This window comes from Pan paniscus, chromosome 2, assembly GCF_029289425.2.
Source record: "Pan paniscus chromosome 2, NHGRI_mPanPan1-v2.0_pri, whole genome shotgun sequence".
Classification (NCBI taxonomy): Eukaryota; Metazoa; Chordata; class Mammalia; order Primates; family Hominidae; genus Pan; species Pan paniscus.
Window position 1 is genome coordinate 39,391,752 of NC_085926.1, and position 144,179 is coordinate 39,535,930.

Sequence of the window (144,179 nt, forward strand, 5' to 3'; positions counted from 1 at the left end):
TATCAACATGTAATAGAAATTCTAAAAAAGTCATTGATAAACTACCCCTCCCTACTGTAGTGACTACTGCCATACCCCTCCTTCTGGGCACAGAATTGTGTCCTGGAATTATTACAGCATTGTTTATAGTGGAGGAGCTTCAGGAGAAACCTAAAATCTATTGATAGAGGTGAAAGGCAAAATCAAAGGTGTTACATGCTATGATGAAGCAGCACATGCATATAGCAGTTAAAAGGAATTTTCAAAGCACTCCTCAATGTATATATACTTCAAAACATCATTTGTACACAATAACAACAAACAAGGTTATCTGTCAAGTTAAACAAATTCAAAAATAAAAGAATTTACATACCTATATATCTAGCTGAATGGATCCTAAAAACATTGCTGAGAAATCAAAAGTGCACTAATATATTCATATTGACACCTTTCATTTTAAAGAAGGACAATACTTCACATGTATTAAGGAATACATATGCAGACACAAAAGTGTATGAAAAGACTGGAAAGGTATGTCTCAGTAGCAGCTACTCCTGGGAAGGGCTTGAGGGCACTGGGGCTGGGGGTGGTGTCAAAGACAAATTGAGAGACTTATAATTAAAAAAAGAACAAAGACAAATATAAAGTAATTGGTTAAAGTTATACAACTGAAAGTAAACAATAATTTTTAAGTACCTATCATGGGGAAAAAAGACACAAACCTCTACATTGTTTAGAAAGTAAACTATTTGGCCAGTCACGGTGACTCACACCTGTAATCCTGGCACTTTGGGAGGCCCAGGCAGGCGGATCACATGAGGTCAGGAGTTCAAGATCAGTCTGGCCAACATGGGGAATCCCCATCTCTACTAAAAATACAAAAAAATTAGCTAACGTGGTGGCGCACGCCTGTAATCCCAGCTATTTAGGAGGCTGAGGCATGAGAATCGTTTGAGCGAGGTTGCAGAGATCGTGCCACTGCACTCCAGCCTGGGCAACAGGGCGAGACTCTGTCTCAAAAAAAAAAAAAAAAAAAAAAAGTAAAGTATTTGATTTGAGTCCTTCCTCCCTTCATTTTCTTATGTCTGGGCCTGCTGATCTTCCTTTGGCCTCGCCACTTTGGGGACACAGGTGAGACACAGGAGCATCATGGGGACATCCCACTGACTTATGCTGCCACCTGCACATGCGAGCTGTTCATTGCCTTTGAGGGCTCTCTCCAGCCCTACTGTTTCCAGGGGCTCTAAGCAGGGCCCAAGTGTCATGTGGAAATGGCTGCTTGGGGCAGGGCTCTGCTCCAGGCCACTGCTTACTGGAAGGGAAGAGGGATTTCTTTTCTTTTTTTTTTTTTTTGAGATGGAGTCTTACTCTGTCACTCAGGCTGAAGTGCAGTGATGAGATCTTGGCTCACTGCAATCTCCACACCCTGGGTTCAAGCAATTCTCCTGCCTCGGCCTCCCAAGTAGCTGGGATTACAGACACTTGCCACCATGCCTGGCTAATTTTTGTATTTTTAGTAGAGACGGGGTTTCACCATCTTGGCCAGGCTGGTCTTGAACTCCTGACCTTGTAAATCCACCTGCCTCGGCCTTCCAAAGTGCTGGGATTACAGGCCTGAGCCACAGCGCGTGGCTGGGAAGAGGGATTTCCAACTCCACCTGTAAGATGTACTTCGTTCAGGGGGCAAGAAGCAGAGGTGAGACTCAGGAAGTGTCCCACCCTTTGGGAGGCGCTGCCAGCTTCTCCTCCTGTGTCCTATGCCCTGTGAGAATGCACTGGCCCACCTTGCCCAAAGTAACCTCCTCTCCCAGCCCACTTGCCCTAGCCCTGTCCAGACCCCATCAGCTCTTGCTTGCTGGGCATGGATTGACAAGCTGTCAGGCAGGCTGAGCTGAGCTAGGGCTCATGGAGGTAGGAACTTCAGACCCTTTCTGCCATTTTTGAATTTGGCTTTAAAGAGGCACAAATATTGTGTTTTAACAATTCAAATTTTCTTTCTGGCAATGATTTGCTAGCAATGTGAGTCAGCTTCCTTAAGGTCCACTTTTCCTTTCTGGAATTTAAACTGAAACTGAAAGTTGGCAACAGTGTCTTCCTCTCCAGGCCAATCCCTGCAGTGGGATGTGGGTCTCCTTGATGACGGCCCCTCTGTCCACACCAAAACCCTTGCCGACCATTGCAAAAGGCTGAGAGTTTTGAATTCTCTGTCCCTAAGAAAGAAAGGAAAACAGGGAGATCTTCACGATTATAAACTGAACCCTGGAACACCCCTCCTGTCCTTCCCCAAACAGGCCTGTGCCCCCTGCTCATTCTCCAGGTGCACCCCAAATCAAGAAAGCCCAAATTCCAGTGATGAGACTGGGTGCTTCCACTCTGGAAGCTGAGAGACATCTTCTGTCTTCTGCTTCCCTGCAGGTCTTGGGCCTCCAATTAGTGGAGAGGGAAAGTGTCGCAGATGTGGGTGTGGCAGGAGCCCAGGTGGAGCCTCTGGTGGAGCGGAAGAGAGAGATGATGCTGCCTTTCCCAAGAACAAGCTCACAGTGCTGCCCAAAATGCTCCTGGAGAGGTGACTTTGCCCAACAGGCCCCAGGTTGCTTACTTCCTCAGTCCTCAGGTTTTCACAGGGAAGAGACCCGCCACCCTCACTGCCCCCACCTCACCCAGGAGGACTGAGACTTCATTTGCTGTTCTCCTCCTCTGCTGGGTCCATTCCACAGTGCTAGTCTGAGAGGTGTGGTGTTGGGGGAAGACATAAAGGAGGTGTTTAGCCTTCTGGGGTGTGGTAGGGTAGGGGTGTTGATAAAGCCAGAGCCCCTCCTGTAAGGTAGGACTGGATTCAGGGGACACTGACTTGGATTCTAATGCCTGTGGCCTCAGGGAAGGGCTCTGATCTCAGGCAAGACAGGGCTGGGCTCGGGGAGGAGCTGGATCCCTGAATTTTTGTGAGGAGATGTTTATTTCATGAATGTGTGTATATGAGGTCCCTCTGTATCCCTGCCAATACTCTGGGCCTGTCTCTGTGACTCACTCATAGTAGAAGGGGAGGGTGTGGTTGGTGGGGTTTGGTTGAGCTTTCCATGCCCCCAGGGGATGAGAGAGGCACTCTTGGGGACCCCCCAGTAGGCTGGGTGCTGGTCTCTCTCTACCTCCTGCATCTGCCTGGTGGTGCCTCCTCTGGATCCCCAGCATCTCCTCGTTTCTTCAGGCCTCCCCTTCTCCCTTGAGCCCTTATGTCCCATGTGATATTTTAGCTAGTTCCCATCCCATCCAAGGAGGCTGCTATCTGGCTCTGGCTGGGAAATAAACATGTGCTTTTGCTACCAACATCAGAATTGGGTTGTTTGTCTCAAAAGAGCACCATACTGGGGCAGCAGGTGAAGCACAGGAAGTTCTGGAAAACATCAACTGTCACACTCATCTCCAGGGAGAATATCCTTATAGGAACCCTGTGGAGAGGCCAGTGTGCATCTGTGAGAGGCAGGTGGGAAATTCGCAGGATCTGAGTCAGGAGAGGAGGGTGACTACTCAGAGGGGTTCAAAGCAACACTTGTTATTCCTAGAGGGGTGTTTTTAAATGTGGCAGAGAAGGCCCAGTGTGGAGGCTGTTGGCCAAGGAGCTGGTGGCCCTGAGGAATGGTGGCAGGGGTTTCTGAGAAGGATGGGGTTCTCAGCTCCAGCTGGTCAGGCCAGCTGTCTGGAAGGGTGGGAGCTTCTTGCACCAGTGTGTGGAGGTGCAAGCATCTGTCCCAGGTACCCAACAGCCCCTGGGAAGGGCGTTAGGCCCCTCTGCACCCCCACTAATGCTCTGGGCCTGTCTCTGTGACTCACAATAAGAGGGGAGGTGTCGTGGGGGCCGTGTCTGCCCAGCAGGGCTGAAGTTATTTCTTTAGATCTCTCATTGACCCACAGAAGTGCATTCAGAGGCCTCTTCCCTGCTGTAGACTCTAGACAAATGTAGAAGAGAGAAAATTGAGACAAGTGTGTCTTCCAGCTCTCCATCAGTAGGGGAGAAGACTCCATGACCCCCTTAGGGTGTATCAAGAGACTCCCTGTGCCACAGGCATCAACAAATCCACACAGGGCCTGGTGAGGGGAGATGTTTTCCCTGAAACTTCAGAAATATTACTACACCATGGCCGGGCGCGATGGCTCATGCCTGCATTCCCAGGACTTTGGGAGGCTGAGGCGGGCTGATCACTTGAGGTCAGGAGTTTGAGACCGCCTGGTCAGGATGATGAAACCCCGTCTCTGCTAAAAACACAAAAATTAGCCGGGTGAGCTGGCACATGCCTGTACTCTCAGCCAATCAGGAGGCTGAGGCAGGAGAGTCACTTGAACCCGGGAGGTGGAGGTTGCAGTGAGCTGAGATCATGCCACTGCACTCCAGCCTGGGCAACTGAGTGAGACTCCGTCCTCCAGCCACCCCGCAAAAAAATTCCTACACCAAGAGCAGGCCCATCTGCAGGTACCAGAAGACTTTTGAGTCATTTTTGAAGTTCACTTATTATACAATTTAGAAGATCTCAACCCCCATATAACTAAGAAGTATATGATATATCCTCATAGAGTTTAAGTATATAAATATATATACACACACATACATAATTTTCTAAAATAATGCTATGTGTTGAACTGTTTTTGATATTTCCTTCCTCCCTGAGGTCGTAGAGTTTTTGTTCTTTTGACACCTTGGTTGACTTTATCATTTTATCACCTAAGTATGCCTCTTCAATTCATACATTGTTTTATTTTCCTGTTTTTTTAAAAAAACAACTTTATTGACATATGACATGTGACATACCATACAACTTACCCATTTAAAGTGTACAACTCAGTAGTTTTTAATATATTCACAGAGTTATGAAATCACCTCCACAATCAATTTGAATATTGTCCTCCACAAAGGAACCTTATGCCCATTAGCAGTTAGGCAACCACTCTTCTACTTTTGGTCTCTACATATATGCCTAAATGGAATGATACAGCATATGGTCCTTTATAGCAGGAATGGATATTTTATTTCTTTTTCTGGCTGAACAATACTGCACCGTATGGATATACTACTTTTTTCTTTTTTGAGACAGGGTCTTGCTCTCTTACCCAGGCTGGAGCATAGTGGTGCGATCATAGCTCACTACAGCCTCAACCTCCTTGGCTCAAGCAATTCTCTCACCTCGGCCTCCCAGAGTGTTGGGATTACAGGCATCAGCTACTGTGCCTGGCTGATATATTACATTAAAAAATAAAAAATCTGTTGGCTGGGCGTGGTGGCACACGCCTGTAATCACAGCACTTTGGGAGGCTGAAGTGGGTGGATCAGCTGAGGTCAGGAGTTCAAGACCAACCTGGCCAATGTGGTGAAACCCTGTCTATACTAAAAATACAAAAATTAGCTGGTCGTAATGGCTCATGCCTGTAATCCCAACTACTTGGGAGACTGAGGCAGGAGAATTGCTTGAATCTGGGAGGTGGAGGTTGCAGTGATCTGAGGCCATACCATTAAACTCCAGCCTGGGTGGCAGAGTGAGACTCTGCCTCAAAAAAAAAAAAAAAATCTGTTTGTCATTTGATAGACATTTGTTGGGTTGTTTCTGTTTTTTCGCTGTTATGAACAATGCTGCTATGAATATTAGTGTACAAGTGTTTGTGTGGACATTTTCCTTTCTTTTGCATATATACTTAGGAGTGGAATTGCTGGGTCATATGGTAACTCTATGTTTAACCACTTGAATTACCAGACTGTTTTCCAAAGTGGCTATACCATTTTACATTCCTACCAGCAGTGTATGAGGTTTACCATTTCTCCACATCTTCGCCAACACTTGTTACTATCTGTCTTTCTGATTCTATGCAGGCTAGTGAGTGTGAGTGTTCTCTCATTGTGGCTTTGATTTACATTTTCCTGATGACTGTGTGCTTATTGGTCATGTGTATGTCTTAGAGAACTGTCTATTCAGACTCTTTGGCATTTTTTAGTTGGGCCGGCTGGTTTTTCACCTTCCTATAAATGGAATAATTGCACATCTTTTTGTGTGACTTGCCTCTTTCCCTCAGTGTTGTCTCTGTGCTTCTCATTCCTGGTCACCATACTCCTGCAGAGTCTTCATGACATCAGTGTACTGCAATGGCCATTTGGACTGTTCCAGTTTTTGGCCATTATTAACTTGGTCACTTTGAACATTTTTGATAGATTAGATTTTTATTCCTTAAAATAAGGAATAAAATAAATGGGCCTGCTCTTGGTGTGGGAATTTTTTTTAAGGATTTGGCTTAAAAAGTCCTTTATTTTAAGGAATTGGCTCATGTGCGGGTACAAGTCCAAAATCTGCAGGGTAGGCTGCTAGGAAACAGTTGAAGTTTGTCTCCCAAAGACAATCTTATGGCAGGATTCTTTCCTGCTTGGTCTGGAACTTTGGAATGGCTTCCACCAATAGGCCCTTCCTCAAGGACTTAAAGCTTTTACTGCTTAGCTGAGAGCAGTGACTAACGAACTCAAAAGCACTCCTTCTAACACCTTCTTTTCTATTTGGAAAACAGTTTCATAATGTACAAAACATGCTTACTGCAGCAGGATACATAAAAGATTAATGTTACCTTTGCTATCGGTTGAGTGAGAATGGAGAATCATCATTCATTTGTCCTTTTTCCCCCTAAGTTCCTCCCTCTCTCCTTCCCTCCCTCCCTCCCTGGGCGACAAGAATGAAACTCCGGAAAGAAAAGAAAAGAAAAGAAAAGAAGGAAGGAAGAGAGGAAGGAAGGAAGGAGGGAGGGAGGGAGGGAAGGAAGGAAGGAAGGAAGGAAGGAAGGAAGGAAGGAAGGGAGGGAGGGAGGGAGGGAGGGGCCAGGTACACTGGCTCACGCCTATAATCCCAGCAATTTGGGAAGCCAAGGTGGGTGGATCACTTGAGGCCAGGAGTTTGAGACCAGCCTGGGAATGTGGCAAAGCCCCGTCTCTATGAAAAATACAAAAATTAGCCGGGCGTAGTGTCGCGTGCCTGTAATCCTAGCTACTTGAGTGGCTAAGGCACAAAATAGCTTGAATCTGGGAGACAGAGGTTGCAGCCTGGGTGACAGAGTGAGACTCTGTCTCAAAAGAAAAAAAAAAAAAAAGGAAGGAAGAAGGAAAAGAAAGAAAGAAAGACAGCCATAGTCAAGTTCAATTCCAGACAATGGCAATGATTTATTTATAAACGTTGCATATTTTGTCAGAATTTAAAATGAAACTGGTAGGCCTCCGAGAGTTTCACTTTATTTGCAAGATAAGGAATTTGGTTATGTGATCTCCAAGTTTTATTTCCTCCCAAATAGTACGTGGATGACCGTGCAACAGAGTTCCCCAAATGATCTGATAAAGCTTCATGTGGGAACCAACGAAGAAAGTGAGGCTGCCTCCCAGGGTCACTCAGCTGCATGGAGGCAGGATGAAGACTGGTACCTGCATCTCTGAAAAGAAGGGCAAAGCCTTCTGTGCATTGCACTTCTAGGCATGGATCACACTAATGCAGCCTGGTTCATTTCTCCCTAGCTGTGCCTTCAACAGCAGCTGACAGGTGATGGGACAAGTTCTCTAAAAAATTTCATATGGGGGTCAGGCTGCAGGGTAGAGCAAAGGTTGTCGAGGTCTGAAAAACCTCTGACTACACCGGCCTCCAAGCCTGCTCAGATGGCCCACACACTCGGGGAGCTCTTCTCAGTCACATCAGGTCAGTGCTGTTTTTTATGAGTCCTTGAACTGTGCATGTTTCTCATCATTCATGCTAATCTAATGTGGGCTCCAGAAGATAATCATTGTAACGGGAGGATGCTTAATGTTGTGATTGAAAAAAATGTAAGGCCTACAGCTTATGGATTATATAATAATATAATAGTTATTGATTCAATCATTCATTTACCCCAAATCTATGCAACTGGGAACCCATAATGAGCCAAACTTTTTGCTAATTACTAGGGCAATAATGGCCAGAATTAAGTAATTTCAGATAATAAATCACCTTTGCTCAGCTTTGGGACTAAATCCTCTGTGAAACCAGCAGACAATGTCATCATTTTCTCCTGCTTCCCTCTCCAGACTCATTCCATTTTCTTCCTATTAAAATTCTACCCTCTAGGCATGCAGCTCACCCTGAGGGTCCCTGATCACTCACCCTTCTAGGACTTCACAGACACTCTCCTCTTTTCTCTGCAGCTTTTTGTTCCATTTTTGCATATGGCAGCTTGGACAGTTTTCTTTGGAGAGTGGGAAGAATAACATATTTTTGTTTTATTATTAAAAAATACATTGTCCAGGCCAGGTGCAGTGGCTCACGCCTGTAATCCCAGCACTTTGGGAGGCTGAGGTGGGTAGATCATTTGAGGGCAGGAGTTCGAGACCAGCCTGGCCAACATGGTGAAACCCCGTCTCTACTAAAAATACAAAAGTTAGCCGGGCGTGGTGGCAGCTGCCTGTAGTCCCAGCTACTCGGGAGGCTGAGGCAGGAGAATCACTTGAGCCCAGGAGGCAGAGATTGCAGTGAGCCGAGATTGCGCCATCGTACTCCAGCCTGGGCGACAGAGTGAGATTGTCTCAAAAACAAAACAAAACAAAACATTGTCCAGTGCAGTGGCTCATGTCTATAATCTCAACACTTTGGGAGGCTGAGGTAGGAAGATTGCTTGAGCCCAGGAGTTTGAGGCCAGCCTGGGCAACACAGGGAAACCCGGTCTCTACAAAAACTTAAAAATTAGGCAGTGTGGTGGTGCATACCTGTAGTCCCAGCTACTTGGGAGGCTGAGGCGGGAGGATCGCTGGAGCCCAGGAGTTGGAGGTTGCTGTGAGCTATGACTGCACTACTGCACTCCAGCCTGGGTGGGAGAGTGAGAATTTGTCTTTTTTTTTTTTTTTTTTTTTGAGACTGAGTCTTGCTCTGTCGCCCAGACTGGAGTGCTGTGGTGCAACCTCGGCTCACTGCAACATCCGCCTCCTGGGTTCAAGCAATTCTTTGCCTCAGCCTCCCGAGTAGCTGGGATTACAGGCGCCCACGACCATGCCCAGCTAATTTTTTGTATTTTTAGTAGAGACGGGGTTTCACCATGTTGGTCAGGCTGGTCTGGAACTCCTGACCTTGTGATCCACCCACCTCGGCTTTCCAAAGTACTGGGATTACAGGCGTGAGCCACCTTGCCCGGCGGAGACCTTATCTTTTTTTTTTTTTCTGTTTTTTTAAAGTTTCAACAAAAATGAAATACCACCTGCTGATAACTCTAATAAAAAGAAAAATATATGATAGGTATTTGCTTTAAAGATTTTTTTTTTTTTTTTTTTTTGAGGCAGGGTTTTGCTCTGTTCCCCATGCTGGAGTGCAGTGGTGCGATCTCGGCTCACTGCAACCTCTGCCTCCCGGGTTCAAGCGATTCTCCTGCCTCAGCCTCCCAAGTAGCTGGGATTATAGGTATGTGTCACCACGCCTGGGTAATTTTTGTATTTTTAGTACAGATGGGTTTTCGCCATGTTAGCCAGGCTGGTCTCAAACTTCTGACCTTAGGTGATCCACTCGCCTCGGCCTCCCAAAGTGTTGGGATTACAGGCGTGAGCCACCGCACCCAGTCCTAAAGATATTCTTGAAAAAATCATAATTGCAGTTGTTTACATTGTTGTGTTGCCAGCTCTCAGTTATTATGCTCATATTCTTTATTCTATGTAATATGCGTGGAAAAAATTTAAATCCTAGGTTGCTCCTGGCGTAACTCTGTAGACTCAACATCTGGAACTCTTTCTCCATTTTCAAGTTAATATATTCTCAGACATGCAAAATAATTTGAATGACTGCCTAAGGAAGCACAAATACATGCTAAAACATTATGTTTTCTATAGCTAAAGAGCCCTTTGCAGCCGCAGTTTTTTCAAATATTCCTAGAAAACAAGATCTGGCTGAACTGAAAATACTGCTAGTATAATCAATAAGTTAGACTTGTTAAACAAAGAGTAAAGAAATGCAACATCTGAATTCTTTAAAGCCACAAGCCAGAGGAACAGATCTAAAGCACTGACTACTTAAAGCATTTGCTATCTTCAAACTTCTAGAAAAACAAATATTACAGAAGCCTTCTGTTCTATTTCACAAGTCCTGACTGGTTTGAAGTGAAAGGAAATCAAGACACTAAACAAGTCAAGAAAAAAACCTTAAATACCATAAAATATTTATTAAAAAGACATTATAATTTGCAATGTATTTTGCAGGGAAAAAATGGAAGCAGGAATTGAATGCCTAGCTTTGAAAAATGGACGCAGGAATTGAATGCCTAGCTATGAAACCAGTAGGCCTCTGAGAGTTTCACTGTATTTGCAAAATAAGGGATTTGGTTACATGATCTCCAAGTTTTATTTTCTGCCAAATAGTCCGTGGGTAACCAGGCTTCAGAGTTCCCCAAATGGTCTGATGAAACCCAATGTGGGAATGGACAAAGAAGTAAGGCTGCCTCCCAGGGTCACTCAGCTGCATGGTGGTAGGATGGAGGCTGGTGCCCGCACCTCTGAAAAGAAGGGCAAAGCCTTCTCTGCATTGCACTTCCAGGCATGGATCACACTGATGCAGCCTGGTTCATTTATCCCTAGCTTGCCTTCAACAGCAGCTGACAGATGATGGGACAAGTTCTGATACAACTCCCAGCCCTAAGCATGATTGGGACCTGCAGTGCTCAAATCTGTACAAAGGTTAGTGGGATTGGTAATTAGAATGCAAAGTTATACTCTGTGTGATTAACAAAGATGCTGCAGATGCTGATAGATGTGATAAGCTCCTTATTTGCATGCCTGGATGCTAGCCCTCCCTTTCACTGTTTAGTTTTTCCAATCTCTGGTTCCATGAGACCAAGTCTATAGCTTCACCTATAATGACTTTGCTCTACTATGTATCACTGGAATTGGGCATGAATATATTTGAAATCTCCAAATGTTCAAGCATAACATTTTTTTCCTTTAGTAATCAAAGAGACTGTTACACATTTATACAATCTATTATGTGCTATATGCATAATCTATGTTATTATTAAAAATAGAATATTTCTCACAACTAATAATAATAAACTAAAATGGAAAGACTGGATAACATTCAATTTCTTATTCATTTAGTCTCTGAATAATTTTCCTTTAATAAAAGTATCATGTTTGTTAACGATTCCATTCATAATCTCTCTTTTAGAAAACATAGGCCGGGTGCGGTGCCTCAGGCCTATAAACCCAGCACTTTGGAGGTCGAGGCGGGCAGATCACTTGAGGTCAGAAGTTCGAGACCAGCCTGTCCAATAAGGTGAAACCCTGTTTCTACTAAAAAAAAAAAAAAAGCCGGGCGTGTTGGTGGGTACCTGTAATCCCTGCTACTAGGGAGGCTGAGGCAGAAGAATCGCTTGAACCCGAGAGGCAAAGGTTGCCGTGAGCTATGATTGCACCACTGCACTACAGCCTGGGCGACACAGTGAGACTCTGTTTCGAAAAAAGAAAAAGAAAAAAATATAATGTCTCATACAGAGGCTAGATAAAATTTCCAGTGTTAGAACAAAGCCACTAATACCCAAATGTGGTCCTTTGCTCCCTTGGCATTGGAGGTTGTGGGCCTGTCACCCCTGGACTCCTGGGGTTGTGTGCAGAAGGGGGTGACCTGTAGAGCATTGCTGGTCCTGCACTGAAAAGTGATGGATGTCTGAGATGAGGAAAACAGGGCAGACTCCCTCATTGCTGGAGGACAGTGGCGTGGTCGCCATATCACAGTGCTGTTGGAAGAGGCATCTGTTGGAGCTCTGCAGAGGCTGGAAGAGTTCCCTGAGCCCGTAGTTCTTACCTGGGTTTGCGGTCAAGAGCAGCACTGTGATGGCGACGCTTCACTGAAGGGCATCCTGATGCCTAGTTGAGGACATCGGGGGAGCCAGGACTCCCTCTGCAGGGAGGGAATGGGGCAGGGAGAGAGAGAGAGAACTGGGTCTATCCTGTGAGCACCTCTGTCCTGGGCACTGGGTCCTCTCTGCACCCACTCCTCTCTTCCCATCAACCCCTGAATAGGGCTCCAGAGGCCAGAACTGGAATGGGGAATCTGTGTCCCTACTCATTCCTTCAGACCCAGCTTGGAAATCTTTTCCCAAGAAGGTTTTCAGGCTCCCAGCTCCCTGCTGAATGAAATGCCCTCTTCTATGTTCTTACGGCATCCTTTGCTAACACTTTTGAAAGCCTTTAACCTGGCACATGAGCTGTCTCTTTGGCTCTTTGAGGCCAAAAACTTTGTGGTGTTCATCTCTTTGTCCCCAGAGATTCACATAAGACTTAGTCCATGGTCATTTTTTTGATTGCCGATGGAAAAACAAACAAACGAATGAATGAATGAATATAATCCAATGACTTGCTTTTTGTCCTTTGCCATAAGAAAGGAAGGAAGAAAGTGATTTGAAATTTAAAAGGCCACCAGTCCTGGAAACCCAGAGGTATGTCCCGATGTGCCCATTTCAGTGGCAGAAGCAGTACAGGATTCAGTGTGGGCTCAGGAGCCAAAAAGCTCAGGTTTAAATCCAGGTGTTGCCGTTTGGTCTTGTGATCCTTGGGACGTGATCTAACTTCTCTGTGCTTGGTTTCTCCTTGTGTAAATTAGAGAATAGTAGTGCCATATCATGGGGTTGTCAGGAGAATCAAATGAATTAATATATCTAGAGCCCTTAGAATATTTTCTGGCATGCAGCAGCGCTCCAAACATGTCAGCTGTTGCTGCACTACAGTTTTTAATACGCGATCATTCTTTTTTTTTGAGATGAAGTCTTGCTCTGTTGCCTAGGCTGGAGTGCAGTGGCGTAATCTCGGCTCACTGCAACCTCCGCCTCCCAGGTTCAAGTGATTCTCCTGCCTCAGCCTCCAGAGCAGCTGAGACTACAGGCACATGCCACCACTCGCAGCTAATTTTTGTATTTTGAATAGAGACGGGGTTTCACCATATTGGCCAGGATGGTCTTAAACTCCTGACCTCATGATCCACCCACCTCGGCCTCCCAAAGTGCTGGGATTACAGGCATGAGCCACCGTGCCCAGCCAATATGTGATCATTCTTAATGCCCAAGCAGAGATGAGGGTTAGGCCAGGAACTGCACTCTCCTTCATAGTTTATCACTAAACACAGTTCAACCATGAAAAGAAAAAGAAAAGAAAACCTGTTTCACTCAAAATTAGATAATTTCCTCCAGAGAGTAATAAATGAGAGACTGTCTTAACTTGATTAAAGGAAGCTTCAAGAAAATGAGTGTAAACCTCTTACTTAATGATAAAACAGTAGACTCTTTCCCAAGATAAAAACGAATGTTACTTAGGCTGCAAGGATAAATGACAGATGAGTTGAGAGTGCTGCATAAAGGGCCAGAAATGGGCAAATTCCAGACAGAAGATTGGCTGACCAAATTGATGACCCCCATTTCATAAGGTATTGTGTCCTAGCAAGTGGGGAGATAAGACATGAGAGAAGTCCCTGATACAACTGCTTTGAGTGAAGGGCTCACATATACCCTTTTCTTTCCTTATGAAAAGTCATCTTTTAAAATTTCAAATTTTGACCATCAACATAAAATATTCAAGACACTTGGTACTATATAATATATAGGCAACAGAAGAGGAGAAACCCTATTTTAAGTGTGTAAATATCATCTGCCACATTAAGGTAGGGATTTCTCATATCAATTCTACATAGTGCTAATTTTTGTATTTTTAGTAGAGTTGGGGTTCCACCCTATTGGCCAGGCTGGTCTCGAACTCTTGACCTCAAGTGATCCTCCCTCCTCGGCCTCCCAAAGTGCTGGGACTACAGACGTGAGCCACTGCTCCAGGCCAAAACACAAGTCTTTTAGAAATGTTTAAATAGCTCATCTGATCACAGTATCACCATGTGAATATTTTCTAACTTTTCCAACTTAATTCCATATTGAAAAATAAGTTGCTTGGCCTGGAATAGTCCCTAGATACCTTTAAGAACAATTTTTTAAAAAATTAATATTATTTTAAATAAATTACAGTTGTATACATTTAAGGGATACACTGTGATGTTTTGATATAGGTATACCATGTGGAATAATTAAATCAAGCTAATTAACATATCTGTCATCTCACTTATTTTTTCAGAGGAGATATTTGAAATTTACCCTCTTAGTTATTTTGAAATATACATTATTATTGACTATAATCACCCTGATGTGCAGTACATCTCAAAACTTACTCCTTAAATAAGTTAAGTGGGGAAGTGAGACAAGGGTGGAAATAGGCCAATAAAGGGTACATTTTTGAGACAGTAAAGCTGTGGTCAACTGGGGTTTCACACACTGGGAGCTCAGGGAAGCCATGCAGAATTGAAAGCAAGCAGCGAGTGGGCAGATGGGGAAAATGATGAACAAGTTCCTTCGATTTGGTGATCATTGTGTTGTACTGAAAGCTTCAAAAATGGAAGTTTTTGGGTGCTCCATTCACTGAATATTTTGATTAAATGGTTTCAATGGGTTTTAAGCAAAAACAAATCAAAAATTAAAATAAATATTTTATAAAAATGAGTAGGGGCACAGTTTGATTTACACAGTAGTTTTTCAAAGGTTCAAAAATTTCTAAAATCTGATGATCAGTACCAAACTTCAAATAAAAAGTGAGCAAAATTCATTTAAAAGAACAGTCATTAAACAGAAAGTCACCTTCCTGGTGTGATCTGTAAATGCGTGTTCTGTAGCTGCACATTTTAAACTGTCATTTTAGGGCACAGTCTTCTTAAAATACCTACTTATTTTTGGAGTGGACATTGAGGCTTCCTCAGCAGATTTCTATCTCTTTTGGGGAATGTGGGAGGTGGGAGGATCAGTGAATCACCGCAGCTCTCACATGGAAAGTAAAAGCTTATAGACAATTTGTGCAAGTTCCATAGTCATCACCAACTTTCTGGAGAAACGGATTTAACACCTAATTTTCTATTAACCTTGATTTTCATTTATTTGAGCTCATTGCTACCAAAAGCTTTATTGCAGAATGCAAAATCATTGTCAAATAATTGAATCAGTAGTTGCAGATTTACATTATGTAGAAAAATGATAAAGCCAATGCAGCAAAAGCAGAGTACTCTGTGTTCTTGATGGGAGGATTTCTCAGCTTCCTTCTTACCTGTAATTTCCCACCTACCCCAGCAACTGACAGTCCAGCTTTTTGCATTTCACATGCTGCAGTTAATTGTCACTGTGTATCTTGTTGGTACTCACGTTGCTAGCAGGAGCAGCAGCTGGGATTGCTTTTATCAGCATCCGAGACAAGTAGGAACTGACTGTCTCTGGGCCTCATGTCCCAGCACATTCTATAATTTTAGCAAGTGCCCTGAATGCTGTCTTTGAAATGCAGGTATTGGTTAAGCTGCTGCATTTGGAAAGAGCAGAGCAAGCAGATATGATTACTGCTGATCATCTTTCACTAAGCATGTCTAAGTGAGAGTTCCTTTTACTGCACGTGTGTGTCACGTGCCATGACCAGAAGAGATAATGGCCCAAGTGGGGTGGACACAGTGGATGCTTACCAAACCCAGCCTGACTTATTTTAATGCAGCAATTAAATAATACGTTGGGCTGGGCACGGTGGCTCACGCCTGTAATCCCAGCACTTTGGGAGGCCAAGGCAGGCAGATCACTTGAGGTCAGGAGTTCAAGACCAGCCTGGCCAACATGGCAAAACCCCTTCTCTACTAAAAATACACAAAAAAATTAGCCAGGTCTGGTGGCATGTGACTGTAATCCCAGCTACTCAGGAGGCTGAGGCAGGAGACTCACTTGAACCCAGGAGGTGGAGGTTGCGGTAAGCTAAGATTGAGCCACTGCATTCCAGCCTGGGTGACAGAGTGAGACTCCGTCTCAAAAATAAAAAATAAATAAAAATAAAAACTTTGTCACAAAATGGACAATCTTGGACAAATGATAAACTGGAAAGGACACAGGGAAAAGAGACCTAAAATGGGTCTGTCCCAGACCGTTGGGATGTTTGCTCACCTCTGTCAAGCATGCCATCCAGCTCCAGCGGCTTGTGGGCCTTGGTGGAGTGTGGAAGCTGATTTGGTTAATATCTCAGTCTCCAGTTGCGATGCGGCAGCGAGGACTGAAATCTTGGAAAATCCCACTCCCTAGCCCGTACTCATTGCATACATGACACTTCCAGCCTGTGATCACTGACTCATTCTGGCCACAAGAGGGCAGTATAGCATAGTGAGTATGAGCACAGACAGGTCAGGCTTCCCGAATTAAGATCACATTTCTTCCCCTGACTTTGTGACTGGGCAAGTTACTGAAGATCTTTGAGTCTGAGTTTCAACGTCTATAAAATGAGAATAATAAAAACATCAAATAGGGGTGTCGTGGGGGAACAGATGAGATAAATGCATGAAGTGCTTGAAGAATATAGTCATATAAAACTTAACGATGGGAATACTTTCTGAGAAATGTGTGGTTGAGGCCATTTCATCATTGTGCAAACATCACAGAGTGTACTTACACAAATAAAGATGGCATAGCTTTTACACACCAAGGCTATATGACATAGCCTACTGCTCCTAGGTTACTGTCTTAGTCTGATTGTGTTGTAATAAAGGAACACCTAAGGCTCAGTAATTTATGAAGAAAAGAAGTTTATTTGGCTCATGGTTCTGCAGGCTTGAAGCATGGTGCCAGCATCTGCTGCTGGTGAGGGCCTCAGACTGCTTCCACTCATGGCGGAAAAAGAAGGGGAGCCCTCATGGGCGGAGATCACGTGGCAATAGAGAAGCAGCAAGAGAGTGGGAGGGCAAGGCGGCAGGCTCTTTTTAACAGGCAGATCTCAAGGAAACTCATAGAGTGAGAACTCACTTATTACTGCGAGGCTGGCACCAAGCCGTTCATGAGGGATTCCCTACACCATGGCCCAAAGGCCTCTCATTAGGCTTCACCTCCAACACTGGAGATCAAATTTCAACCTGAGGCTTGGAGGGGACAAATATCCAAACCATAGCCACTATAAATGTTTACAACATGTTACTGTACCGAATACTGCAGGCAATTCAAACACGATGGCGTTTGTGTATAAAAACATATTTAAACAAAAAAGCGGGAGTAAAAATGCAATAACAAAGATAAAAAATAGTACACCTGTATGGGGCACTTAACATAAATGGAGCTTGCAGCACTGGAAGTCACTGTGAGTAAGTCAGTGAGTGAGTGTGAAGTCCCAGGACATTACTGTACTCTGCTCTTGACTTTATAAACACTGTACATTTAGACTACACTAAATTTATTTATTTATTTATTAAGGCAGAGTCTCACTCTGTTGCCCAGGCTGGAGTGCAGTGTTGTGATCTCAGCTCACTGCAACCTCCACCTCCTGGGTCCAAGTGATTCTCCTGCCTCAGCCTCCTGAGCAGCTGGGACTATAGGCACATGCCACCACACCCAGCGAATTTCTGTATTTTTAGTAGAGATGGGGTTTTACTATGTTGGCCAGGCTGGTCTCGAACTCCTGACCTCAGGTGATCCACCCCCTTGGCCTCCCAAAGTGCTGGGATTACAGGTGTGAGCCACCGCACCTGGCCTAATTTTTGTATTTTTTGTAGAGATGAGATTTCACTATGTTGCCCAGGCTGGTCTTGAACTCCTGACTTCAAGTGATCCATCCTCTTCCACCTCCCAAGGTGTTGGGATTACAGGCTTGAGCCACTGCGCCTGGCCTCTAGCAGTCCTGCTCTGAGGTTCTCACAGTCCCACCTTCTCTCTGCAAGTAGCTGAAGAGTCAGAATGAAGAACAGGAGGAGAAGACGTGTGTCATTGAATGTTATTTCCAATTTGAAATTTTTGCCTCAATTGAAACATTTACTTCATTTAAGATAGTGTAATTACTGATTGATGCAATGGACTGAATATTTGTGTTCCCCGACTCCCACCAATTCATATGTGGATATCCTTACCCCAGCATGACAGTATTAGGAGGTGGGGCCTTTGAGAGGTGATTAGGTCATAAGGGAGAAGACTTCATGAATGGGATTAGTGCCCTGATAAAAGGAACCCCAGGAAGCTCTCTTGCTCTCTTTCTGGTATATGAGGCATAAAAAACAGTCAGCAGTCTGTAAGCCAGAAGAAGGCCCTCATCAGAAACTGGGGCCATGCGGGCATCCTTATTTCCGACTTCCAGCATCCATAACTGTGAGAAATGAATTCCTGTTGTTTGTAAGCCATCCACTCTGCGATGCTTTATTATGGCAGCCTGAATGGATGGTGACAATATGTTTTGTTCATCTCACTATGTTCTATTTGTCTTGCCTGTTTTTCTTTATCCACTATTTTAGAATTAATCTTTAATTTAAAAATTTAAAATTGAGATATAATTTATTTACAGTAAAATTTCACCTTTTTTTGTTTACTTCTGTAAGTTTTTAATTTTTTAAAAAAATATTTAAAATTGTTTTTGAGACACAGTCCCACTCTGTCATCCAGGATAGAGTGCAGTGACGTGATCATGGCTTACTGCAGCCTCAACCTCCCTGGCTCAAGTGACCCTCCCACTTCAGCCTTCCAAGTAGCTGGGACTACAGGTGTGCACCACCACGCCCAGCTAATTTTTGTATTTTTTGTAGAGACAAGGTTTCACCATGTTGCCCAGGCTCAAGCGATCCTCCTGCCTTGGCCTCCCCAAATGCTTGGATTACAGGCATGAGTATTTTAAGACAGATCTCACTCTATTGTCTGGGCTGGAGTGCAGTGGTTTAATCATAGCTCAGAGCAACCTTGACGTCCTGGGCTCAGGAAATCCTCTCACCTTTGCCTCCTGAGTAGCTGGGACCACCAACACACACCACTATGCTCAGCTAATTTTTATTTATTTTTTGTAGACATGGGGGTCTCACTATGTTGCCAAGGCTGGTCTCAAACTCCTGAGCTCAAGTGACTCCTGGGCTCCTACCTTGGCCTCCCAAAGTGCTGGGATCACAAGCATAAGCCACCATGCCCAGCCTAGTTCTATGAGTTTTGACAACACATACAGGTCATTACCACCACCATGATCAACATACACAATAGTTCCATCACCCAAAGAATTCTCCCGTGCTCTTTTATAGCCTTCCCCAACCTCCTCCTACCCCTGCCCCTGGCAACTGCCAATATTTCTCCATCACTTTAGTTTTGCCTTTTCCAGAATGTCATATAAATGGAATGATGCACTATGCAGACTTTTGTGTCTGGCTTCTTTCAGTTAACATAATGCATTTGAAATTCATTCCTGTTGTTGAAAGTTCCAATAGTTTCTTCCTTCTTACTGTTGAGTAGTATTCCATTGAATGAACGTACCAGAGTTTGTTTATTCTCTCACTAGTTGAAAGACATTGAATTTCCAGTCCTAGTTTCAGTATTTGGTAATTATAAATGAGGTGATAATAAACATTTGTGTATCAGTTGAGTTTATTTCTTTAGGGTAGTTAAGCAGTGGGATTTCTGAGTCATATAGTAAGTACACCTAGTTTAACTTTTTGAGAAACTGCCAAATTGTCTTCCAAAGTGGCTGTCCTATTTTCCAACCCCACTAACAATGTTTAAGGGTTCTGGGCCAGGTGTGGTGGCTCACACCTGTAATCCCAGTACTTTGGGAGGCTGAGGTGGGTGGATTACTTTGGGCCAGGCGTTCGAGACCAGTTTGGCCAACGTGGTGAAACCTCCTCTCTACTAAAAACACAAAAATTAGCCGGGTGTGGTGGTGCACACCTGTAGTCCCAGCTACTCAGGAGGCTGAGGAAGGAGAATCACTTGAACCTGGGAGGCAGAGGTTGCAGTGAGCCGAGACTGTGCCACTGCATTCCAGCCTTGGTGACAGGTTGCTCTGCAACCTCACCTGCATTTGGTATTGTCAGAAATTTTTAAAAAGCCATTTAATGGGTTCATAATGCAACATCATTGTAGACATAATTATATGCCCCTAATTATTAATGATGTTGAGCATCTTTTTTGTATTTGCCACCTGTATTAATCTTCATTCGTAAAGTGTCTTTAGATTGTGTTTTCATTTGAAACTTGGTCATATTTTTCTATTTCTTTATATGGCAAGTAATTTTGGATTGCATCTTGGACTTTTTATTTTATTTTTTTTAGAGACAGGGTTTCTCCATGTTGGCCAGGCTGGTCTTGAACTTTTGGCCTCTAGTGATCCGCCCACCTTAGCCTCCCAAAGCGCTGGGTTGGTTGGTATGTTGTGTTGATTCTCAGTCTTGTTAGTCCTCTGGAGAACATTTGGGGGGTTTGTTTTAGAAGGCATTATTCAGCAGCTTTTATCCTAATTATTTCTTCCTTGAAGATAATCTGTCTTTTTTCCTTTGGCTGCTTCTCTTCATGTACTTTTTTTCCTAAAAAATTTTTATAAGTGTGTCGATGTGTGAATTTCTTTTTATTTATCATGCTGAGGGTCTTACCACATCTTTAGACTTTGAATTGATGTCTTCCAATATTTTGAGATACAATTTTTATCCAGCATTTTTTCAAGCGTTGATTTTCTCCTCTATTCTTTCTCCTATCCCTCTGGGATTCCAGTTAACTACATGCTGGACTTCCTTACTATTTTCTTTAGTTTTTCTTTTGTGTGTTTCATTCTTTTTTCCCTCTGTGCTGCATTCTGGATATTTTATTTAAACTAGCTTTTTCTTTTCTTTTTTTTTTCTTTCGAGACAGGGTCTCACTTTGTTGCCTAGGCTGGAGAGCAGTGAGTTGCTAGGTTGGAGTTACCTAGGCTGAAGATCTTGGCTCACTGCAGCTTCAACCACCTGGGCCCAGGTGATCCTCCTACCTCTCAGCCTCCTCAGTAGCTGGGACTACAGGCATGTGCCACCACGCCAGGCTAATTTTTTGTATTTTTTTGTAGAGATGTGGCTTTGCCATGTTGCCAGTCTGGTCTTAAACTCTTGGGCTCAAGCAATCCTCTTGCCTCAGCCTCCCAAAGTTCTGGGATTACAGGCATGAGCTACCACACCCTGCCTCAACTAGCTTTTTGATTCACTAATTCCCTATTCAGCTGTGTCTAATCTGATTTTATACTAATCCGTTTAGTTGGTAATTTGCATTTTAAAACTTCTGAGTTTTAAAATTTTTATTGTGTTTTTTTTTTTGTCCAATTTGCCAGGAAGTTTTTATAGTTTTCAGGTCACAGCCAAAATTTTCAGTTTTGTCTTTCATCTCCTTGTTCATAATAAGCATAGCTACTTTGAAATCTGTGTTAGATAATTCCATTATTAGGATCCTTTATGTTTTTGTTTCTGGTGTACATTTTTTCCTGCAACTTCCCATTTATATTGTCTATTCACATGCTTTATAGTCTTTGAATATGGGTAGGGCATTTCATTTAAAAAGTTGTTTGAAGAAATAACTTGATAACTTGGAGACTGTTACCTCTCTCCAGAAAGCATAGTAATTTCTCCTTGCTTGGGTAAACTATTAATCTATATTTACCTCCAGAAACAGAATTTTCTGAGTCAACCAGGTGACTGCAAGACTGTGCAAGGACGATTTTACTTCCTGTTTGCCCTTTTTCTTAGGGCAGACACTTGTGCTCATAGCCCAAAAATTTGGGAGATTTATCATTATTAATGGGCTCTAATCAAACTTTTGTTCCCTTAGCCTGGTGAAAGTGCTGTGGTGGGCTAAATAGTTGGTTCCCAAAGATACCCATGTCCTCATTCCTGGAACCTGTGAGTATGTTACCTTATGGGGCAAAAGGCATTTTGCAGATGTGATTAACTTAAAGATCTTGAGATGGGAAGATTATTCTGGATTATCTAGGTGGGTCCAATATAATCAGAGGAGTGCATATAAGAGGGAATTAGGGGTGGGAGAGAGAAAAAGATGCAAAGCAGAGGCATGTGCGGGCAAAGCAGAGAGACAGAGGGAGAAAACAGAGAAGATGGGTACACTGCTAGCTTTGAAGACAGAGAAAGAGGTCGCAAGTCAAGTGCTGAGGAAATACGATTAAAAATAAAATCTCCTACCACCCTAGAAAACAAACCCAAAAAGTAAAAGAAAAAGAAAATAGTTTTATTATCGAATAAGCATTAAAGCAGGATGTAATGCACATCACAAGCAATCTACTAAAGAGATTATGAGGATAGAAAGATATTTCACCCTTTTATACCTCTATGTATGCCTTTTACACCCTCTGTGTATGTGTCAGGTAGACATATACATAGATGTTTTCTTTCTTTTTTTTTTTTTTGAGGTGGAGTCTCACTGTGTCACCCAGGCTGAAGTGCAGTGGTGTGATCTCGGCTCACCGCACCCTCTGCCTTCCCGGTTCAAGAGATTCTCCTGCCTCACCCTCCTGAGTAGCTGGAATTACAGGCGTGCGCCATCATGCCTGGCTAATTTTTGTATTTTTAGTAGAGACCGAGTTTTGCCATGTTGGCCAGTCTGGTCTTAAACTCCTGACCTCAGGTGATCCGCCTGCCTTGGCCTCCCAAAGTGCTGGGATTACAGGCGTGAGCCACCACGCCCGGCCAGATCAGATATTCTCAAGATAAACAATAGCTAGTCCACTAGCAAGAGGACCGGACAGCACCTCTTAAGATAGACACTTCAATGACTTTCAGCCAAAAAAAAAAAAAAAAAAGACATTTGATTGACTTCAGCGGCAATGATTCAGTGCTTCTCTCCCTCTCCACATACTTCAGAAGAAAATAACACTGTCACAAAACTTTCAAAGATATCATGAATACAATTTGTTTACAGACTTTGTCACACATAGTTCATCCTAAATTCACCTGATAATTGGAGTAGCCATCTATGTAGCTAACTGCCGTATCCAAAGGACAAATAAACTTCTCTTATCTTTAAGACAGGAGGTTGTTTTGCAACTTGGAGTGAGGCACCCACTGAAGGTAGGCTCCCATCCTCCCACAGGAACTGGGAGACAGGGGGGCCATGTCCCTTGATGCTAACATTTCAAAGAGATGATGCCCAGATCCTTGAGAAGGACATTCCTGGGCTATGAAGTCTGCAAGAGGGCTTATTTAAGCTTTTAAAAAGATTTATACACATCCCAAAGAGGGAGAGAAAGAACTTAGAATGATAAGTTTTCTAAACTAAATGTTCTTAAATAGGGGGAAGTCTCTTCCCTGATTTTCTTTTTCTTTTTTTCTTCTTTATTTGTAGTTATTTATTTATTTATTTATTTATTTATTTATTTCAGTCTCCTAGCTATGAAATTCTAGCTCACTGCAGCCTGGAACTCCTGGGCTCAAGGAATCCTCCCATCTCAGTCTCCCGAGTAGCCAGAACTACAGGTCCATGCCATCACACCTGGCTAAGTTTTTTATTTTTTTGTAGAGGCAGGGTCTTGCTATGTTGCCCAGGCTGGTTTTGAACCCCTGGCCTCAAGCGATCCTCCCACCTCGGACTCCTAGAATGCTGGGATTATAAGTGTGAGCCACTGTGACTAGCCTGATGGGTAAGATAGAACAGGTGGTTTACTGAGGAGACAGGACCTGCCTATAGCACAGTGAAGTTCATACGGAAGTGTTGGGGTCCAAAGAGAATTGAGAAATAAGACCCTGGGGACCAGCCAGGCCCCAAGGAGGTGGCAGGAAAGGAAGGTGAGACCAGGCAAATTGGCTGATTGTTTCCCTGAATGTGTGGCTGGCTAAACCTTGGGACTGGGAAAGTTTTTTTTGTGCTTTTCTGAGCTCAACTTTTGGGTGCCCATGCCTTGCTTTGAAAGGGTTTTGTCTATGAACCTAGACATCTTTCAGTAATTACTTAAGTTACTCAGAAAACTGGGGGCCCTGGAGCGAAAGGAAGAGACAAAAGGGGGGAAAAATCCATGTAGCAGTCTGGTTCTGTTTGATCTGGAAGACAGCGGGCAATAATGGAAGAATGCTGGAGATGGAGATGGAGGGTGGTTGGATTCCACCATCTTGAGCCACGTCTGCTGTTTGGACTTGCAGACTTCAAACATGGCTGGGGGATTCCTAATTGGAATCAAGCTAATTCCCTTCTCGGTGTTTAAAGGGAGCAGTCACTGCTGGGTGAGATGGTCGCAGATCGGATCCTGGACACGGGGTTATGTGTTTGCTTTCCGAAGATGACTGCATTAATTGCAGCTCTCACTAATGGAAAGGAGCCTGTTTCTTTGTCCACGTGGTCAAATGAAGCCTGGGCATGGTCACTTAGCTCTGGGTGTAGGGAGGTGCAAGATTTAGGTTCGGGGCCCAGGACCCCCCAGTCTGACATCTCCCATTTCTAGGCCACCTGGGACCTCCCAGAATCTGCGACAGCATGAATAGGACATAAGGGTGGTGGGGGCGCCGGGGGGATCCCATCCTTATAGCATCACTCCCCAGTTCACTCCTAGTTAACCCTGTTGTCGCCAACTTAGTGAAAACCTCGCCTCTGTCTCCATCACACATCTGCCACCTCCAAGTGATGGTTAAGCCGGTGTGCAGGCCGGTGGTGACAGGGATGGGGACGGCGCAGTCCCCATCCCCGCACCAGGCAGCACCGCCACTTCCTCGCCAGGCCGGCCGCAGCCCTCCCCGTCCCGGGCCGCGCCGCTTTGACTGATCTCCCCTATTTTCAAAAGGGAGAACTGAGCCTCTTTTTCTTCTCTTTTCTTTCTTTTTTTAGAGACAAGGTTTCGTTTTGTCACCCCGGCTGGAGTGCAGTGGTGTGAACATGGCTCACTACGTCCTTGAACTCCTGGGCTCAAGCGATCCTCCCCGTTCAAGCCTCCTGAATGGCTAGGACTACAGGCACGCACCACCACGCCTGGTTAATTTTTATTTTTAAATTTTTATGAAGACGAGGTCTTACTATGTTGCCCAGGCTCGTCTCAAACTCCTGGCCTCAAGCAATCCTCCCCCGTTAGCCTCCCAAGGCATGAGCCACTGCGCCTGGCTTTTTTTCTTTCTTATTTTCAATTTGTACTGCCTTTACAGCAGCAGTGTAGGTAGCGCCTCCTGAAGAAATGCAAGTTGAAAAGGGGAACATATTATTTCCCAGTCTCCAGAAGAAACGCAGTCCTGCTGGTATCCTGATTTTAGCCCAGTGAAGCCAATTTTGGACTTCCGACCTTCAGAACTGTAAGATAATATAGCTGTTTTAGGTTGTGCTGTTTTAAGCCATTAAATTTGTGGCACTGTGTGGCATCAACAATAAGAAACTAATACACTAATCAATATACTCCTTGTTATATGATAAGGCAAAAAACCAAAAAACAAAAAACTATGTGTACATAGTAGATCACTATTGTAGCTGGCTACCATATGAGAATCACCTCAGAAACACATTGAACATAACTGTGATTGCTTTTTCATCATTTACTCTGTCCACTGACCTAGATTACAGAATTCTGGGTGAGACACACTCGATTTAATAATTGAAGTGTTAAAGTTTCATGGCATGAATATTTAATACAAATAGGGGTTAATTCCAACCATGTCTCTTTCATTCCTCCTGGAGACCTGTTTGTATCATTGGAAATGGTCTGGCTGCTAGTTACAGAGGCCTAAACTAACAGGGGCTTAGTTAAGATAGGGGCATATTTTTCACTCGTAAAAAGTGATTCACAGGTAGGCAATCCAGAGATTGCACAGATGCTCCAGATATTTTCCGTGTTTCAGAGTCCTACATGTGCTCTGTCTGCCTTAGTTTTTAATTCTCATGGTTACAAGACGTCCACCTTAGCGCCATAAGAAACATCCCATATTACAGGCAGGAAGAGGGGAAAAGGGGAAGGATAAAAAGGTGCCTGCCGGTGGAGCAAGTCTAACCCTGAAAGAATGTTCCTGAAGGCCCAGCAAGGCTCCCACGTGCACGTCATCACTGGGCACCAGCACGTGCAGGGAAAGCTAGGCAGTGTAGGTTCTTTGTAAAGCTAAGTGCGTTGCCACCCAAGTATCAGACGGGCTCTGGGACTTAGAAGAAAAGGTAGAGGAGGCATCAGGTAGGCAATTAGTGGTTTCTGATGTGCTGTTCTTTCCAGACAGCTCAGGGTATTTGGATGCTCTCTCCTGCCCTCCTGCTACCTAAACTTAGGTGAGACTGGTGTGTCTGGATGACAGGTTGAGAAAAATTCACGTTTATTAGTTGTTCATACTGTTCTTTGAGGAAACAGGGATTTTTCAGAACTGCTTTACGGATTCCACAGACAATATATATTTTTCTTTTAAATATGAAGGTTTAGGCTGGGCGCAGTGGGGTTACATGTTTAATCCCTGCACTTCTAGGAGGCCAAGGTGGGCGGGTCACTTGAGGTCAGGAGTTTGAGACCAGCCTGGCCAACATGGTGAAACCCCATCTCTCCTATAAATACGAAAATTATCCAGGTGTGGTGCCACGTGCCTGTACTCCCAGCTACTCAGGAGGCTGAGGCAGGAGAATCACTTGAACCAGGGAGGTGGGGGGTGGAGGTTGCACTGAGCCGAGATCACGCCACTACCCTCCAGCCTAGGGAACAGAGCAAGACTCTGTCTCAAAAAAAAAAAAAAAAAAAAAAAAAAGGAAGGTTTAATGTTCCTATGGAGCACAACTATTAATTTTTATAATTTATATCAGATTCTTAAACATTCTTTTTTTGGTCTTATTTTTTGTTACCACAGCAGAACAGATTTTAAACATTCTCGATTCAATTCTTCACGGCCACAGTCAAAAGAAATACTTAACAGCTCGCTTTAATAACTTATATAACTTTTATGTTCTAACAAGTTAGAAGTGATTTGAAAAAATCATAGACTCCTGGCTTCAGAAGGGAAGCTGCAGACCTTCCTGGTGAGTATTACAGCTCATGAACGCAGGGCAGACCCAAACAGTGCACAGCAGCAACACTTATCACAAACAGCAAAACACCAAACAGCTGTTTGCCCTGCTGGCTCAGGTGGCCTGCTTTTAGTCCCTTATTTGGCCCCACCCACATGTTGCTGATAGGTCCATTTTACAGAGAGTTGATTGGTCCATTTTATAGAGTGCTGATTGGCCCATTTTACAGAGTGCTGATTGGTCTGTTTTTACTGAGTGCTGATTGGTGTGTTTACAAACCTTTAGCTAGACACAGAGCACTGAGTGGTGCATTTACAATCCTTTAGCTAGACAGAAAAGTTCTCCAAGTCCCTACCCAATCCAGAAGCCCAGCTGGCTTCACGTCTCAGCCCCTCACTGCAACCTCCTCCTCCTGGGTTCAAGCTGTTCTCCTGCTTCAGCCTCCCAAGTAGCTGGGATTACAGGGGTCTGCCACCATGCCTGACTAATTTTTGTATTTTTTGTAGAGATGGGGTTTCACCATGTTGGTGAAAGATTCTCCGGAGGCCTGAAAGCTTGAAGGGATGAGTAACTCCTCCCTTCTCAGGCACAGTCCCAGGGCGCAAAGCCACTTGCACCAGCAGCCTGCGTCAGCAAGATAGCAGAAGCAGGAAGAGAGCTGGCCAGAAGACACCTACCCTTGAAGATTGAGAAAGAGGCCATCCAGGTACCACGTAGCAGTTACGTCAGATTGGGACACTTCCTCTTTACAGGAGACTATAAAATCCTTTCCCCGTCCTCACCTGGGGCTGATGCCATTTTAGGCCTCAGCCCACCTCTACCGAGGTGCTCATAAAAACAGCATGTTGCTGGCTCATGCCTGTAATACCAGCACTTTGGGAGGCCAAGGCGGGCGGATCACAAGGTCAGGAGATGGAGACCATCCTGGCTAATACTGTGAAACCCCGTCTTGACTAAAAATACAAAAAATTAGCTGGGCGTGGTGGCAGGCCCCTGTAGTCCCAGCTACTTGGGAGGCTGAGGCAGGAGAATGGTGTGAACCCAGGAGGCGGAGCTTGCAGCGAGCCGAGATCGTGTCACTGCACTCCAGCCTGGGCAACAGAACGAGTCTCCGTCTCAAAAACAAAAACAAAAACGAAAACCAGTATGTTGCTCCACACCGCCTTGGGTTGTCTGTTGGCGCACTCTCGGGGTTGGAACTGATAGAAGAACCTTTCAGTTGGCCAGGCTTGTCTTGAACTCCTGACCTCATGATCCACCTGCCTCGGCCTCCCAAAGTGCTGGGATTACAGGCATGAGCCACTGTGCCCGGCCTCTTGGGACAATTTTAATTGGTGGGGATCCTTTTTATTAAAAAAAAATCTTGCTGGAGTTGTGTTGTAGTCAGAGCCCTCTTTGAGAAATCCTCCCAATGAAGTTAATCTTTCTCAAATTTGGTCACCAGCTGAGAAGCGATATTTGGAGTAAATGGGAGAGGGTTAATGGAAACTTTAGGTAAAAAAAGATTAAATTGAAAACAGGCTATTGTCAGCTCAGCCACATGTGTTGTCTACACCTTATTGTGGATTTCAGATCAATAAGATCAGAAATCAGATTTTTAGTTTATCAAGGTGCAATAAATTAGAGAAGGTAGCTTTTATTTATAAACATCTTATTGTGCCCAGGCAGTGTTAAAAAAGAGCCTTAAAAAACAACAACAACAAAAAACAGAGCCTGATAATAAATTCCAATATATTAACTCACAAGGGTTGTCAATTACTTGGGATATGTGATTTTCTCAAGACACTTTCTTAATAAACTACCAGATCACAAAGTGACAAAAGTTTGGCTGCTTGGTAAGCATAGAATTAAAATAATGGTAATTCTCCTTTCAAAGGTTAGTTCCATCAATGTTGGGTCCTGCTCCATGGTGCATATTTCTTGTCTAGTGAAAACTTGTATTAGGAATTAGAGGCTTCCTCCACTGCTGCGGGCTGACATCACATTGTTACATTCTTATTCTGGGTCTCCCCTTTTGCTAGAATCCTTGCATATTGCTACCCCATATCCACACTTTCCTTCTCTAATGGCAAATTACACAGAGTTCCAAACATGGATTGGGCACAGGAAGTTTAACAGTGGTGGTATGGCTCCTATAGAGTGAATTTTAACACTGAAAATTGAATAAAACCCAGTCTCTTAATTAGGGAACACTATGTACATTATTATACAGGTCACCACTGGCCAGAACACAATTGTGACTGGGCCCTAGCAGAGCAGAGGGAGAGAGACGGAGATGTTGGGTGTGGAGCTTGGGAACACACAGAGGCTTTGTCTGAGTGGCTGGCAGCTCAGTTGGTATCATATTCCTCTGTTTACGATTGAATGCCGGAGAATGTGGTGCTAAAAATGTGTAAGATTGAGGTCAAAATCTTGGATGAGACAGGTTTACACTGAAAGAGAGGATTGAAGGGCAAATGAGGAACCATTTAGGAATATTTTCTTTCAGGTTTGATCAACCAGTCCATTATTATTTACTTTACAATAATTAAGTGGTCTTATTATTACTTTTTTTTTTTTTAAGAGACAAGGTCTCTATGTTGCCCAGGCTGGTCTTAAACTCCTGAGCTCAAGTTATCCTCCCGCCTTGGCCTCCCAGAGTGCTGGGATTATAGGCCTGAGCCACCATGCCCAGCTGGTCTTATAATTATTTATAAAACAAAACACTGATTTTTCATATATATCAGGAAAAATAGCATTGGCGTGAATCAGAAACTCTCTGGCCTATCTTCTGTCTTTCTACTTGAAAATCAACTTTTACAACACATATTTGATACATAATTTTGTTAAGTAAACAATAATTGTCTAATTGTGGATATGACTTGATGTATATTTAAGCTTTTAGGTGAAATATGGGAGATGTTCTTACCAGTGACATGCACATCTCCTTTCTAAGAAAATGTTCTTTTGTAAATAATTTACTCATTTATATTAATTTTCAGTAATCTCCCTAACAAAATGTTGGCTATTCCTTCTAACCTTTTTTATGGTTGACTTTCTCTCTGTGCTAATATAAAATAGTATTGTGACTGCTAATGAGTTTGGGGTTTCTTTTTTTTTTTTGAGATAGAGTCTTGCTCTGTTGTTCAGGATGGAGTGCAGTGGCTCGATCTCAGCTCACTGCAACCTGTGCCTCCTGGGTTCAAGCAATTCTCATGCCTCAGCCTCCTGAGTAGCTGGGATTACAGGCGTGCACCACGATGCCCGGCCAATTTTTCTATTTTTAGTAGAGACAGGGTTTCACCATGTTGGCTAGGCTGGTCTCGAATTCCTAACCTCAAGTGATCCGCTGGCCTCAGCCTCCCAAAGTGCTGGGATTACAGGCATGAGCCACAACACCCAGCCTGGGGTTTCTTTTCAGAGTGATGAACACGTTACAAAATTAGATGGTGGTAATGGCTCCACACCCCTGTGAATATACTAAAAATTCTATAAATTTTGCAGCTTAAAATGATGAGTTTTATGATCTATAAATTATATCTTGCTACAATTACTGTTCTTTGGTAAAAAGTGGCAGGTTAACTACATATGGTTATTTTATCTACTCTCCTTTCCAAAAAATTACTAAAATTATAGTAGTAAAATATTTGTAAAAGGTAAAGGATTAAAAAATATTTTCCTCCACAAAGGCAGTAGAGCATTTTAAAAACGACTTTAACTCCCAAAGAAAAGGAGACAACAAGATGAGAGATGATAACACAATTTTAGGAAACATAAAGTGGACGGAGGATGTAAACAGAGTGGAGGAAGTTTCAGTCTGAGTGCTTGCAGGAGCGATGCCTGAGAAAAAAGCACATCAAAACTTATCTGTTAAAACGCTGAGGGTCTCTACACCTGGAGCATCCAGGTATAGTGGAAAGCAAGGATCAGGCATAGACAAGCCGCACACTCAGAATGGACTCTCAGGGTCATTGCACTAACTTGCTGTGGTCACTGGAAGTTTATTATGGAGAAATTTCCTGATTCAGGAACAGTGAGGAACACTCATGTGGGTCCCTCAGATCCTTTGTCTACTTTGATCACAGAATATCAATAGCACGGTGTTAAAACTTCTGTATCTTCCCTGCCTCTATCAGGCTGAAAAATAGATTGCTTTTCTTTGAAGAAACTGAATGACCCTATGGAAAAATCTCCAGCTACTTATATTTCTAGGTTCGTCATTGTAAAAGCCAACATGGGTACCCACTGCATTCTCCAGCAACAAACCCATCTTTGTACCTGGAGCCTCCAGTTATCTCTTGAATGGCTGACTATTAAGCAGTAATGGACAGTGCAAGATTGCCAGATAAAGAGGACAACTTTTGGTCAGAAGGGGAGAAATGGAAACAAATAACCAGGATGAAGAAACGTGGAGTAAGCAAACCGATTCAATGCAAGGAGCAAAACTAGGAGCAAAACTAACAAAGACACAAACAAAACCAAAACCAAGCAACATCCCCCAGTGTAGTAGTTACTGTTTTCCTAGTTTGCTAGTTTACAGAAAATGCTATGTGCTTTGAGAAAAGAAAAGTCAGCAAACAAAAATGAAGTCTTGAAATTTAACAATATAATTGTCAAAATGAAGTATCAAATTCAAAAAGAGGATTATAATAAATAAAACAAGAAAACTTCATGAAAGGTAAAACAAGAAGTCAAAGAATTGGAAACTAGGAAAGAGAAGAATGAGTAACAATTTAGAAGATCAATTTAGATCGTTCAAAAGCCAAATAACAGAAATTTCAGAAACAAGAAAGAGAATGGAGAAAAATGAATTAATAAAACCAGCAACAAAAAGGAAGAATTTTTAGAGTGGAATTTTGTGAATTTCCAGATGAAAATGCTCCACCAAGTGGGGATGAAGAAACATTCACTTTGAATGGTGAAGTTTCAGAACAACTGGGGTCAAAATAAGATCTTGAACATTTCCAGAGGCTTACAAAAAATCACAGAAAAAGCAGTGGGCATCTGAAAGGTCTGGAACTCCTCAAAAACAACACTGGAGGGGAAGATACAGAAAACCAGTGTATCATCCACATTGTTTCTTTTAAGGGAAAATACTTTTCAACTTAGAATTCTATACACAAACAGGCAATCAAGTGTGAGGGCAGAATAAAGGAGTTTTCAGGGACGCAAACACTTAGAAAAATTCACTTAATATATACTCTTTCTAGGAAAGGTATTGTAAGGCATGCTTCAGAAAAATGAGGGAGCAAACCAAAGATGAGGATGGCATGGGATCCAGGACAAGGTGATCTCTTTCCAGCAAAGCAATGAAGGGAAGAGCCAGGGCTGCGCCGGGTCTACAGAGCAACCAGCCTGAAATCTGAATGAGATGACAGAGGATTACAGAAGACAATAGTTGTGAAAGATCATTCAGTATATTGGAATGCTTAAAAATTATTAACAGATAGTTGACAGATCTGTTGGAATATTTGGAAAAAAGGATGTAGTGTAAAATTTGAAACTAAGCAGATTAAAATAAATGAATAAAATTAAAAATGGGGTGATTATTAACTCCAGGAACAAGAAATTTGTACAAAGAAAGGAAACAATTGTAGTTAATCACAAGGTTCTGAAGGAAATAATATTTACATATTTATAATAATATAAATACTAACTACATTCAGTAGGTAAGGGAAAAGGGAGAGGAAAAAGTAGAATGTAAGAAAACTATACCCTTAAAAGGAAACCAATAACCTACCATAAATAGGTATATAAATGGCTATTTGTGTGAATTATTTAGATATATGGAAATAAATAGAGAAAAGATAGCTAAGAAAAGGTTTAAAATGGTTGCCTCTGGTGGCTGGGATGTTGACTGGTGAGGCAGCATAAGGGACTATTGTTTTCCAACAGAAGCCTTTTAATATTATTATAACTTTGCACAAGTGTTATTTTGATAAATGTAGAAACCAATTAAAATAGTACTTATTGTCACTGTGGCGTATTAGTTTGTTAGGGCTGCTGAAATAAAGTACCACCAACTGGGTGACGTACACAACAGAAATGAATTGTCTCACAGTTCTCAAAACTTGAAGTTTGAGGTCAAGGTATGGGCAGGGCTGGTTTCTTCCGAGGGCTGTGAATGAAGGATCTGTTCCAGGCCTCCTTCCTTGGCTTGTGGATGACCATCTTCTCCCTGTGGCTTCACATTGTCCTCCCTCCAAATGTGTCTTTCTGTCCAAATTTCTTCTTTGTGTAAGGACACTAGTCATGTTGCATCAGAGCCCACCCTAATGACTTCATAACTTGATCACCTCTGTGGTCTGTCTTCAAATCCTTATTTGAATCCAAATTCTTTTTTTTTTTTTTTTTTTTGAGACAGAGTCTTGCTCTGTCACCCAGGCTGGAGTGCAGTGGTGCAATCTTGACTCACTGCAACCTTTGCCTCTCAGGTTCAAGCGATTCTCGATTCTCACCTCCTGAGTAGCTGGGAATTAAAATCCTCTGTAATGTTAGGCACATGCCACCACACCTGGCTAATTTCTTTGTATTTTTAGTAGAGATGGGGTTTTGCCCTGTTGGCCAGGCTGGTCTCAAATTCCTGGCCAAAGTGCTGGCCTTACCGGAGTGAGCCACTGCACCCGGCCTCATTCCAAATTCTGAGATACTAAGGGTTAGGACTTCAACAAAGGAATTTGAGAGATGAGGGATGGGACACATTTTAACTCATAACATGTGGGGATTGTCAATTGTAGCCAAAGTTTCTGTGGGAAAATCCTCTGTAGTGTTAGCAAGTTTCTTAATTGTGACTGTGAGTCCTGGGAGGTCTTGCTCTGTGTGGAACACAGGCTGCCATTCAAGAAGAGTGACACTGACTCAGACGTGGCCTCCCCAGTGGTTCTGGGAGTGAGGGTGCCACCGCACTAAGGGCAAACACTAACATTTAAGTAGAAATAGAAAGAGATGGCATTACAAGCATTTTGGGGAACCTCCATACTTTGGTTGTGTAAATTGTATATCACTCTATATATGGTGGAGTAGAAGATCAAAGATGGGACTTCCCCAAAATGTGTCATTAAGAACTTTTGTTGGAAAGATTTGAGAAGCAGAGGGTCTTTTAATAAAGATAGAGCTTTATAATATATCTACTGGATCTTGTATTTTTTAAATAGCCTGAATTAGTCTCCAGTTATTTTGTGAATAGAAAACAAGTCCTTACAACTGCCACCCCCCCTGTTGGTAACCTTCTTTAGGGCCAGGGCCATAAGAGTGACATTGGTGCAGGACTCTGTGTGCCAGGCATTCTTTCCACCAGTGAACACATATTAACTGATTTAGTCCTCACTCAAATCCTTGAGGTGGGTCCTGTGATGATCCCAGTGTCAGGGCCTCCAGAGCTCAAGCTCTAAACCATCTTACCCTACTCCCCAGCCCTCAGTCACAGTCAGTACAACACAAGCAAAATACTGGCATCACAGTGGGAGTGAATCAACCAGCATACGTCTATAACTCATTACTCAGAGAATGTTTAACTAACTATGAAGTTAGTATACGAAGAGGCCAGGCACGGTGGCTCAAGCATGTAATCCCAGCACTTTGGGAAGCCAAGGCAGGCAGATCACCTGTGGTCAGGAGTTTGAGACCAGCCTGGGCAACATGGCGAAACCCTGTCTCTACTAAAAAACACAAAAATTATTCAGGCATGATGGTGGGTGCCTGTAGTCCCAGCTGCTCGGGAGGCCGAGGCAGAAGAATAGCTTGAACCCAGGAGGTGGAGGTTGCAGTGAGCTGAGAGCGCCACTGCACTCCAGCCTGGGGGACAGAAACAGATTCCGTCTCAAAACAAAAACAAAAACAAAAATGTTAGTGTACAAAGAGATTTATAGTCAATGTTTGTAGTCTCACTGGATTACTTTTTCAAGGTTCCCTGGCTGATTCTTTACTGAGACAAGAGCCTAAAGAGAAACTTGGTGGTAATGTTGACATTTATATTACACTGTCATGGAGGGGGCGCTGGGAATTCAAAAGGCAAGGCTGCTGTTGGTTGGATTGGTTTCAGAAGTAAGCTTTCATCTTTCAAATCATTAGTGGGTAGTTCTACATATATAAAATAAATAGCAGAAGCAGAGTTACAGGACCCATGGCATTTAACAGAGCACAGAAAGGTGTGGCCCCACATTTTAGGAACATTATAAGAAAATGCCGGTGTCTAAGACTGAAGCCAATAAAATGTTAATTGAATGAGATTTATCATTCGCAGAAATTATTCAACATAAGAGATGATTTATACATGTTTTCATAAATGTGAATGCATAGGGTAATTGTCATGGAAACTTCCAAATTCAATGTTAGTTGTAACTAGACTGGATTAGACTCTTGCTAAATCAAGTGTACAAGGGCATGCTTGTGTGAATTTTAGTTTTGGGGTGTATCTATGGGTATACATGAGTGTTTTAGGGAAGGAAGTGTGGATCGGTATTTAATCTACATGGAGTATAAAAACTCCTGGAATTTGTCAATGTGATTGCAGCTGTGTTCATGGCTTATGGGTATGGCTTGTGATGTGTGAGTGAGGTATGGGGTGCTGGGTGGGATGGCACTGTGGTGGCATAGCATGTTGGTGGAAGGGTGTGTGGTTTGGTAGGGTGAGCTGGTGTGTGGTGTGGTTGGACCTGGCATGGAACTTAACTGGAGTTTATGTGGAATGAACCTTGAGGGGTGAGTTTTCACATGGGGTGTTGATTATGTGGGAGGTGGGAGGCTGGAATATGTGAATGTTGGGGGGCTGTAGAGTGAACGTGGGGTGCGTGTGTATGTGTGTGTGAGATATGGTTATAGCTTAGCTTAGCTTTTGTTTAGATTTTCTTTTGCTCTTTGTTTTTGTCTTTGTTTGGCCTTTGTTTTATCTTTGTTTCACTCTTTGTTTAAACTTTCTTTGGCTTTTGTTTGGTCTTTCTTTAGCCTTTTGTTTAAACTTTGTGTGGCCTTTTTGTAGTCTTTGTGTAGCTTTTGTTTTTAAGTGGATCTTCGCTGAGGACTCATCAAAAACACCTTGTGTAATGAAAAACCCAGATCTATAACCTCTCCCTATATATTCTGCATGCATTGAAGTAGGCTCAAACCTTCAGGGACCTGGTATAGACGCGGAATCTGTTTCACACAACAACTGCTATTTGAAGGTAAGAGGATTCCATTGGTTTTTATTTTACTTCATTTTATACTTTCATCTTTAAATGACAAGTGTACTTTTTTGTATGGGCCATTTCATTATATCCCAGGGAAAACTTTCTGTAAGAATAGTCAAGATTGAGAGGACATACAAGGATGGGGAAAACAAGAACAGAGGACACCATGTTTATTCTGATGTGGGCAGGGGGCCTCCTGGAACGTTCCTGCTAATGTTTGGAAATCGTCTGAGCCCAGAGAGAGGCTCTGAGCCCTCACTCAGATTTCCTCAGATTCAAAGCCCCGTGTTCCTGGAGCTAGATGGATGGTAGTACATGCTGCTGCTGCTGCTGCTGCTGCTTTTTTTTTTTTTTTTTCTTCTTTTATTATTTGTCATGATTTAAAAATGAGTTTTTCTTCTTATCTAGGAACAATTTTTTTCCTCATACAGTTGGATTTATGTGTGGGGGATGTTAATGGAACAACAAAGCCCAAATCTTTTCGGAATTCTGCCCCCTGTAGACCAACAACCTTAAATGGAAAGGCGCTAATGCTTTGTCTGATACAGAATATCTTAGAAACAACAGGGAGTTTTCAGTTCTATGGATGACAGAGAAAGGAAAAAATATTATGTGTCAGGGAGGCGAGTAATGAACTTGGCCTACAGTACTAGCAGGAAAACGGGGAAAGGACTTTTTAATTCTTTGTGAATAAATCAGGGAGGCAGAGAGCAGGCTGCTGCCAGGTGTGCGGATATGCTGTTTCGTGAGTATTTAGAATGACAGAAAACTTGTTGGTGAGTGAGTTTTAAAAATTGTTTCAGATTTTCAGAAAAGTTGCAAACAATACAGAAAATTTCAGGTGCAGCCAAATTACCCGGATGTTCCTGTTTTACCATATTTCCTTTATCATTCTCTTTCTCTCTCTCTGTATCCATACATATGTGTGTATATATAAAAATATGTGTGTGTATATACATATATACATATGTGTGTGTATATACATATATACATGTGTGTATACATATATACGTGTGTGTATATACATATATACGTGTGTGTATATACATATATACATATGTGTGTATATATACATATGTGTGTGTATATATACATATATATGTGTGTATATGTATAGATATATATACATATGTGTGTATATGTATATATACACATATTTATATCTAATTAATTTTAATTAAAATTAATTTTAATTGGAATTAACTAAAATTAATTTTAATTGGAATTAATTAAAATTTATTTTAATTGGAATTAATTAAAATTAGAAAATTACTATTGAGAAAATACTGTTTTTAAATCTAGAGATATCTAGATTTCATCAATTGTCCAAGGAGCGAATTGAGAACCATGCATGACCTTTTGTTGTCCTGTCCCCTCAGCCTCCTTTAGTCTGGAACCACACCTGAGGCAGCTTTGACCTAGACAGTTTTGGAGAGTATAAGCCAGTTATTTTGCTAAATGTCCTTCAATATGGGTTTGGTCTGCAGTTTTCTCACAATTATGCAGTTTTCAAAGGAATAGGCTTGCATTTTAGATCATACATATCCAAATTCATACTTGAATCTGAGTATACAATTTTTAAATTCAAGGTCTTGTTTACCTAATAGTTACTAGGATTTTAAATGAGTACCTAAAATCTTTGTACACCAAATTGCCAAAAATTAAAAATTTAGAGCTTTTACAGATAATTTCCAAGGAATCACCAAAAGTGTGTAAGTATTGCCCTTGGATTATAAATAGCAATTACAGTGACCTGTATGTGATCTTATAGGCTTAAAGTGAGGTATTCAATTTAGATTCTTTGTGTGTGTTGGAGTCATGTCTACTGCTCTCTGAGTATTAGTTTCATAAATATAATAATTCCTTTCTAAGTGCAACCATCTGCTGAAAGCAGATACAACTCAATAGAGTTTCCCTGGGTAGCCACTCCAGGCTGGCTGGCATCCTTTCGCGGGTTGGCAGGGACGTCTGCCCTAGTGGAGGAGGCGGACCTCTGGCAACGCTGCAAAAAGTCTCCTGATCAAAAGTGTTTCCTACATGTTCTAGTACTCACACCTCAGCACTGAACTACAGACCACACCCATATTGAGGGACAACTAGCAAAATAACTGGCCAAAACTGTTAAAAACTGTCCCCTTATGGGGACAGGAATCAAAACTCTGAGATCCTTAAGCTGTACCAGACATTCTTAAAACAAGTCTTCTCAACAAAATCTGTGAGGTAGGAACTATCACTCACATTTTACAGAGAAGAAAATTGAGATCCAGAGACTAGCCTACGATTACACACAGCTAGTGAATGACAGAGCCCGGAACTCAAGTATGATATAAGCCTATTGAATTTATGGATGAGATGCATTATTCTTTTTTACTAATACATCACACACTTTACTTTAAAGTTACAAAAATTTAAGTTAAAAAGATGAGCTGAAAATGAACTAAGCAATATTTTAAAATAATTTTTATTAATGGTATAAAATTATTTTTTCTCACTAAAAATGTCAGTTGTATTTTTAATGAGAGTAATTGAGTTCAATGTCAAATTTAGTTTTTCCTCCTCTTTGTTAACTTAATAAAAAGATCTTCCTAGTAGTAGGGGCAGAGTTAGCTCTGCCTATTAAAAAATTAATTTGGGCTTATATTACTACTAGTATGATCTTAAAGTCTTAAGTTATTCACTAGTTCCTTATGAAAGAATAAGTTCAGCTAAAACAGCTAAAAACCAGAAGATATAATCAACAAATCCACTCACCAGGCTCAATCTTCAATAATTTTCAGTATACTGAGAGCAAAGGGACAAGTGAAGGCACCCAGATGACCGTCCATTGTTCAGGGCGTGGCTAGCTAACTTGTGCTGAATGAGGGTGGCAGGATCAACCCATGCATTAAATGTTAAATGTAACAATCTCATTTTTATCTTTGTAGATAACACATATGAAAAGAAAAGTCTTTTTTTTTTTTTTTTGCGATGGAGTCTCACTCTGTCACTAGGCTGGAGTGCAGTGCACCAGCCTAGTGGCTCACTGCAACCTCTGCCTCCCAGGTTCAAGCGATTCTCCTGTCTCAGCCTCCCAAGTACCTGGGACTGCAGGCTCGTGCCACCACGCCCAGCTAATTTTTTGTATTTTTAGTAGAGACGGGGTTTCACCATGTTAGCCAGGATGGTCTCAATCTCCTGACCTTGTGATCTGCCTGCCTCAGCCTCTCAAAGTGCTGGGATTACAGACGTGAGCCACTGCACCCAGCAAAAGAAAAGTCTTATACCTCATCTTTCTGAACCTCAGTGAAACATCTTGGGAACTCCCATGGGGTAGGCACATCTGCTTTGGAGGCCACTGGGCTGACCCTTCCACCTTAACAATTCAATTACACCAGGATATGATGGGCTGACACCAAACTCCTCTTGGTATTTCAGTCTCTGTCAACCCCAAGTCTGGAACATCACCATTCCAAGTTCTTTTCCAGCTCCTCCTCTGGCATGAGGCATGAGTCCTTTCCTAGCTCCTCTTCTGGCATGCCGGCATGCCCCTCCTGCACTTGTTTCCATTCAGCTCTGCATTACCTGCTACAATGGCCCAGTGGCCACATCCAGAGAGCTAGTAATTACGCATAGAAGGAATCTAACATGTACTGAGATATAGACACCACAGCGCTCCCAAGAAGCAACAGGTGTGTGGAGGCATTGACTCAGCTACCAGATCCACCACCTCTGCAAGCACAGAGCAGAGTTCATTTCTCCACACAATGTTTGCACGCAGGTGGATGAGGGCTTCTGGTGTCTTCAAGTCCAAAGGGTTTTCTATAACTACTATAGAGAACCTTGTGGTGGTTTCCTCAGAATCACCAAGGTTAACTTCAAGTCCCTACCCCTTGGGTGCCTGGTAGAGACAGAACTCTCATTTCCTTTGTAAGTAAGAGAACCTCTGTTTGGAAGTGGCTGGCAGTTTTATCATTGTGGAGATAGAGGCTTTGACTTCCCAGCAGACTTCCTTTACTTTGAGAAAATTACTAAAATGAATTCCTTAGATTAACAAATATAAAATATCCTTTTTTTTTGTTTTTGTTTTCATTTTTTGCAGAGAAAACACTGAAGTCACAAAAAACTTAAATGCAGGGCAGTTGGTTAACCTATTGTATGATCTTTGTAGTACAGTGAACATATTGTGGCTTTAATAGTACTGTTCCCTAGATGACATAGATTAACTTTTTTCTCCTAAATATCGAATTAGGTTAAAATTTTGGGGTTCTGTACATAGTGCTATTTAATATTGAGGAACTCAACTACTGGGAAAATGTAGCATTAGCTATTATGACTGTTTCATCTGGGCCGTAAAAGTCACTCTGTAGTTTGATAAAGTGTTTTCTACTTAAAAGACTACTCAAAGGATATTCCCATGATGGACCATCCTGGAGTGAAAAATGAGGGCCCCCTTCTCTCACTCAGCCAAAAAATTGGGGGCCACTGGCCAGGCATGGTGGCTCATGCCTGTAATCCTAGCACTTTGGGAGGCTGAGGCAGGCAGATCACTTGAGCTCAGGAGTTTAAGACCAGCCTGGGCAACATGGGGAGACCCCATCTCCACAAAAAATACAAAAATTAACCAAGCGTGGTGGTGCGTGCCTACAGTTCCAGCTACTTAGGAGGCTGAGGCTTGAGGATCATTTAAGCCTGGGAGGTCAAGGCAGTATGAAGACATATTCGTGCCACTGCACTCGAGCCTGGGTGACTGTCTCAAAAAGAAAACTGGGACTCTGTCTCAAAAAGAAAAAAAAAATAATTGGGGGCCAGGACATGGAAGGGTTGGGAGGCCAGAGAGTCTTGTGGATAGGGGTTAAGCTGCTTTCCACAACCTGGAAATCTGCGGGGCTGGACTGGGCCCCTGGGATTAGATCCCATCATGTGTGCTCCAAGAGTGACTTCTTATAATAACTGTGCAGGCCACTCTGGCTTCTGTTGCTTCTGTCACCCTTAAAGCATTAGGTAAATACCTGGTGTCAGCTGTGCTCTGGGTGGTTAAGGAATCTTCGTTTTAAAAGGTACTTCTGATTTTATTTTTGTTCAGGTATGGTGAGGCCAACCAGATCAGGAGATAGTTGCCATTGAAAAGACAGTGTTTTACCCATCACTCCCAGGAGGAGGGGGAACATGGGGAAGGGCCACCTGGCCACATGGGGAAGCGCCAAGGTCTTAGGTCAGGAGTCAGAAGGAGTGAGGGTGAAAAAGCATGGGTGAGAGCCTTTATTGTGGTTTTTGTCGGGAGAAATGGTCTAGGCAGAGTAAGCAGGAGAGGCGTGCTTAAGATTGGCTAGTTTGAATAATTTCATGGGGCTCTGAGGCGTAGGAGCTGTCTGGTATCTGGTCCTGGAGGGATAAGGGCAGAAGAATATTAGTTCAACTTGTAAGAGCTCAATAAAGGAGGTAGTTGGTGAATTTGGGTTCTGGATTGGTTGATTTGCATATAAATGGCAGCTCACAGGGGAGGCAATTGCTATCTCTAGGAATCAGCTAGCCCTGGGAGGGGCAGCGTCTCCAGGGTCAGCAATGCCCCAGATGCCAGAGCATCAAGAAAGAATACAGAAAATAAGATCATTTCCCACAGAATATATGTATCAAAACATCACACACTGTACACCATAAAAACAAAGGAAAAGCAGCACAGGAAGCTATAAGGTTGTGTAATAAGGGTGCTTGAGAGTTAAACTAGACTGGCTAAGAAAGTTTTCCCTGAGGGAGGCATATTTGACTTGAAATCTTGTATTCTTGGGCAGGTGTTACACAAGTAAAGTGAGCTGGGGAGGTATTTCTGGAAATACCAGTCCAAGGTAGAAGGAACCATAGCGCATTGAGACAATTGAATATGGTTGAAACACAGAGAGACAGGAGCTAAATATGTTTTTTAGCTCTATTTTTAGCTCTATTTTTCTTCACTTGGCTGGTTTTCTGAATGCTCCAAACAAGGGATTTGAGAGTTTCTACTCCAATCACTGATACTTGATGGTTTATGTAAGTTATTGTAATAAAAACATATAAATGGCATTAACTTAAATGAAACACTGACTCAAATTACTCAAATTCCAATCACTGGCTCTTGATGGTTTATGTAAGTTACTGTAATAAAAACACATGGATGGCATTAACTTAAATGAAACACAGACTCAAATTACAGTGATGTGTTGGTTAACAACAAAGGTACGTTCTGAGAAATGAGATATTAGACGATTTAGTCATTGTGTGAACGTCATAGAGTGTACTTACACAAACCTAGATGGTACAGGCTACTTAATACAACGGTAAATATTTGTATGTCTAAACATAGAAAAGATACAGTAAAAATACAACATTATAATCTCCTGGGGCCACTGTTGTTTAAATGATCCCTCATTGACTGAAATGTTGTTATATGGCAGACGACTATACATGGAACTCCTAACTTATACACATCATCCCTCTAAAAAGCCATTTTCCCCTAATTGCTTCTCCCCATCCATTAAATTTTAATACTACATATGTATAGTATGTCTGTTTATGTATTGTACATATCTGTGCTTTGCACATAAAAAGAGTGAGAATTCTCACATAGGTCTGAGATTTAAAAAAATAAAATAAAACAAGTAAGGTTTTTTTGCCTCCCCTCAAGATCCAGTTTTTACTTCTTGGAAGGGATATTACCCACGTTGCAAATACATGCAGTGTGCCCTTTACATTGCTTTCTTTAATGTTAACATCTTACGTAACTGTGTAGCACAACTAATAAAACTAATAAATTAACATTGATACATTATTAATTAACTGTAGACTCTAATCATATTTTACAAGTTTTACCACTAAAGTCCTATTTCTGTCAGGTACTAATCCAGGATCTTGCATTGCATTTAGTTATCAGGTCTCTTTAATTTTCTCTAACCTGTGACAATTCCTCAGTTTTTCCTTGTCTTTCATGACCTTTAGAATTTTTAAAAACATTGAAAAGTTATGTATAGTGTCCTTCAATTTGAATTTTTCTGAAGTCTTCTCATGATTAGGTTGAAGTTATATATTATTGAAAAGAATTACACAGGGATGATGTGTGCTTCTCATATCAGAGAATAAACGAGAATGATCTGTCTTATTACTGGTGATGTTAACCTTGATCATTTGGCTGAGATGATACTTCCCAGATTTCTCCACTTTAAAGTGATTATTCTTTTCTTTTTAATTAGTAAATATTTCTTGGGGGAATATTTTGAGATGATACAAATATTGTGTTTCTCCTTACACTTTCACCTACTAATTTTAGCATCCATTAGTCAATGATGCTTGCAGAAATTATTATTGTGGTACTCTAATAGTGATTTTCTATTTCTCTCATTACTTCTACATTTATTAATTGGAATGATTCTTTAAGGAAGATTATCTCTTCTACTCCATTTATTTATTTATTCAGTTATTTATTTATATCAGTATAAGCCCAACAATATTTATTTTATTCCTTGGTTTATAATCCAATACTATTCTTATTTACCTTCTTGCTCAAATAACTTTGGTAGGAGCTCTTTTAGGTTAGCTCCTGTGCCTTTTTCACATGTTGCCAACCTCTCTGAGCATTTTCTGACATCACAATTTTTTCCAGGATAAATTTCTATTTTCTCTGTCTCAGTCTCAAATCAATCACCTCTTTAATGAGCCATGGTTCCTTTTATTGGACACTTTACCAGTGTAGCCTAGTACACTGATGATAATTAAAAAACAAAATTTGGTTATTACTTGTTGTATCAGTTCATTCTTACATTGCTATAAAGAAATATCTGACACTGAGTAATTTATAGAAAAAAGAAGCTTAGTTGGCTCATGGTTTTGCAGGCTGTACAGGAAGCATAGCAGCTTCTGTTTCTGGGGAGGCCTCAGGAAGCTTCCAATCATCACAGAAGGCAAAGGGGAAGTGAGACATCTCAGATGGTGGGAGCAGGAGAGAGAGAGAGAGGGAGGAGGTGCTGCACACTTTTAAGCAACCAGATATCATGAGAACTCACTATCGTGAGGACAGTACCAAGGGGGATGATGCTAAACCATTCATGAGAAACCATGATCCAATTGCCTCCCACCAGGGTCCATCTCCAACTCTGGGGATTGCATTTTAACATGAGATTTGGTGGGGATACAAAGCCAAACCATATCTGGTGTATTTCTTGCTATTGGGGTGTTACTTCTTCTAAAGCTTCTCAGCAGACAGAGCTAGGAAATCTGTGTGCGTATACTAACTTACATATGCACACACCTATATTTATTTCTGTATTTCTGACTCCAGTCTAGCAGCACAAGTTTCATTCTAGCCTTCTTCCTTTCCTTTTTTGTGACTTCATTCTTTGGATAGTAAGAAACTGGATTCTCATTATCTATAATGTATTTATTTGCTTAATTCTACTATTGTAGGATTATCTACACTATTTTTCAAAGTTACTTCAGCCATATCCTTTCTTCCCCCCTTCCCTTCAGTGTGGTTATGTGATTCATTTCATTTGATTTATTTATTGTAGTCAGTTTCATTATTCACAGCCTGCATTTCATCTTGGATTCCCCTCTGCTTCCCCACATTGTGATTGATTTATTTTGTTTGATTTTTTAAAAAAATTCTTATTCTTTATGGAAAAGCCTCATTTTGTCATACATTATGCTTATCTTTTCTCTATTTTAACATATCAATAATGATAATCTCTGGATCTGCTTCCATTGACCATTAAAAAAAATTTGGTATCCTTTTCCTGTTTCTTTAGGTGTCTGGTAATTCTTTTTTTTTTTTTTTTTTTTTCCATTTTTTTTTTTTTTTTTTGTCTTTTTTTTTTTTTTTTTTATTGATCATTCTTGGGTGTTTCTCGCAGAGGGGGATTTGGCAGGGTCACAGGACAATAGTGGAGGGAAGGTCAGCAGATAAACAAGTGAACAAAGTTCTCTGGTTTTCCTAGGCAGAGGACCCTGCGGCCTTCCGCAGTGTTTGTGTCCCTGGGTACTTGAGATTAAGGAGTGGTGATGACTCTTAACGAACATGCTGCCTTCAAGCATCTGTTTAACAAAGCACATCTTGCACCGCCCTTAATCCATTCAACCCTGAGTGGATACAGCACATGTTTCAGAGAGCACAGGGTTGGGGGTAAGGTCACAGATCAACAGGATCCCAAGGCAGAAGAATTTTTCTTAGTACAGAACAAAATGAAAAGTCTCCCATGTCTACCTCTTTCTACACAGACACAGCAACCATCCGATTTCTCAATCTTTTCCCCACCTTTCCCCCCTTTCTATTCCACAAAACCGCCATTGTCTTCATGGCCTGTTCTCAATGAGCTGTTGAGTACACCTCCCAGATGGGGTGGTGGCCGGGCAGAGGAGCTCCTCACTTCCCAGTAGGGGCGGCCGGGCAGAAGCGCCCCTCACCTCCCGGACGGGGCGGCTGGCCGGGCGGGGGGCTGACCCGCCCACCTCCCTCCCGGACGGGGCGGCTGGCCGGGTTGGGGGCTGACCCCCCACCTCCCTCCCGGACAGGGCGGCTGGCCGGGCAGAGGGGCTCCTCACTTCCCAGTAGGGGCGGCCGGGCAGAGGCGCCCCTCACTTCCCCGACGGGGCGGCTGGCCCGGTGGGGGGCTGACCCCCCCACCTCCCTCCCGGAGGGGGCGGCTGGCCGGGCAGAGGGGCTCCTCACTTCCCGGTAGGGGCGGCCGGGCAGAGGCGCCCCTCACCTCCCGGACAGGGCGGCTGGCCGGGCGGGGGGCTGAACCCCCCACCTCCCTCCCGGATGGGGTGGCTGGCCGGGGGGCTGACCCCCCACCTCCCTCCCGGACGGGGCGGCTGGCCGGGCGGGGGGCTGACCCCCCACCTCCCTCCCGGACGGGGCGGCTGGCCGGGCGGGGGGCTGACCCCCCCACCTCCCTCCCGGACGGGGCGGCTGGCCGGGCAGAGGGGCTCCTCACTTCCCAGAAGGGGCGGCCGGGCAGAGGCGCCCCTCACCTCCCGGATGGGGCGGCTGGCCAGGCGGGGGGCTAACCCCCCCACCTCCCTCCCGGACGGGGCGGCTGGCCGGGCCGGGGGCTGACCCCCCCACCTCCCTCCCAGACAGAGCGGCTGGCCGGGCAGAGGGGCTCCTCACTTCCCAGTAGGGGCGGCCGGGCAGAGGCGCCCCCCCCACCTCCTGGACAGGGCGGCTGGCCAGGCGGGGGGCTGATCCCCCCACCTCCCTCCCGGACGGGGCGGCTGGCCGGGAGGGGGGCTGACCCCCCCACCTCCCTCCCGGACGGGGCGGCTGGCCGGGCAGAGGGGCTCCTCACTTCCCAGTAGGGGCGGCCGGGCAGAGGCACCCCTCGCCTCCCGGACGGGGCGGCTGGCCAGGCGGGGGGCTGACCCCCCCACCTCCCTCCCGGACGAGGCGGCTGGCCGGGCAGAGGGGCTCCTCACTTCCCGGTAGGGGCGGCCGGGCAGAGGTGCCCCTCACCTCCCAGACGGGGCGGCTGGCCGGGCGGGGGGCTGACCCCCCCACCTCCCTCCCAGACGAGGAGGGAGGACGCTCCTCACTTCTCAGACGGGGTGGCTGCCGGGCGGAGGGGCTCCTCACTTCTCAGACGGGGCGGTTGCCAGGCAGAGGGTCTCCTCACTTCTCAGACAGGGCGGCCGGGCAGAGACACTCCTCACATCCCGGATGGGGCGGCAGGGCAGAGGTGCTCCCCACATCTCAGACGATGGGCGGCCGGGCAGAGACGCTCCTCACTTCCCAGATGTGATGGCGGCCGGGAAGAGGCGCTCCTCACTTCCTAGATGGGATGGCGGCCGGGCAGAGACGCTCCTCACTTTCCAGACTGGGCAGCCAGGCAGAGGGGCTCCTCACATCCCAGACGATGGGCAGTCAGGCGGAGACGCTCCTCACTTCCCAGACGGGGTGGCTGCCAGGCAGAGGCTGCAATCTCGGCACTTAGGGAGGCCAAGGCAGGCGGCTGGGAGGTGGTTGTAGCGAGCCGAGATCACGCCACTGCACTCCAGCCTGGGCGCCATTGAGCACTGAGTTAACGAGACTCCGTCTGCAATCCCGGCACCTCGGGAGGCCGAGGCTGGCGGATCACTCGCGGTTAGGAGCTGGAGACCAGCCCAGCCGACACATCGAAACCCCGTCTCCACCAAAAAAATATGAAAACCAGTCAGGCGTGGCGGCGCACGCCTGCAATCGCAGGCACTCGGCAGGCTGAGGCAGGAGAATCGGGCAGGGAGGTTGCAGTGAGCTGAGATGGCAGCAGTACCGTCCAGCTTCGGCTCGGCATCAGAGGGAGACCGTGGAAAGAGGGGAGAGGGGAGAGGGGGGAGGGGGGAGGGGGGAGGGGGGAGGGGGAAGGGGAGAGGGGAGAGGGGAGAGGGGAGAGGGGAGAGGGAGCTCTATCTACCACACAGTCCTTCTCTGAATATCTCCGTGTCTGGTAATTCTTATTGTATGCTGGACATTGTGGATAATAGATTGTAGAGGTTCTGGATTATGTTAAATTACCAGAGTCACTCTGACCCAGTCAAGTCTTGGTTTTAGGCCTTGCTAGGTCAGACCTATTTTATCTTTGCATTTACTTCTATGAGTTGTCCCTATTCTAGGGTGAGAGCTTTCTGGGGTCTCAACTGAAAGATTGGGATGTTCACCAAGGTCTCACAGTGTCTCCTCATTAATATGTGAATTCAGATATTTCTGCTTGGTTAACAGCCTCTTAGCAAAATATTTTAAGGGGCTTCCCACAGTTTCACCCTGCAATTGTGCAACTTTGGATTTGGCCAAGGATCTGAGAGAAATTATATACAGTCATGCACTGCATAACAATGTTTTGGTCAATGACAGTGGTGGTCCCATAAGATTATAATGGAGCTGAAAAATTCGTGTCATCTAGTGATGCCATGGCTGTCATAACATCATAGCACAACACATTACTCATCTGTTTGTGGTAATGCTGGTGTAAACAAATCTACTGTGCTGCCAATTGTATAAAAGTACAGCACATACAATTATGTACAGTACATAATACTTGGTAATGCTGATAAATGAATATGTTACTAGTTTATGTATTTATTATAATACACTTTTTATTGTTATTTTAGAGTGTGCTCCTTCTACTTGTATTAAAAAAAAGGTAGCTGTAAAACAGCCTCAGGCAGGTTCTTCATGAGGTGTTCCAGAAGAAGACATTGTTGTCATAGGAGATGACAGCTCCATGTGTGTTATAGTCCCTGAAGAACTTCCAGTGGGATGAGAGGTGGAGGTAGAAGACAGTGATATTGACTATCTTGACCCTGTGTAGGCCTAAGCTAATGTGTCTGTTTGCATCTTAGTTTTAAAGAAAAAAGTTTAAAAAGTAAAAAATTAAAAATTTTAAAAATAGAAAAAAGCTTATAGAATAAGAATATAAAGGCAAAATACTTTTCTATAGCTATATAATGGGTTTTAAGCTAAGTGTTATTACAAAAGAGTCAAAAACTTAAGAAAATTTAAGTTTATAAAGTAAAATGTTACAGTAAGCTAACATTTATTTTTGAAGAAAGAAAAAATTTAAAAAATAATTCTAGTGTAGCCTAAGTATATAGCATTTATAAAGTCTATGGTGGTACACTGTAATGTCCTAGGCCTTCACATTTACTCACCACTCATTTACTGATTCACCCAGAGCAACTTTTGGGTCTGCAAGCTCCATTCATGGTAAGTGCCCTATATAGCTCTACCATTTTAAATCTTTTATATTGTATTTTACTGTACATTTTCTATTTTAGATATGTTTCAATATGCAAATACTTAAATTACTATTGTGTTACAGTTGCCTACAGTATTCAGTACAGTTACATACTGTGCAGGTTTGTAGCCTGGGAGCAATAGGCTATACCATATAGTCTAGGTGTGTAGCAGGCTAAAGCATCTATGATGTTTGTGCAATGACAAAATTGCCTATTGACTCAGTTCTCAGGATTTAGCCCTGTCATTAAGCAACACATGACTGTATATTTTCCCAGTGGTTCCCTATTGTCTGTTATTCTCCACTCCACCCTTCCAGATTCCCACGGCCTTAGCATCCCCTAACTCCTACCTCTGTTTCTTTCTGTCTCTCCTTGGACTCTTTTTTTCCCTGTACAGCAGATTGAAAAATATCTTCACAGAAAAAACCAGGATGAATGTGGGGTTTAACTGCTTTGCTTCCTTTCTCTCAAGGATCATAGCCCTGCAATCGTTGCCATCCAGTGCCTGAGAATAATTCTTCTGTATATTTTTTCAGCTTTATTGTTTCATCAGGAGTTTAAATTCAATACTTGCTTCTATATCACTACTGATCATTTGTCTTTTTTTTTCTTCTTCTTTTTTTTTCTTGAGATGGAGTCTCACTTTGTCACCCAGGCTAAAGTGCAGTGGCACAATCTCAGCTCACTGCAACCCTCACCTCCCGGGTTCAAGCAATTCTCCTGCCTCAGCCTCCTGAGTAGCTGGGATTACAGGCGCCTGCCACCACGCCTGGCTAATTTTTGTATTTTTAGTAGAGACGGGGCTTCACCATCTTGGTCAAGCTGGTCTCGAACTCCTGACCTTGTGATCCACCCACCTCGGCCTCCCAAAGTGTTGGGATTACAGGCCTGAGCCACCGCGCACGGCCCTGATAATTTTTCTAAATAAGAAAGCTTGTAGATTCATAGGATTTCAATTATTCTGTCAAGCAGAGGGGAGAAAAGAAACATGCTAGTGATCCTTATCTGATTTCACTTAAAACTCTTACAAAGATTTCTATAGTTCATTACACAAAGTTTTCAATTACATCCTTATTACTAGAATAAAAATGATCAACTAAGAGAACCAACTAGAATTACAGGGTTCTTTTGGAAGCTATTTTTGTGTCTAGAATCTTTATAATCTTATAAGACCTTTTTTTTTTTTCAAATAGCCCTTCTGAGATCTGATATGTATTAATAAGGAATGGGACCAAAGGTTATGAATACACGTGAACTTCCATATTTCATATGAAAACAATATTAATATCCTCTGGAAGTTCTCAATTTAATGCTTTATCAAATTAGATTTTTTCATGTGATATACAGCACAAAGAACACATCTCTTCTTTGAGAGCCGTAGAAAAGGAGGAGGATATTCCTTAAGCTCCTTTCTTGGGATGATTTATTTGATTGTGAAGATTTATATTTTTAGAGCCAGACTCTGGAATTTCATTTATCAAGTTTATAAGCAAAAATTCGGCTTGTAAAGCTCAAATTTACTGGGAGAAATGAAAAAAAGAACTACAGATTTTCTATATAATGACAGTGAATTAACTGGACATATAGCTTTTTTTTTTTTCTGTATAATGTTAAGGCGGTTATTAAAAGTTTACACGTGATTTTGTGACTGTATCTTTCCCCCATCCCTCAGCTGGCAGATGGCATCTAGATCAAACGTCATAATCCTCCCTAGGATTATGAGAGTGAAGCTCCATGTATAACACACTTGAATTAACTGCAACCTGAGAAACCAAAACACTATATTAACCAGAGCATATTCTACTGCTTCACTTTTAGGAAAAAAAAAAAGAAGCAAATGATACCAAGACAAGCTCATAACAGAGATCCAATCAGCAGATGTGTACGGATGAAAATACAGGTACAAATGAATCTCTTATAGCCTTTTGGATCTGCATCTAAATTTTTGCATAATGATGACTAGTATTCAGAATGTCACAATAGAATGCAGAATCAGCAAAAGAATGAGCAATCAAATTTTCAGTAAGAGTTAAACACTTCTTTAGTACGTCCACATGGCTCACCCTATTCTAGGTTCTGGGAGCAGAAATATAAAAAAAAATTTTCTCTACCCCAGAGGGACTATGACCCAAGCCACCGTGTGTCTGTGCTTGGCAAACCCACATATCGTGCACAGCGGAACAGCCATTCTCTGATAAACAGACTTCCTCCCTTTATATTCCCAAACTTTCTGCAGGAGAGCCCTTCCATCTTTTTGTGTTAACTGAATCTAGCCAATTCTCTGAGAACAAGGCTTTATCTGTTAGCCTCTCAAATGGCGGCCACTTTACACTCCAGGTAGCTCCAGGTTTGAGAGGGGGGTCAGTGTCTTCCCCACTGCCACCTTAGGCCACTGTGCCTTCACCCTCTAGTTAAACCTCTGCAATTTGAAGCTTGTGCTCCATTCCTGTGGCAGCCTTCACCGGGCCTCCAAGTCACATCTCCTCCTTCGCTGATGGTTTTTTACTGGGCTGCCCACTCCCTCTCCACTTAGGTGACTTTACTATTTAATTGAATGAAGTATTCACCACTCCAGTGAATTATCCACTCTGCTCATCCATCTATTGTCATTCTGTGACCATTGTCAGTACCTCAAACTACTCCATCAACCAAACAGTGCAAACGTCTAGCATCTCATTCACAACTTCCTTACTTTTCATTTGTTATATATATCCCATTACAAGTCTTCTTTCACTAGGTGCTTCTAGTTGACTTGCCCTTTCACCTCCCATTCATTTACCTATCCATTCATCTATCACCTTTTTCTACCTTCTATTTTCTTCACATTACTGATAGATTCTAAGATCCATTACTTCAATTCTTCTCTTGAAAATTGTCTGGCGAATTCCACCCCAGGGTGAACCTATCCATCTCCTCTATGTCTACACCCAGGCTGCTAAGAAAAACTAAAGAAAAACAGAGTGGAGCAGATTTGTATTTCTGCAAATTAATGGTCAGTGACCTCAACTAGACTCTCAAAACTGACTGGTCTAATTTCTACAAAATCTCTCTTAAACCCATTCTATTCCTCTCAAGCCTCAAACTCTCTTATTCTCAGCATCTTTCCATTTCACTGGAAAAATGGAAACTATTAGATGGAGACTTCATACTGTCAAAAGTCTTCTCTCTTCTAACAAAGACCAACCATTTTGCATGTGCTCTGCACTCTAGCTCCTCAGGTTTTTCTCAAGAATATTAATTATTTCCTCTCTTTTTTGATATTATTTCTATTTCTTCCTCTCTACTTCCCATTAGCACTTATGCATGGTCCAATTTATCTCATTACTACAAACAGCTCAACAAACCAGCCAAACATCTCCCTCTGCCCCCACAAAGAACCCTTTGCAAACCACGTGATTCTCTAGCTCCTTCTCTCCCACTGTTCTCAAATTTCTGGGCTGAGTTGCCTATAGTTTCTCTTTCTATCTTTAGTCACTATTCCCTCCATAAACCCTCAAATTCAACTTCTGTTTCAACAACTCCATGGAATCAACTCTTGCTAAAGCCACCAATTATTTTCTTACCACTTAATCAAATGTACTCGTGTAGTCCTCATATCATGCCATCTCTCAGAATCATTCTACAAAGTTGAGCATTCCGTCTTTTGAAATACTTTTTCCCTTTGATTCCCATGATGTCACATGCTCCTAGTTTCTCTTCTACCTCTCTCATTCAGCCATCAAAGCAATCCCTTCCACTCTCATGGCTTCAATTGCTACCTATACTCCAACAACTTTCAAATTCTATCTCGAGCCAACTTCTTCTCTGAACTATTCACATGACATCTTCATCTAGAAGCCTTCAAACACCTCAACTTGAATACATTAAAAGTGAACTCATGCTTCTGTTTTTCGCCCAAACCTTCTTTTTCTCTAGTAGATACTTCCAACACCCATCTAGTTGCTCAAACGACACACCTTGGATATACCCTTGACTCCTCCTCATTACCACTTCTTATGTGCAACGAATTACCAAGTCTTGTTAATTCTACTCTTGGAATATTTTGTCACCACCTTCATTAATCACATGGCCTCCTGGAATGGGCTTTGCCCATGAAAACAATTTTCCTCAAAGCTATGGAAGTGATCTTACAAAAACGCACCTCTGGGTCGGGCACGGTGGCTCATGCCTGTAATCCCAGCACTTTGGGAGGCCGAGGTGGGCGGATCATGAGGTCATGAGATCAAGACCATCCTGGCAAACATGGTGAAACCCCGTCTCTACTAAAAATACAAAAAAATTAGCTGGGCGTGGTGGCAGACACCTGTAGTCCCACCTACTTGGGAGGCTGAGGCAGGAGAATGGCGTGAACCCAGGAGGTGGAGCTTGCAGTGAGCAGAGATCGCACCACTGCACTCCAGCCTGGGCAACAGAGCGACACTCTGTCACAAAAAAAAAAAAAAAAAAGCACCTCTGACTATGACATATTTCTACTTTAATATCCTTCAGTATATTAAGGATTTCCCTCCCTTATAGTATTTTTTGATCTACCTAGCATGTCAGTTCACAGCTCAGCCTCTGATTTCCTCTGCAGCCCATCCTGCTCCACTCCTTCTTATATACATTGTTACAGCCGCACTGGCCTTGTCCTAAGTCCTCAAATATATCTCCCCAACCCCAACTCAGAGCCTTCTGTCCCAAACACTCTCGGCCTACTCCTTTCTCTGCTGCAATAACATTGACTCACTCTTCAGCTCCTACCCTCCAAGAAGCCTTCCCTGACCTATTATCCTAGTTAAGATCCTCAACTATATGGACTCATTGCCACCTGTACTTTTCCTTCAAGGTGCTAGTCAAGACTCTAAACAATTACTTCTAAAGATGGTACTTGTTTAATGTGTGTCCTCCTTGCTAGAATGTGCACTCCTGAGATCATTGTTCATTGTCTTTGTTCATTGTCATATTGTCAGGGGCTAACATTATGTTTGGCTCATCATATGTACTCAGTGACTGCTTTTTTGAATGAATTAATGGTTTTAATATAACATGGTAAATATAAAGATGGAGGCATAGAGATTGCAAAATGGAACAGAGATAAGTGGCATTTCACTCAGCTGAGGAAGTCTACCAGTGTAATTGCTATTGTGTGACTCAGATGATGGTCTTGGACACAAAATTTGTGAATAGGGTGGTCAGCAATCTAGTGCTTATTTCAGCTTGTGTCTCCAGCTTGGCCTCTTCTTTGTCTCTCAAAGAATGGAACCCCTGGAAAACCCAAGGCAGCTTAGTAGCTATCACCACTCACTAGTTGTAGGTGGAGCAATACATTAGCCCATCAGATAATCTGAGTTCTCTTCTTAAGTCCCCTGCTATGACCACAGATCATTTAGGTTTTTCTATAAAACAATACAATTTGGGAGATTGGTTGTCTTCCCCATCATTCAGGAAAAAATTATAAGAGAATTTGTTTTACCTACATATGTATACATTCAAAATCCCATCATTTTCATAGGGAGAAACAAATCATCCTTATTTCCTTATTTCTTACACCACAAACACTGGATTAAGAAAGGCAAATAATTGTAAAACCTAGTACACTTTGAAATTATAATGATTTCTATAGAGAGACAATTTTATGCTAAAACCTTAATTTTTTAAACTACCCTTGCTGAGAACCTGACAAAAGCAGCCCGAGTCCTACATAACATCTCAGGGGACAGAAGCACCTGGGGAATTTTAAGACACTTTCAACCCAATCAGTGTCAACGTTCGTTCATTAAGTGGATGGTGAAACAGAACCCTGAGGATTCAGACAGAAACTTTGTCCTCAAAGAGCTCACGCTGAGATCACAGACATATAGCCACATTATTATAACATAGTCCACAAATAGAAGTATGTACAAGTTATAAAGATAGCCCAGAGAGGGACAAATCTTTTTGGGGGATCAAATCCTGATGAGGTAAGACCTCAGCTGGGTTGTTAAGGATGAATAGGTATTTACCACACAGACATGATAGGGAAAAGGCATTCCAGGGAAAGGTCCATCTTCTGATCACAGGATAATGCTTCTGGCCTGTACCAGCAAGAAATGGTGTGGGAGGTGAAGGACAGAGACCAAACCCTGAGGGGTCTATGTGCCGTATTAATTGAGAAACAAGGACTTGGTTCTGTAACTGAGGCGACCCTTAAAGTTTTTGAGTAGGGACAGATATAATCAATTTCACATCATCTCTGTGGCAACGTGGAGGATAGATAAGGGGAAAGTGAGTCTAGAGTCAGGGCCAGCCAGCAGATAAACGGAGAGACCAGCTGGGCCTGCCCGTCCCCTTGGCCTGTAGAAAATTGTGGGAATATTCATCCACATACAATTCCAGGGTAAATTTGAGTGTCCATAAACTAAAACCATGTATTGTATAATTTTAGATACAAGAAACTGAAGGGTATCATGTTATTTACATAACATTCAGAAAACTACTGCACTTCTTGAATGTTTATCTGGCCCCACTACAATAAGTGAAGGTTTTACTCCTGAAATAATTGCTAAATAAATTATCTGTGTGCTAAAGATAACAACCGTAGGTCACACCCTTTCCTTTCCCTTAGAATAGCTGGAAGCAGGTAGAGTTTGTTCATCAGAAAGGACTTTTGCACAACTTTATGAGATAGTTGCAGGTGGGCAGTGTGGTTCTTGGACCACATTAGTTTGTCCTTGTTGCCTAAAACAAAGCAAAACAATGAGGGCATTTAACATGGCTTTGTTTTGTGTCCCCACATGGGCCTTCAAAATAATTAAGGACTCTCTTATGTTTTCATTTTTTCATAGTCTTGGCAGGTCCCCACAACAGTATTAGATTTTGACATCTTGCTGCTTTCTGTGGAAAAGCACCCAGATTCCAAATAAACATGTGTATGAAATTTTCCATTACCTGGCACTGGTTTGTCACCAACAATCTACTGTTCAACATTTATTGTACTAATTTGTAAACATAATAGTTGTCACGGAGACAAATGGATAAACAAGGACAGACAGATAATGACATCCTTAGAGACAGCATGTAGTAGTTACAGCCAACCTTGGGGTCCTACATTTTTGTGTTTTTGCTGCTGTGGACTGATGAACACAGAAGCCATTGTTTTTTACTGTGTAAATCTACACTCAGAAGAAAGGGTCGTCAGCCTCTGGCCTGAGAGGATTAGCAAGGTTTTAGAGACTAAGGTCTCTACGGGAGCTGGTGAATGTGGAATGAAATTACTCTTCGGGAAACATGGATAATTTTTTATCACAGCTAAGGAGTTGGGGCTGAGCAGTTTTTGGAAGGCTGTGGTTAGGCATATGTGAAAACCTGGGCCGGTAATGGAATCTCTGGACCCCCAGTTATTATTCCAAAATAGCTCTTGTAGAAGCACCCGTGTGCACTCCTCACTTGCAGGAAATCATGGGTTCTTTCTGACAGCCTGGGGCTCACCGGCCTGTGGGCGTTCCTCTCACCAAGTGCGAGTCCAGTCAATGGTGGTTGAATGGACGCACCTCCCTCGCCAGTGCCTCTGATTGGCTGCTTTCCCCCTACCTGACGTCATTTCCCCTGTTTTTGAGGATCAATCAGGATGGACACAAACGATGCTTCCTTACTGTCCTTTGCCTTTCTCTGAGTACTACATAGTTAAGAATATTTGTAATATGATTGCTAGCTATAAAAGATACCTCTTTTTCTATTATTTCCCTGTTTATCTACTTTTTAAAAAAATTTATAGTTTGTTTTTAATGTAAACATCCTGGTTACTAAAACTTCATACGTTTATATGTTGGAATATTTTCTTCTATACAAGCACTGGTCTTTTAACTTCTAACCTCAAGTTGTATAAAATAATCTTTTTAGTTTATAAAAGAGTCTCTATGATTTGCTTTCCTCCTGTTCAAGTTTGCTGTGTTAGAAGGAGCATGGTGTCAGGGTTAGGCATACATTCTAGTTTACCTTGGTTGGGGTCCTGGGACTCCATTTACTAGCTCTGTGATCTTGGTTGAGTTATCTGACTTCTCTGACTCTCTCATTTGCAAAACGGGGCTATTATGAGGTTATGAGGATGAAATAAGTTAAATACGTAAAGCCCTTGAACAATGCCTGGTTTGTATCTCATTCCACGTGTTTACTATTGTAATTTTTTTCTAGGGTATTTGTTCTAATTTCTTCTTGTCTTTTTTTAGGGTAGTCCATCCATTTCCCGACTCTATTAAATAAAATAAAATATATAAAAATGCTCCCTGTGTTGTGATCCATGCTACTATACAGATGTATAGTATATGTGTAGTGTATAGTATGGAAGTTCATACTGTACTTCCAGCTTACCCTCCGAAGTGGCTCTTCACCAACTATGTGTGAGAGTTCCTGTTTGTCTACGGACTCTCTTAAGTTAATGTCAGGCTATTTAACTTTTACCCATCTGATTCTTGTAGAATGGTATCAATTGTTATAACCTGTGTCTTTTTGATAATTGGTGAGTTTGAATGTATTTTTATATGCTTATGGGTCATCCATGACTTCCTCCTCTGTAAACTGCATTTTCATATGATTTGCCCAATTTTCTTTCGGGTTGTTTTTTCTTAATGATTTGTACGAGTTCTTTAAATATTCTGGATAGGAATTATTTGTATATTATATGTGTTGCATTCTCCCAGTGTTCCTTAACTTTTGACTATGTTTATTGTGTCTTTTGATGTACAGTAGCTTTTTTTTTTTTTTTTAACTTCTGCTTTTAGAGACAGGGTCTGGCTTTGCTGCCCAGGCTAGAGTGCAGTGGTGTGATCATAGCTCACTGCAACCTCCAACTCCCAGGCTCAAGAGATCCTTTCATCTCAGCCTTCTGAGTAGCTGGGACTACAGGCATGTGACATCATGCCCAGCTAATTAAAAAAAAAAAAATGTAGGGATAGTCTTGCTATTTTGCCCAGGCTGGTCTCGAACTCCATCTTGGACCTCAAATGATTCTGCCTCAGCCTCCCAAAATACTGGGATTACAGGCATGAGCTACCATGCCCAGCCTGTAGTTTTTAATTTTGATGTAATCACTTTTCCTTGCAAGTTAATTTTATCAACATTATTTGTTGAAGAATCTGTCTGCCCCCTACCAATGTATAATAACATCCCTATCATATATCAAGTTCTCTTGTTAATATGGTTGTGTTTCTATTTTTGAATAGAACTGTTCCACTTGTCTATTTCTGGGCAATGCCACACTATTTTAATTACTATTGCTTAGTAATGTGTTTGGATATCTGGGTATGAAAAGTCCTGTCATTCTTTTCAGAATTTTCTTTCTTTCTTTTTTTTTTTTTTTGAGATGGAGTCTCATTCTGTTGCCCAGGCTGGAGTGCAGTGGCGTGATCTCTGCTCACTGCAAGCCCCATATCCCAGGTTCACACCATTCTTCTGCCTCAGCCTCCCGAGTAGCTGGAACTACAGGTGCCAGCCACCACGCCCGGCTAATTTTTTGTATTTTTAGTAGAGACAGCGTTTCACCGTGTTAGTCAGGATGGTCTTGATCTCCTGACCTCGTGATCTGCCCGCATCGGCCTCCCAAAGTGCTGGGATTACAGGTGTGAGCCACCGCGCCCGGCCCCAGAATTTTCTTAGTCCTTTGATTGTTGGTCCTTTGCCCTTCCATCGAATCAGATCATCACATGCCACAAAAGACTGTTGGTGATTTTAGTAAGAAATGCATGAAGTTCTGAACTCACTTTGGAAAAGTTTACATCTTTATGATAAAGTTTTTTTCTATCTATGCACAATTTTTCCTTCTATTTATTCATGCATTCTTTTATACTTTCACTGAAGTTTTGAAATTTTTTCTCAAAACAATCCATACATTTTAGTCTTTGATTTATTTCTAGGTACTTCAGGATTCTTGTTGCTATTGTGAATAAAATTTTTTTCAGTAATTATTTTTTTCCATACTCCCTCTCTTCCTGGGTGTTCTCCTGTGTTCCCTTGGCTGTAAATCTCATTTTTATGTCAAATACAGTGCAATTGATTTCTGCCTTTCTCTCGTGATTTCTCAATCCACATGACCAGTCATTCCGTTTTACAGACACTTGGAGGTTTCAGAAGTATCTCAGACTGAGCATGTCTAAGATTGAACTCTTGATTCTTTTCTTCCCCATCCCTAAACCATTCCCCCACCTTAGAAACATGATTGGCTGTCTACCTAATTTCTCTTGGAGACATCCTGGATGTCTGTGCTTCCTTGCTGACATTCAGTCTGTCTGCATGTCCTGTTCATTGTTAGGTTTCTTTTCTTGCTAATGCTGTACTCTGACCTACCCTAGACTAGTCTATTAGGTGGCACCATCAGCACTTAGACCTTTAGAAGCATCTCAGGCTTAACCCGTGTGGAACATAGTAGGTGCTCAATTAATATTTGTTGAATACATAAATGTTTAAAACTGTACTCTTACCTTTTTCCCCCCAGCCTTCCCCACCTCAGTAAATTGCTTCATTGGGCATTTGCTTAAGTCATAAGTGTGGCAGTCATCCTTGCCTTATTCTTTACAACAAATCGCACATCCAGTTTGTCCTCATGTGCTATTAATTTTGCCTCTAAAATCCACCCCCACTGCCACTGCCCTTGTCAAAGTCTCTGTCATGTCTCCCTGGTTTTCCTATTTCCTCTCCTGCTTACTTCTAATCTATGTTGCAAGGAGCTTGAGTGATCTTCATGGAAGCTAAATATGAAGATTTATCTCCTTTAGTGAAGATCTTTCAACACCTTCCTATCCTTCCCATTCCTTAGCTCACTTTCAAGGGCCTGCCTGGTCTTTCTCATGCCTTGCCCCTAGCCTCAATGTTCCCCTCCCTCACTGTGCTTCAGCCACTCTGTTCTCTGGTTTCTTGGAGACATCAAGTCTCAAGGCCTCTGTCTGTAACTGTTTCCTCCCTCATGTATGGATGGCTCCCACGTATCTTTTGGATCTCAAATTAAATTTCATTTCTTCAGGAATCCTTCCTTAGCCTTCTAATCTAAATTTGACTCATTGCTATATTGTCTCCTAGCACCCAGTTCCTTCCTTTTAGAGCCCTAATCACATTTCAGTCATACATTGGATATACTACTCATGGGGTAAGAGATAGTCTTTTAATGTCTTCTTCTCTGTACCCTAAGCTCTGGAGCATAGGGACCTTCTTTGTCTTATTCACCACTGGCACTTAAAGATACTCAATAAATCTTCAAATGGATGACTGTTAGGATTGTATTTGGCTGCCTTTACCTTCAGTCATCTTATGTGTATATTCTTTGCACATATAGACTGATATCATCTGCCTTTCCTGTCAGTGGGATCTATTGTGGTCATAAATAAATTGTCTCAGTAGCTCCTATCTACTGTTCAGGGGGTCCTTGTCAGTCTTAAAATTAGCACCAAGAATTGCTCTCCAGGGTACTAATATATCTTACCTACTCAAGGCAGGAGCTGGGTGTATTGTTCCCCCCGCCAGCTCCTGTCCCAGCCCCTGGTGAGAGTGCTACCTCTGGAGGTGACTGAGGATAACAGAGGGAGCTATAAGTTCCTTCGAGCAGACTGCCACATTGACGGTTAACTGGCTTCAGCTGGGATGGCTGGCCACTCCGAGTTTCTGCCATATAATTAATGACCTAGCTTCCTGCTGCTTTCAGTTGCTATTAGAGAAGTATTTTCTTATGTCAATACAACCTCTTCATAAGCACCTTTAAAAATGGATGTCTAATATTCAGTTGGTCTTCAAATGACTCCATAATATTTCTGTAGTTAGCTAATTATAAGAATATCAATAATTAAATAAGAATCAAATCTTTACTGCTTACATTGTATTTGCACACTTTGTAAATATGCAAGATCTCCCCACTCATCTTCTCTTCTTTAATAAGCTAGGCTGACTTTAGGAAAGATAAAGAATAGTGAATGCTTCACTTTTTCTGTTTCATTACCACTCCTGTTTCTGGGGTATATGCAGAAATTAACTTTGAGATTTTCCTACTATCCTCCCCCTGTCCTCATCAATTAGTAAAATTCAAGTTACAGTTTTTCATGCATATTATTATTATTACTGAAAATATATTTTATTTCTGTTTCTCTTCACAGAATGAAAGGTTAAAAGATTTTATTGCTCTCAAGGGCATTGATATTCAGAGAGTAAATATTAAATTGTGAAATGGAGGCAAGGTTTAACAAAAACTCATTGAAGATTGATAAATATTTTAAGACTCAAAGTTAATTTTTCATGCTTTGAAAAAATTCAGTATTTTAAATGTTAGACACTTCCTCTTGTTCTTAAAACCAGATTATGAAAATTGTAATTCCCAGTTGCTTCCATCTCTTCCTTACAATTTTTTCATTTTTTTTGAGACAGAGTCTTGCTCTGTCACCCAGGCTGGAGTACAGTGGCGTGATCTTGGCTCACTGCAACCTTCACCTCCCGGGCTCAAGCGATTCTCATGCCTTGGCCTCCCAAATAGCTGGGATTACAGGCATGCACCACCACCCTTGGCTAATTTTTGTACTTTTAGTAGAGATGAGGTTTCACCATGTTGGCCAGGCTGGTCTCGAACGCCTGACCTTGGGTGATCTGCCTGCCTCAGCCTTCCAAAGTGCTGGGATTACAGGTGTGAGCCACTGCGCCTGGCCTCTTCCTTACAGTTTTTTCTAATCATTTGAAGGCACAGGGGGTGATGGTGTGGGTTTTGAGAAATTACAGCCATGTACCGGAAGGAATTAGGAAAAAGGAAAGGGAAGGTTTAGGAAGAACATGACCTTATTTGCTCAAGTCTTTTCTACTTTGTGAATTTATGGGGGAAATTCTGTGTCCTATGGAGTACATTCTTAGGTCACTGAAGGGAACACTTTTCCATTCTGTTCCTTAAAGTGGGAACAAAGAAAGAGGCTTGGGATAGGTAATTTATTATGACTATCTTCACCCTTTCTCTAGTGTTAGGTATGTCGCAGTGATGTCATCCTCTGGACTGTGAATGACAAATTGATGATGTCACTGAGGCCCCATCTCCCCTGTATAAACAGTGTGGTACGGATTATAACAGACAATTAATCTCACCGGTCACTCATAAATTGTGCCAATTCTTTTTTATCTTCTCTGGGCCTCAGTTTCTTCATCTGTAAAATAAGGATAAATGTAATCTATCTCCTAGGATTATTACCAGGGTTAAATAGATGAATAAATGTCATGAACTTGGAAGAGTGCCTGACTTACAGTGAGCTCTCCATCAGTAGTACTATTATTAGCTATTATTTATAACTTATGCTTCTCAATGGGTATGATTTAGGAAATAGCAAAATAATATATTTTGGGTTTTTGTAATTCTTAATTTCAAATGGACTGGCAGCTTACATACCAAGAATCATACCAGACAACTCAGACCATTGAGTTTCCTCTATGGTGTAAAATGCATGTCCTTTCTGCAAAGAAAGCTGAGCCTCAGGTTTGGTGCCTGGAGGTGAAAAGAGAGTAGGCTAGAGGCCAAGTCTTTGCCAGAGAGAAGGAGGAAGCAGAAAGAAGAGTTTTTCTAGCCAAAAGAATGGGAAAGAAGAGAAAAAGCAAGAGAGAGAGAGGAAGCTAAGGAGGCAGATATTTGTTTTCTCCTTTTTCTAGGCGAAACCTCAAAACCATGGTGGGGGATGTGGTATGGTGTGGTAGAATCATCCAGATAGGTTTAAAATTTTTTGTGTGTGTATGAGGGGCAGTGACACACTTCAACAGGAATAGTGTAGTGGGGGCCCTGCAAGCCTCTAGAAAAGGCTGCCCTCAGCCTCATCCAGCATGACTATGAGTGACTGCACAGCTTTGGTTGGGAGGCTGTCTAAGCCAATGGCCCAGAATAATGCTCTTGGTTCCCTACTCGTAATGCATGGGAACCAAACATTTCCTAGAATAGATGTGAAGGAGCTGAGAGGACAGCTGGACCAGAATAGGAGGCTACTGAGTCAGGAGCCTGATGACCAGTGGCTTTGGTTGGATCAAGTGGTCAGTAGCAATGTGTGTCATTCATGCTAAAAGGTGAGTGAGACCAGATGAGGCACCCCATGGCAAGGCCTAGCAGAGGACACCACCCAGACCAGCCACCCCTTCCCTCACTGCCATGAAGATACTCAGCTTTTTCATACTCTTATCCACCTTGAGAAGGAAGAGAGGGAGGTGAGAAATAGTCATGTTAGGGAACTGAACTCTGACTACAAAGTAGGAAGGGATGGTTTCAGCTAGAAGTGACCAAGCCACTATAAATTTAGAGTTTTGGTTGCTCTCTTCTTTCCACTTTCTTTCTCAGCCAATATTCATCATGGGTTGGGCTTGTAATATCACATCAATTCTACAGTTACAGAGAAGTAAAAAAAAGTTGTGCTTTTTTTGGTAAAATCAATCTCGATTTGAATAAATTTGAAATTTCTTGCTTTATTAACCTGAAATTTCTTTCTTAAGTATATATTAAACATCCCATTCCTTAATTCATATAATAGATCTGGAGACTGATCATTATTTTCCTTTGGAGTTTTGATATCTGAAGCCAGTGTGTTATTCTCACATAGGGTTCAGGTCCTGGGTGCACAGTCAAGGTCAAAGCTTGTCTCCTGTTCTTCCCATGTTGAGTTCTTTATACCAAGGGAAGAACAGACCCTTGCTCAAGGTTGTGAGGGAGCTGAGTGAAAGAATTGAAGACCTATTCTGCTTTCAAAATATTGACCTGCATCTACCCTTCATTCTGCAAACTCTATACCCGTTTGCATGTCTGACTTCCTGTGATGCCATGCAGATATGAAGGGGCAAGTGGGCTGCAGCATGTCAACTTACCACTTGCATTTTCTTTCCTTTCCAGAGGACTGCCCAGAATTGAGGGCCACCTGTGGCTTTCATGACATGATTATGCCACATCCCGATTGCTTTTTTCAGAAAAGATGATAAAAAGAAAGAAGGAAGGGTGGGAAGAAGGGCAAAAAATCCACTTTATACTCATGGTTTTAATTTCTTCCTGTAGCCTTTTTAGGGAATGGCGAAGCTGTGTTTACAGATACTATGACACTGGTGGTTACATAGAGCTTAATGCCACCCCTAGGACGTGTAATGAAATGTGTATGTAATGATTAAAGATAGCAAATTAATTTGTATGAATTAGAAAAAGATATATTGTGTTCACAAAATCTTTTTTTTTTTCCCCTAAAGAGCCCAGTTTTAGAACTTTCAAGGTTAGTGAGAAAGGTCCCTTCCTCTACTGAACAGACATTTTTGCCTGAATCCCCATTGGAACATGGGACTGCTAGAGAGCATCTGGGGACAGGACATAAGTGGCTAAGGGCTCTGCAGCTGTTGTGAAAGGCACCCTTTGTTCATTCTCTCATTTTTAATCAAACATCTTCTGAGCACCTGTTCTGTATCAGGCATTGAACAGGCTTAAGGACAAAAATTTTAAGGAGACAGTGAAACAGTAAGGGTAGCACTAAAGTTCTAGATGCTTTCCTAGAATTATTCACAGAACACAAAGGAAGGAGGTATGATCATTACTCTTTGGGGGAAGGGAAGGATCTGGAAAGGCTCCCCAAGGAGTGTCTTGACTTTAAGCTGAACCTCAAGGCAATGGAGGGATTTGCTGTGCAACTGTTGAGTGGTAAAAGACAGGGGAAGGAACCCTATGGGACAAGTTCCAAAGGCTTGAAATAATCCTGTCTCTTGGGGGCTAGGAATGACTGGGTTGGGCTGGATGCACTTACCAGAGGAGGGTTCCTTCTTGAATAAAAAGCCTTATTATTGAAGAAAGGTCATCTTCCCATAGACTTTTTGCCTACCTTTCATTGACTAGAATGTGGTCACATGGGGGAATTATATAGATTAAACAAAGCATATAGCACTGCCAAACAAAATCAAGGTTCGTTACTGAGTTATTAGGCAGTCTACTAGTCCTATTAACCATTATTAGTTTGCTATTTTAAAATTATTATTGTATGATGTTGGGGATTTCACTTAAATTCTTCCCCAATCTTCTCATCTGTAAAATGGGGATAGTAGGAACTATCTGGAGGGTTGTTTGGGGAATTACAAATATTAGATATAAAACATATGGAACATACTAGGTGCTCAATAAATGGTGGAAAGGTTTTTGTTTTCCTTTCTTTGGATCCTTCCCTTCACTTTCTTCTCCTTCTTTGAATGCTTGCTTCACTTTTCTCTCCTCTTTAGTTTTAGGTTATATGGAAACCTGGAGAAGATTATATTTTGCAGTTTCAAATTTGTTTTTTTTTCCCTCATCCTGCCAGAGAGTTCATAGTTATCTTTGCTTGCAATTAGGTGGTATCTTTTGTGAAAACGTCATGCAGTGTTTATAATTTGTTTTTAACCACTAAAGTAAATAAAGATGTGATTAATGCTTAAGTATCATCAGAGATACACAGTGAGATAAATAGAGTGTGTCTAAAAAATTCAGCAGGATTAGATAGGTCATTTAAATGAATTCTCATATGTGAAAGGAAAATATAATTTATTAAGCAAGTTATTTACATTAGTTACAATTTTTTATTTACTTTATTTCATTTCATATTTTCAAAGCCCCCCCCGCCCCCGAGTTAAGTGTTGTTATTATTATAGGAAACTGAGTCTAACCAATTAGGAATGTATTTGGTTACTTGTAACTGAAATAATAGTGGTTTATGCAAGGTGGAAGTTTGTCTCTCATATAAAAGGTGTTCAGAGTTCAAGAGTCCAGGCCTGAAACAACAAACTCCACAGTCCTCCAGGATTCAGGCTCCTCTGGTATTTTTGCTCCACCACCTCACAGGAAGTGGCTTCACCTGTGAGGTTGAGCTGTGGTACAAGATGGCTCCTGTACCCAGGAGTAAACTGCTAGACTACAGTTTGTGCACATTTTTATCCTCACTAGACAATCCCAAATTGTTTCCAGAAATGCACAGTCTTTGCAAGCACACGTAGAACAAGGTCATAAAGCAAATTTGAACAACTGTTGGAGTCACTGTCATAGCGACTGCTTTCTCTAACTGCATTAAAATGAGAAGCCAATGTAACAAAAATATCTCCATATATTTGGAAATTTTACAATAGATTTTGTAATAACTGATGAATTGAAGAAGAACTCATCCATAATTAAAATGAAGATTAAAAATTATTTTAATATTTGTGGCATGCAGCTGAAGTTGCACAATGGAAAAGGTTATAGCCATAAATGTACATATATGAAGCATTTGACTCAATAAGGAAAAAAAAATAACACAAATATAAAGAAAATGGAAGAAAAGAAATTATAGGCCAGGAGTGGTGGCTCACGCCTGTAATCCCAGCACTTTGGGAGTCTGAGGTGGGAGGATCACTTGAGCCCAGGGAGAGCCTGTCTCTACAGAAAAAAAAAAAATTAGCTGGGTGTAGTGGCACGCACCTGTAGTCCCAGCTACTTGAGAGGCTGAGGCAGGAGGATTGCTTGAGCCCGGGTGGTTGAGGCTGCAGTGAGCTGTGATTGCACCACTGTACTCTAGAATGGGCTACAGAGTGAGACCTTGTCAAAAAAAAAAAAAAAAAAAAAGAAAAGAAAGAAGAAAAAAAGAAATTATGAGTGCATACAGAAATGAATAAACTGGGGGAAAAAAGAACAAAGACAAGAAAACCACTTCCTTACTTTTGAAAAAAAATGAAGTAGATAGCTTCTGACAAAAGTACTCAAAAAATGAGAGAAGATACAAATATAGAATATAAACTATAGAGAAGATTATAATTACAGATTTATTACAAATTTTAAAAACAGTAAGAGAACACTACAGACAACATGAACTTGAAAAGTGAATGATTTTTTCAATAATATAAATTTGAAAAATATGTAAGGTGTGGTCCTACTTTTTATTAACTGTATATTTACAGGTAAATATTCTCAAAGAAAAAAGTTAACATATTTTACAAGTGGCTAACCATGGGGTAAGAATTTATGAATTTGTATTATTTTCTTTTTCTTTTTCTTTTTTTTCTTTTTTTTTTTTTTGTTTTTTGAGACTGGTCTTGCTCTGTCGCCCAGGCTGGAGTGCAGTGGCCCGATCTCGGCTCAGTGCAAGCTCTGCCTCCCAGGTTCACGCCATTCTCCTGCCTCAGCCTCCTGAGTAGCTGGGACTACAGGTGCCCGCCACCACACCCAGCTAATTTTTTTGTATTTTTAGTAGAGACGGGTTTCACCGTGTTAGCCAGGATGGTCTTGATCTCCTAACCTCATGATCCGCCCACCTTGGCCTCCCAAAGTGCTGGGATTACAGGCGTGAGCCACCGCGCCCGGCTTCCTTTTCTTTTTTTTTTGAGACAGAGTCTCACTGTGTTGCCCAGGCTGGAGTGCAGTGATGTTGGCTCACTGCAAACTCTGCCTCCTGGGTTCAATCAATTCTCCTGGCTCAGCCTCCTGAGTAGCTGGGATTACAGGCTCCCACCACCACGCCCGGCTAATTTTTTTTTTCTTTTTTTTGAGACGGAGTTTCGCTCTTGTTGCCCAGGCTGGATTGCAATAGTGCAATCTCGGCTCACCACAACCTCCGCCTCCCGGGTTCAAGCGATTCTCCTGCCTCAGCCTCTCAAGTAGTTGGGATTACAGGAATGCACCACCATGCCCAACTAATTTTGTATTTTTAGTAGAGACAGGGTTTCTCCATGTTGGTCCTGCTGGTCTCGAACTCCCGACCTTGGGTGATTCGCCTGCCTCAGTCTCCCAAAGTGTTGGGATTACAGGCGTTAGCCACCTCACCCGGCCTGGCTAATTTTTATATTTTTAGTAGAGATGGGGTTTCACCATGTTGACCAGCCTGGTCTCGAACTCCTGACCTCAAGTAATCTGTCCGCCTCGGCCTCCCAAAGAGCTGGGATTACAGGCATGAGCTACCGCACTGGGCATATTATTTTCATCCATCTGAGTTTTCTAACTTTCAGCAGTGAATATAGATTTTTTTAATCCACTAATTCACTGGAGGGGAGGAGCTGCAGAAGTGCCTGTAGGTCACACTTCCCTCAAGGCCCATCCCAAGCTTACTACCAGTCCCGGACAGGGACCCTTCTGGCGCTGGCAGAGAAGTCCTGGTTTCTGTTGTTGTGAAGTCTCCAAACTCCATTCTCTATCTTTCTCTTCTGGAGTGATTTGTTTCCCCAACTTTCAGTCTTTGTCACCCTAGGACATAGACTCATGGATCTTTGAGACTTATCCCACCCCTGGGTCCATCTCTAGTCCTCTGAAGTCTAGTCTGGGCCCAGCACCTGGACTCCTATTCCTTGGGAGGAGGGTTGAGTCTATAGGAAGCACAGAACAGTGTTGGACCTGTCTAAAGTGCTTGGGATGCTGGAGTCACACAGATGTGGATTCAAATCCCTTGCTGCCTCTTACTGGCTTATGGACTTAGTCATGTTCTGTAGATTTTCCATCTTTAGTTTGTTAATAACGCCACATTATAAAATGAGATAAAGTATGCAAAACAACTATACACAATGGTGCTCAGTAAACTGTTACTTCTTCGCTGTTAGTTATTTGCTTTATTAAAGGGAAAACTTTAATAAAACAAATTCAATTTAACAGAGTTTAATTCAGCAAAGAACAATTCACAGATCAGACAGTCCCCAGAACCAGATTAGTTTCAGAGGGACTCCAGGGCCACCACACGGTCAGAAAACATCGATGGACAGAGAAAGGAAAGTGACAAATAGAAACCAAAAGTGAGGTACAGAAACAGCTGGACTGCTTACAGCTGGAATTTGCCTATTTGAACACTGTTGGCTGTCTGTGATTGACTAAAACTCTGTGATTGGTATAAGACTGGGTTACAATGTACCCATCCAGTTAGGTTACGGTTTACTATGTACAAATAAACCGTTAGGCGGAACTTAAAATATGTAAGGATGTGGCTTTAGGCTAAACTTAATTTAACAGCCTGTATTTCCAAGGAATTTACTAGCAATCCTGGTGTGTTATAAAACGATGACTCTGATTTAGCATGTGAGGCTTAGCGTTTTTAAATTGGAGGGTGGCGTGGGGCCGATAGTTGGGGAAGCAGTATATAGAACTGCTTAAGCAGGTACCCCAACTAAGTGCTGTATTTCTGCCACCTGGGGAAAGAGTTAGGAGGCCAGTTTGTTGTTGTTGTTGTTTTTGTTTTTGTTTTTTGTTTTTGGAGATGGAGTCTTGCTCTATCTCTCAGGCTGGAGTGCAGTGGCGCGACCTCGGCTCACTGCAATCTCCGCCTCCCGGGTTCCAGCGATTCTCTTGCCTCAGCTGCCCGAGTAGCTGGGATTACAGGCACGTGCCACCACACTCAGCTAATTTTTGTATTTTTAGTAGACACCGGGTTTCACCATGTTGGCCAGGATGGTGTCAATCTCCTGACCTCGTGATCCGCCCGCCAGTCTTTTCAAAAATATAAACATTTTACTAAAGGAGGGAGAAAACATTATTTTGAAAGTTGGATGCATTTTCAGGTGGTTGTGTTAGAAATGGCGAGGTTCTTCCAGGGAAGAGAATTACTTTTTCCTTCAGGACCATGCATCGATGGATAACTAGAGGTGATGCTGCCCCCTGCCGGACATGGTCGGGGGAGACAGGGAGTGAGGGAAGTTGTCATGGAGTAAGAAACAATTTTCCCCTGAAGCGCTGGGGGAAGAAATGACTGGGCGGAGGTGCAGATGGGCATACAGTGACCCAGGCATTACATCAGCTGGAGCAGTGAGTGGGATTTGAGAATTCAATTAGGGAAGGAATTCAGAGTCACAGTGGACTTCAAATCTCCTTCTTATCACATACTAGTTATTTCTTAAACAGTTGGAGTAAGAGCTAGATTTTCTGTTATTTGTGACGGGTGCCTGAGCCGTTTGGGAAAAGGTGACCCTAGAAGGCCAGAGGAATTGGGAATGCCTGGGTTGCCTGTGGAGAGTTGAGTAACAGTCTCCATGTGCTGGGCACCTGAAGAAATTACTCCTGAAGGTTAATCCTAAAGTGTTTCACTTCATTATTTCCCATGGGAGGAGAAACTCTAGCTGAACTTAGCGACCTATGTAGGACTTGGGGAAGGGCTTAGCAGACGTTTAGGGTCTTTGCAATGAATCTGACCCTATAAGTCAGCTGCAGCTTCTCATTGGTCTATACATACCTGTCTGGGTAAAGGGCTCCTTTGAATATATCTGATCATCTCCTTTTGAAAATTCAGCAATTTCTCTCCTAGGAGACTGCTACTCATCCTACCTTTCTGAATACCCATTACTCCTTCTTCCTGCAGCTTGAAGGCAGGTCCACGCCTCCTCCTGGAAGCCTTCCCTTGACTGACTCCTGGCTGAGTTCACAGGTATCTCATCCATGCCCGACGTTGTGCCCCCTTCCATGAGGTGAAGCGCTCTCAAAATGAGAGCTTTAGGTCCTGAGTTTAGAATGCCTGTTTCTTCATGGATGTCCTTGGCTCTTTAAACTCATTGTGTCTCAGACCCATGAGATGATCTCCCTCCTTCTCATCTACTTAGACCTCTGATTAGCTGATGGCATGACTGTGTTCCCAGTCACATGGGCTAGACACTTCACCTGCCTCATTGCCTGTGTCCTGGCTCTATTATGTCTTCCAATTCTGCAATGCAGATAGGATGAGGGCTCTCGGGGGTAATGCAATTCACTGTGTATCTGCTTAGGTATCAGTCATTCCCAAGCCCTCATCTTTGGCCAGATGAAATGCCTCTGCCCATGAAGTTTCACCTTGTTCTCTAGCCCAACATATTGCCCTCTCTTCTGTGGACTTTTCATGCCATTGCGCCAGCACATTCTCATGTTGCAGAGCATGCTGGCCTTGTATGACACTCACTGATGTCTGTGGACATTCCTCTACCTACAAGGTGAGCTCATTGTGAGCAGGATGTTTATCTGCTCTACCCACTTCCTCATCTCAGTGACTTGTACTTATTTGGTCTCAGTAAATGAAGTTTTTCTGGCCATTAGCACATTATGTGCATTCTAATCACTTACTTGCCTGTATCTCCCACTGGTGGATAAGTTTCTTGAGGACTGGACTCAGCATGATTTAGCTTTGTGTCCAGTATGTGAACTGAGCACTGTGCCAGGCAAAACCAAAGTATATAGTAAATGTTAAATTAAATGGGTGAAGGTAACTTCATTTATTATTTAGTATTTATTACACCTTAAATAACTCTAACATTAAAAGTTTAGTGTTAAAAAACTGAAAGGTTTGCCAAAAGCAGATGAGCCTATAAGGGAAATGGACAAGGAGAGACTAGAGATAGAGGAGGAGATCTAGGAGAATGTGGTGTCACAGGAAAGGAAAGACTTTAGATGGAGAGAGACCAAATATGAAGGCAATTGGTTTAGCAGCATGGAGGTCTCTGGGGAGCTATGTAGAGTCATTTTTCCTTGGGAGGAAAGGGCCAGGAGCCACAGTGGGGTGCACTGATGAGTGAGTGAGTGGAAGATGTAAAGATGGAGGGAAAAAGTATTAATAACTTTTCAAGAACTTTACCTATACAAAAGAGGAGGGTAATAGGGAAGCAAAAAGACACGGGAGCAGGATCCAGAGAGGATTTTCTTTTAAAATGGGGCATCATGAGTATGTTAAAAGCTGACAGAATGGGGAAAACTTTCTGGGAAAAATACAAAACCTTTAATAAGATCTAAGATACTTAATTACATAAAACTATTTTTGCATGATAAAATCAAGTGAAACATTGGGAAAGAATATTTTTAACATACGTAACAGATATGACACACAATTTTGATGATCACAAACAGAGGTGCAAAAACAACGTATTTGTAACTGCATTCTACCTGCTTCTCAGCTGTCATTTCTATTTGTAGTAGAAGACAACCACACCAACAGACAAAAAAATTAAAATATCCCCTCAAAGTTATTTAGTTATTGTTCTGTACTCATCCTTAAAAACCCAGATTATAGGTTCTGTCTTCAAGGAATCCATCCTTTTTCCATGCTTTGTACACACTTGTATTGGCCAACATAACAGTGTTTTGTAATTACATACTGCACATATGCATCTCCAACCTGACCCTGAGTTTGTTGAGAGCAGAGACATTCTCAGTATCCAGTTTATGCTCATTAACTAAGTTGATTCTTGTTGATTGATAGTCACGTAAGTCCCCTGTGGGCTTTGGTGTTTTGCAGTGTTAGGTAGGACTATTTCTGCATCTGTCACATTCCTAGAAGGACTGTTTTCAGTCTCCAGCAAGCTCCCCTGTTGCCCCTTCTGAGTTGGAACCCACCTTCTCCAAATATAACTATGCTCTGATTTCTAGCACCATCGATTAGTTTTGCCTGTTCTTGAACCTCCTATACACACAGCTTGTTTTCTTGTGTCTGACTTCTTTTGTTCAATGGTATGTCTGTGAGATCAAAATGTGTTGATGTATGTCAGCAGGTCAGCAGTTTGTTCTTTTTCCTTGTGTAGTATTTTATTGCATGAATGATGATTGTTTTAATAATAAATAATAATAAATTTTTTATTTTGCTTTTTAGAGAAAAGGCTTTTCCTAACTCTAGAATATTATTTAGTCAAGGATATGTTTGGTTTTAAATGTTTTCCTATCTTACATGGGTCTCTAAAACATAAGGAAAACAAGAGCCCATGTTTCTTTTTCTCTCAAAAACACGATTTTTAAAAATACACAAATGAAAATTAATGAACTGTTAGTTGAGTTCCTTTCCACGGAGTTGGGGGGAAGTTGGTCTTCCAGGGTTTTGCTCTGTAGGGCCCCCCTGAATGTTACCTTGGATTATGGGAGTAGCAGGGGGCTTCCTGAGTAGAGGGCTCCCTTTCCTGATGTGCATTTATGTCTCCTGCTGTCTCCTTGCATCGGCGATTTCCAGTGAGATGAGTCAGAAACCGGCCAAGGAGGGTCCCAGACTCTCCAAAAACCAGAAGTACTCCGAACACTTCAGCATACACTGCTGCCCGCCGTTCACCTTCCTCAATTCCAAGAAGGAGATAGTGGATCGGAAATACAGCATTTGTAAGAGCGGCTGCTTCTACCAGAAGAAAGAGGAGGACTGGATCTGCTGCGCCTGCCAGAAGACCAGGTAAGCGGCCGCCCAGCCCCGCGGCACCAGTTGGGCACAGCGCGTGGTCTCGGCTCCCAGCACGCCCCTCCCGCTCCGCACCCCACTCTTCCCCCTAGTCGGCTACACCGGAAGGCACTCCAGGGAGACTGGAAGGTGGGTGGGGGAGCAGGGCCTTCCTACCTGTTTCCAGCTCCTGCCAGCGTCGCTTAAGCAGCAGAGGAGAGCCCTGGCTCCCGCCTCCAGCTTCTTTTGGCCCTCTCAGAACCAGCCGCCGTGCCAAGTCCCCTCAGAGGCCCAAGAAACAGCCAGCTGCGCCCCCCGCGGTGGTCAGAGCGCCAGCCAAGCCACGGTCCCCTCCGAGGTCTGAGCGTCAGCCACGGTCCCCTCCGAGGTCTGAGCGTCAGCCACGGTCCCCTCCGAGGTCTGAGCGTCAGCCACGGTCCCCTCCGAGGTCTGAGCGTCAGCCACGTCCCCGCCCAGAGGTCCGACCACCGCCAGCCAAGCAGCGTCCCCCTCAGAAGTCCAAGCAACAGCCGCGCAGCAGCCCCCTCAGAGGGCCAGGCGCCAGCCGTGGGGGGTCCCCCGTCAAAGCTTCTAGGTTCTGGTAACACCATCTCTTCCCTTTTGTTCCCCAGCCCTAAGGTTAGTAGTTGCTTCCTGTGTTTACTAACACTGGGCTGTCTCCATGGCCCTCTTCAGCCTTATTACCCAACCTGTGTAATCAGCTCCCTCCATTAAATCCCCTCTGTTTGAAATACCTAGTGTGGCTTCTGGTTTCCTCCTAGGTGCTATTGGTGCATACTTCAGGTGGCTGTGGCCATTGCTTCCGTTGTCTAATAGGACTGGAAGTTGTTAATCTATCAATTGAGATTATTGACCATGGTAACAGATTGAATAAATGAGTTCCTCAATGCCTATGCCTCAGGGAGATAATGAATGGTGACTCTAATCAATATCCGTATAAGTAAAAGGAGAGGGTAATCCATTGGACCCATCCATCTTCCCAACACACTTCATCTGATGTCAATCTCAGTGGCAATACCATTCATTCATTCACTCATTCACTTACTCAACAAATCCTATTGCATACCTGTAAAGTTCCATTTGATGTGCTGGGGGAAGGGAATATGGCAGTGAGGAAGCCGTGTTGTTTGAGATTTACCAGGACCAAATAAGCATAGGTGTCATCGTGTAGGGATCAGTGCCCTAATGTTTTCATAATATGCATGTACATGGGACCATGAGAACCATAAGCAGGGAGTTATTGGCTCTGTAGGCTATTTTTTTTTTTTTTTTTTTGAGCAGTTTTAGGTTCACAGCAAAATTAAGGGGAAGGTACAGAGATTTCCTCTATATTCTTGCCCCAATACACACATGCCTGGCCAATTTTTTATTATTTATTTATTTATTTATTTATTTATTTTACTATTCTGAAGGTATATCAGCATGCCAACTTTTTAGACCTTTTACTATTTGGAACTGAATCTGTTTATAAGTTAGTAGTGGGTGTTAATTGTATTTGAGATTCTCCTATCTACTCTGATACCTAGCACTTGTGTAGCATCTACTATGTGTAGGTATCACATGATGTTTACTGATTTAGGAGGAAGAAGAGTCAATGGGGAAGAATGTTAAAGATGCCCCTAGAAAATGTGATTTTTGGGTCACCACTAAGGCCTGGGTACGTGCCTTTTTAGTAAGCATTCACCCCCCAAAGGTACAGTTATGTAGACAGTACTCAGACTACACAATGAGCAATGCTGACCTAAACAATCCATAAATGAATAATCCAGATTATTTGTGATGTGAGGTAAAGAAATGTGGAGAGTGATAAATTTATGGTACCAAAAGTGAAAGCATTAAAAAGGCACAAGATTAGGCAAGTTTAATTTGTGAAGGAAGTAACTAGTCACTAAAACTTTAATAGCAAGTTGTATGACAGGTTACCTAGTCATTAACTGAGTCCCTCTTAAGGAGCCTGAGTAGAAGGGTCCTAGGACAGGTAAGTATTGATATATGGAAGTAGTTAGAAAATGTATGAAACAGAGGAAATTAATTGTATAAAAGGCATGCCACCTATAGTGGTGGCTTTGGGTGGCTGGAGTTCAATCAGGACATGGAAAGGAGTTAGAAGACAATGAAAGCAAACTTCACCATACCCACAGATTTGTCTGGACCTAACCTTGATCAGTGTATTCACCTAAATTCAGGAGATACCCTAGTGTTGGTGTGCTTTGACTCCCTCAGTTAACTAATTTCAGTGGGTATCAGAGAAGGTGCCTCCACAGGCCGTTATTACCTCCTCAGCCATTGTCCCTTACCTGGGAACAGAGGATCTGAAAGTCTTCATTCGTAATGTCCCATGACTTCACTTATGCACTGTCTTGAGTCCTATTTGAGATATTCATTTTTCCTTCTTAGATTCCCAAAGGTCTTCAGGTAATATATTGGAGCCACTTCTTCATCATATTGTCTATTCCTTTTATTGATACTGATTGACTATTTTGAATCAAAGGAGTGGGAGGCAGGTTGATGTGATGAGAAATATTTGCTCTTAAGCAGAGCTACTAACTTGCACATGAAGAAAGGGTAAAAAAGATTTTCTGAAGCCAACTTGCTTTCTGAAACAGTGCTATTTCAGAGGTATTGCTTTTAGAGGTTAAATAATTTTGGCAAAGGCCTAATTGGATTCTTAATAACTCCCTTGGATAGGTCTTCTCAAAAACCAGAGAATGATTTAATCTTAGAAACTGATTGTATGATTTCCAGCATCCTGATTAAACATGGTAGCATTCATAATATTTGATAGGAGGAAACCGTGGCATCTCCCTCTTAGTTTATTCTGTCCTCTCAGTTCTAAGATTTTAGGATTTCACAAGGTTGTCCTTGCCTTTGGGTTTAACAGGTATGTCCTGGGCCTCTTTTGGTTTCAGTGTTCTGCTTTTGGGAGCTGGGGATCTGTGGTTCTTTGAAAACCACCATGGCTGTGGGTGGTTAATTTGGAGTCAATCAGTCACATATATTGGGAAGTGCTGTGTGTGCCTTTGACTCATTTTTTTCTGCACAGCATGTTTTATACTATTAAATTGAGCCCTGCACACAAGCAGCCTGGAAGACTATGATTTTCCAGGTAACAGCAGAGCTAGAGAAAAGGCCTGAGCTCTTTGCTTTCTGTTCAGGCTCTTGTTCTGCCTGTGTCTCAGGTTGCATTATTGCTTTTATTAGTTTGGGTGACTGAACTCTTGAATTTTGCCCTATCTGTGGCATATACTCTTTCCTATCTGGGAGCAGTCCTTTATACATCCTGGTAGTCCCTATAGCACAATGCTTATGCAGAACAGATGCTTTTGCAGAGGCCTAGGTTAGCCAGAGAGGCTTCCAGTCCTGGGAGCTGTGTGTTGTTTTGGAGTGTGACAGCCTCTGCCTGGTCACAGGTCCTTACCTGGTCCAGACCACATGGTTAACTATGCCTTCTCTGATAGCCTTAACCCAATTGTCTCTCATTCTCCTTCAACACTCGTTTTATAAATCCCTGATTCTAGATCAAGCTCACAACCTGCCTGCATTGGTTTTCCAGCTGCTGAGGATGGTCATGTGTGCATAGAGCTGCTGAGTGCAGTTTGGGAAAATCTTTATAGCCTGGTGGGTTGGTGCCACCACAAATGGATGAACCCCAGCCACTCCCCAGACTGTCCTGGCTCCACCAGCCCCCACACATTCATCAGAATATGCATCTGTCTTTAAATCCTTCCCCTCAGCCTCAGAGGTTGAAGCATTCATTCGCTGATGAGGCCAGTCCCCCACCCCTCCCTGTGATCTTCCAACCTCTTATCTCCTTTGAGGTCTTGCTGTACAACTTAGCAACCCCCCTAACCACTTCAGCCTTTGTATCTTGTCTCTTTCTCATTAGCATTTTGACGTGTTTTGCTCTCTCATATTGACTGTTCACGTCTGGCCCTATCCTCTTTTCTCTCTACCTTAGACAAATTTTAAAAAGAATAGTGTAAACTCGTCATCTTTACTTCCTCAAATCCCATTTGCTCTTCAATTCATTGTGTTCTAATTTCTTCCCTTAGCACCCCCGCCCCTGGAATTCCTCTTGTGCAGATTCCTCCAGAAGTAATAATGCAAGGGCAAGAAGTTTATTTGGGAGGTGAAGGGGACACTGGAGGAATGTGGGAAGCAAGATAAGGAAGGGAAAGAGCCAATTAAAAAAAAGCATTATCTAACCAATTCTCACCGTGGGTTCCTGGGACTTAGTCCTGCCGAGGACCTCTGGGGAACAGTGTAGACATGTGCGTCAGTTATCTTACCAGAGGGGTGGAGGAACTGGGATATTTATACACCAGTTCTCGTCAGTCATTAGTCAGCCAACGCTGCTTCAAGGATGGGGGCATTCATTCTTTGACACGTCTAGCTTGTTAAGGAGATGGCAAAGTGGACTGCAGCAGCAAGATAAAAGCCCTCAGGAAAAGAAAGGCAAGTACTGGCACCTGGAAGTGGGGCTGAGCACAAGAGTGGTAAGGGCAAGGGGTTATGGGCAAGGCACCAGTAGTGTTTGCTCTAATGGTTACCTGTGGCCTTCATGCTGCTTTTCCTAATGAGTGCTGAACCCAATCTGTATATCAATGGTGCTTTCTGTTGGATTTGTTGGGCTGTTCTCTCATTCAGTCTTTAAACTCTCTGTTCTCTTGGTTTCTGTGACTCTCTTCTTCCTTTTCTCTGCAGGAACTTTCCTTCTTCATCTTCTTGTGAGTGCTTCCTTTTCTGCCAATTGCTCAACCTTGAGGTCCCCTAGGGTTCCATACTGAGCTCTCTGCTTATGTGATTTTGCCTTCTCTTGTGGTTTTAATTATGACTCACATGTGATGACTTCTAAACCTTAATTCATCATTGACATTAATATGTGAGCCTATTCACTCAGCAGATCAATTTGATGTTGGAAAACCTAATCTGTCTACACTTGATTTCTTTCCTACAAAGCTTGTTCTTCTTTTTGTTTGCTATCTCAGCAAATAACACAGCTGTCCAACTAATCCCCCAAGTTGGAAACCTAAGCACATTGTAACTTCCAATTTTCCCCTGCATATAAATGCTGGCCAATTTGGCTTTCTGATGGGAAGGGGTGCAGGATTGAGATCAAGCTAGAAACAAAGTAGAGGGAATGGAGGTAGTTGATAAAATAAGTCTCCTCCATAGCACATATGGAGGGATTGGCCTTTGATGGGAACAAGAAAAGCTGTTAGATTGTGCAAAGTAGAGAGAGACCCATTAATAGGCATTAAGATAGAGGTCATGCCTGAGAATGAGCGAGCTAGAAGTTTGAGAAGGTTAGGGTACACCTGGAATGTTAGAGACCAGGCTTCTAGGCAGTAGTTAGGGCTGGCTGAGCTGAGCTCAACAGAGCTGTATATAAATCATTTGTTCTTAAGGAGCTCCTTCTCCAATGAAAGGAAACAGATTGCCACCTCTGAAATTATCAGTGGAATCACACAACTCCACATCCACACTCTGCTTCTCTTCCAACTTGTTTGCCAAATGCCCTCACAGCAACTGTTCTTAAACTTTACCATGTGCCTCCAGTGTTCTGACTCCTCCATTTTTATCTCCATCTATCAGACTCCACTTTCCTCGCTTTCCAAATTAGAAATGATATCCCAACATTTTAATGTCGTTCACAAATACCCTAGAATCCCCTGCCTTCTGAATATTTGTCTTACACCCCTGGGAAAACCCCAGCCTTTGATGAACCCAGCTAACTGGCTTCACCATGTTTGTTTTTGGGCAGCTAAGCATCACTGGAGAACAGCACACAGCAGGACGATAGTAGCTGGGTATAAGCAGAATTGTGTTTATCCTATCACTAAGCAGTTTCCTTTGGGCAGTTATAGTTCAATTGCATGCATTCAGACAAAAAAGGAAGCATGTACCTCAAAAGTGTCATGTATGCATGTGTAGTTTATATGCTCACACACATACTTCATATGTATCAGGCTTACTGAAGTATAATTTACATGTGGTAAAATTAAACTCTTTTGGCATACATTTCTATGCACATAGTCCTATGACTACTGCCACAAGTAAGATATAGAATATTTTCATTACCCTTCAAAATTTCCTTATATTTCACCTATGCAGTCAACTCCCCAGCCCATAGTAACCACTGACCTATCTTCTGTCCCTATACTTTTGCCTTTTCTAAGATTCCATATAAGTGGAATTATGTAATATTATAGCCTTTTGAGCCTGGCTTCTTTTACTTAACATAGTGCTTTTGAACCATATTGTTGCATTTTTTTTTTTTTTGAGACGGAGTCTCACTCTGTTGCCCAGGCTGGAGTGCAATGGCATGATCTCGGCTCACTGCAACCTCTGCCTTCTGGGTTCAAGTGATTCTCCTGCCTCAGCCTCCTGAGTAGCTGGGATTACAGGCATGCGCCACCATGCCTGGCTAATTTTTGTATTTTTAGTAGAGAGGGCTTTCACTATGTTGGTCAGGCTGGTCTTGAACTCCTGACCTCATGATCTGCCCACCTCGGACTTTCAAAGTGCTGGGATTACAGGCGTAAGCCACCGCGCCTGGCCCCAACATTTTAATCTCTTTCACAAATACCCTAGAATCCCTTGCCTTCTGAATATCTGTCTTATACCCCTGGGAAAACCCCAGCCTTGGATGAACACAACTATATATATAGGCATCCCTATACAGTATATATGTATATAGTATATATACATATGCATCCATATAGTCTCTCTATATATATGTGTATGTTTATATGTATGTGCATATATGTATATACATACGTGCACATATGTTTGTGTGTGTGTGTGTGTGTGTATATATATATATATATATGTATATATGGATTCACATGCCACAGTTTGCTACTCGCCGGTTGAAAGATGTTTGTTTCCAGTTTTGGTGATTATGAATAAAGCTGTGAACATTATGTGAACATAAGTTTTCCTTTCTATTGGGTAAATAACTGGGACTGGTAATGCTGGGTAATATGGTAGATATTTGTTTAAACTTCTAAGAAACAGCTAAATTATTTTCCAAAGAAATTGTAACATTTTTCATTCCTACCAGTAACCTGGGCTTATTGTTAACACTTGGTACTATCAGCTTTAAAAATTTTATTCATTCTGATAGGTATGTAATGGTATTCATTGTAGTTTTAATTTTGCATTTTCCTAATGACTAGTGAAGTTGAGCATCTTTTAATGAGTATAAAGATAATCCACCAAAGACACTTATTTGGTGAAATCTCTGCTTAAATCTTCTACATATAAAAATTGGATTGTTTTATTATTGTATTTTGAGGGGTTTAAAAATATTCTAGATACAAGATATTTATAAACAATATGTTTTGCAAGCATTTTCTCCAGGTCTGTGACTTGCCTTTTTATTTTATTCACAGTGTTTTGTGAAGAGCCAAAGTTTTGACAAAGTCAAATTTATCAAATTTTACTATCACACTGGTCTTTAAAAATAAAAAATTATTATTTTTTATTTTTGATACCCCAGTTTCTTCACCTCTCTGATGAGATACAGACGAGATACTGATGTTCAGGTCTACACTGTTCCCCAGGGACCCCCAGCAGGGTCATACTTTTTGTGTTGTATTTAAGAAATCTTTTTCTAATTCAAGGTCACAAAGATATTTTCTTGTAGAAATTTTAAATTCTAGGTTTTACTTTTACAGTATTATCCATTTTAAGTTAATTTTTTGTAATGGTGTGACGTATGAATTGAGGTTCAATTTTTTTGTATATGGTTTGCATATGGCTCAATTTTTTTGTAATTATTTCAACATCATTTGTTGAAAAGTTTCTCCACTGAATTACCTTTGCAATTTGGCCAAAAATCAGTTGATCATATATTTATGGGTTTATTTCTAGACTTTCTATTTTTTCTATTAATTTATATATCTTTCCTTTCACCAAAGCCATACTTTATTACTGTAGCTTAGTAGTAAGTATTGAAATCAGTTAGTGTGAATTCTCCAACATTGTTCTTCATTTAAAAAAATTGTTCTGGTAAAAAATTATTCTAGTTTTTTTACTTTTCCATATAAATTTTCATTGTGTCAGGTTCTACAATATATTATGGTAGGATTTTGAAAGGAGCTGTGTTGACCTTATAAATCAATTTGGGGAAAACTATAACAATACTGAGTCTGATAATTCATGAACATGGTATATCTCTCTATTTATTTAGGTCTTTTTTTGTTTTGTAGTTTCTAGTACATAGATCTTGCACATATTTTGTTTGGTTTGTACCTAAGATTTTATGCTTTTTGGTGATATCAAAAATAGCATTCTTTTTCAATTTTGATTTCTAATTGTTCATTGCTAGTATACAAAAATATAAGTGAATTTTGTATATTGATCATGTATCCTGTGATTTTGCTAAACTTACCTATTCTAGATTTTTTGTGGTAGACTCTAGGGTTTTCTATACTGCAAATTATGTTGTCTTTGAATAGAGATGGTTTGATATTTTTCTTTTCAATCTGTATGCCTATTTTTTGTATATGTTTCGAACTGCTGTTTTGTTCAAAACATTTAATTTTTAGAGAAATATTTTAACAAGATTAAATTCTTGCCAAATTGGCTCTCTGGCTTATTACAAGGGATTACAGCCTGAAGGCCCAAGCCTAATAACACAAGATGCTTAGGTTAGGTTGTTAGTTTATTCCTGTGCTTTCTTTATATCCTCATTTCAAGATATGGCTCAACTTTCCTCATGGCCTATTGACTGATGTACTATATCATCAAAATAGAAAATTGGCACGAGCATTCTTTGGATGTAAAAAATCACAGAGGTCCTAAATACTATTAGAATTACTATGGTGGTAATTGTTCAAAATTGCCTGATGTCATCTTAATGGTTATGAGAGATGGTTACCAAAGCTCTAGGGATTGGATTTACAAGGTGGATTCAATTTCAGTTCACATTTGGGGACAATCTCAGTCTTGGAGGGAGTTAACATCTTGAAGAACAGTCATGTGGTAGTTGTCCATGTGTGGACCAAAGACTATGACACTTTCTTCTCAAACCCTACATGGCCCTGAATTATCTGTTTCCTCTATTCAGCTATGTGGGCAGTCTTTATAATTTAACCTTTCAAAGCTGTGCTACAATACAATGACTAGAGCATTTTACATAGGACATGGCTTTTGTGTACTAGTGACCTGTTATTTTCCTGTTTTGGGTTTGTCAGGGTGATTGATGTGGGGTATTTTGTGGAAGCAGAGTCTAAAGAGTCATCATTGTTGGCAGTGATAAGGGGTCCTGGCATAGCCCTCTGACTTAAGAGCCTTCACACTTCTTGCTGAGCAGATGGTCGCCCTTTCTGTGAGCTCCCTTGATACTTCCACTGCTATAATTTGGACATCTTTGCTGATCATCACTTATTTGTCCATCTTCCTTGCTGGATGGAGTGTGCATAAGTCAGGGTCAGAGAATCTTACGCTCATCCCCCCAGGGCCTCACTCAGGGCCTGGCTGATGATGTTGACTGAATGAGCCCTACAAATACACTTGCAGTCAGTCTGGCACAGTGAGAAGGGCAAGGACTCTGGCATCATTCCAACAATTGGAAATTAAAATGGAAAAAAAAGGCGTGAATTGAAAAGGTTTGAATCTGAGCTCTGCTGCCTGTGGATTTCCCGTGTCTTAAGTACTTATTCTAAGTCACATTTTTCCCATCTGTAAAATGAGGATATTATCTATTTCATTAGTTCATCATATTATAGGACTAGGTAAGTGGATATTATTGGAACAATTATTTAATGAATACATTGTGTCACTTAACCCTATCTACTAGCATATTAATCTCCAACTCAATTGCCTTCCCTGGTTGATTGGGAGTTCAGGGGCTGTTGCTATATAAACTGGTCATCCTCATTACCATCAATGTGGCTGCTATTGCTAGTAAAATGCCAATTAGATAATTAGATGCTCATATTACCTAGGATGCCACAGTGGCTGATTGCAGAGATACTTGCTGAGGGTGATGCCTGGGATCTGTGGGCTTCCATGCTAGTCTCAGCACCTGGGTTTTATATTCAGCAGTATCTATGGGGAGTTCGAAAACATGCAGGCTGCCACATGTCTGGAGGTCATACAGGCAATCCAGAAAGTGTAAAGAGATTCCTTCCTCAAATTTCAAGGGATGTGTTCCAACCTTTCAGGCTACAATTCACTCTACAAGTTTTAATAACATATTTCTGCATTTATTTTTTTCTGGTATCCTCAATCCAGTTTGAAGGGTATCAGCTTTGCTAGCTTGATATATCATTTGGGATTTTAAAAATGGTATTGCTAATATCTGAGTATAAATTTTATTTCTAATATTAAAAACTTTCCAAATTACACAAAAGCTGTGATCCTCAAAAGTTTTGTCTCTAGAATAAAATTATGTGACATTCCTAATGCATGCATTTTGTTTTTTGTGTATTTGTTTTTTAAACTAAGAACTTTGATGATGCACTGAAACTATTTGACATAGCCTCATTTCAAAGGCAGTCACATAGAGTTCTGCTATCTAAATAAATTAAAGCTGATATCACACAACATTTCAGTTGGGTAAGCTTGCAGGCAATGCTTGTCTGGGCCACATATTTATAATGTCTAATGTCTTTATTGGATGTTGTTTATCTCCTTCTTGAACACGATTTGTTCCCCCATCAAAGTGGAAACATGTCAGTATGTTCACAATTTTATAAGTGCATATACTCTATGTGTATATGTATGTACATTCACATCTTTACGTCTATAAGTAGTAAAATTTTTTTTCCAGGAGTGGGTGTACTTTAATTTCCTTTGTGTTTTTCTATGTTTCAAAATTATCTACAATGATTAACCAGAAAAGCAATAATTATCATACATAAAATAGAACTCTTAAAGAATATCTTTCCTAGGCTCAGGCCAAGAAAAAAATATTATCATATTATTTTTGGCCAGAGACTACCAGAATTAAGAAATTAAAGAGAAGGATTTTGCAGAATAACCTCAGAGGTAGTCTCAAAATCCACAATTATACTAACTGAACACAGAGAAAGAGAGAGAGTATACATCACCTACCTATGTCATGTGTTTTTCTTTTTCTCTTTGTAAACCAGATTGAAAAGGAAGATCAGGCCAACCCCAAAGAAGAAGTGACCAAGGAGGAGTTTAAACTGAATGAACAACCTCGGCTCCTGGACTCATCGCTTCACAACCCATCTACCCCTGGATGAAGTTATCTGGCTTCAAATATTATGCAGGGGCAAACACCTGCTGATGCGGCAACTGCTGATGCTCATGGTCCCCATGGCATGGGGGCCTCAGGGCAGCCTGCCTGGAGGTGAGCAGGGCTATCTCTGTGTGTTGTACTCCAGTCAGGGGGTTCCAGCAGCACCCGCAGGCTCTAGAGCTCAATGCACAGTTCTTTTTGTTTCACCTGCAGTCCTTTCTTCTCCAGGATATGCACAGGCCTCCAGGGTCTTTCATGGGTCAGGGTCAGGGTGGCTCAAGTGCCAACCCACATGTTGTCCTCCAAATATTCCCTTCTATCCCTGGCATGCTGTTGCTGAGCTCAACTTTTAATTTTTGACTTTCTCCTTTGTAATTAATCTCTATCTGGGTTTCTCTCTTTCTCTGTGCCATTTGGTTTCCTTAATTAGTTCCCTGTGCCAGCCCATAGTCAGAGCCATAATTGGCTCTGGGGAAGATCCAAGTTATTTTCTGAGTAAGATATTAGGCTGCCATATGATCCAGAGATGCAAAGAAATCCCTAGAGAGTGTAGGAGTTGTCTAAATCCATGTGTCAGATGTAGCCAACGAATTGTGTCAGAAGCAGAGAGAAAAGGCCTGAAAAGCAGCTCTCTCCCACTCCTCAGGCCCTTGTCTCCAACCTTACATGAGGCTTTTTGAACATCTCCTCCTGGCCCAGCTGTGGTGAGAGCAAGTCCTCGAAGGCACTGCCTTTGAGCCTTGCTCAGCCCATTTGAACTATCCCAACTCTAGAATTGACTGCTTTCGAATTGTGTGACCTTGGGAATGTTATCTGGCTTCAACCACAATGCCCTACCCTCAGCTCCTCTCCCAAATGATCCTAGATACAGGGCTGCTTTCCCCCGACCCTACCCCACCTCGGGACACAGGCTCATGGCCTCATGGCACTTCACCACCAGAAGTGGTGCTCAGAGTTCCTATTTCCACATCTAACCCCCTAATTCCTGGGAAAGTCTGAGGCCTGGTCCCCCCAGTGCTTTCCCTGGCTGGCCTCTCCACATTTTCATTTGATGGTGGAGTGAGATCAGGAAAAATAGGACAGAAGCTTTGCCTTGGGGGAGAAGAGAGTTAAGTGTGGAAAGGGGTGAGTTATAGGAGGTTAAGCAGTCCAAGATTTCTCTCTCTGTGTAGGAGGCCATTTCCTGATGTGAGGGGTCTGAACCCAATTATAATGGGACAGGGTTGGGCATTGACTTCCCATCTCTTCTCTCTGTTTTTCTCCCACTATCTGTAGCCCAAAACTCTTATGGAGGACTTTGATCTTTAGTATAGGCTATTGGTCAGGGCCATAGGAACTAACCCCGATCCTCACTCCACCAGGATCTACCACATCCCCTACACACAAACACATGCTGTGGGGAGGGAGTTTTCCCCTGGGTCAAGTTGAGGATCCTTAGATCACCTTGTGCTCCTGTGGACTGGTGTGTGCGTGTGTGTGTGTGTGTGTGTGTGTGTGTGTGTGTGTGTGTGTGTTGGGAAACTTAGCTTTCAGAGAATGTCTATGGGCTCTCATTTTCTCTCCCACACAAAAATACTCGGGACTTCTCCAAGTCCCTGAGGAGCCTGACCACTGAAGCTGATCATGAGATGACTGTACGCTGACACACCCCCTTCAGGGGCCTGCCCTTGACTTAGGGCTGCACTGTATCCTCAGCAACGGCCTTGCAGGAGCCCCTTTTGGACTGCTTTCCCTATTCAGCCCAGAGTTGGGGCGGTGGGAGAAGAGGGGTTGGAGTGAATCCATCTCTATTCAAATTCCAGCTGGGATTACTCTAGGAGTCTTCCTGGCTTGTTTTGGGCCCAAACTTAGCTACATTGTTTATTGGCTCCCAAAGTCGGGATTGAAGAGTGAAAAGATGCAGGCAATGAATCCTTCTGCACACTCCTCCCCAACCTCTCCAGCGCTTTTCTACTTAGGAGGCCAGTGGAAGGGAGGAGAGGCCATGCCCTAGCCCACAGGGGACAAGGTTCATTGTTCTTCCAGGCTTGGTTCACTCTGCTTTTGATTCAGAAGCTCTTTTTCTACCCAGCAAGACTACACTTTCTTGCCTTCTTTCTATTCTTTCTTTTTCTGCATATAAACGGTATGTTGTGATATATTCTCAGTGCTTGTGCCCACCTTGGAACTCTGTTCTTGCTCTTCATTCCGCATGTGATACTCTGGTCCAAGATCTTGGCCAGGTGCCTTCTTTCTGCTCAAATATCGTCTCAGAGGTGCTTCCCTTGAAAACTCGGTGCTGTTTCCATAGTTACTCTATTTGATCACTCTAAGTTTGGTTGTCTTCATAGCACTTGTCACCCTCTGGAACTATTCTATTTATTTATTTACTTGTTTAATGCTTGGCTCTTTTCCCCTCCTAATGTAAACTCCATGATTGCCAACACCTGTTTACTTACTACAGTTCCCCCTCCCCCAACATTCCTGACACTAGTAAGAACTCAATAAACACTTGTTGACGGAATGAATGTTTGTTTGTTGTTTTTTATAGGAATATTTTTTCAAAAGTTCAGATATTTTTAAGAAGTCAAAGGTGTCTGTTGTTTTTAGCAACAAGGAACTGTTGGCGACCGTGTAGGATACTCTCTGTGTGAAGTAAATGGGAGGCGAGGAACAGGAATTTGCAATTGTAGATGCAATTTTCTCCACTAGGCTTGACCATGAAGGAAGGCAGAGGAGTAGGGCAAGGGCTGGAGTGTTGCACTTACTGAGGAGGCACCTGAGCATGTGAAAGTGCTGCGGGGAGGGCGGTGGCAGAGTGGGTGTGTGAAGAAGGAGGAGTGGATCACTGATGGAGCCAGCAGCTGAGGAGTTGAGGGGGCCAAATCAGGCTCAGATGAGAGGATCAGGCATGGAGCAGGGGTGCCTTTTTACTGGAAAAGAGGGAAGGAGAAAAGGAGAGTGTAGATTCTGGTGGATTTGCAGACTTAGTAGCAGGACCTTGAGGCATTTTCTGCCTGTGGTTTTGATTTCCTCTGTAAAGTAGGAGATGAGGCGGCCTGTTCACAATGTGGGTGATGGTGTTGGGGTCAGAGGCATGAGGATGGGAGAGAGAGTTATAAAGAAATCATTTCAACTCACATCTTTGAAATGACCTATATAATTCTTTCTCCAGATGAATTTATATTTTTATTCCTTTATTTAAAATTCAAGATAACATTTTGCCACTACATTTTTGCCTACAACTTCATATTTAGATCTAAATCCCAGATCTAAACTTGAGGCTCATATGGTTTCAGGTGGAAGGAATAAGAGTTGGAGAAAGAAATGCAGAGTCTAATTTACCCAGCAAATAAAGATTCATGAGGAAATTTTGATGAAGGGAAGCTGTAAAAATTCCAACAGATTACAGGGAGATGGACCTGTACTCTGAGACAGTAATTTGCTCCCTGTCCATCTAGGCTGCTGTGCTTACACCAGAGAACGTGGAAACTCAGGGCTGGAGGGGCCCTGGGAGGGCTTCCTGCCTGACTCCATCACACATGTCTCTGTCCAGCTAATAACACCATTACCAGGTACTTAGTATCTCTGCTTGAATAAAAGGAAGTGTCCTTAGTGGGCAAAGATGATACTGTTGACCCAAGGGTCAGGTGTGCAGTTGTTACTTGGAGAGAATTTGCATACTCACTCTTTCTATTGTAGTAGAGGTATACACTTGCAGGGATGGTTGGGTAAGGGGAGTGATAAAATAACTTCTTCTTGTTGAGCATCAACTATGCATTCACCTTACATCACAGGATGCTTTGTGTTTGTAAATGGGAAATGAGAAAGGTTGTCATGACCCCCATGGCCACTGAAACCATGACCTTTACCTTACTACCATGATGTAGCAGCCTAGAATTTTCTAAACAGAGATTGGTTTAGAGTACCCTGGGGTACTTGGAGATCCCACTGTATGAGATAAGAGGAAGGTAGAGCCAGCAGGACTCCAGGCCACACCTTCACATCAACAAAAGTAGTGTTTAGTGTCTATGTTGACTTCTGACTTCATATAGATAAAGGATTCCACTGGAACAAAAAGAGTCTGACTACATTTTCACGAATGCAACAAATATTGATAGAATCCTTATGTTAGTGGTTTTCTAAATGGTTTACTGAATTAAAGAGTGTACTATTTGATATCATAGGTTTGAGTTTAATTGACTGGTATTTCAGTGACTACTCATTTCCTCTTAGGCAACAGTTTACTACCATCAAGTTCAGTGCTTTGACTTTGATCAACTGACTGGGTTTATCCAAAGTACAGGTGAGCAGAAGAACACAGATGAGGAAACAGTCCTGATAATTATTCCTATATTTTTAGTTTTAAACAAATTTATGTAAAAGTATTATATTTTACATGGCACTAAAATCAATTTCTGTTGCATAAGGTACATTAACATATAAACGACATTGGTAAACATAAAATAGGTTTGAGGAGAGGGGAGAAAACAGGAAGCTACAGCTTAAGTAGTGGCCTTACTTCATAGCAAATCAGTTATCTATCATAATTTGATCATTTGGCTCAAAAAGATCTCTTAATAAAATTAAGTTCTAAAAAAGTATTAAATCTAATTACCAACATTCATATTGGATTTCGAAGCATATGCACTCTCTTAAGAGTCAATTCACAACTTCAGGCTGGGGATCTGTGGGACCCAGTAGTGGTATCTGGAGAGGCTGGTGGGCTCCTCCCTAGAACCCAAAAGGTGCAAGGATTTTGTAGAGGGAAAGGTAAATAATGCCAAGTTACTGGGGTCTAGAAAGAAAGTTTTCTCTTGGATCAAGAGAGTGTGAGTTTCCTAAATTCCTTCAGCAGGGATGTTGGTCCTTTAGTTAGGAGGTTTAAAATCACCAGGAAGTAAGGGTGAGGAAGAAAGTCTGGGTCCATGTTTGAGAAGGTGACTGATGGTGGTGGAAGTCCTTCCTGTGATGAGTTAATGATGCGTATTTCTGATAAAGATGGGAAGTTATTTACATCGACATTAACCAAATCTACCCTTCATGCAGAAAGAAAGAGCTCTTGGGCCATTCTCTATTAATGAAACCATACCAGGTTCAATATTACAGTGTCTCTGAAATACACTGAAAATACTTCCCTGGCTCAGGTGGTGGCCCATGCTACCTCCAGGCAGTTCTACTTGATTAATGATGCAATGGAGATAATCCTATTGCATCCACCATCAAGGAGAGTTGGGCAGTCATTCAGAGAAAGTGGGACTCAATAGACATTCTATTTATTAATTCAATCATGTTTACATGCAGATCAAAGGGTAAAGTTTTTCTTTACACCTTATATATCCTTCTCTTCCAAGGTGGAAGTCCATTCACAACCAATTCACTGCTAGGCAGACCTCTTTCCTAACAAGAACAGATGGATGGCATAGTGGGGATTAGAACACCTCAGCACTCACAGGGGCATCCTATGGGAGCCAGGCTGGCTTCTAGGACCTCTTATGGATGGAAGTTATTTAGTGGATCTTCCTGGATTTGATTTTATTTCTTTGATCTCTTAAGTACATCAATCTTTGGGTTTGCTACCTGTAATTTTTGTCTTAGGAAGGCAGCATCTCTATTCTCTCCAGGAAGAAATCTTGATGCAGGAAGAAGAAAAAGCCTGGTATCCTGCCCTGTTTTTGTTCTCATGGAGATTCAACAGATTTTTACGTAATCTGTTTTTACTATAATTCACCCTGCATTTCTTGAATTCTTTGTGAACATCCCTTTCTCCTGTAGCTGACAGCTTCTGTTCTTTCTCTTGGGGCTTATGAGCTTTCTGAGTCAGATCCTTTAGCAAAGCCTTAGTTTTCTGCTCATGGAGATCATTAAGGATCTCTACTACCAGCTGCCAGATTTTGCATTTATTTTCAACTAGAGCTTTGGTGGCTGGAAGCAGTTAAAAAATCATTTTCCAAGTTTAAAATTTTTTTCTTCCAGCTGATGCCTTGCTGACACTTCATTATTTGGCTTAGACTATAAATGGCATCTTTTTTTTTTTTTTTCCAATTCTTGTTAATGTGGGTTTTGGCATTGTCTGATGACCCTAACTTTTCATCTTTTTACCATGGTAATCTGCCAGTTGACTCTTTATTTTCAAATCATCTAGTTCATTTCCTTTTCTATGCATTTTCTCCTCTGACTCAAAGATCAAGTGCTTTCAGCTGTCTAGTATATTTATTCATTACTACAACTGCATTATTTTCCTAAACCGCAGCTTCTTTCTGAGACTTGAGATCTTATCTGATTTGCTCACTGCCTCAGTAGGTAGGGGGTGGGGCAGGAGCAGTTAGGGGCAGAAAGAGACCACAGCCTTCTATTTACTGCAGCCTCCCCATGCCCCTCCAAACAATCTGTACTGCCACCTCTTTCTCTTCTTCTAACTCCTATCTTCCATCTCTTTCTTCACCTCAATGCGTACATCTCTGATCATGACATCTGTTTTTTTTTTTTTTTTACAACTTAAACCGAGAAGATCTTGGTTTATAGATTTGTAGCGGAGCTACTTAACAACCTTTCTATATTCTTATTGCTCTGGACTTTATACCCTCTTCACTGCTTTCTCTCTCCAGATCTTGTCCCTGGCTGCTAACTCTGATTTTTCCCAAACCAGCTCTGCTCTGACTTATGCAGTTTCCCACCATCAAGCCACCAGCAATGACCCCTGATAAGTGTGCTGACCCATAGCCAAGTGCATTCTGTCTCCAAGTCTCTCTAATTCCCAAATGGCCTGATGACACAGTTACATTAGATTATGTTGGATAAGTTCTATCACTGCTGAATCTGCTTCCTTAACTTGTGTTCACCTACAATTTTAACTTACTATTGCTTGCATTGTTTTTAAGTCTTCAAAAGTCCTCAGTCTACTTGAACACAGCTTCTCTTGTGACACTTTTCCTCTTCTGGTCTAAGTTTCTTTTTGGTGAGCTCTTGGGGTCCTAATAAGAGAATTTCTGCAGTCCAGAGAAGGAGGAGGGAGCATCTGGTACCAAAGTACCAAATGTGTTCATGAGTGTGTGTATGTGTGTGTGTGTGTGAGAGAGAGAGAGACAGAGAGAGAGAGACAGAGAGAGAGAGAGAAGAGAAAGAGAGAGAGAGAGACAGAGAGAGAGAGAGAGAGAAGAGAAAGAGAGGAGAGAGACAGGAAAAGAGATTGGTCTTCCCTTTTTACTTTTTGTAGCTTTCTTCTTTGTACCGCTTCTTGTGTTTTGGGAAAGGTGGGTTTCCTCCCTTCAATTCCGTATGTCTCCTTGCTCAAAAATCATGCTGACAGGAGGTCATGGCTCCTGATACAGTAAACCTCAGGATGGTCTTTGCCCATGCAAGAGGTTTGGCTGGCAATTCACGTTAATTTCTTCTCCCTTCTGACTTGTAAAACTCAAGTTGTCTGTGAAAATGAAAAAACTTTAGTGTACATATCTTACCCAACAAGGCTTTATAAAGCTGCTTCTTAAGGCAGCTCTATATTCTTTTTTTTTTTTCTTTTTGACAGAGTCTTGCTCTGTTACTCAGGCTGGAGTGCAGTGGCACAATCTCGGCTCACTGCAACCTCTGCCTCCCAGGCTCAAGCAATTCTCATGCCTCAGCTCCCGAGGAGCTGGGATTATGGGTGTGTGCCACCACACCCAGCGAATTTTTTGTATTTTTAGTAGAGACAGGGATTCACCATGTTAGCCAGGTTCGCCTTGAACTCCTGGCCTCAAGTTAATCCTCCCGCCTCAGCCTCCCAAAGTGCTGGGATTATAGGTGTGAGCCACAATGCCTGGCCAGACAGCTGTATATTCTAAACATTAAAGCCACCATTAGGATAGAACTAATTTAGAACAATGTTATATAGTGACTTTCTCATACAGGGAATGCAACAGCCAGTTTTGTTATACCAGGACATTTTTTATACAGGGGAAAAATCAGGCTTGTGTGTGTATGTGAATATAGAATTTATTTTGTCTTAAAATCTGAGCCCCCTGTTTAAAGTTTTTTAAGGGACTAACCAACTTTTGCTCTTCACTCTTAATGCTTTTTCTTTTGGAGCCCCTTTCATGGAACCCTGCAGCACTAAACACTTTTATATTTGTAATATATTTAAAAGATAAAAATGAAAGTGTCTTCTCCTAAATTCATGGGCAAGTCTACTCATCACAAGTGTTGCTGGCCAACAGGGTTAATATTTGCTGACTGGGTAAAAAATGAAACAGTATTAAAGATAAAGTCATTTAGGGTTTTACTGAGTATGTAAAGACTCAAAAATGAAAATGTCCAACTAAAAAGCAGAGTGTCCAAACCATAACTTTTGATGCCAAAACTCATGCAACTACCTCAGAGGACAGGTGAGCACACCTAAGTGTATAATACCATCTTCTCCTCTTATGCTACTATTTCTTCCACCCACATGGGGCTTGATGCCAAGAATCACAGGTACATTGCGCATAACCTGTGTTGACAAGTGCTCATTTTAATTGGTTGATGGTCTTGTGGTGGTGAGTGGGTATGGGAGGAGGGTGGGTCTGGACTAAAGGTATGGAATCAGGCTAGCTCTCACATTCTCACCAGAAATAGGAGTTGACCACAGCAGCTATTGCTTCTCCATCACTGGGAGAGGTGGTATGTAAGGTGGTTCAGAGAAAGCAACCTGGAAACAGACATCCCTCTAGTGGAATTCCTGTTTGAAGGTTATTACTTGTGTGATCTTGGACAAGGGAATGAAGGTCTCTAAGCTTCATTTTACAAGTGAAGACAAATTAAAAACAAACACATTAAGCAATTAGCATAAAGCTTGCATGTAGATAGAGCTCATACAGTAAAAAAAAAAAAGTTGCTTATTCACATGTTCATAGCACTATTCACTGTTTGCATTTGCTCTTATACTTATTTGTGTACTTGATTATTACTTGTCTCCACCACTAGAATGTAAACCTCATAAGAGCAAGAACCATGGCTTTACACCTTGATGTTGTCCCTCATTTCTCCCCCCAATTATTTGATATGGACAACTGTTGTTTTCTGGAATGTATGGAAACAGTCTTGAAACCATGGCCTTAAATCCCCCTCTGATCTACTTTTTAAGCCATCATGCTATTGATTTGGCAGAGTATGGACTTGGCTTACTTTCTACTCTGCTACAATAAACAGACTTTGCCTAGAAATGTCCCATTTTTGTAATTCATTTAAAAAAGATAATTATAATAGTAAGAAAAGTCATTATTATCAAAGTAAATATCTCATTCTCTTTCTTAAGATGTACACAGTATCAACTTTTACACAAAAGGTTCCACATACTGTAAGATTTGCAGTAAGTTGCTGACCCCTGTCCTAAAACTTTCAGGTTGGTTTTGCCCTCCAGCTCAATCAGTTATTCAATAATTTCATCTGTGATTTAGGCAAAAATATGACTTTCTTCCTAGTGGGAAATAAAGCACTTGAAGGGCTGCAGCCAGAGACGCTGTGCTAGCCTAGGACCAAGTGCAAACTAATGCCATCCATTTAGAGCAAAAGAAATAGGCAGAATCCTTCCTCTGTGACCAGTGAATTTTGGATGCACTGCAGTCTTCTGCCTTCATTATTCAGAGTATCTAGAAGTAGATGACACAATGTCAGATCTTCCACAAGAACCCTTGCCACTATTCCACAGAGTAACTCTCATGATCAAGGTGCCTGGTCCTACTTAAGCTAACAAAAAATTGGCTTTCACAAAACAATCAACTAATCAAAAATCCTTGGATGTTACAAATCATTTTTCCTCTGCCCTGAGCAATATTTCTATGGGTATTTCTATATAGGCTTATCTACAGTTAATATTTATAAAGTAAGATTTCATTGGAGTATATTCGCCTCTCAGTATAATCTGATACATATCTTGATTTTTTCTTTTATAATATTGCTCTTTTATTATTCTTGATCATTGACATTGCCATATAAATGGCAGAATCAACTTGTAAATTTCTACAAAAATGCCAGTTGGAATTTTTATCAGAATTGCATTGGATCTGGAGATCAATTTATGAAGAACTGACTTTTTAAACATAACAACTCTTCTGATCCATGACAAGGTTTATCTCCCCACTAATTTAATTCTTTCATAATTTATTTTTTTTTTGTTTTTAAAAGAAATCATCTGATTTGTAAACATACACTCAATTTCTTGATATTTCTTCTTAACTTATGGCCTAAATCTTGATTATTTTGCTAAATTTTAATACCTTCCCATAAGAGCAAACTTAGTAAATTAATACACCTTCCAGTTGTTGGCATTTTGAGAGTATTGGCTCAAAGAAAGTGTCAGGAAAATGGGCAAGAACACTGCAATCTTGGAAAGGACATGGAGTTATGTAACAAAAACTGGGCTGAGACATGGTTTTATTTCTCACTAGCTGTGTGAGTTTGGGAAAGTCATTTAACCCATCTGTGCCTCAGTTTCTTAATTAATGACTGACTTGCCTCCCCCACAGCGCAATTGTACAAACCGAGGGAAATGAAAGTTTTAATTTATCCCTGCAGCATCCTGATGGCTAAGAAAAAAATTATAATCTAAAGGTTTAGCACACCTAGATGGAAATATGTTTTCTGAGGGAATATCATAAAGAGAGGGAGGGGCTGGGATTGCCACCCTTCAGACACCTCTCACCCTCTTGGTCAAGGAGCAGTATCTATTTGTGAAGAAAGGAGGGAGGCCAATTGGGGATGCACAGATACAACCACTGGGGGAATAACTGTGGGTTGAACAGCTGCATATAGAATTGTAGTTTGACAGGTTTTCCTGCCCATTAGCACTTTGAAGATGTCATCCCATTGTCTTCTGACCTCTATAATTGCCACTGAGAGATCTGCTGTCAGTCTGCTTATCCTTCCACGGTAAGTAAATTGTGTTTTCTCCTTGTTGCTTTTAAGATTTTCCTCTTTGTCTTTGGTGTTCTGAAGTTTCACTATAATGTCACTAAGTACAGATTTATTTTTATTTATTCTGTTCAGGACTCAGGTTTCTTCAATCTGAAGATACATGTCTTTCTCCAGGGACATGTGGAAAAAAAAAAGATGTTATACAACCATCAAAGTGGCAAAAATAAAAAAAATCAAGTATTGGCAAAGATGTGGGGAAAATTCTCATAAGCTACTGATGAGAATTTATAAATTATTATGACACCTTTGGGTTGCAATCTGGGGATACTGGCAAAGCAGAAAATTGTACAACCTGTGATCAAGCAATTATAATTTTAGGCACCCATCGTAGAGAAAACTTGAATTCATAGAAAAAGTAGGTACACGTAAATCTGTTCAAGGAATGATTGTTTGGCATTGAAAATAGGAGAGAGATCATGAGAAATTACCAAAATGTCCACCAATAGAATGAGTGAATCACCTGTGGTATATTTATAAATAAAAATCTTAAATAGAAGGTAAAACAAATCAGACATACACACATTAGATAGATAAATTTAGAGGACAAAATAAGGAACATAAAAAGCAAATAGTAGATGGCAAATGTAATATAATATACTATGCATAAATTTTAACAACACACAATATTATATTGCATATTGCCCAATAAGCAGAAGCCATAAGGTCTCACACTTTTCTTATAATGCAATAGAATAAAAATGACAACAAAGTAAAAGGGTATCCCAAAAATAAAACTATCCTTTTGGAAAAAAAAAGATTTAAAATAATTCCTGGTTTGAAGAAATAACAAATTAAAAGCTATATATAAACGGTTAACAATATTAGGTGGACATATTTGTTTGAAGAGATAGGTGAAAGATAGTTGAAAAGCCTGGGGGTATATTCAAAGTTATATGTCTTAGAAAACAAAAATACTTGTTTGGGTTCAATTTTGGATCTGGGCTTGTTCTTGTGGCTTCTGATGATTTCTGACTTGGGGAAAAATGGGGAAGAGTTGAAATACGTCCTTCCACCCAAACCTTTGTTTAGTAATAGGTAGGAAAATGAAGAAGAAAATAGAATGTTGCAGAATGTGGAGGGATGTAAAATGGACAGTACTAGGGTAGAGGGAAAGTCAGATTAGAGGAAAGAAAGAGCATCAGAAACAGTCTTGTGCTAGGAGCTGGTGTGGCCAAGCACAGTCAGATGCCCAAAGATCCAACAAGGCCATGGCTCTGTGTCCTTGAGTGGGCACAACCATTCCTAGCCAAGTTTAAGAGGCAAGTGAAAATATGGGGGCAATGTCAGATGAAGTCTTGTTCAGGGTATGGGGCTAGGATGAGAGAGAATGCCACAGAGTATGGAGGAAGAGTGATAGATCCAGATGAGATACAGCTCAGAGTGCCACGCCCCCAGAAAGAGGAATCAGGCAAGTACTGTCCCAAGGCAGCTGGAGGGTGAGGGCTGAGTGCCCTGGCTTCCTCACTTGGGGAGACCATGGGTCTCTGTAGAAATTCCAATATAAAGGCAGGGAAATGTGACCGCATGGAGTCTTCAGGTAGAAATGTTTCTCTTGCCTAAATTCAGGTGCTAAATAAACAACAAAATGGTAACCTTTACTATGAAGTGTTTCCAATGATGAGATATCTGAGGCCATTACATTCCTGGGAATAACATGGTGAGGTGCAGGGTGGTGGTGGTGGTGAAACATACGACAGACCACTGTAAGTGAGAACAAATTACTGGCCCAGCCCAACCCACACCAAATAAGAAATTTAATATCCCTTTGGCCTGTTTTAGATTTTGGCAAAGCCAGGCCCATAGTGCTTGCTGGGCTCTCTCTTCCACATCATCCAGAAGACACACATTTGCTATGGAATGATTGTGGAGGTGAGAGTATAGTGCATATTAATTCATGCAAACAGTTAGATATTAGCCCAGAAATGTTAGTAACAAGAAACTACTGAATTCTCTGTTTGTCTGTTGTGGAAATAAAACCTTCTGGGGATGAATCAAAACTATCTGACAATTACTTGAAATGGGTGGATAGCTAAATGTAATGTGCCTTGGATATTATAACTAAAAGGTGCTATAATCCAGTTATATTTTTTATCTTTTAAGGATTGGTTCTGAGGAGCACTACCAGTAAATATTGCAAAAATTACATAAAGCTCCAAAAGCTACTCTGTGTAAACTTCTTGAGTGGGAATTCTCAACCATAATATCTGGAATATGACTGATAATTCTGGATGTTAACTGATTTTATGTTCTGATGTTTTGACTGGTTTTGGGAAAAATTTTGGGAGAAAAGAGTTTTCCTTGTAAATACCCAACAACTGGGTCTCTGGGTAAAAAGGCCTAATTTATAGAGATTGCTAATTTCCATGGTGTAAATATTTCCACAATGCAGATTCCTTCCTTCCTTTTTTTTTTTTTTTTTTGTTTTTTTTTTGAGATGGAGTTTCACTCTTGTTACCCAGACTGGAGTGCAAAGGTGCGACCTTGGCTCACTGCAATCTTCACCTCCCGGATTCAAGCCATTCTCCTGCCTCAGCCTCCCAAGTAGCTGGGATTACAGGTGCCCACGACCATGCCTGGCTAATTTTGTATTTTTAGTAGAGATAGGGATTCACCATGTTGGCCAGGCTGGTCTCAACCTCTGGACCTCAGGTGATCCACTCGCCTCGGCCTCCTAAAGTGCTGGAGATTACAGGCATGAGCCACCACGCCCGGACCACGATGCAGATTTCAAGCTATGAACATGATTCTCTGGAGTTTACCATTTGTCTTTTAATTGGCAAATTTAATGCAGAATTGGGAAGAGAAGCACACAATTGACTCTCGTCAACTGGCACAAGCTGGTGCCAGTGCACCACTGTATATATCCATGGCCCTCTGTGAAGCTAGAGTTTACTACTAAAATTTGTGCTCCATAAATATACAAAGGCACTAGTAAGAGAAAAAATATAAAGAGAATATAAACTAAGTTCAAATTAGGGAGCTCAAATGGAGAAAATTGACAGATGATAATATTTTTGAAACTTTGAAAAGTAGTATTTGTCTAGATTCACCTTTTATTATCTTTTCCTTTTTTTCTTTTCCTTTTTTTTTTTTTTTGAGACAGAGTTTCGCTCTTGTTGCCCAGGCTGGAGTGCAATGGCACGCAATCTCAGCTCATTGCAACCTCGGCTCACTGTAACCTTCACCTTCCGTGTTCCTGTGATTCTCCTGCCTCAGCCTTCCGAGTAGCTGGGATTACAGGCACCCACCACCATGCCCAGCTAATTCTTTGTATTTTTAGTGGAGACGGGGTTTCACCATGTTGGCCAGGCTGGTCTTGAACCCCTGACCTCAGGTGATCCACCCACCTGGGCCTCCCAAAGTGCTGGGATTACAGGCATGAGCCACCACGCCCGGCCTGTTATTATCTTTTATTAAGCAAACAGGGTATCTATGTATCATACTGAGTGTTCTGAGCTGTTAGTTTCTTTGGTGTTCATCTAGATGGAAGCTGGGGCTTCCTTCCTTTCAGATATTGGTGCTAACATGATGCTGACCAAAGAATTGATGGGATCTGCACACTGTAAAGCTGGTTTCAGGATGGCTGAGCTGACGGTCAAGAAAGAAGAGAAGATATGAGCCGCCTGCATTTTGGATTGGTGGCAGTGAAATTTAGACTTGTGATTTGGTATGACAATATATGGCTTTTTATGATTGTTAACATTAGTGAAAACAAGAAAAATTAGTTGCTCAAAAGTTGAAAAATGGATTTATAAACTTTTTATTAGAGTAAGGCAAAAGAACATATTAAAATAGAGGTAAATTAGAAATGTCAATAAGAACCCATGGACATTTTTTATAAGGAGACTTTATCTGTTCTGTCCCTACAGTGATTTATGCTCTTGGATATTTTTGCTGTCATCCTGACAAATTCTAGTTGGAATATGGAACAAGCTTATTTGTAGACCTAGTGCCTGTGGCTTCTAAAGCAATTTTCTGAAAAGAGAAACCACTGCCTGTTGGAAGAATAGTTGATTCCATACCTCAAGCTAGGGAAAAAAAAATCAGAATTAGTCTGTGAATTCTAGATGTTGAGAGAAAGCAGGGTTTCATTAGGGCATTGGAGAGTCACAAGTCCATAGGATGCAAAAAAGAAGATGAAATAAATTGCCTGAAAAACGCACCTGAATTTCTGGCATTGTTTACTGAAAAGGCTGTGTATTGATGAACCCCAATTATGTGAGGTCTACATTTAAGAGTTTATAATCAACAGTTTGAAAATGCAGGGTGTTGTTTCTTTCTATAAGGAGACAAAACAGTCAGAAGGGAGTGTCACAGGACATTATCACAAAATCAAAGTTCTCCATGAAATGTGGTTCATTTGCTAGAAAATAATGCAAGCCTATTGGAGAGAATCAGGGCTTCTAGTGATGCTAGGGATGACCTTAAGCATTGTTTGTAAATCACACTTTTTCCTAGTCTTTCAGCAGCAGCTGCACAGAGTAGGTCTGCTTCTTCCCATGAAAGCCACACTGAGTTTTATCAACTAATAGTGTGTGGGCACTATTGCAAGTTATGTTGTGTTGTTTATGGCCATTTATCCACAGTGCTTTCCTCTGTGCAGGGCTCTGCAGCCTCATTCTATGTTATTTTTATTACCACGTGTCTGTGCACCTCAGGTGGCAAAGCAGAATCGGCTTCTCTACCCTAAGCAGGGCTCACTATGACTCACTATAAGGGAAGAAAATCTTACAGATGTCAGAAAATGTTAGGTAAGTGGACAGTGATAAACACAAAACATCAAGTGGTCAGTATCAAAGAGAAAAACAGTATGTTGGTGAAGGAGAATTATCAAAGCTAGTTAAAAAAGTAACAGGAGAAATGTAAAGTAAAGGGACAATACTCCACAAAAATTTAGATTGTAACTGAGCTTCTTCTCCTAAAGAGATTTAAAAATAAAGTATAGGAAATATGTGAAGAAACAAAGTAAAATGCCAAGGTGTAAGTTTAACCATGAATATCTAAGGAAAAACATACTTGCACTAAAACAACCAAATATGCAAAAATCAAGTGGAAAAACAGGTCAAAATAATGCCAGTTGATGTCTGTAAGAACTAAATGTATAATAAAATAAGTGAAAAAAATGGCCAGTTTAACACCAATTGGTGCCCATAATAACATGTTTATTTGCAAAGTCTGTATTTTACACACACACTATGGTTTACACAAAATTTGAAGGAAACCAACTAACAACAGGTCTGTCATCAACACAGGTTAGCACAGCACTGAACATGTGCAACTAGGAGGTCAAATCACTTTCCCTGAAGGAGGTGGCAGGAGGAGCCTGGTGTTAGCAAGAAGTGGGCAGCACTGTGGGATGGTCCAGAGGACAGCGTGATGGAGGTGGGAACTGGGTGGGATGAAGCAAGGAACACAGGAAGCAGGGCTTTGGCGTTGTATACATGCAAATCCTGAATGGGTGTGTGAGAGATCAGAGCCCTGCCATGGTCAGTGTTGCCTCGCTGAGTCACTTCCCTCTTCTCTCCCATGTCACTGGGACAACACACCCTGGGGCTTAGGAGCTAAAATGGGTTCGCAGCAATCAAGGCAACCTCCTTCTCCAAACAAACTGCTCTCCTTGCTCATAATATCTATGAAGAAAAGATGAGACCCTTGGAGAGAGGGTGAAAAGGGAGGCTGTCAACATAGGAGCATCTGTCCTTTACTGGCTCTTTAAATAACTGCAGGTAACTTGTGGGGATTTGGGACATTCTGCTCTGGACACCATTGAAAACCTATTGCCTGGATGTATGTAAAAAATCCTGGATGGATGTATGTAAAAAATCCAGAAGGTTCTATCTTTAGATCTTCAGTAAACAGGAGTGACAGGGGCCTGGATGAGACAAGAGACTTGTCTTGCCTTTGCAGACAGTGAATGTCAGCTTGAGGAGAAGAAAAGGGGAACTTCAATGATAATTACTGGGGTGGGTTGGTTTGTTGGCCTCATTGTGAATGCCTGAAAACAACTTAGGGGTATTTTGAGGAGTTCAAATTCCTCTCTTCACAGGTTGGGGACTTGAAGTCAATTTCTATAGTCACAGGCAGGTGAGTTCATAGTCAAAATCATGTTCCATAAACAATTCACTCATTCCTGCTACTCACTCTTCTATCTCCCTGGCTTTGCTTCCTTACTCAGATGTCAAGGATTTCTATCATGTAGCTTTTTGATGCTGCTTTACTTCTTCCTGTCTCTTGCTATCACTATCTGAATCTTATGGCACCCATAAGGTTCCTGGGGACATAAGGTGTCTCTGGGGACAAGGGGATAATGCTGAGGAAATGGGAGACAAGGACTCAGAGGAGTAGTCCCTAAAGCACAACAGTTCTGAGAGCGTCCCAACTGGATGGAGCGTACACTTGTTCACAGGCTCCTAAAGGTGCTTGACCGCACCAGAGCAAACTCACCATGCAATGGACATTGTTAAGTGTTCAGGCACAACCACCAATGCTTCCAATTGTTGTAGAAAAAACTGAATTGTTCTCATCCAGTCACTTACCCATCACCACAGATCCTTAAATACCATTTTCCCACTTCCATTGACATGTGTTAAAGATTTACTTTGTTATGCCCTGTTAGGTATTTTATAAGACAACATGTTATCTTATTTACCCATAATGCAATAATAGCTTACAGATGAGAAAAAAATAAGGTTTAGAGACCTACCTAAAAGTGACACAGCTGATGTTCAGAGCACTTGAGATTGTGACACCTATGCAAACTCTACTTCTCATCCCTCATTTCCTAGTAAATCTTGAATTGAAACTGCCTGGTGTTCCCTTGCAGGGCTGGCAGGTCTTGAGGCACCCTCCCTAACGGATGAGTGGCTCCTGCTGTTGCTGCCCTCTCCCGCGTGTGAGTGGCCAGGATGCTTCTATGTGTTGTCTGGCCAGTGTTGGCCACTTGGTGAGTCACAGAGGCTTGTAGAGAAAGTGGCATAATGCAGCTACTCCACATTTGGACCCTTCAAATCCAGGCAGAACAAGACCAAATGTCATGGGCCACAGCTTCAGATGGAATCTCTGAATTGAGCAAAATGCTCGTTCTCAACCTTTTCTGGTCAGGTTTCGGCTTGTGCTGGATCCTGATTCCCCCCAGATTTACTCCATCATCCTTCTCATTCAGCTTAATAAAATGTGGTCACTATTTACTGAGTGTTTACTATGTGCCAGACACTGAAGCCCTTCAGATGTTTAATTTTGACAACATTTTCAGATATATAGCTTTATTATCTAAATTTTGTAGAAGAAATAAATCAGCTCCAAGCCATTAATAAGTGGCCCAAGATTTCAAAATTAGTACGAAATGTGGCAGGGATTTGAACCAGCAGCCCGAGTCACTGGCTTTCTTGACTTGCATATTGACCTGCTGTCCCCTGGGGTTCTTGATTTTGCCACCTTGTCTGACTCCAGACATTGAGCACACCTCTTCTTCCTTGTGTCAACTTAATGACTCACAGGCATTGTGGGTTCCTCAATTTCCAGCTACAGTTTTGTGTTTTTTGAACTGATGATATCATTCAGCCAGACATTTCCTGACTTGGAAGTTTCCTGATCCCATTGGCAACACCACCCAAATGTTCTGAGCTTAATCCTTTGGAAAATAAATGGACTCCTTGTTCCCACTGAGACCTACTCCTATGTTGAAAACCAGGGCTAACTAATTTCTAAAGCCAGGCAGGGCCTAAATTGCTATTTTTTGGGTCAATGTCTATCTTTACTATTTCCTACCTGTTAAAAGACCTGTAGAAATGCACCTATATAAAATATAGCTTTATTGTTCTTTGTGTCAATGGCATGTATTATTTTGGCTATTCTAGAAAAGAAATTTTGTTGGAATTCCAATGTAAACATGTTTGTGTGAATCAGGAACCTTCTCTTTCTTTTGTATGTCATAAGAAAGCAACAAATGAGTTGTTAAATGCTAAAATTAAACACCATTTTAGCAAAATTAGAGACAGATAAGATCTAAGTTTCCAAAAATTAGGGCTGCCAGAAACAATTAAAATAAGCTCAGGAGCTGCTTGGGTGAAGTGAATAGAAAGATGGACTGTTGGCAGTGGATTTCAGAAATATATTTTCTGTAGAAAAAGAAACACTCTGGTGTCCTCCTGCAGGGCCAGCACGTCTTAAGGTGCCCTTAGGAGCTGAAGGATCTGGGAAGACAGTGGAGATTGAGTTGAAACTATGAGGGGGTGGGAGAGAGAAAGCAATGAAAATGCATGGTGAACAGCAAGCAATGACAAACCTCAGAAAACACCAAAATGAACATACAAAAAAACTTAAAATAATGAAGATATCCATCACCTGCACACAGACAGTTGGGAAAATCCAACTAATTCAATGCTGAGAAAAATGAAAGGTAGCTGCCCAAGCATCAGTGGAAAGGTGTAATTTAAAAAGTCAGCAAAACCTATCAGATGAAGGATACCAGAAAATCTTTGTATCCCAGTACTTTGCCATGAGTTAAAAAAAAGAGAAACCCTTAAGAAATCAATTGCCACTATGAAGGAAGAGTACCAAGTAGAAATGAAAGGACCCAAGGCAGGAGACAAAATGTGAGCTGTCCAAAACAAACAAAAAATAAAAAGCAATACCTCAGTACAAAGCAACCCAGCAACACCCTCATTTATCTTTTAATTGGTACATTTGATCAGTCAATATTTCTAAGAGTTCTGACCAGGGTCAAAACTACCTCAGGCAACCCCAAAGAGGGAGGGACGGTAGACCCACTTTAACCCTACCCTTCCCACAAGCCTTCTAAAGAAGAAAATATGCAAAAAGTAAACAGACCACAAGCTTCAAAATTTAAAAAGGAGAGAGCTTATATGTTTAATAATAACAGAGCAAAGGCCAATTACATTTGTTATATTATTAAGTGTAAATGGATTCAATTAACCTATTAAATGAAAAAGATTTTCAAATTGGATCACAAAGCAAACTGTACACAAGAGAAACATCTAGAGCAGAGTGACTCACAAAGACTAAAAATAAAAGAATGGGCAAAGTGTATCTGAAAAATAACCCCATTCACACGCACACAAAAGACAAGGAAGGTCACAATCTTAATATCAAACAAGAATATTAGTTAATGCCAAAAACTATGAAATGAGACTAGTGCTCTTTATATAATGCTAGTATGCAATTGATACAAAGGTAATGAATATCTGTGCACAAATAACACACCACCAACATTTATTAAACAGAAATTACAGGATATGAAAGAAAATAAAGATCAAAATACAGTAGTACTAGGCAAAAAAGCAAAGAGGTAGAAGTCTTAATAACAAAAGTAGTAAGATAGATGTGATGGACATTTATGAATCTATTATCCCTGTGAATATAAGTGACAATGGTAGATTTGAGAAAATGACCATATATTAGCCCTCAAATAAAACCTTAATAAATTCCACAATGAAAAAAAAGAGAAGGAAACAAAGAAGAAATTAATAATAACAATGAAACTCAAAAGGATATTTTCCCCTGGGTATTAGAAACATCACCATCACCATCACTTCTCTTTCAAGCAAGTTTTTTTTTGTTAAAGAGGAAATACAAACCAAAATTATAATATTCAGAGAAAATGAAAACACAACAAATCATAAGGAATATAGCTAAGCTGTGTTGAGATGAAAGTTAAAAGCCTTAAGTTCTTGTGTTAGTCTGCTTGTGTTGCTGTAAAGGAATACCTGAGACTGGATAATTTATAAAGAAAAGAGGTTTATTTGGCTCATGGTTGTGCAGGCTGTACAGGAAGCATAGGGCTGGCATCTGCTTCTGGGAAGGCCTCAGGAATCTTCCAATCATGGCAGAAGGCAAAGGGGAGCCAGGTATCATTTGGTGAGAGAGGGAGCAAGAGAGAGATGCCAGATCTTTCAAACCAGATCTAGTGCTAACTCATAGAGTGAGAACTCACTCATTAGTGCAGGAAGGCACCAACCCATTTATGAGGGGCTCACCCCTGTGGCCCAAACACCTTCCAGGGATCACTTTTCAATATGAGATCTGGAGGGGAGATATCATTCGAACCACACCGTTCTCATATCAATGAAAAAATAAATAGTGAAAGTACACGAAATAAGCACCCCACTGAAAATGTTAAAAAAAACAGCAAAATAATCCAAAGAAATAAAGAAGAAAAGAAAAATGAATATGAAAACAGAAGTTTATGAAGTAGAAAAGAGAAAACTTAATAAATCTGAAAGTTTATCTCTTATTTTTTTCAAACCCAGATCTTTGATTCCATCTTGCAAAGTACCACACTGTTCTCTGGAGCAGCCTCTGAGAGAGGCTGTTTCTACTGAGGAAGGAGAAAGTTTGCCACAGCTGTGAGTGGAGGGCACATGTCGGCTCCCTTAGTGAAGATCCACTGTCTCAGCGTCCAACCTACTAGTCAGAAAAGTCAGTTTAGTGATTGGTGCCCACTCAGCAACTAACTTCCTTCCTTCCTTCCTTCGTTCCTTCCTTCGTTCCTTCCTTCCTTCCTCCCTTCCCTCCTTCCTTTCTCCCTCCCTCTCTCCTTTCTTTCTTTTGTTCTTTCTTTCTCTCTCTCTCTTTCTTTTGTACTTATGTAAAAGAAAACTACTAGTTGATATAATAAAAAAAAGAAGAAACAGGTTAATGAAATAAAAACTGATATGAGAAAAATAATGACAAAAACAAAAAATTAAAACAATCATAACAGACCACTTTTCTCAAATCTGAGGAAAATCTTTGAAAATCTGAGCAAAATGAAAATATTTTTAGAAAAATATAATTTACCAAAACTGACTCCAGAATAATTAAGAACATAAACACATTATTTTAATAGAATAAATAAAGTCACCAAAGAGCTGCTTCTTTAAGAACTCAGTGAGGCATGATAGTTTGACCATATAATTCTACCAAACTTTTAAGGAGCAGTAAATTTCAATGTTCTGTAAACTGTTCTAGGGTTTGAAAGATAAAGAAGTCTCTCAAATATTATATCTGGAGATTATAACATTAATGCTAAAACCTGACAGATCTTGCATAAAATAAAAAGTACATGCAAGTTTCTCCTATGAACAATCACACAAAATAATACGGATTAACAATCAGACTCCAGCTCCCGCATTTTTATCTCCTGCTCAGATCTATTTCCTGGGCTTCAGAGAACCATAAATCCAACCATTCCACAGATGTCGCCAGTCAATCTCCTTCCTAAACAGATGTCATCCCTTTTTCTTCAACCTTGTTCCTCTTGCATTTGCAAGCCAGAAATCTGCAATCCCCTCTCAATTCATACAGCTACTCAGTTGCTAAAGCCTCTTGTGTTCCACTTCCTCATCGGTTTCATCTTCTCCCTCACCTGTCTCTGCTCTAGAGCCTCATAATTGTACCCTGAATTTCTGCAGTGGACTTTTAATTGGTATTCCTAGCTGCCGTACTTCCTCTTCAATTCTTGCTACAAAAGGTTATCCAAGTGCTCTTTCCAAATTGCAGATGCAATCACACCTCTCCTCAGATTGAAATCCTTCATTTAGTCCCCAACCCATTTGGATAAAGTTCAAATCTTTTAGATTTAGCACACAAGGCCCTTCATGGCTGTACACCTTATTTCTCCAAACCCTTCTGTCAGTGCTATCCAAGGTGCCCTTTTATCCCAGTGATACTAAAACTACCTGTGATTCCCCAAATACATCCTGTTCTTGGTCATCTCTGCAACTCAGTTCATGCTATTTCCTTCCTCATGGAGCAATTTCTTCATCCTTTTTGCTCATAAACCTAAAGTATATTTAAAAAGTTTATAACCCTGACATTTTAAATAAGTTTAAATAGTTGCAAAGACTATGATACAACATATTGTAAATACTGATATTTTAAAGTAAAACACTTATATCACTCTTCTATTGTGTTAAATGAAATCTAAATACCATATCAACTTTATAATTCACGAAAAATACATAGATAAGCTATTCTTTTTGTTTGTTTGTTTGTTTGTTTGAGACGGAGTCTTGCTCTGTCGCCCAGGCTGGACAATCTCGGCTCACTGTGAGCTCTGCCTCCCAGGTTCATGCCATTCTCCTGCCTCAGCCTCCCAAGTAGCTGGGACTACAGGCGCCCGCCACCACACCTGGCTAATTTTTTTGTATTTTTAGTAGAGATGGGGTTTCACCATGTTAGCCAGGATGGTCTTGATCTCCTGACCTTGTGATCCGCCCGTCTTGGCCTCCCAAAGTGCTGGGATTACAGGCGTGAGCCACCGTGCCCAGCCCTAGATAAGCTATTCTTTAACAGTTAGAAATTTTATATCGGTTCCCTTTTCCTTTGGACTAATGTTTTCATTTCACTCCTTTCACATTTTTTTCTAATGTAATAAACTTACTGCTTTACGGTCTTTTATTCAGCATTCTATAATGCTTCTGTGCAAAACACATATTATACAAGATAAAATTTCAAAATTTCAAAATTTCTTGTGATTGAGTCATCATTATAATTATTAGTACTTTAACTTGATAAAACAACATAAATATACTGTATTTAAAACCTAGTTATTCAACATAAGTTCTAAAATTTTAAAAATCAGGACCATATATTTTCGTAAGATGAAAATAGCTCTTTTTTTCTATTACTACACATTTTTTGTCAATAAATGCTAGTTAAACTCAGAACAAGACAGGACTAAGCATGAGTTTAATTTCTTTTCTTTCTGTTTTTTTTTTTTTTTTTGAGATAGGGTTTTATTTTGTCACATAGGCTCACTGCAACCCGTAACTCCTGGGCTCAAGGGATCCTCCCCCTCAGCCTCCTGAGTAGCTAGGACTACAGGTGCATGTCACTATGTCTGGCTAATTTTTTTAAATTTTTTTTAAGAGACAGAGTCTTGCTGTGTTGCCCAGGCTGGCCTCAAATTCTTGGCCTTATGTGATCCTCCCTCCTTGGCCTCCCAGACCACAGGGATTACAGATGTGAGCCACTGAGCCTGGCTTTATCTTTTGTTTTTATATAGAAAAGCACTGATAAGTTTCATTCATATAAATAGATTTTAAAAAGGGAGTTTTCAAAAGATCATTGTTACTTGATTTTTTGAAAACTTGAATTACAAGCTAAAAGTTATATTTTGATCTATCAACCAAAATTATTTTTAAGGATCTAGTAGTAGTCAGTTCCATGAAATCCTCCTTTCATTTTATTAAAAGCAAAGAATGGAAAACCACCTGAGTTACAAAAAGTTTGTAGATTAGTAAACATTTACTTCCTTGCTCTCGTCCTGCAATCCCCTGTCAATGTAAAATATCAATGTATTTGTAATTTTACATTTACATTTGTAAATTTGTAAATGTAAAATTACAAATGTGAAATTACAAATACATTGATATTTTACATCATCTCTTGCTTGTGTTTTAGTTGATCAGAGTGGCAGGCTGGCTCTAAGATGGCCCCCAGTGATCCCCTCCTCCTAGTATTTATGCCCTTGTGCAGTTCCCTCCCTTAGGTGTGGGCTGGCTCATTGACTTGCTTCTCACCAACAGAATACAGCAAAAGTGAGAAGATGGACCATGATGAGGTTATGTAAGATCATGACTTATTTCTCTCTCTCTTTGTTTCTCTCTGACAATTATCTTGTCATATTGGGGAGGCCTATGTGGCAAGGAACTGACCTTGCCCCCAACCAACAGTCAGCAAGGTACTGAGATTCTTAGTCCAACAACACTTAAGAAGCTGAATCTTGCCAACAATCATGAAAGCAAGCTTGGAAATGGATTCTTTTTCAGTCAGTTCATCATATGAGGCCCCAGCTCACCCTGGAGAATATGGTGATTGCGACCTCATGGAAACTGAAGCCAAGGGCCTAGTTAAGCCATGCCTAGATTCCTGACCTGTAGGAATTGTAAGATAATAAATATGTGTTGTTTTAAGCTGCTAAATCTTGAGGTAATTTGTTTCACAGCAAAAGTAGACAACTAATACAGAAGGAAATGCAAATAATCAAATAAAAAATTAGTTATTAAAATAGGAAAGGAGGATAGAAAACTATCACTATTTCTAGATGATACTAGGAAAACCAATACTATCAACTGAAACCTATGTACTACCAACAATAAAAAGAGTTCAGAGTAAGATAGATGCAAAATTAATATATAGAAATCAATAGCTTTTAAGTTGACAAATAATTTCATATAAAATTAAAAATATACACTATAAAACCATTTATAGTAGCAACAAAATAAAATACCTACAAATAAATTAAAAATAAAAATAAAATAAAATGCCTACAAATAAATTTAACAAAAATTGTTTAAGAAGTATATGAAGAACATTTGAAAAGTACTCTTTTTGGGAACAAAAGAAGACCTGAACAAATGAAAAGATATATTTATTGATAGAAATATTGACATCATAAAGATGTAAATCCTACCCTTGTGAAGTTATTCCTTCTATTTGATTCCAATAATAGAGGTAAATATGCCTTAGCAAAATAAAATTGCTACATTTTATTTATGGTGGCAGTGTAAGTTGATCCAGTCATTATTGAGAGATTTTGGCTAGAACAATTAAAATTACAAATACATATGGATTCATCAACTGCACTTTGTATTCATCAGTTACATTTTTGGGAAATCTGTATGTACAAGATATTCATTACAAGATGTTTGCAATAGCAAAAGATTGAAAATAACCCAAATGTTCATCAATAGGAATCTGGTTAAATGAAGTACAAAAAAATAAAAAATAAAAAATAAAAAGAAAATCTCCAGAAATAAATAAAATTAAAGCAAATATAAAACACCACAAAAGATAATTGTCAGCCAGGCACAGTGGCTCACGCCTGTAATCCCAGCACTTTGGGAGGCCAAGGCAGGTGGATCACAAGGTCAGGAGTTTGAGACCAACCTGGCCAACATGGGGAAACCCTGTCTCTACAGGTGTAGTGGTGGATGCCTGTAATCCCAGCTATGAATGTGATTTCAAAAACAGTGAAATGTACTGACATTTGCTGATTACCATAACCTTAGTAGCCAAGTGTGATTTGGAAGAGAAATATTAGAAACTAAAAGATCCCTGAGTAAATGAACATTGAGGAGAGAGAGATATATATACAAACACACATATATATACGTATATATATATGCATATATATATATGTATATAATCTCCCAAAATAAAGCTAGATTTATTTACAGGTTGCAAATGAAATCATAAAAACTGAATATTATCTTACAAAGGCTTTCTTTTTTATATTATAAAGCAGGATTCTAAGAGCAACTACCCAAAGCCATAGACATCATTGCTGGGAGCATTCAGAACAAGTGAAGACCTAGAGCACACAAATGCGAAAGAAAACAGCCCTATCCTGCTCCTGCTGCTTGGAACATGTGTGATGTCCCTGTATCCCAGGGAGGATACGTAATCTTCTTCTTGGCATTCCAGCTATATGTGCAGCTCTTACACCATTCTCAGGTAGATGAAGTGAAGGGAACAGCTATTTAGGGTACTGAGATGATAGGATACCTCTAGTCCTAACCCTTCAGCTTATTTGGTTATTTCTGCAGATTATGTAGCATGAGGCTCCTAATCTACTTCCTATGGGCTGTTAACTCTCCTTTTTTTTTTAAATCAATAGTGGGCAACTTTCAGGGTGGTGCTGAGACTATGTGGGCTTTAGAAGCGAGAGGTTGAGGGACTGGTCTCAGCACCATCACTTTCAGCTGTGAGATGTTGAACACATCACTTAACTGATGTGACCCTCAGTTTCCTCGTCTGTGTAATGAAAACATTCTCTGCTCAAAAGGATGGTTTGAAGAATTAGAAGTAATGAATGTAAGATGCTTAGCACAGGCCCTGACATCTAGTAGGTACACAACAAATGATAACCAGATAATTATTTATGCATTCATTAATTTATATAACAATGTTTATAGAGCACCTGCTCTGTGGAAGGGCTTTGGAGGGCAAAGATTACTAAGATATGCCTCTTGACATATCTTACTAATATGAAATGACATTTAGTGATATGACTCAAGGGCATGAAGCTACTTTGTGGCATGACTGAAATGCACACCTCCCCCCTTTCCCATTCCACCAGCTTTGGAATGGGAAAATTTCATTTTAGTTGGGGAAATATAACAACTGTTTCACACAGACTGTTGAGATCCAATCCCCTATTTGTACAGTGGTGGGGTACATTCAATGTCCATCCAATGGGAGAAAGTCATTTGTTTGAAACAAAAATCCCAGCTTTCAGCCTCAGATTATTTCCATTCTACTCTAGTCTATTGTGCCAAGTCAGCTAGAAAATAGCCATTGGGTAGCACCTTTTGAATTGAAGATCATCAATAGCCTTTGTGGTTAGAGAAATAACTGGTTAGAGGTGCTGTCTTGCTGGATTGTGGCACAGAATGACTCAGAGTGATATTGTGGTTGTAATGAAAAAGGCAAAATGTTAGAAGCAGTTACAATCTGTGGGTATTAGATTATGAATCTGTGTGTTGAGCTTAGGATATTTGCTCTATCTTTCAGAATTGCTGTGAGGATAAAATCAAAGGTGATGGTGAATGTGAAATGTAAAATGCAATACCGGTAGAGTAGATATTACTTTTATTGAATACATTTACTATTTTATATCATTGTATATGACACTTTTTAAGATCAGTGATCAAAGATCTAAATTTTTTTTGTTCTTCACTGTCAGGGTGACTTGACAACTAATTAGTTGAAACCATCCATAATGGTAGGTAGACTGAAGCTGCACGAACCACCCTATACTCTTACTGACTGTAATAGCAGGATCTAAACATTAAAAAAAAAAAATGTTTTCTTTAAACTCCTTGAAAGCAAGTGTATTAGTTAGGGGTCTCCAGAGAAACAGAACCAATTGGACGTGTGCATATGCGTGCGCGTGTGTGTGTGTGTGTGTGTGTGTAGAGAGAGAGAGAGAGAGATTTATTAAAAGGAATTGGTTCATATGATTTTGAATGTGAAGTTTCAAGATCTGCATTTGGCAAGCTAGAGACCTAGGAAAGCCAATGGTGTAGTTCTAGTCGGAATCTGAAGGCCTGAGAACCGGAAGAGTTGATGGTGTCAGTTCTGGTCCAAAAGCCAGTAGTCTTGAGACCCCAAAAAAGACGATGTTTCAGTTCCAGTTAAAAGGTAGCTGATGTCTTAGTTCAAGGCAGTCAGGCTGGAGGAGTTCTCTCTTGTTTTCAGGATCGTCAACTCTTTTGTTCTAGTTTGGCCTTCAACTGATGAAATGAGGCCCATCCACATTAGGACAATCTGCTCTGCTCAGTCTATAGACTCAAATGCTAATCTCATCCAGAAACTCCCTCATAAACACACCCAGAAAAATGTTTCACCAAATTTCTGGGCACCCCATGACCCAGTCAAGTTCACATGTAAAATTAACCACATCAATTAAGTTTTATTTTCACTTTTATTGATGTGATTTTTCAGAGGTGGGAATACTATGATTTTTCTAGAATCTATAGACTGAGTGAGATACAAATGGTCCACTTGTAAAGATCAATAATGACCCATGAAGCAGTAAAAACAATAAAAAAATAGCCCTTTCTAGTTTCAAATGAACAATGGTTATTTTGTTTCCCTAAGAATTTGCTGTCAAAATAAACAGCCATTAGAGGGAGCTCTGGTTGCAGTTTAAAAACAAAATTAACCTCTGTGAATTGACAATGTTTACTTGGAATGCCAAGTGTCCATGTTTTAATAGAGACACAGAAATTATTTTCTTTAAACCAAAAAGTATGAAGTATCCTTTAACAACACCATTTTGTATATCTGAACTCAGTAGAAACCAAATGTGCTTCGTGGAATACAAGAGCTGAATGATACAGAGACAAAGCTGGTGGAAGGGAAAAGGCAGGGGTGTGCATTTCAGCCACGCCACGAAAGTGGCTGCATGCCCTTGAGTCAATTGCTTGCTCTCTCTCCTAGTCTATTTCCTCTCCGGAACGATGAAGGTAACAGAGTTTAGAATTTATCACATTGGAGTCCGCGGACATTTCCTAGGGACTGGAGAATTCTAGGAGAATTTAAAAATTTTTTAATTTTCTTTTTTCAAAGGCAACCATCTTGAGAATATTACATTCTCAAAAGCTGATGGTCCTAAAAGGATTATTTTAACCATATTCTCAGTCATGTGGATAATATACTCAAAACCAGCACCTGCCATGAGGTTTCAGGGCTGTGCTGGCATTTGTGTTGACAGTTATATTGGTACCAAGTGATCCCTGTCTTGAAGTGACAGCATTGAAGTTTTAATGTGTTGCTAAGTCTTTCTGGCTGACATTAGGTTGGTGTTGTCAAAATGACAACAGTTGACTTATCATTACCATTGTACTCATAAAGACAAATTTTCTCTTCAGCAGGGATAACATGCAACTGAAAGCATTTTTACAGAATAAGGTTTTAGAAACAAGTCATTTTGCAAACTGAGGTTCTGAGTTGACGTAATGAAAATTACTGCAGTGGAAGAATGTACTTGGTGCTTTCGTTTCCTGGGCTTGAGAAGAGAACAGAACAATAATGCATAACTAATAATTCGCACGTGCAAATGAAAGCTGCATGACAATATGGTGTGCCGAATAAGCCACGCTGTGGTGGTTTGGAAAGAGAAAAGAGGTAGTAGATTGAGCCCTCACATAAATGATGGACAAGCTGAACTCGAAAGACCTGGATCACAGCAGGCAGAAATATACCAATGGAAAGTAAAAGGCTTGTGCAGATCCTGTTTGTGTGCTATCAACTCCAAACAGTTTAACAGCAGTAGCTGTGAAGATTTTTCAATACATTCTCATTATTTCTGACTGTACAGTTTTATTGATTTGTTCATCGTAATAATGGATCATTGTTAAATGAAAAAAATAGCAATGACTCAGCATGCTTAAAAATAAAAATAAGGTAGGTCAACAAGTAAAAAACCAAAACAAAGCAAAACCCCAGCAAATTCATCTTTGTATTATTAAATCAACACCAAGCTTTCAATTTTAGCAAAGCGGCACTATCCATTACATTATACTTGTTAATTTGAATTAAAACAGTTTTGTAGTTTTGCCTCCGGACAATCCCTCTGAAAATACATCATATCCAGGGGAAGGGGCTAGTCAGGCGTTTCACTTCAAGGCTTTTTGTAGGCCACTGAGCAGAAAGAGTGTTGAGACCACAGAGCAGGCACTTCCTGAGGCCAACTGGACTCTTAATGGGCTACAAAAAGCCTTAAAGTGAGACACTTGACTAGCTCCCCTAACGATAAAACTTTTTAGAACCTGCTAAATGCTAGAAAAAGAGGAAATACTGGGGTCAGCAAGAAAGTTCTACAAAATGGTTAATCCATTTACAGATCACTGGGAATGGTTTGTGTTATGCTAACTTGGCAGTCTGGTATTTTTTTGCGAAAGTACATGATTCCGTAGACAACAGTGGAAGATGTTTTGTGGGCAGACATAGCTTTGTGCTCCTTTTGCTAGCTTAGCCTTAACTCAACAAAGTCTTGATACACACAGACATATTAAGAAAAGGATATGCAGGAAGGTGTTAAGCAAAACCTTTGAATTAGAGAAAAAGCTTTGCACCCCTCCCCCACTCTCAAGTGTGGTCATGGTTTGAGAATGAAAATGAGAGGACAAGTGTAGTGGGCCACAGTTTACTGGGACTTCCTATGTGCAGTGACATTTACATTTTAAGAGAGGGTCCCTTTCTCCCTTCCACTGCCTTTATTATTTCCCATTCTTAACCTCTTGAGAATTTTTATATTGTGACTGATGGAACACATGAAAGACAGTTTGGGCACAGCCTGAAACTCTGTGACTGGGAGATGCTAGCAGTGGTCAAAATCCATGACCCACAGGTCTATAGCAACATGCTCTGCCCCATCCCATGTGTACTAAATTAGAATGTCCATTTTAGCAAGATCTTTGGGGGACTATCATAAACATCAAGGCCTGAGAAGTACTGCCCAAACCTACTCAGGTAAATCACTACATGGAGATACAAATTTTAGAGTTTCATCATTATCTTTTAAAAATAGAAAGAAAAGGGTGGGCATAGTGGCTTATGCCTATAATCCCAACACTTTGAAAGGCAGAGGTGGGAGAATCACTTGAGCCCAGGAATTCGAGGCTGCAGTGAGCTACGGTCATGCCACTGCACTCCAGCCTTGGTGACAGAGCAAGCCCCAGTCTCTAAAAAAAAAGGAAAAAAGAAAGGAGAGAATGCCAGGCGCAGTGGCTCATGCCTGTAATCCCAGCACTTCGAGAGGCCGAGGCGAGGGGATCACGAGGTCAGGAGTTTGAGACAGCCTGGCAAGCATGGTGAAACCCTGTCTCTACTAAAAATACAAAAAAATTAGCCAGGTGTGGTGGCACGTGCCTGTACTTCCAGCTACTCGGGAGGCCCAGGCAGGAGTTCTATTGCTTGAACCCAGGAGGCAGAGGTTGCAGTAAGCCGAGATCGCGCCACTGCACTCCAGCTTGGGCAACAGAGCAAGACTCTGTCTTGGAGGAAAAAAAGGAAAGAGAGAAAAAGGCCATCAGTTTAAAAGCTTACCATCTCAATTAACAAGTACAACGGATTAGACTGGTTTCTATAAAAGGGTACGAGGCAGTTGTGATGTTAACGGACTTGCATGGAGACTATCCAGATCACTGTTTGTTGAACACCTCCTGTGTGAAAGGTACGTATTTGACCTCATTTACTCCCCACAAAATCCTCGTGACATCAGTAAGTCTCTACATTGCAAGTGAGAAAATTGAGGCCTAGAGAGGCGGAATAACTTCAAGTCTTAAAATTAGTGAGTGCCAAGGAAGGAACTTGAACCACAATTGCAGGCTCCACGTCAGTTCTTCTCTGACTAGTGATCAGGCACAAAGTTTACCCTAGGGAGGATGGGTCCAGAAGATTAATTCTGTAATTCCAGAGAATTACAAGATGTAGGAATCATAGTCTCAAAAGTGAAGCTCATGCTCAAGTCACATGGCAAGGGCAGCAAGCAGTAGCCTCTATGGCTGAGCTGACAAGCACCAGAGTCCACTGGGCAGGTGAAATCCATTCTATTTTGTAATGTGATTTGGAGATGTCTATACATAGAAATAAAGTACATTCTTCCTGTCATCAGGAAGCAGTCCCCATAATAAACAACATCAAATATGCTAGGATCTTAAAAGCCTTTAGGATTTCCAAGAAGTGATCAAATGTTATTTCAGAGTTCTGGTAATATGAGCGTTCTAGGAAAATGAAACTTTGGGCTTTTGGTTAAATAAAGCATATTGAACACACAGGCTTATTTCCATTTCCCCCCAAATTCCCAGAATGACTATAAAGGAATAATTAAAAAAAAGAGTGTAAGTGCTAGAATTCCTATGTTTAGGAAAATATCTTGATGGATTTTAGGATTTTGAAATGTAAGGACTTCTTAGTTAATTAGAATAGAAGAAAATTTAATTGCACTGGGATATAAATAACATAAATCTCAGAATTGCCCCCTGACTGCTCAAGATGGCGGGAGTTTGAGAGGTCCTGGGGGAAGAAGAAGCATTGAGATGGAGGAAATCTTGAAGAGAAGATTACTGGTGAGCAGTGTCCCAGGGAAAAGGGCATCACCCAGATGGTTCTTTGTGGTGGGGGTGAGTGAATGATATCGTCTGGCTCTGTGTCCCCACCCAAATCTCATCTTGAATTGTAATCTGAATTGTAATCCCCATGTGTTGAGGGAGGGGACCTCATGGGAGGTTATTAGGTCATGGGGGCAGTCCCCCCATGCTGTTCTTGTGATAATGACTGCGTTCTTACTTTCCTTTATAAATTACCCTGTCTTGGGTATTTCTTCATAGCAGCATGAGAATGGACTAATACAGGGAGGAAGGGGAAAATGTCAAACATTCTATTATTGATGTTTCCTATTCCCTGCTCTGCTGAAAAAATCTTTCATTTTCCCTAGTTAACCACCTAATAGTTTGGGGTTGGTACTCTGGGAAATGAAGGGGGAGAGGCTATTCCACACTAAAAACAAAGCAGGGAGGAGAGAGGGAAAAAAGACTGGGGCAGTTAGGGTGATGGGGAGTCAAGAGAACAGGCTCTCAGGATAAGGGGAAGCCAAAGGTAGATAAACTTCCTCTCCCTGACTCCTTACCCACCATAATTCCAGAATCTTTAGTAATGTAATAAAGACCTATCATACATCTGTTTGGGCTAATGATGCTCTGAGGACTCTCAGATTTGAGCTGTTTCTTGTTTAGGCCCAAGTGGGGTGAACAGAGGAGGCAAGACAGCAAACAGGGCTATTGGCAGGAGGAATTTGGAGGGATTGGTTGTTATCTCCCTCCTCTGCTATGGAAATTTGCAGCTGGAAGAATTGGGGACACTTAGGCTCATATACAAGGTCTTATTTAATTCACCAATTAATCTTGTGAGATTAGCATTTTTATCTTGCCCATTTTACAGGTAAGAAAACTGAGGTTGGTTAGTTTCAGTATGTTGTCCAGTATATTGTAGCTAGAAAGTGACTGAAGAAAAATTTGAATCCAACTATGTGTTTCTCAAGAGTTATCTACAATTTGTATTTTGATTATGTTACATAAAACATTTGCATCTGAGGGGGCCTTTCCACCATCATAAAATTGTGTATTTTTAAGGAAGTATTAATGGGCTCCCAAATATTTCCTCTTCACTTTTGCTTCCCATGATCTTTTCCAGCTTGGCAGATGGGGCATAGGGTAAGGAGTTTTAAATTTAAGCATGGTCCTATAAACATTTTCTGTCTTTAGGTTTCTCCCATGGCTTGTGAGAGCTTGGGGTGATGCAGTATAAGGAGAAAGCCAAGACAGACTCCTCCCTCTGTGTCTTAAATAATTGCTCTGCCTTGGGCTTCCAGAGCCTCTGAACAGACAGGTACAGACACCTTCGTCAAAAAAGTCAAATATTCTTGTGTGTCCTTCTCTTCCCATTTAGACTGAGCCCCAGGGGGAAAGAGTAAGGACTATGTGTAGCTCATTTCCTAATCTCCTACAGAATCAAACACACAGCTGTGTACATTCTGTATGAACAACAAACACTTGTCAAAATTGAATTGAGTTGAACTCTGCTTCCTTACACGTGAATCCATCTCCCATGTCCTCAGAGCTTACTGGAGAATGATTGGGAAATAATCCTCTAGACCATGAAGGCTTCATAATAATTCTTTCCATGAAAAAAAAAACTCTAAAAACTTGCATGCAGGAATACCTTAACACACCCAATTCTCTGTACAAAATAAACCTATCCCAGATCCCTCTCTTGATCTCTGCTTTACTGCAGCACCATTTACTCTCTCCATGGTAATGAGATCTTTTGAGTGGGCAAGATGAGTTGAGTATAGCTGCATGGCAGACTGTTCTGGCTCAGGCTATCCAGATAGAGTATAATCCCTCAGTAACTGTGTTCTTGGCCTTTGCTACTCTACAAGATTATGCTAAGAAAATTAGGTCTAATTTTCTCCCTCGTTCCTCCAAAAAAGAGTAAATCAATCAACACAATTATTCCAGAAGCATACTGGTGTAAGTGATTTCCTGACACAGGCACAGCTGGTTTTGGCTACTCCTTTAGGCTTGGTTAGGATTTCACCTCTTAGTTTTACATTTGCTTGTTTGCTAGGCTTCTAGCTTGTGCAAAAGAATCACCTAACAGCTTTCATCCAAGAACTAGGAATTTCCATCTTTCTGCTAAAATATTAGAGCACACTATTCAAATGTGTTTTATTTTCAAGGGCAATGATTATTTATAGATGAGTTCATTCCCAATAAACATGACTTGAGTGTTATTTATCTAAATTCTCAGGTTAACTAGAATGAAAAAAAGGACTCAGGCAATCTCATAAAAATTTAAAAGGAGTGTTTTATTCGTGTCCCTGGGATTTGGTTATATTGTCATCAAACTGAAGTTTGTGTTAAAAACCTGCAAGTGTAGGAAATGTCAATCAAAACTTTCAATGTTGCAGACATGATAATAATTTCCACAGGGGAAAAACTCAAGAGGAAAACTTAGGAGAACAGGAGAGAAAAATTGCTCCTTGGGGCTTAACTAAACTCTTCAGATATCAGACTGTTCTCTGCTCTTGAACAGCATGAACAATTGTTCTAATTCAATCAGTGATGAATTTTAACTTTCACCCTAGTGAGGTTGGTTCCCATCCACCATAACCAGCAGGAACTTCATGGGATAGACCTAATGCACACTGTCCACTTTATCCTCAGAAGGAAATTCTATTCTCTAACCCAAGAGAAGATATCAATCCAAGTGTTTGTAATGGGGAAGGGCACACATTCACTCTACCTCAGATCTGACATTAGACAAAAACCAGGCATACGCATGAATCCATAGGAAAGAGGTTTAGATGAACATGTAAGCCAGTGAGATCCAACTCAGCAGCCTCCTTAGACCATTCCAACACTGCAGGATGCAGTACCTCTGCCGTTAACTACAGGCAGGATGTGGGTGAGTTTTTTCCACAACAGCAGTCAGCATTTGGGTATTATCTTCTGTTGCTTCTACTCAAGGATGAACAGGCTGAAAAATAACAGAAACCACAGTATCTAATTACTTGTCAGCAGGAGCTCCCCAAATTGTCTCCCACTGCCAGCACTCTGGGAGTCAGGCTGTGGATCTAAGCCTATTTTCCCACTGCTTAAAATCTTTCCACAGTTCAAGAAAGCATGAAGTCACGGTTTGGCCTTGGCGGGCCCCTCCAGTCACCCCACCTGACAGTCAGCCCTCTGACCACACCAAACTGCACAAGCTAGGCAGTCCATGCTCCTAGGGTTTTACTCATGCCATCCCCTAAGACTCAAATGCCTTCCCCAATCCTGCAATCTCCTATCCTGGTTCACAACTAATCAGCCTTCAAACTGGTGCCTCCTCTCTGGTCTCGTGACATGTGAGCCCAAGGAAAAAAGCTCTGTGCCTGTGTTGTAGAAGGAGTTTCTTACTCCTGTCTTATTCCTTTAGTTCAATATCTTAGGCCCAATTCCTTCTAGACTCACTTAAAGAGGGTGGACGTGACGCCTCAGATAACAACCCATGTGTAGCTGATTAGACCTTGCTTGCCAGTTCACTCAGGGCTGTGTCCCATCCTGAGTCAGGGTGGAGATGGGTTAACTGGACAGTTGCCCTGTGCAACTGCAATCAGAATCACTGGAGTGTGAAGAGTAATTAAAAAGAAAGAAATATGCTAATTGCAGTTTGAGAAGGGACTGAGATCTGCACTATGCTCTCACAGAAGACCAATAAAAATGATGGATTGCGTTACCTACAGAGTTTTGTTTAACTAAGTAAGTTCTGCAAATTTGTGGCAGGGGCTGCATGTCTCCAGACCCTAGGAAGACAGCCTTAGGCCACCAGTTCTAGCCATTTTCTCTGCCCTGCCCTCACACTCAGCATTTCCTTTGTGCACACATGGAATAAATGTTTAAAAAATATTCATTTGCCTGCCCCGGGCAAGATGGCCAAATAGGAGCAGCTCTGGTCTGCCGCTCCCAGTGAGACCAACGCAGAAGGTGGGTGATTTCTGCATTTCTAACTGATGTACCCAGTTCATCTCACTAGGACTGGTTAGACAGTGGGTGCAGCCCACAGAGAGCCAGTAGAAGCAGGGTGGGGTGTTGTCTTACCTGGGAAGTGCAAGGGGTCAGGGAACTTCCTCCCCTAGCCAAGGGAAACCCTGAGGGATTGTGCTGTGAGCAACGGTGCACTCCAGCCGAGATACTACTCTTTTCACATGGTCTTTCTAACCCACAGTCCAGGAGATTCCCTCAGGTGCCTACACCACAAGGGCCCTGGGTTTCAAGCACAAAGATGGGTGGCCATTTGGGCAGACACTGAGCTAGCTGCAGGAGTTTTTTATTGTACCCCAGTAGCGCCTGGAACACCAGTGAGACAGAACCATTCACTCCCCTGAAGACAGGGAGCCAAGTGGTCTAGCTCAGCAGATACCACCCCCATGGAGCCCAGCAAGCTAAGATCCACTGGCTTGAAATTCTTGCTGCCAGCATAGCAGTCTGAAGTCTACCTGGGATGCTCAAGCTTGGTGGGGGGAGGGGCCTTCACCATTACTGAGGCTTGAGTAGGCAGTTTTCCCCTCACAGTGTAAATAAAGCCACTGGGATGTTCAGACTGGGTGGAGCCCACCACAGCTCCGTAAAGTCTCCATAGCCAGACTGCCTCTCTACGTTCCTCTCCTCTGGGCAGCGCATCTCTGAAAGAAAGGCAGCAGCTGCAGTCAGGGGTTTATAGATAAAACTCCCATCTCTCTGGGACTGAGTACCTGGGGGAAGGGGTGACTGTCGGTGCAGCTTCAGCAGACTTAAACATTCCTGCCTGCTGGCTCTGAGAAGAGCAGCAGATCTCCCAACACACAGTGCTCAAGCTCTGCTAAGAGACAGACTGCCTCCTTAAGTGGGACCCTGATGCCTGTGCCTCCTGACTGGGAGACACCTCCCAGCCAGGGTTGACAGACACCTTATACTCGAGAGCTCTGGCTGGCATCTGGCAGGTGCCCCTCTGGGATGAAGCTTCTAGAGGAAGGAGCAGGCAGCAATTTTTGCTGTTCTGCAGCCTCTGCTGGTGATACCCAGGGAAACAGGGTCTGAAGTGGACCCCCAGCAAACTCCAGCAGACCTGCAGAAGAGGGGCATGCCTGTTAGAAGGAAAACTAACAAACAGAAAGCAATAGCATCAACATCAACAGAAAAAGAAGACCACACAAAAACTCCATCTGAAGGTGACCAACATCAAAGACCAAAGGTAGATAAATTCATGAAGATGAGGAAAAACCAGAGCAAAAAGGCTGAAAATCCCAAAAACCAGAATGCCTCTTCTCCTCCAAAGGATCACAACTCCTTGCCAGCAAGGGAACAAAACTGGACGAGGAATGAATTTGACAAATGGACAGAAGTAGACTTCAGAAGCTGGGTAATAACAAACTCGTCTGAGCTAAAGGAGCATGTTCTAACCCAATGCAAGGAAGCTAAGAACCTTGATAAAATGTTAGAGGAATCACTAACTAGAATAACCAGTTTAGAGAAGAAAATAAATGACCTGATGAAGCTGAAAAACACAGCACAAGAACTTCGTGAAGCATACACGAGTATCAATAGCCGAACTGATCAAGCAGAAGAAAGGACATCAGAGATTGAAGATCGACTTAATGAAATAAAGCATGAAGACAAGATTAGAGAAAAAAAAATGAAAAGGAATGAACAAAGCCTCCAAGAAATGTGGGACTATGTGAAAAAACCAAACCTACGTCTGATTGGTGTACCTGAAAGTGACGGGGAGAATGGAACCAAGTTGGAAAACTCTCTTCAGGATATTATCCAGGAGAACTTCCCCAACCTATTAAGACAGGCCAACATCCAAATTCAGGAAATACAAAGAACACCACAAAGATGCTCCTCAAGAAGAGCAACCCCAAGACACATAATCATCAGATTCACCAAGGTTGAAATGAAGGAAAACATGTTAAGGGCAGCCAGAGAGAAAGGTCGGGTTACCCACAAAGGAAGCCCATCAGACTAACAGTGGATCTCTCTGCAGAAACCCTACAAGCCATAAGAGATGGGGGCCAATATTCAACATTCTTAAAGAAAAGAATTTTCAACCCAGAATATCATATCCAGCCAAACTAAGCTTCATAAGTGAAGGAGAAATAAAATCCTTTACACACAAGCAAATGCTGAGTGATTTTGTTACCACCAGGTCTGCCTTAAAAGAGCTCCTGAAGGAAGTGCTAAATATGGAAAGGAAAATCGGTACCAGCCACTGCAAAAAGAAACCAAATATAAAGACCATCGACACTATGAAGAAACTGCATCAACTAATGGGCAAAATAACCAGCTAGCATCATGATCACAGGATCAAATTCACACATAACAATATTAACATTAAATGTAAATGGGCTAAATGTCCTAATTAAAAGACATAGACTGGAAAATTGGATAAAGAGTCAAGACCCATCAGTGTGCTGTATTCAGGAGCCCCATCTCATGTGCAAAGACACTCATAGGCTCAAAATAAAGGGACTGAGGAAGATTTACCAAGCAAATGGAAAGCAAAAAAAGCAGGAGTTGCAATTCTAGTCTCTGATAATACAGACGTTAAGCTAACAAAGATCAAAAAAGACAAAGAAGGGTATTATATAATGGTAAAGGAATCAATGCAACAAGAAGAGCTAACTATTCTAAATATATATGCACCCAATACAGGTGTACCCAGATTCATAAAGCAAGTTCTTAGAGACCTACAAAGAGACTTAGACTCCCACACCATAATAGTGGGAGACTTTAACACCCCACTGTCAATATTAGACAGAATAATGAGACAGAAAATTAACAAGGATATTCAGGACTTGAACTCAACTCTGGACCAAACAGATCTAATAGACATCTACAGAACTCTCCACCCCAAATCAATAGAATATTCATTCTTCTCAGCACCACATTGCACTTATGCTAAAATTGACCACATAATTGGAAGTAAAACACTCCTCAGCAAATGCAAAAGAATGGAAATGATAACAGTCTCTCAGACCACAGTGCAATCAAATTAGAACTCAGGGTTAAGAAACTCACTCAAACTGCTCAACTACATGGAAACTGAACAACCTGCTCCTGAATGACTACTGGGTAAATAATGAAATGAAGGCAGAAATAAAGATGTTCTTTGAAACCAATGAGAACAAAGACACAATGTACCAGAATCTCTGGGACCCAGCTAAAGCAGTGTTTAGAGGGAAATTTATAGCACTAAATGCCCACAGGAGAAAGCAGGAAAGATCTAAAATTGACACCCTAACATCACAATTAAAAGAACTAGAGAAGCAAGACCAAACAAATTCAAAAGCTAGCAGAAGACAAGAAATAACTAAGACCAGAGCAGAAATGAAAGAGATAGAGACATGAAAAACCATTCAAAAAATCAATGAATCCAGAAGCTGGTTTTTTGAAGAGGTTAACAAAATATATAGACTGCTAGCCAGACTAATAAAGAAGAAAAGAGAGAAGAATCAAATAGGCACAATAAAAGATGATAAAGGGGAGATCACCACAGATCCCACAGAAATGCAAACTACCATCAGAGAATACTATAAACACCTCTACAAAATAAACTAGAAAATCTAGAAGACATAGATAAATTCCTGGACATATACACCCTCCCAAGACTAAACCAGGAAGAAGTCAAATCCCTGAATAAACCAATACAAGTTCTGAAATTGAGGCAGTAATTAATAGCCTACCAACAAAAAAGAGCCCATGACCAGATGGATTCACAGCTGAATTCTACTACAGGTACAAAGAGAAGCTGGTACCATTCCTTCTAAAACTATTCCAAACAATAGAAAAAGAGAGACTCCTCACTAACTCATTTTATGAGGCCAGCATTATCCTGATACCAAAACCTGGCAGAGACACAACAAAAAAAGAAAATTTCAGGCCAATATCCCTGATGAATATTGATGCAAAAATCCTCAATAAAATACTGGCGAACTGAATCCAGCAGCACATTAAAAAGCTTATCTACCTCAGTCAAGTTGGCTTCATCCCTGGGTTGCACGGCTGGTTCAACATATGCAAATCAATAAATGTAATCCAACACATAAACAGAATCAACGACAAAAACCACACGATTATCTCAATAGATTACAGAAAAGGGCTTCAATAAAATTCAACACTACTTCATGCTAAAAACACTCAATAAACTAGGTATTAATGGAACATTTCTCAAAATAATAAGAGCTATTTATGAAAAAACCCACAGCCAATATCATACTGAATGGGAAAAGCTGGAAGCATTCCCTTTGAAAACTGGCACAAGACAAGTATGCCCTCTCTCACCACTCCTATTCAACATAGTATTGGAAGTTCTGGCCAGGGCAATCAGGCAAGAGAAAGAAATAAAGGGTATTCAAATAGGAAGAGAGGAAGTCAAATGATCTCTGTTTGCAGGTGACATAATTGTATATTTAGAAAACCCATCATCTCAGCCCCAAAACTTCTTAAGCTGATAAGCAACTTCAGCAAAGTCTCGGGTTACAAAATCAATGTGCAGAAATCACAAGCATTCCTATACACCAATAATAGATAAACAGAGAGCCAAATCATGAGCAAACTCTTATTCACAATTGCTACAAAGAGAAATAGAATACCTAGGAATACAATTTACAAGGGATGTGAAGGACCTCTCCAAGGAGAACTACAAACCACTGCTCAAGGAAATAAGAGAGGACATAAACAATTGGAAAAATATTTCATTCTCATGGATAGGAAGAATCAAGATTGTGAAAATGGCCATACTACCTAAAGTAATTTATAGATTCAATGCTATTCCCATCAAGCTATGAGTGACTTTATTCACAGAATTAGAAAAAACTACTTTAAATTTCATATGGAACCAAAAAAGAGCCCATGTAGCCAAGACAACCCTAAGCAAGAAAAACAAAGCTGGAGGCATCATGCTACCTGACTTTGAACTATACTACAAGGTTACAGTAACCAAAATGGCATGGTACTGGTACCAAAACAGATATATAGACCAATGGAACAGAACAGAGGCCTCAGAAATAACACCACACATCTACAACCATCTGATCTTTGACAAACCTAACAAAAATAAGCCATGGGGAAAGGATTCCCTATTTAGTAAATGGTGTTGGGAAAACTGGCTAGCCATATGTAGAAAGCTGAAACTGGGTCCCTTCCTTACATCTTATACAAAAATTAACTCAAGATGGATTAAAGATTTAAATGTGAGACCTAAAAACCATAAAAACCCTAGAAGAAAACCTAGGCAATACCATTCAGGATGTAGACATGGGAAAAGACTTCATGACTAAAACACCAAAAGCAGTGGCAACAAAAGCCAAAATTGACAAATGGGATCTAATTAAACTAAAGAGCTTTTGCAGAGCAAAAGAAACTACCATCAGAGTGAATGGGCAACCTACAGAATGGGAGAAAATTTTTGCAATTTATCCATCTGACAAGGAGCTAATATCCAGAATCTACAAGGAACTTAAACAAATTTACAAGAAAAAAACAACCCCATCAAAAAGTATGTGATGGATGTGAACAGACACTTTTCAAAAGAAGATATTTATGTGGCCAACAAGCATATGAAAAAATGCTCATCATCACTGGTCATGGGAGAAATGCAAATCAAAACCACAATGAGATACAACTTCATGCCAGCTAGAATGGTGATCATTAAGAAGTCAGGAAATAACAGATGCTGGAGAGGATGTGGAGAAATAAGAACACTTTTACACTGTTGGTGGGAGTGTAAATTAGTTCAACCATTGTGGAAGACAGTGTGGTGATTCCTCAAGGATCTAGAAATAGAAAAACCATTTGACCAAGGAATCCCATTACTGGGTATATCACCAAAGGATTATAAATCATTCTACTATAAAGACACAGGCACACATATGTTTATTGCAGCACTATTCACAATAGCAAAGACTTGAAACCAACCCAAATGCCCATCAATGTTAGACTGGATAAAGAAAATGTGGCACATATCCACCATGGAATACTATGCAACCATAAAAAATCATGAGTTCATGTCCTTTGCAGGGCCGTGGATGAAGCTGGAAACCATCATTCTCAGCAAACTAACACAGGAACAGAAAACCAATCACTGCATGTTCTCACTTATAAGTGGGAGATGAACAATGAGAACCTATGGGTACAGGGATGGGAACATCACACACTGGGGCCTGTCGGGGGGTGGAGGGCAAGGGGAGGGATAGCATTAGGAGAAATACCTAATGTAGATGACGGGTTGATGGGTGCAGCAAACCACCATGGCACATGTATATCTATGTAACAAATCTGCACATTCCTCACATGTACCCCAGAACTTAAAGTATAATAAAAAATATTATTTTGAAGGGGAACCAAGTTATTTGCCTTCATGCAGCCCTATCTGCTCAACCCCTTTGACTGAACCACTCATAGAGATTGGCATATCGTCAAATAGTTTAAAAGTTTCTTCCTGACCCCTAAGCCTTGGTTGCTGTGATTCACTAGCTACCTCTGCAACCCATCTGTCCTATTTTTTCTTTTCTTTTCTTCTCTTTTTCTTTCTTTTTTTTGAGACAGGGTCTCACTCTGTCACTCAGGCTGGAGTGCAGTGGCTCCATCATGGCTCACTGCAGCCTCCAAACCCTGGTCTCAAGTGATCCTCTCATCCCAGCTTCCCCTGTATCTGGAACCACATGTGCATGCCACCATGCCCTGCTAATTTTTTGTAGAGATAAGGTCTCACTATATTGCCCAGGCTGGTCTCAAACTCCTGGGTTCAAACAATTCTCCTGCATCAGCCCCCCAAAATGCCGAGGTTACAGGCTTAGCCATGGAGCCTGTCCTATCCTGTTTTTCAGTTGCCCTGTTCCCTTCTCCTCATTGCCACCTGCCTCATTTCTTTCCCCTCCACCTTGAGGTCTTCTTTAATACTCCCTCACAGGAGGACTTTTTCACAAGAGCAACTCATTTCCCTCTGGAGGTCAGCCCCAAGACCCAGTAGACTGGAAAGTTTTACCTGTGGTCTCCTGACAGATACCATAGGTAACCAGGCCTTTTGTCTTTAAAATAGGTATGGAGAATCTCAACATTGGAGGATAAGTCTGTGAAAAACAGCATTAGGTTCACAAAGTCCTGCTGAAACGGCACTTTAAGGAAAGTTCTCTTTGAGGATTTTTTTTTTTTTTTTGAGACGGAGTTTTGCTCTGTTGCCCAGGCTGGAGTGCAGCGGCAAAATCTCAGCTCACTGCAACCTCCGTCTCCTGGGTTCAAGAAATTCTCCTGCCTCAGCCTCCTTAGAAGCTAGAATTACAGGTGCCCACCACCGTGCCTGGTTAATTTTTGTATTTTTAGTAGAGACGGGGTTTCAGCGTGTTGGTCAGGCTGGTCTTGAACTCCTGACCTCAGGTGATCCACCCGCCTCGGCCTCCCAAAGTGCTGGGATTACAGGCGTGAGCCACTGCGCCTGGCCCTCTTTGAGGATTCTTTCAGACTAGCATGGCATTGGTTCTGAGTGTTCTTACACATTCAGAAAGTAAAGCATCAAGGTTTACAGTGTAGGCCAGACACGGTGGTTCACATCTGCAATTTCAGCTCTTTGGGAGGTCTAGGTGTTATTGGAAGGGGGTCCCAATCCAGACCCCAAGAGAAGGTTCTCGGACCTCACACAAGAAAGAATTTGGGGAGAGTCCATAGAGTAAGGTGAAAGCAAGTGTATTAAGAAAGTAAAGGAATAAAAGAATGGCTACTCCAAAGGCAGAACAGCAACATGGGCTGCTCAACTGAGTGTACTTAGAGTTGTTTCTTGAATATATACTAAACAAGAGGCGGACTATTCATATATTTTCTGGGAAAGGGGCTGAGATTTCCCAGAACTGAGAGTTCTTCCCCTTTTTAGACTTTATAGGGTAACTTCCAGGCATGGCCATGGCATTTGTAAACTGTCATGGCACTGGCTAATGCATTATAATTAGAGTATAATGAGAAGTGAGGATGACCAGAGGCCACTTTCATCCTCATCTTGGTTTTGGTAGGTTTTGGCTGGCTTCTTTACCGCATCCTATTTTATTAGCAGGGTCTTTGTGACCTGTATCTTGTGCTGACCTCATATCTCATGCTGTGATTAAGAATGACTAACCTCCTGGGAATGCAGCCCAGTAGGCCTCAGCCTTATTTTACCCAGTCCCTATAGGTGGGAGGATTGCTTGAAGCTAGGAGTTGGAGTCCAGCCTGGGTAACATATTGAGATCCTGTCTCTACAAAAATAAAATAAAATAAAATAAAATAAAATAAAAAGTTACAGGTTAATAAGACTAAATTCCAGGATTTTATGTTAAAAATGGAGGTTTGAACCCTCCGCAAACACTGCTAAAATAATAGCAAAAGTTTTAAAATGGTATCAACTAGTAAGAACAAAGAGAATTGCAAGGGAAATATTCTTTGAAAAGAGAGTTCACCAATTTTTTGGATATGTAGACAAGAGGGAACAGATTAGCATCACAAAGTATAGTACAATGTAGTGCCTGTTGGGTGATTACTGACAAAACATGTGCCAGACCTGGAACCCCCAAGAAATTGAACACTTGAAGATACTTGCAATTCCAAAATCCATGAAGGTTGGAAAACAGACCAATTCTTTTTTGGAAAGCTCATTTAGTTGCATAAAGTGGTCTGACTTCACTCATTTGGAGAGAAGCTAACTTGAACTGACACAAAGCTATTTATAACCTTTAATTTTTCCACTGAATGTGCACATTTATATGCTTCACTGCAGAAATAATAGTATGTTTGAGAAAATTTTATTTATTAAAATGCCAACAAAAATAGTGATATATCTATTGGGAAGACAGAAGAGAGGGCACAAGGGGTAAGACTGAAGAATGTAAGAGTTAAATCCTCAACTACCTCAAAAGGAAGTTAAGGCATAATGCTCTAAAACTGGTATGTTCAGAAATGGCAGTGTAAATATATTATTCTGAAATATGATAGCAAATAACTAAATAGTCCTATAACCACAAAGAAGACTAGGTATCCAAAAACCTTTTTTGGTTAACTTCTATCAAACAGTCAAGGCACATATAATCCTAATCTATATGACCTATTTGAGATAATATAAAGAGAAGGGCTGCTTCTCAACTCATTTAAAGGTCATAGCTTAACTTTAATACCAAAAAACAGGACAGCATGGGCAAGGAAAATTTCAGGCCAGTTATCAGTCATGAACATAGATTTATATTACTAGCAAACTAAATCCACTAGTGCATGACAAGAATACTACATAATGATTAAGTAGAGCTAATCCAGCAAAATAACGTTGATTCAGTGTAAGAATTCATGTAATATGTAACCACCACACTGACTGATTAAGGAAGAATAATCATATGATTGTTTCAGTTAATACAGAAGCATCTGTATTAATGCTGATAAAATTCAGCATTAATTTGCGATTAAAAAAATAGGCAAACCTAGATGACAAAGAACTTCCTTAATCTGATAAGGAGTGTCTACAAATAACCCACAGCAAATGGCATTATCAATAGTGAAAGGTTAAAAGCTTCTCCTTTGAAGTCCCGAACAAGGCAAAGATGCCCACCGTCACCAAGGACCTTCAATTTTGTTCTGAAGCTCTTAGCCAGGTATGAAAATGAAGAAACAAAGTTGACATTTTTGCAGATATTTACACAGACAAGTCTGAAGAATCTACAGATATGTTAGAATAAGCAAATTTTATAATTTGCTGGATACAGAATGTATAATAGAATATAAGTATATATGTCTTTGCTTCAAATAGATTTATAAACTCGAACAAACTTATTTTGCAGAACTTGACATATTGACTTTAAAATTTATGTAAAATTGCAAAGGGCTAAGAATAGCCAAGATAGTCGTGAAGAAGAAGAATGAGGTATGGACTCACCTTACCGGATATCAAGATTGAGATAAAGCTTTGGTAGTCAAGACAGTGTGGTATGAAAACAAGTACAGAACAATACTGATATGATTTGGCTGTGTTCCCACCCAAATCTCATCTTGAATTGTATTCCCACGTGTTGTGGGAGGAACCCAGTGGGAGATTATGGAGTCCTGGGGGTGGTTTCCTCCATACTGTTATGGTGGTGAATATGTCTCATGAGATCTGATGGTTTTATAAGGGGAAACACCTTTTGCTTGACTCTCATTCTCTCTTGTCTGCCACTACGTGAGATGTGTCTTTTGCCTTCCACCATGATAGTGAGGCCTCCCTAGCCACGTGGAACTGAGTCCATTAAACCTCTTTTTCTTTATAAATTACCTAGTCTCGGGTATGTCTTTATCAGCAGTGTGAAAACAGACTAATACAAATACCCAATGGAAGGGACTAGAAAGTCTAGACACAGATCCTTTCTTATATTAACATTTTACTTATGAGAAAACAGGCATTGAAGATCACTAGAAGAAGAAAGAATTTTTAAAAATAGCGTTTGGGTCAATACATAGTATACAGCTATTCATCTAAGAAAATAAAAAGAGACTGGACGTGGTGGCTTATGCCTGTAATCCCAGCACTTTGGGAGGCCAAGGTGGGTGGATCCCTTGAGATCAGGAGTTTGAGACCAGCCTGGCCAACATGACGAAACCCTATCACTACTTAAAAAAAAAAATTACAAAAATTAGCCTGGCATGGTAGTGGGTGCCTGTAATCCCAGCTACTTGGGAGGCTGAGGCAGGAGAATCGCTTGAACCCGGGAGGCGGAGTTTGCAGTGAGCTGAGATCGAGCCATTGCACTCCAGCCTGGACTCCATTTCAAAAAAATAAATAAATAAAGGAAAGAAATCTGACACCTTTTGACACTAAACACAAAAATCAATTCCAGATCGATTAATTAAAAAACTGTGAAGAGTTTAGAAGATATGATGGAGACTATTTTGATGACCCTGCATAAGAAAATATTTAAAAATATGAGACACAAAAATGTTAATCAACAATGTAATGATTAATAAATCTGACTACATTAAAGAACTTCTGTTCATCAGTCACTGCAAAGAGAGTGAATGTTTGAGCCGCGAAGCGAGAGATCTGAATAACTAAGAAAGGGCTGAAGTCAAAGATGTATAAAGAACTTCCACAAATCCAAAAGCCTGACTGAAAACTGGGCAAAAGTCTCAGATAGACACTTCACAAGAGAGGAAAGGTAAATTGCTGAGAAACAGAAAAACTCTCTTAACCTTAAACTAATTAAACTATAAATGGAACTATAATTAAATACAGTTAAACATATAGATATATATTACACAGCCAACAGATTGGTACAGGTTGAAAGGTCCAAAAGACTTTGAGTGTTAAAGTCAGTGGGCAGCCTGACAAACTTTCACTTATTGCTGAAAGGGCATGAATTTGTACCACCACTTTAGAAAACAGTTTGGCATTATCTAGTACATTTGAAGAGATGCAACCTCTATAATACAGCATTATCACTCCTTAGTACATATCCTAGAAACAATTATCTGCATGTGTACCAACAGATAAGAATAAGAATGCTTATGATAGTGTTGCTCTTCACAGCCTCAATGAAAATGACCTGAATGTTAATCCACAGCAGAGCTGATAATAAACTAATTGTGGATTGATATGTCGTGGTTGAGTCTCATTAGCATAATAAATAAGTGAAAGGAATAAGAGACAAAAGAATACATATAGCGTGGTTGTATTAGTATATAATATATTTTAAAGAATGCAAAATTGCCTGGTATCCCAAAGACTGAAATCGAGACTCTCTTCCTTTCTCTCCAATTTCTTTATACTTGTGTTTCCCCAGATATTGCATTTTACTCTATGAACTTAAGTTTGACCTGTGGAAATATTTTGCCCCAGAGTTAGTTGTGATATTAAGTTTCTTATATTTAATAGGTAAAACCCAGTTATTATAAATTCTCTCAGAAAAAGGGAATTTCAGACATTCCTGTTTTTGTTGCTTTGTTTTGCAAAATTTATATATCTTTACTGTTGGCACTGTTTAATCTTTCTTACTTTGCTTATTAAAAACCTCTTCATTGCCACTCTCTTCCAGCACGGGGCTGAATTGCCTAGTGACATAGCTTCTGCTTCCACTTGAGTCAATATGGAATGTTATTTCTTTCTATCTATTCAATGATAAAACCCACTACCTTTTTGTAAGCCAATTTATACTCAAGGTCTCTAGACCACCACAGCACTATACATCCTAAAATTTACCATGTGTGGCACCTTTGTAGCCAACCCCCTTCCCACAGAATGTCAACTTAACTATTTTTATCAAGGCAACAAAATATTAAGTCGACAACTCATTATAGACCATAGCAATAAATATTGAAGTTCAAATTTCTTACATAAACTCCTTTGTCAAAAATAACATCTGCAAGAACAATTTTATGAAGCAGGCACTATCACATTTCAGCAGCTTTTGGATAAAATGAACATTTTCTCCTTATTGAGATTTATTTCACCATTTGTTAGAAAAGCCTGTTAATATCAAGGCCAAATGCTAGAATTCCATTAATTTGCACCAAGAAGAAGGAAAAAACCCCACATTTTAGAAGCTCAAAATGTGCAGTTTGGAAAGGAAAAAGATAAACTAAGATTATTAAAAAATTGAATATGAGCTATGAAATGTTTTGCATCTATAATACCAAGATGACACCCCTAGGCTAGATCCTACTTTATCTTTATTATTTCTGGTTATTCTGTTAACTGTCCCAAGCATATTTTTCTGGTTTTCTACAGAACTGGCAACTGCTAATATTTCCTGATTTTGTTCAGTCACTTTCTTGCTGTGTTCTGCTCTGTGGAAATGTGTATGGTGCTAGGAGACCTAATTGAAAAATGGGTTTAGAGTGAGCCAGACCTGAATGTAAATCTTGACTTGGTCACTGAGCAAGTTATAGAACTTTCTCTGTGAAATTGCAATAATAATACTTTGTTCATGCTTTGAGGTTTGTGAGGACAATGAGTAATGCTTTCATGGACAAGATGTCTCACTTTACAGTTGACAAAATACATGTACACACACACACACACACACAAGCCTGGTACAGTGTAAGCCAATTTGCCATGCCAAAGGGCAGTTCAGAAGCAACAGCCCTACCATGGCCCAAGCAAAGTGGCTGTGGCCTGCTACCTTCTGCAGACTGGGCCGAATTCCAGGCATAAGCAGAGGCCACTCATATACTCATATTTGGCCTACAGATTCATTTTGTTTAACTTGCATAGCACTATTTTAAAGGTAAATGCATGCCAGTCTGTAAAAATGGGATGACTTCATATAAAAGATAGAATTTTCTACTTCTCTTGAAAAATTGGAAGAAAGTGGTAGCGTGAGTCCACAAACTGCTGGGGGAAGATCATTAGGGCTGGGGAGTGGCAGCCTCTTTTCATGGCATATGCCCAGTCCATCATGGGCCACCCCAGGCTGCAATTCCCAGGTACTTTATCTGGCAGGCATTTTACTTGCTACTGGGAGTCTGATAAATGGATGGGCTACACAGTCTCCATCCAGGTAAGCTGTCTTTCAAAAATGCTCTCACACCCAGACCTGAGAAGTTTAAACAGCCTTGGTTGTGTGCTCTGGGAAGCAGGGAGGGTAGCTGTACTGCGGGTCAGTCAAGGTTAGTTCTTTGCTGCCCAGGCTGGAGTGGCGATGACATTCTGAACATCAATTGGCCACAGGCAAGGAGGGAAAGCCTCACTGGCCCAGCCCTAGGAGGAGATGTGTGAGGTTATTTGTTCTTCCTAAGGATGGGCCAAGGCTGTATGCTCAGGCAGCTTTTCTTCCTCTCTAGTTCATAAAATGCTGTTGAATATCTGTTCTTCTACTGACATCCTGAGTGCTAGGCCCTTTTCCATTTATTTTTTCTTCTCTACTCCTGATGTGGCTGCCCTCCTCACTATCAAGGCTGCAGTGGCCAAACTATTTGGGTGAAGGGAGCATGGTCAGTGAGCAAAGAGTCCCTGGCTAGTGCAAGATTAAAATGGAAATTTGCATTTTCCACACATTCAGCTCTGAGCTGAAAGAGTGGAAGATGGAGTTTCTCCTTCCACAGAGCAAAGGAGCCAGTGGATTTATAAATAGGTGGAAAACTGTGCAGGATTTTCACCATAGGAATTCAGTGGAGAAGGAGCACTGAAATTAGATATTAGACATTCACAAAATTAACTAAGATCCCAAGCATAAAGAGTTATTCAATAGCTTCTAATGGTCTGAAAGACAGAAAAGGTATCAAGCTAACTTTTTTTTTTTTTGAGATGGAGTCTCACTCTGTTGCCCAGGCTGGAGTGCAGTGGCACGATCTTAGCTCACTGCAACCTCCACCTCCCGGGTTCAAGCAATTCTCCTGCCTTAGCCTTCTGAGTACCTGGGAGTGCAGGCGCACACTGCCATGCCCGGCTAATTTTTTGTATTTTAGTAGAGATGGGGTTTCACCGTGTTGCCCAGGCTGGTCTCGAACTTCTGAGCTCAGGCAGTCTGCCAGCCTCGGCCTCCCAAAGTGCTAGGATTAGAGGCGTGAGCCACCGCACCCAGCTCAAGCCAACTTTTGATTGATAAATTGTTCCATCTTTTTCCTAATGCCACAGTTGGTAAATTTGGGAAATTGTAAAACAAATGTGAGGTGATTAATTGCCCATGGTTGAAGCCTTGCCCTTTTTAGGTCCCTTCCTTTTCTCATTGCCCCATTTTCTATACTGTCCAATTATCTCTGACTTGGTATCCCTGAAATGGAAACAAGTTCTGAAGTATTTGCTTTATACCAACATATACCCTCCCTGATCGTCCTCCCAGATGGATTTCTGTTTCCTGCAACATTCACGCAGTGGCCTCTTTGTGGTGGAAAGGTGAAGGGTAATTTCCACCAAAAGCTTGCTGAGGTATGTTTTAATTAAGGAATGGGATGTAGCACTTTCCAGTTACATTAATGAAAATTCCAAGAAACAATTCTGCTTGGAAGGAAATACGTGTAATCTTCAGTTGTGTCTGCAATGCCTAGAAGTATGGACCCGTCCATTATCAAAAGTAGAGTTCACTAATCATGATATAAGACCCCACTCAGTCTAGAGCTGCATTGTCCAACCCAGTGACCATGAGCCATATGTGGCTACTGAGCATTCAAAATGTGCCTAGTCCAAATTGAGAAGTGCTGTTAGTGCAAAACATACACTGGATTTCAAAGAATTAGCATGAAAAAACTTGTAAAATATCTAATTAACAAGTTTAAAATATTGGTTGCATGTCAAAATGATATATTTTGGATATATTATATAAAATCTATTAGTAATATTAATTTTCACCATTTTTGAAGTTAAAAATGTGGCTACTAGAAAGTTTAGAAATGTGTATGTGGCTTACATTGTATTTCTGTTGGGCAGCACTGCTCTAGAAGACGGAAGAAAACACTACCCTTTTCATTGCATCACCTTTCAGTCCCTGTGAAGTCTACCCAGGATAAATATTCAGGGATCCATCACTCTCCCTTCTCCTCTCTTCCATGCCAGTTCCCCTGGGTATCCTCTAACCTCAACACTCCACCACCTTCCATTTGTCTCTCATTATGGGTGACGCTCTTTAAGACGCTAAAGACCAAATGGATCATGGTTTTTTACTCTTTCTTGGAAGGGCATTGAGAGATCTATAGTCTCCCTTGGAGCAGAATTGATTTAGCTCTTTTAAAGTCTTCAGATAGGTACATTAACAATACAAACAAACTGTCCTCCTACTAATTTTGATGACCTTCCATGGCCAAGTTTTGAAGAGCTCTGATGCTAATATGATCTCAGACTCCTGACTTGATTCCACCAGATATCCTGTCCTACCACGCATGCAAAATAACTCTCCATAAAACCCACCGAATACTTTTCAATGTATTCCATGTATTTTCTTACTGCATCCTCACAGAATACATTGAATAAAGTAGATCTATTATAAAGCTCATTTTATAGCTATAGTTCCCAAAATGTAAAGTGTTTTGCACAAAGACTCAGAAAGGGCTAATCATAGAATTAGGTCATAAGCCCTAATTCTCTTCCAGGATCCCTGGTTCTCTACAGCAAGTGTAGAAAACAACAGAAAATGTGCTCACACTCTTACACAATAGCTCTAACCAGTTTCTCCTCCAATCCAGTTTTCACAATGTTGCCTGAGTTATCCTTTGAAAATGCAGACTTGTTTATATGTATTTGCTATAAAACAAACAAACACAAGCCAATCTTCACTGGCCATCGAATTACAACCAATCCCTTTAGTGTGCATAAGTGGACATTGATATGCCATCCCAGCCTCATTTCTTTCCTCTCCATCTGCAATCTCTGGAAGAAGCAGGTTGGGTTTTCCCTCTTCCACACTGCACCCAGCACCTGCTCAAATGCCACAACTCAGCACTTCTTGCGTCTTGTTTTCTCAGATCCTCTCTTCTGGCTCTTTCCATCACCTCTAAATCACTCACCCCCTTTATCTTCTAGCAAAGCCTTTGGGCTCAGAGCAAATGTCAACTCTATTGAAAGCTTCATCCAAACTTCCTAGGAAGAATTAATATCTTCCTTCTCTGGGTTTCAGTAATCCTTTGTACTGACTTTATCCACTATACAGTACCATTATTATTATTATGTTAGAGTCAACTCTTGTGCTTGTCTCCTGCTTTAGACTGTGAACTTCTTGAGGACAGAGACTGTCCATCTTTGTATCTCTATGTGTAGTAGATGCTCAGTGGATGGTCCCATCCATTCTCATCTATATATTGGTGTTTCCCAGGTCTATCTGCTGAACTCAGCTTTCTCTCCCAGTTCCAGATCCAATCATCTGACAAATATCTCTCATCTGATGTTCCACAGGGACTTAAAGCTCATTGTGACTTAACTTGAACTCACTTCCTCCCCTACCCAACCTGCTTCTTCTAGAGTCCCTATCTCTGTATTTGACATCATCATCTATCCAGCTGCTCAATCCAGAGAGTGGGAGTTATCCTTGACTACATCCCCTCTTTTGCCGACATTCCTCTCCCTCATCCAAACAAACTGATGTATTACTTCTGCTTCTCAAAGATCAATTAAATCTGTGTACTTTATCCCTACTGCCATTATCTCAGGACATCATCATCTCTTGCCTAGATTACAGAAATTAAATCCTTTGGTGTCTCCTTGTCTTCAGACTTGCCTCCAGCTCCCAGAAAAGTATCTGGCATGTTGCAAGTACTCAATAAATGTATATTGAATGAATCAATCAATGGCTGTGCATAGATGAGTTCACATCTGGCGCAGCCATGCTCAAAGGAACCTCATCTGTTTGAAAATGTCCACTCGCTTCCTGATGGAACGACCCAGGAAATGACTTTAGAGCTGTTTGTTTTTGAATTGAAGACTTGAATAGTTTTCTTAACATATGTAGCACCCAGAAGCTTTCAACACATTTGTAGATCAGTCATGTCGGTTAAGTTTCACATTCCCCTATGAGATAAATGACCTTGAGAACTCCCTTTGGTAGCTGAGTCTCTTTTTTGCAGAGTTACAGAGTCTAAATCATTTTCCCAGAGTTAGCAAGGTGGTAAGGAGAAGAGGCAGGGCTCAGGTCAAAGCATGCAGTCTACAAAGGCTAGACCAGTTTGGCTAAATTTGGCCTCAGACTCACTGGAGCAGGCTTGGATCTCTCACTCAGTGGAAAGCTTGCTCCTCAGAGAGTAGCTCTGGCAAGGGGATACTGTAGGCCAGTGGAGCTGAATGAAAACTTCTGAGCCTCTGCTGACTAGAGGACTGACACCTCATGCTCATAGCCTGTGGAGCCTGGGAGAGGGGCAAGCGAAGGAAGGCCTGGAACTTGGGCTTGAGGCTCTTCCTTGCCTCACTGTCATCAGTAGTTATGGCTGTCTCTTCCAGATTACTGCTGGAGATGTTAGGAATGATGTGCTCTCTCTCTCTCTCTTGCTCTCTGTCCTTAGTTTGCTTTCTGGAAACCAAAACTGCTGGAAATGCAGAAATGCTGTTGATAAAATCTATTTGGTAAGGGCAGAAAATTCAGAATTGTGAGTAATCACAGGATGCGAGAAGAATTGCTGCAGTCAGCTTTGATGCCAGGAAATAGGCTGTGGATGGGCACAGATAGTGGAAGAAAAGAATGGGAGCACATCTCAAATAACACTGCAGGTGGCCTGAGCTCTGGAGTGGGCCCACATCTTCCCTGGGCACCATGTGTAGCACTGCTGATGGGGAGCAGGAAGATTTCACTCATGTGGCTCTCAGTGGGTGCACACTGAGCACCACTGTGTGTGAGGCCCTGTGCCAGGCACTGGGCATGGAGCTGACGCAGCACAATCCCTGCTTCCTAGCCGCATAGTGTAGCCAAGCAGATAAGCTGTGCACATAAATAGCATGGTGCAAAATACAAAGTCATACATTTCACAAAAGAGATTTTTACAAGGTCCTGGGGCATCTAGAGTGGAGGGAACCAGGGGCCTTCTTCATGAGGGAAGAGGGATATTGTGACCTGTTAGGTTAGGTATTTAAGTTAGTTTTGGTGTAGTCAGGTGTGGCATAGTAAGAAACATTCAAACTGGAATGGCAAAACAATTATATTTATTACTCACAGACCCTGAGACATGAGAACAGTACACCTTTCAGGTCAACAGGAAGGGGAAGGGGACATCCAGAACACATGAGCTCAACCAGCAGATTGGAAACAAAAGAGAGGGAGGAAACTGTGGGCTGAAGCCTTGACTGGGATTCAGGGCATTGCCTATAGGGGTTTCCCACAGGAGGGTTGGATTGCTTAATTTGAAGGGAGTATGAAGCTAAGTGTGGGAACTTAGGGTTACCTTATCAAGTTCATCAGGCTTGAAGCAGAAGTAAGGTGGTTAAGTGGTTCAGGGTACAGGGCCTTATCTGTCTAAAAAATGAAGACGGGAACTGGGTGAAGACCGTCTTGAAATATGTAGGTCAAGTGTGACAAGCAGGGACAGAATAACAAGAAAGATGTTGCAGCAGCATTAATATAATGAGAATTATGACAAGACATTTCAACTGGGCTTAGACTTATATGTAGACTTGGATAAACAGAGAGTAAGAACATTCCAGAATGAAATAATTGCATATATAAAATCAAGAGCTAGGATTCATGGCAAGGAATCTGTTGCTAAAAGTTCTTCAAAACTCAGGAATAGGGAACCCGGCAGCTCTAGGCAATCTGGCCTTCTCTGTTGCTTCTGTGGATTTTAACCCCTGCTCCTGTGGCTGGTGGCTAAGGGTTTCTATTTCTATATGATTCTGGAGCTTTATGGCTACTTGGTTCTTAGCTTGTTAGTTACCCCAGAAATAATTCTACAGAGTTGATTTCCAGGGTACTGAGTCCTGTTCCCTGGTGGAAATCCTCTGCATAAAAGTTGTTGCTGACTTTCTTAGTGCACTCTCTCTGTATCTTTTGATTCCTTTACCATTTTTGTGCATACTGGCCCTCCACATGCTTTCCCTCCCAATAGCCAGCAAATGCACCTTTGTCAATGACTGCCCGAAGGCTGAGGGGCCTGCTTGGCCTGTGCCCATGAAGACCAAGATATGCCTGGGAATTTATGTCCTTCCCAGGGTCAGCCCTTGACTGGTGATAGATGGATGTAAAGTAGAAGTACTCTACTTTCGTTGTCCCCGACATGTGCCTAACCTGCCTCCAGAGACATTGTGAGGTTAAGCCAAAGTTTCCTCTGGGGACTTAGCTGGGCATCATACATTGCTTGACCTTTTTTCTTTCCTGATCCCACTTCCCCTTCACTTCTCCAGGTTTTCCCTAGAGAAAATTACTTCCTAATAAATTACTATCACTCAAACTTTCATCTCAAGGTCTGCTTCTGTGGAATCCAACTAAGACATAAGCCAAGTCTGGTAGGCAACATAATGCCCCCTTCAAAGTGTTCACATCCTCACCCTTAGAGCTTATGAATACAGCAAAGGGGGCTTTGCAGGTGTAACTAAGTTTGTAGATCTTAAGACAGAGAGATCATCTTGGGTTACCTGGGTGGGCCTAATCTAATCATGTGAACTCTTAAAAGCAGATAACTCTCTGGAAGGAGGCAGGAAGATGCAGCAGAAGAAGCAATCAGAGAGATTGGAAGCATAAGAAGGATTTGACACACGTTTGTTGTCTCTGAGATGCATGGGCCAAGTGCAAGGACCTGAGAGTGGCCTCTAGGAGTTGACATCTGGTAAGGAAAACAGAGGCTTCCATCCTATAGCTGCAAGGAACTTAATTTAGCCAACATTTTGAATGAGTTAGAAACAGATTCTTTCCAGTGCCTCCCACAGGCTGACACCTTAATTTCCACCTATGAAACCCAGAGCAACGAGACCAGTCAAGTCCACTCTTAAAAACTTTTTTCTTTCTTTTCTTTTCTTTTCTTTCCTTTCTTTCCTTCCTTTTTCTTTCTCTCTTTCCTTTCTTTCTTTCTCTTTCTTTCTTTCCTCTCTCCCTCTCTCTCCTTCCTTCCTTTCTTCTTTCTTTCTTTCTTCTTTCTTTCTTTCTCTTTCTTTCCTTCCTTCCTTCCTTCCTTCCTTCCTTCCTTCCTTCCTTCCCTCCTTCCTTCCTTTTTCTTTCTTTCTTTTTGAGACAGAGTGTCACTCTGTTATCCATGCTGGAGTGCAGTGGTGCGATCACGGTTCACTGCAGCCTCTACTTCCCAGGCTCAAGCAATACTCCCACCTCAGCCTCCCAAGTAGCTGGGAGTACAGGCATATGCCACCATGCCCAACTAATTTTTGCACTTTTTGTAGAGACGGGTTTTCCCTTTGTTGGCCAGGCTGATCTCGAACTCCTGGGCTCAAGCAATCTGCCTGCCTCGGCCTCCCGAAGTGCTGGGATTACAGGCATGAGCCACTGTGCCCAGTCGTAGTTCTTTCTTTTGACCTGTAGAACTGTGAGATAATAATATGTATTTTTTTAAGCTGCTAAATTTGTAGTAATTTGTTACAGCAGCAATGGAAACAAATATACCCAAGTTTCACATAAATAATGTGCACACTCACTGTCTATCCTGGTGGTGACTTGTGCTGGGAATGTCATGAATTTTTTCCATATGACCACCCATACTTCAGATCCACACTGATGTAAAGATTTATGAAGTCTGTTGAGCTTTCCAAGGGCCGTCATTTCTTCTGCCCTCTCCCTGACCTCAATCTGGTTGCACTAGGGGTAGGGGCCTTAGTTTGCTTTATTTTCCTCTTACCTGTATTTTATCAGTGAAGGAATGCAGAGGACTGTGGAGATGGGACTTCTGGCAGTGCAGAGGGCATAGGCAGACATGGGAAATCACTTGGTTGTGGTGAATTAGCTTGTCACCTGAGGGACAGGGGGAGTTAGCACAGAGGGAGCTCCCACCAGGGCACTGAACTCCTATATTAGGTTCTCCAGGTTGAGATGTGTGAGTGCAAAGAGTGAAACTGCATTCGGAAATCCTGAGGTCCTTAGAGCAAAGGAGCTCGGCCTCCATCCTACAGTAGCAAGAATTGTTGGAGGCTCTCAGCAGGGGTCCTGGATTCTCCAGTGACATATTTATTCTTTCTCTTCTGCATCTCTGTTGAAGCACGTGTGCTCCTTTTACCAATTATGAGATTTTTTTTCCTGATCTTCTGTCTAACAATAACTTACTCTGAGCAGACACTCTGTAGTCTCAATATGTAATATTTTTTATCTACGTGCAGCTGCACACCTGTGCTATAGCCTTGAGGCCTGAATAGAAGCCGACTTCTCCACTGGGAGGTTTCCCTACATTACCACTCGGTGGGTTAGAAGTTTCTTCTATCCCAGTGCCTGACTCTGACAATCTGAACTGATGAAAGGTAAGAGAAATGGCAATCTGAGCACCTGCTGCTCCCCAGGCTCTTTCTCTTTCTGCCTCCACCTATAGAGAGGCACCTCTACTTGTGAATATGCTCCCAGGCCTGTGGTGATGTCAGGTTGTATTAAAGGATGGAGCACAAGTCCTGCCCAAACAGACCTTACCCAGTGGTGTTCTTCCTGTTGCCCTGTCCTTAGCTTTTTTGCGTTTGTTTAGTTTTTGAGCACCCTGAGAATGGATTCATTTCTCAGGCAAATTTTACATTAATAAAGCTCATGAATAAGACTAACGTATAATGTAAATAGGCCAAATCCATCATTTACAAGAACTGTCTCAAGAAGCAAAATGTTTAAAGTTCAAATTAGTAGGACAGTCTTTCTCTGTTTTCAGAGTTAGTTGAAATTCAAATCGTAATCAGAATCCCAACTCTCATTTGCAGTGAAATCTCTGCCACGGAGAGAACATTCTGAAGCCCAAGGGGTCCACAGATATTCCCTGTAGTCAGCCATGCAGGAAGCCAAATAATCCAAAGGTTGATTGGTAAGGGTGGAATCAGAACCAGGGGAATTAAATAAATGATCAATACTTGTGGCTTTTTCACTCCTGTAGTTCAGCAAACGAGAGTGGCGCCCAGCAGCTGCTTCTCTCCTGTTGTTTGCTGAGTGGGAGGGAGTGTTACAGCTCTTGTACTCTGCTGCCTACAGCTCAGCGGGCAGGAGTACTAAGCTCTTTCACTCCCACAGTTCGGCGAGTTCCAAGTTCTTGTCCCACGACCAAGAGGTATAACACACGTGGACACTGGAGAGTGAGTAAAGCAGAGTAGAATTTTATTGAGCGACAGAAAGACAGCTCTCAGTATCAAGAGGGGACCCAAAAGTGGGTTGCTATCTGTGAGGCTGAGACCAGGGTTTTTAATGGGTCTAGAATGGGGTAGTGTGTGTTGATTGGTCCATGGATGGTCTTGGAAAAAGCACCATTCAATTGGGTAAAAGGCATAATTAAGAAGGAACCAATCCAGAGAGTGGGTAAAACTGGGATAGAAGTGCTCACTCAGTTGTGGACTCTGTTTGGAACTGGCAGCTTGGTTTTCAGGCTTTAAACTGTCCTTGGCTTGAAGGTGGGGTTTCACTGGGGACCCATCCCTGTCTGCCTAGGAATTTGTCTGTCTCCTGTCACTATCAATACCATCACAACATCATAGCTGGATGCTTTTCTCTTACAGTTGGGATGGTCTTAGAATGGCATTGGAATACTCAGAGTCCATTATCAAGGATTCACCATGTCTTTCTCCATCTTCATATTAAAGCTGTCTTTGCACCACAACCTAAATGCACTACTTCTGTTGGGCATGACCTTATCTTCACTGGACAGTGTTTAGCTTCTTAACACTCCAGTGTTCAGGGGATCTCTCTGGTTTTTGCATGACTGATACAGGCCCTTTTCTAAGGAAGTTTCTTCTTTAGATACCAATATGTTTAATCTGTTTAGATAGGTCCTGCTAAATAGAAATCCCTTCTGACTTCTTGAGGTATGTTTTCTCCATTTCATTACAAATTGAATTTACAACTTGACTGTCAAGAAAAAATATTTCTGTCATTCTCATGTTCTCTCATTATGTATCCCAAACTTCTCAGAAAGTCATAAGCTTCACCATTTTCTCTCTATGACTTCCTGCCCTGATATTCTCTAGAAGTTCTAGGCTCCAAATGGGTATATAAGTCTTACATGGGATAAAGGTGCAGGGACAGGGCCTAACACCTTGGCCACTACAGGATATGTGCCCAACCAGCAGACAGCTACTCAGAAGTCTGATTGCTACAGAAGATATGCAGTGGGAGAGGGAAATTTTTTTTTCTTTCTTTCAAAAAAGCAGGGCTGGGTGGTGGGATGAGGCATGGACCACCTATTATCATTTATTTATCTATATCCGTCTACCTTTTTAGTGAAAAATTTTACTAGATTTTGGCTATTGACTACAAATTGTGGTTTCAGCGTGGCTGTGAGTTTCTTAATTTGTGGGGTTATTTATAGT

At 41.4% G+C, this 144,179-nt stretch overlaps 1 protein-coding gene and 1 long non-coding RNA gene across 5 annotated transcripts in view; both read left to right on the forward strand.

Annotated features, from left to right (window-relative positions):
- The first annotated feature begins 35,724 nt into the window (after window positions 1–35,724).
- MOBP (myelin associated oligodendrocyte basic protein) lies at window positions 35,725–102,604 on the forward strand. 4 transcript variants are annotated; one of them, XM_034956163.3, is made up of 8 exons: window positions 35,725–35,876; window positions 50,415–50,496; window positions 69,836–69,901; window positions 72,434–72,643; window positions 72,888–73,223; window positions 83,755–83,978; window positions 94,647–94,730; window positions 94,848–102,604. In XM_034956163.3, the coding sequence occupies exons 4-6, from the start codon at window positions 72,438–72,440 to the stop codon at window positions 83,792–83,794; spliced, it is 582 nt and encodes a 193-aa protein (XP_034812054.1). In that variant the 5' UTR covers window positions 35,725–35,876; window positions 50,415–50,496; window positions 69,836–69,901; window positions 72,434–72,437; the 3' UTR covers window positions 83,795–83,978; window positions 94,647–94,730; window positions 94,848–102,604. The 4 variants fall into 4 exon arrangements, with proteins under 4 accessions (XP_034812054.1, XP_034812057.1, XP_034812050.1 ...); XM_034956166.3 differs by lacking the exon at window positions 69,836–69,901 and having other exon boundaries at window positions 35,726–35,876; window positions 72,888–73,229; XM_034956159.3 differs by lacking the exon at window positions 69,836–69,901 and having other exon boundaries at window positions 35,726–35,876.
- Window positions 102,605–138,775: 36,171 nt separating this feature from the next.
- LOC129397536 (uncharacterized) overlaps window positions 138,776–144,179 on the forward strand; it is a 6,925-nt gene continuing 1,521 nt past the window's right edge. The window contains exons 1-2 of the long non-coding RNA XR_008625022.2: window positions 138,776–140,518; window positions 142,011–142,952. This is a non-coding gene — a long non-coding RNA (uncharacterized LOC129397536). The remainder of the gene's footprint in view (window positions 140,519–142,010; window positions 142,953–144,179) is intronic.

What these genes read in the sequence shown, in the direction of transcription:
- MOBP (XM_034956163.3), top strand. Translation starts at nt 72,438, where the DNA reads ATGAGTCAGAAACCGGCCAAGGAGGGTCCCAGACTCTCCAAAAACCAG. An exon ending in TGCGCCTGCCAGAAGACCAG is followed by an intron (nt 72,644 to 72,887) that starts GTAAGCGGCCGC and finishes TGGCCCTCTCAG; the next exon opens with AACCAGCCGCCGTGCCAAGT. An exon ending in TCCCCCGTCAAAGCTTCTAG is followed by an intron (nt 73,224 to 83,754) that starts GTTCTGGTAACA and finishes TTTGTAAACCAG; the next exon opens with ATTGAAAAGGAAGATCAGGC.